Here is a 144179-nt window from a genome sequence, read left to right as displayed (position 1 = left end):
CCAATCTTCATTGAAAATCACTACAGTGTCTAATATATTGTAAATGTGTGTTCAGTAAACCTAAGTTTATTTGTTCAGGATCATGATTGTTTCACTGTTGCAATAGGAAGACCTCGGTCTAAAATCCATTATTCTTGGGATGCCTGGGTAGCTCAGGGGTTGAGCATCTGTCTTTGGCTCAGGTCGTGATCCCAGGGTTCCAGGATCGAGTCCTGCATTGGGTTCCCCGTGAAGAGCCTGCTTCTCCCTCTGCCTGTGTCTCTGCTTCTCTCTACGTCTCTCATGAATAAATAAATAAAAATCTTAAAAACAGATAAAATCCATTACTGTTGCAGCAAAAAAGGAACTTGAGAAATTGGTTCATTTGATATACTTTTAATTCTAGTAATTACTAGAATTAATACTAATTACAAATTACATACTAATTTTTGTGTATGAAAAGACTTTTATTTCTGTGTTGCAGTTGGCATTCTCTGAAATGCAGATCTGGAGAAGATGCTGTACTGTTTTGTATCTATATGTCTGTGTGCTCTTTTTTTTTCCTCCCCCACTTAGGGAGTGCTTTATGCAGGGACACTCCTGCATAACGAAGGATTGACCCTGGGGAATGTTGTTGAGGGAATGAAAGAAAGGAGGATTAAGCAGAGGGAAAAGTTGTCAGAGTATGATTCAGATTCAAGAAAGGCCAGAGTCAATTCCACAGGAGACTCCAAAATTAAGATGGCTCTTCAGAGTTGTCCCAAGCTGGAGCAAGGGAGCCAGAGTTTATAGCCTATGCCAATCTGTCCTTGGGTGTGGACTGTAGAAATGATATGAGTTGGGTTGAAGCAGCTCTTTTCAGCAGAAGGCTGGTATCAAAGACAGCTGGGAGCTGAGGGCTCTTTGTGGGTCTTCATGGTTCTGGAGTCCAGAAGTCCGAAATCAAGGTGTCAGCAGGCTGTCTCCTCTAAAAGCTCTAAGGCTGAATCCTTCTTTGCCACTTCCGGGCTTCTGGTGGCTCTGAGGATTTCTTGTCTTGGGGCAACATAACCCCAATCTCTGCCTATTGTTACACGACCTTTCTCTTCTCATTTGTGTCTTCTCTTCTGTCTCTTATAAGGACACTCGTCATTGGATTTAGGGCCCCACTCTTATGACCCAGAATGATTTCAGCTCAAATTCTTTAACTTAATTGCATCTGCAAAGACCCTTTTTCCAAATAAACCCACAATAACACCAGAAAAATACACACTAAACAAATCAGAAGATAACAGAAACAGAGAGAGAGAGAGAGAGAGAGAGAGAAGGATACCAGAAGTAGAACAGAACACAACAATAAACTAGATCCTGGGTATATTTTGGTCTGTTTGTTCTAGAAGAAACTAGATCTCAAAATAAGAAAGAAAAACTTGTATATATATATATATATACAGAAAGAGAATAGAATACAATGAAAGGAAACCAAAAATGAAATATATGTATAAAATAAATGTAAAAATAAAAATTTTAAAATACTTAAAAAAATAATTGACAAAATAAGAAAATAGTGTGTAAAAAGTAGTTGCTTTACTATCTGTAGAATAGAATTCTTTTCTCAGATCTCTGGTTAATTTCAGATGTTCAGAGTGATTCGCTAACTATCTAGCTGAATCCCAGAGATCAGAAGAAATTAAGGTCCCCTACTCCTCTGCCATCTTAACACCTCTCCAAATAAGCTCACATTCAGAGGTTCTGGAGGATAAAACATTGACGTGTCTTTAGGTGAGCCACCTTTAACCCCTTATAAGTGGTTAAAGGTAAATGTTCCAGCTTTCTTACATAGATCAAATATGCTAATTTTCAAAAGGAAACAACTTTGATGTGAAATGTAATGTCACCTAGGGGGGCAGTTTTGAAAATTTAGAGTTACAATGATTGGGGGTACTATTGGTACAGTGGGCAAGGGTTTGGAATGCTCGTTGCCTTGCCATGTGTGGGACACTCCTGCATAAAGAAGGATTGACCCTGGGATCCCTGGGTGGCTCAGTGGTTTAGTGCCGCCTTCGGCCCAGGCCATGATCCTGGAGACCCGGGATCGAGTCCCATGTCGGGCTCCCTGCATGGAGCCTGCTTCTCCCACAGCCTGTTTCTCTCTCTCTCTCTCTCCTCTCTCTCTCTTTCTCTGTGTCTCTCATGAATAAATAAACAAAATCTTTAAAAAAAAAAAAAAGAAGAACTGACCCATATTCTATAAAACTTTTCAAAATCCTACCCAAATTGCATATGTTCCCTAGGACCTTGATGTAGGTGAAGAGCCTATTTGTCATTATCTGAGTTGAGAACATAACTCCATTTTACAAACAAGGAGGTTAGATCACCTGTGATTTTATTTCAGAGTAGTGAAAGGGACATTATAAAATATTTATTATAAAGGAGAGTTACTGAGTCTGATAGAATGGAAAGTCACTTACAGAAAAAAAAAGATTCCCCTAAGGTATTTTTCTCAAATCTTTTAAGCGAATTTTCTAGTTGGTAGTATTTTATTAGCATTTCCTAAAGTAATTACAATTGTCAGCCTCTCCTTGAGTGATGCATTCTTGGATCCAACCATAGTTCACGGCGGTGTCTTAGAAACCGTCTAGCACTGCTGGAATGGGAAGCAGAGTACTATGTAGCAAGACCGCTTCCACAGTCCTGTTGGGTGGCACTGGAACATGGTGACCAGCTTCTCTGAAACTTAATTTTATTATTTTTCTTTTTAAAAAAATTTTAAAAATTTTTATTATTTTTCAATCAGATATGTTATACATCAAGTGATTGTCATCTAAAGGTTAATCTAATTAAAATGTCCCCAAATAAATTATGAGGATGTACCTACTAATGAGATATTGAGAAGTCAGAACCCTCTGAACAGAAGGAAAGCTCATCAAGGCTGATGGCTTTCTCTGTTCCACTGGCCTACAAGTACGGGCATTTGGAACTAAGAAGGTGGGGGAGGATAATAATCCATACTTTAAAACCAAATTCTCCAGTGGCACTCCTATAATTAACTCCATTAATGGTAGACTATGACCTATGTTTTTAACATCTGTTCTCCTACTCTCAGATTGAATGTCCAAACAGTATCTTTTGAAGGAATTGGAAAAGGAATGCAAGGGAACCCAGGGTCTGAAAGATGCAGCTCCTGGTTGATGGTGGCCTTCAAATGGAATCCCTACCACAGCCTAAAAGATGACAAAATTTGACTTCCTGCCACTTCCTCCCCACCCATTGCCCTCTGTCCTCAGTGTCCTTGTCCTGCTTCTTGAAAGGTCAACCATGGTTTATTGTCTGCATCTCTCTTTGGAAATTTCTCTCTTTGGCTATTTTCTCATGCCCCATATTTTATATTTTATATGTCATATACCCTTCTTTTCTGATTTCTTTATATAAAATAGCACTTAACAATCGTATTCCTTTACCTTACTTTATTTTTTATCTTAACACCTGACATCATATTTTAAATGTATTCAATAATTTGTTTATTGCTCTTGTCTTCCCCTGGAATATAAGACCCATAAGAGCAGGGACATTGCCTACTTCATTGCTTTATCCTTCAGGCCGAGAACAGGATAGTATATAGTGAGCTCCCAATAAATGTTTGTTGACTGGATGCATTTCATTCTTTCTTAAATTATATATATATAATATATAAATTTATATATATATAAAATATATTATCAGATCTAGAATTCCAGGTCGATACTTATTCATGTGTTCCTCATGCATGTTTTCTTGATGATTGGTAAATGATACTCTTCTCTAGGGACAAGATATTTACCTTCTATTTTTGCTTTATTTCATGAATTTCCTTTTGATAATTAATAGATAGCTTTGCTTGATCAGCTTTTATTATTTGCATTAACCCAATTTGCTTGTCATGGCTTAAAGAACTAGTTAGAAATTTGGGTACAGAGGTAAGTTAGGTTTTGAAGGTCTCTAAACATGACTCAGCTAATTCCCTATGTAAATTTTGCAACTATAGACCGTTGAACATGGACAAGATTAATAGCATATTGTAAGGAGATTTACAGCAGATGATGGGAACGTGGACTCCCTGAATTGTTTATTATGCTGTACTGGGAAAAACAGTGGTTACCGGTTATCATAGTGTAATTACTGGTTATTAGACAGTAGACTATAAGTTCATGAGGGTAGAGATCTTGTCTCTCTTGCTCACCTCTGTGTATTCAGGACCTAGAACAGTGTCTAGCATATAGCTGGGGCTCAATAGATATTTTGAATGAATCCTTGAATGAAAGAAGGAACAGGGCAGAACCTGGTGGCGCGGCGGTTTAGCGCTGCCTGCAGCCCGGGGTGTGATCCTGGAGACCCGGGATCAAGTCCCTCATCGGGTTCCTTGCATGGGGCCTGCTTCTCCCTCTGCCTTTCTCTCTCTCTCTCTATGTCTCTATGAATACATAAATAAAATCTTAAAAAAAAAAAAAAGAAAAAAAAAGAAAGAAGGAACAATACCATTGGGGAGGGAGCAAGAGGATACTCTGGAAAGTAATACTGGTTAGCTTTCTTTCTTTCTTTCTTTCTTTCTTTCTTTCTTTCTTTCTTCTTTCTTTTTCTTTCTTTCTTTCTTTCTTTCTTTCTTTCTTCTTTCTTTCTTTCTTTCTTTCTCTTTCTTTCTTTCTTTCTTTCTTTCTTTCTTTCTTTCTTTCTTTCTTTCTTTCTTTTCTCTTTCTTTCTTTTTCTTTCTTTCCTTTCTGGCTCCAAGTCCAGTATGGAGCCCAACACAGGGCTTGAACTCTTAACCCTGAGATCAAGATCTGAGTTGAGATCAAAAGTTACTTAACTGATAGAGTCACCCAGGAATACTGGTAAAATTTCTTTCTTATTTTTTTTTTTAATTTAAAAATTTTTTTTTACTGGTAAAATTTCTTATGTATATGCCTTTCTTTCACAATTTTTCTTATCAGCAGAATAATTCAGAGTCCTATTGTCACATTCTTAGATTCACTGACATATTTTATCTCAGTTTTGGTAAAACTTAGCTAACAGTATCAATCATCATCTCCGAATAAGAAGAGATGAACTCTTCAAGTGTTGTTTTTAAAATTATTTCCTCAGGTGCCTGGATGGCTCAGTTCGTTAAGTGTCTGCCTTCAGTTCAGGTCATGATCCCAGGGTCCTGGGATTGAGTCCTGCATTGGGTTCTAGTCCCACATCAGGTTCCCTGCTCAGCAGGGAGTCTGCTTCTCCCTCTCCCTCTGCCCCTCCTCTCTGTTCATGCCCACTCTCTGTCTCTCAAAATAAATAAAATCTTTAAAATAAAATAAACTTCTTTTCTCACAGGATTTTGTGCTAGAACAATAAAAGTATTCTTTACTGTGTGATCAATTTTTGCAGCATGATCACTGTAATAGGTTGAATGGTGGACAAGATATATTTCTATGACCTAATCTCTAGAACCTGCGATTATTATTACCTTTTATGACAAAAGATGTGATTAAGTTAAGGACCTTAAGAGGGGAGCTTTTCATGCATTACCCAAGTGCACTCTATTTTTTTTTAAGATTTTATTTATTTATTCATGAGAGACACACAGGAGAGAGAGAGAGAGAGAGAGAGAGAGAGGCAGAGACACAGGCAGAGGGAGAAGCAGGCTCCATACAGGGAGCCTGATTTGGGACTCGATCCCGGGTCCCCAGGATCACGCCCTGGGCTGAAGGTGTCCTAAACCACTGAGCCACCTGGGCTGCCCCCAAGTGCACTCTAAATGCAGTCCCATGCACTCCTCATAGAAACACTGAGGAGACACCCAGGAGAGGAGGAGGCAATGAGTGACAGGACCACAAGTCAAGAAATGGCAACAGCTACTCAAAACTAGAAGAGGCAAAGAATGAATCCTCTCCTGGAACCACTGGAGGGAGTGTGGCCTTGCTGACATCTTGAGTTTGAATTTTTGCCTGTAGAACTGTAGGAAAATATATTTCTATAGTTATAAGCAACCTCACTTATGAAGATTTTTTACATCGGCCATAGGAAACTAATGCATGTACCAGAGGCTCTTTTTAAAAAATAAGTGAGTTGCCATCAATTTTCCTAAGAGCCTTTCCTAATCCTTTGGCATTCTGATCAATCTCTTTTGACAGGTTGATCCTGCCATTAGTGTTGATCTTTTTTTTCTTCTATTATAAACCAGTAGTGCCCAGCCAGATTCTGTTCACCAAGGGCTTTTGCTTGGGATGTGAGCAGTTTCCTATCGGTGAGATGGGGTGATTAGGTGAAGATTAATTTTATATAATGATTTATATTTATATAACGATTCACATTTCAGTAAGTACTGACAAATTACAACTGCTTTTGCTTCCTTGGCTCAACTCATAAATGGAGACTCAGAATGAAGGACTTGCCTGTACTCATTGTAAGGAAAATTAATTCAGAGAGATCAATGTGGGCTCCATAGAATTGTCAGGAAACTCTCTCAAGAAATACTTAGCCTGTGTCCTAAATGACAGACCAGGGGCTGGATTAGTGAGAGAAGGCATTGAGAAAGGGCATTCTAGGCCCTAGATAGCTTATGATCTGAGCTACTTCCCTTGCCAACTTTACTTGGTAGGTCGCCATAAAATGCCTTATTCAATCAAGCTATGTCTAAGATTAGGAGTCTCACTTGGGGCTTTGGTTATGCAGACAGAATCAAAGGCAGAAGAAGCAGGTCTGGGTGGAGTTTCCAGTCCACATTTTCATTCTGTTTACCCATCTCTGAGCACCTGGAGGGTGGCAGATGGGCGCCACTTAATTACCTTCCCAGAAAGGAAGTGAGAAGGACAAACCCAGTTTTGATCTGCAGTCAGGCTAAGTGGCATGTTCTGTTCCCTCCACCTACTGATCTCAGCTATGCTCTGCTACCCTGAGCAGGCCCTGGGATCCTGACCTAACATAACAAATTAATAGTGCAGCCCTTTCATTTGTTTTGTAGGTAAATTCCTAGTATCATCTGTCAATTAAGTTGATATAAATTGGACCCAATTTCCCCACATTTGGACACAGCCTTGGAAGCAAAAGTCCAAAAATCTGGGTCAAGTCTTGGTCAATTCGATTTTTTAGATTTGTGGCTCAGATTTTTCTTGAGTCTTGATTTTTCATCTCTAAAATGATTACTCTCCCTCTCCTAATTAGATCAGGTGTGGCTATCTTTAGCAAACTTAGTATTCCTGTGACTGCTTGAATAATAATATCTGTCTTTTCCCTTGGACCATAAACTCTACATATGGTCGGACACTGTCTGCCCTTGTTCTCTCTTGAATCCTCAGATTGTAATGGAGCATGTTGCACATAGCAGATACTCAACAAACACTTGTTTCAGTGAATAAATGAAACATGTTTCACTTTATAGTCCCAAGGAGGTTGAAGCCAAATGGTTCAGAGTCACCAGAGATGGATGAAAACATACATCTTTGGCCTCCTTGACACAGAAATACAGAACTGCACTTGACACAGAAATCAGAGAACAGCTCGTACTCTGATGTCATACCATTCTTTGTCACAGGCTATATCACCACTACATCTTGGAAACTGCACTGTACATCCTCATGGATCATTGGGTGTTTTGTGAACATCTTTCTTTTTCCCTGGGAAGGGTTTTTCTTATCTGCTTCTATAAGTTTTCTAGTGCCACTGCTATCTTTAGATTTCTTTGCAAAAATACATATCTGAATTCCCTTTCATGGATAAATACTTGTCATGAAAGAGAACATCGAATCACATCAGCTAGGTCTTGGACAATCTGGGCAAAAAGCATTCATCTAGACTAGATAATCTAGTCCCTCAGGAAAAGTTCTGAAATGTACCTCTAGATATCAAGTGTTAGAATAATGACATTATCTCAAAGGTAATCTATGTGAACATGTACTAATGTAACGATGAGGCAATGGGAAAAAATGTTAGGCTTTTCCCCACCTATTTGTTTGGAGTGTGTCTGGTTCTTTCCCTAGTCCTCTGTTTGCCTGATCTATGAAATGGGTGTGCGAACACCACACCTTCCCAAAGGACTGTAACTTTGACGTCAGCAAGCTTCATTAGCTACTGTTTGCCTAACCAAAGAGAACATAGGAGACGTGGAAAGTGTTTTTTAATTATGTGTCTGCTCACATGCCAGATGCTACTCTTCCAGCTTTCAGATTGAGATTGGCATCAAATCGACCAACCAAGGAAAGAAACATGGAACAATGGAAATAAAAAGCAGAAAAGGAGCCCAAGAGAGGCTGCTGAGTAACAGAGCTTTGGTCTGAGTGTTTGGAGGTTAGGCAGGCTCAGATTCAAGTCCCAGAGGAGCGACTTTCTGTAAGTTACTTAAATGTCTGAGGGTTACCTCCAAGATTAAAATGGGGATCATCATGCAAACATTCTAGGGTTGTCACGAGAATCAGGGATGTGTATGTGAACCAAATGCTTCATCATGCCACTCCATAACTACTAGTTGATACTGTTTCTGATGGTCTGGGGAGAGAGAAGATAGTTTGATAACTTCCCTTGTATGTTCAAGTGGAAGAAAGTAGCCAGTTGTTCTTTTACATGCTATTGAGAAACTATTACCTACCAGTTACTGGTAGATAGATTTTAAAGATGAAATTTTGCTTCAAAAATAGTCCCTTGCCTCTCTTACTCATCAGTTTTGTTTAGTTTTGCTTTTCTCCTGAAACATTTCTCTTATAAACTTACCCTCGGCTGTAGCTGAGGTCATTGGATTCGAATTAAAAACGAAATGTAAACTTGCCTCATCCTGGTGGGTTTCTCCTCCCATCCCAAGCACATTGGTGGTGATGTCTTATGCCCCAAGTCCCATGCTCATACAGACACTAGCCATGGACTCAAGCCTGCAGAAGGATGTTCTAGAGCCACAGTGGCCACACAAGCACTTCTATTTGCCATCTTGAGAGCTCCTCACTCCAGTGTCTGTGAGCTTTGTGTTCTGTGGAAACCCTAAAATACTTTATTTTATTTTTAGAAAGATTTTATTTATTTCTTTGACAGAGAGAAAGAGCACAAGCAGGGAGGAAGGGCAGAGGGAGAGGGAGAAGCAGACACCCTGCTGAGCAGGGAGCCCAATGTGGGGTTCCATCACAGGATCCTGGGATCATGACCTGAGCCAAAGGCAGATGCTCAACTAACTGAGTCACCCAGGTGCTCCAAACCTAAGATATTTTAGAAGAACACATAAAGTTTTCTAGCAAGAATTGCAGCTATCAGAATCTTGTGAGACAAACAGGTGTTACCCTGGCCTTAGGCAGAGCCTTGAGGGAGCTAACATAGAATTGAAGTCCAGGTAAAAATAAGACTTTTACAAAGGCCAAGAATGGAGAACCCAAATATGTAAGGGGAGTGGTGAAAAGTAAAGGAGAAGGAGGGGGGTTGTACCATTGGTTTAGCCAAGATATCATGCCATATATTAGCAAACAACCTTGGACATGTTACCTAACCTAAGTCGTATTTTCTACAGTTTTGAGATGGGGATAATGAATATCTACCTCAAATGTTTATTACCATGATTAAGTAGAATAATGTTGGTGAAATACCTTGTAGATTACCCAGTACTTAATAGGCACTAAAAAAGATCAGCTGCTACATCCTTTCCAGATCCTCTTTCTTATTTAGTGAGGTGTTGGAGTTGGCTCACACTGGAGCCAGGATCAATTGCCTGCATTTCTCATCTACTTTATGTTCAGGGACATCATGTTGGTGGCTTGAAGCTTGCTATGGTGGGATTATTTACACCATGGAAATTGGCAAATGCCATCACTCAGGACTTTCTTATCCACTCTCTCCCTAGAGAGCTTGTTGGTAAATATTTATCAGCACACCACTGGGTACTGACCAGGTAACCTGACATCTTTGAGTCAAGAATGAGACACATTCTACCGATCTCACAGGGATTTTGTGTCAAATAACAATGAAAACCTGAACATGACTGTGAGTAGTAATGGTTAACATTACCGTTAGCCAGAGAAGGCGCTCACGGCACTTCTCCAGTGAAGGGCTCTCAAATCCTCGTTTTTCTGAGTATCCTGAGGAGGTAGAAGGACTACAGTGGTGAAAATCTCGAGTAGAATAAGGTTGGGATACTTACCTTCTAACCAAATACACTCAGCAAACATATAAACCCTATTCCAAATGCCAAGGATACAACAGTGGTGAACGTCTCTGCCTTCAAGGGACTTATAGTCTAAGAAAGGATGGTCTAGTAAAGCAGAGTAACAATTCTGTGTGGTAAGTGTTATGACAAGGGTGAGCACAGGTTGCATTGGAACTAACTATGCGGTCTAATGCAGCAGCCTCTGGCCACATGTGGCTGCTGAGTATTTGTATTGTGGTTATTCAAATTTTGAAGGCTTCATAAAAAAAAGTAAGCTAACTCATAATTTTTATTATGTTAATAACATGTCAAAATATTGATATTTTCGACATATTGAGTTAAATGAAATATATTATTGACATGAATCTCACTAGTTTCTTTTTACCTTTTTTTTTCTTTTTACCTTTTTTAATGACACTGTTAGAAAATTTAAAATTGCGTCGGTGCTCACATATTTTTATTGGCCATTTGTATCTCTTTGGAGAACTGTCTATTCAAATTATTTGCCCATGTGTAAATTGGGTTGTCTCTCCTTTTGTTGTTAAATTATGTGTTCTTTATTATTCTGGATACTAGACTCATCAGATGAATGATTTGCAAATGTATTTTCTCTGTGCCTTTGCGCTACTTTAGAAGTTTTCTTCTCTCTCTTTCTCTCTCTCTTTTGAGGGAGAGAAGTGGGGAGGAGGGGCAGAGGGAGATGAAGAGAGAGGATCTTAGGCAGGCTCACCACTGAGCTTGGAGCTCTACCCAGGGGCTCAATCTCATGGCCTGAGCCTAAACCAAGAGTTGGACACTTAACTGGCTGAGCCACCCAAGCGCTCCAAGTCTCCTTTTAAAGACTATTTTGGCTATTCTGGGTCCCTTACATTCCCATGTGAATTTTAAGACCAGCTTGTCCATTTCTGCAAAAAAGACAGTTGAAATGCTTATAAGGGTCACCCTGCATCTAAAGATCAGAATACTGGGAAGTATTGCTATCTTACTATTAAGTTTTCCAATCCATGAAGATTTATTTAGGTCTTCTTTGACTTCATTCTGTAATGTTTTGTAACTTTCAGTGTACACAAAAACTTGATTAAATCTTTTCCTAAGAATTTGTGTTTATTTTATTGATAACTATTATAAATGGAATTATCCCACTGGGATGGTAGGTGATTTCGTTAGGACTGGCTTTGACCCCATTAAGCTGACTGCCTCTGGGGGTTTCACATCCAGCTTCCCTGCTCCTCTAATTGCTGACTGATCGCTCTATTGCTTAGACAATGCCCTGATTGTCAACTTGCTTTCCCTCAGATCCAACTAAACTTTACCTCTTTTACAGAGGTAGTTTTTGAGGCAAGTCTTTGAGGTTTGTTTTGACCTCTGAAGGGCTCTCCTCAGCAATGTGTTTTCCTGGTTCTTTTTGATAAACTAGCTGATCGATGGTTTAACTTGTTACTCTAATGGAACCACCAGCCTCCTTTTAATTGCTGTCTTCAAACCTCCAATGTTTTTAAGAGTGACTTTAGGCTTGAACTTCCCCATATTCTGTTTCAAATAAAGTTAGTTCCTCTGGGTATAGCTTTGGAACTTTCTGTTCTTATGGACTGCCTCTCTCCCTGGGCAAAATCTCTGAGTTTCTGCTCTGGATGTGGAAACAGTGGTTCATTTCTTCTGTAGTAATACTGCAGCTTAACAAGCAGGAACTAAAAAACAAACAAACAAACAAACAAACAAACAACAAACAGAGTACTGGATGAGGGTAATAGCTTCTGGTCATTTTATTTTGCCTCTCCTACCATAGAATCTCTGCCCTATGAATGAGCTAGGGCAAGGGTGTCCAGGGCCGCAATGTTTTCCACCTGTCACATCTGGAGCTAAGCCTGTGGCCCCGTAAGTGTGAGATGGATGGAAGAAGGGAGTCCCCTATCTTTTGATCACACTCACCAGGAATTTAACTTCAGCAATTTAGAGCTGGAAGGGGATGAGAAACGCTGCTTTGTTCCTTCTGGTATACTATCATATTCCTTGTTTGGAAGCAAGGAGGAAAGGGAGCCTTTTTTTTTTGGCCACACCCATTTGGATTGGGGCTTCTGTCATGGCACCGAGGTACAGATGAGGGAAGAAAGGAGCAATCTTGGTGCAAGTGCCACAGATCCTTGATGTAACTACTGAAATTACTGAGATTTAGCAGATTTTCTTGAATAAGTATTTCTTCATTTGTTGTATGCCATTAAGACAACTTTCAGAAACTCTGAATGGTTGTTTTTTTATATAACTTTTCACCAAATTATAGCTGTCCCCTGTGGAGTGAGTCCACAGAGCTTCTCATGCTATCATCCTAGAAGTGGAAGTAGTAATGATTTTTTAAATCAAAACTCCAAAACCACAAAGGGGACAATTTATTTATTTATTTTTAATATTAGAATAAAAGGTTTTTGTTCAAGAATGAGAAGTATAAGGGTGCCTAGGTGGCTCAGGGTCCTGGGATGGAGTACTGAGTCAGGCTTCCAGCTCAGTAGGGGACCCTGCTTCTCCCTCTGCCCCTGCTCATGCTCTCTGTCTCACTCACTCTCTCTCAAATAAATAAATAAATAAACAAACAAACAAATAAATAAATAAATAAAATCTTTTAAAAAATGAAAAGCAAATGCAATGCTTGGCATAATAGAACATAAAATATAATTCTGTATTTTTCATTGTTACATAAATTTGTGAATAAAGATATGGATGATGGAATAATATACCTGAAATATAAGAGCATGGGCATGCAGGATAGGACATCAGATGGCAAATGGCATGGGGGTTAGGGAGGTGAAGATGACAAAAAAAATAAATGAATTAAAATTAAACAAAAAATGGACTATGAAAGGGCACCAGAAAAAAAAAGATGGGACACCTGGGTGGCTCAGTGGTTGAGCACCTGCCCCCGGCTCAGGGTGTGATCCCGTGGTCTCAGGATCGAGTCTCACATCAGGCTCCCTGCCTGGAGCCTGCTTCTCCCTCTGCCTGGGTCTCTGCCTTTCTCTCTGTGTGTCTTTCATGAATAAATAAATAAATAAAATCTTTTTAAAAAAAGTCTACGCAGGTAGTACTGTCAATAATATGCCCCAAACTAAGGACTATGATTGGTCCCATGAGTGTAATTCTGTGTGCCTGTGAGTCCCATAATACTTTTTTTTAAAGATTTTTTTTTAAATTTATTTGAGAGTGTGAGAACACAAGTGGGGAGGAGCAGCAGGAGAGGGAGAAGCAGGCTTCCCACTGAGCAGGGAGTTCAATGCCAGGCTTTATCCCAGGACCCCAGGACTCTGACCTACGCCAAAGGCAGATGCTTAACCGACTGAGCCACCCAGGTGTCCCCCATAATATTTTTTGATGACAAAATGAGATAATGTGTGTGTAAGTAACTAGAGTGCTATGACCTTTGCTACTTCTCTGTCACTTTCTGACTACCTCACGGGTATAGCAGCAGAATGAAGGAGGTAAATATTCAAGATAGACTTTGCAGATTCCTGCAAAAATTATAGTTGGGATTACCTCTGTAAGAATTAGGCATGGATTACTATTATAAAAATGACTATTCATTCATTTAAATTGGCCAGTAGCTGAGTCAGACAGAGATCAACTGGGAGGATAGAGTTTAAAAAGAAAATATTTTCGCAAGGCAAGTGGTCAAGGTGTATACACAGAAAATGAAAACAACAAATTCCTGGACAAAATCTGTAAGTCTGGAAATATGGTCCAAATGGTGCCATCTGCTCATAAAATCATGGGAGGCTTTTGGAACTTTCCAGCACTGGGTTGGACTGTCTCCACAAAATTCTGTGGCACTAGCTCATCAGGAGTGTTTCCAAGGGAGAAGGCCGCTGGGATACTTTCACTCTTCTTGCCTTGTTTCTGCTTAGCAATTCCCACACCAAAAAAATTGAGGATTTTCCTTCATAAAACACCAGTCTAAACTAAACTCACTTTCACTGAACTAGATCTGGGAGTTCTCCTACTTGATTATTGTCACCCATCTAAGTGATAATCACTCTTCAAATTTCATTTCAAGTCCAAAAGTATGTGGAACAAGCAAGGGCATTGGATACAGACAAACTTGGGTTCAAATCTAGATTCAACTTCTTATTGACTGCATGAACTTGGGCATAGTTTTAATTTTTTGAGGTGTTTTTGTTGTTGTTTATTTTAGAGAGGAAGAGAGAGAGAGTAAGAGGGAGAGAGAAAGAATCTCAGCCAGGCTTCATGCCCAGTGCAGTGCCCAACATGGGCTCAATCTCACAACCCTGAGATCATGATCTGAGCTACAATCAAGAGTCAGATGCTTGATAGACTGAGACACCCAGGCACCCCATTTGGTCATGAGGTTTTAAATTTCACTGTGCTGTGATTGCCTGAGCAAAATGGCAGGGGTGTGGGGGGAATATCTAACTTTCAGATATGAAAAAAATCAGAGCAGATGCTTGAATCAAGATTGACATATTATTTTCTCCTCATGTACCTTGACTACTCTTGTCCCTGTCCATCTTTCCCCAACTCATATAGGTGCAACTCAGTAACTTCCATATATATATATATGTATATAATATATTATTATATAAATTATATATTACCATATATATAATTTATTCATAAGAGACACAGAAAGAGAAAGAGACAGACAGACAGACAGAAACATAGGCAGAGAGAGAAGCAAGCTCCCTGCAAGGAGCCCAGTGTGGAACGCCACAAGCTGAAGGCAGACGCCCTGAGTCAAAGGCAGATGCTCAACTGCTGAGCCACCCAGGCATCCCTTTTCTATCTTGATTGTAATTTCATTTCATGATGTAAGTCTTAACTCACCAGGAAGAGCTTGGCATGAACTTTCTTCCCCTTCTTTTCACCTTACCCCCTGCTTCCTCTCTCCATTTCCCCTCTCCTGTGCTTAGCAGACCTGGTACTTATTAAATACTTGTGGACATCATGATGAGGATGCTCCCAGCCTTCCCAGAGGCCTCCAGGAAAACATCTTGGTCAGGTGCAAAATATCTGGATGGGTGTGCAGGAAAAGCTCATTATCAGAAAGTGAAACAAAATATCACTCTTGGACAGACAGTGACCCTCAATGCAGAGGGAAGTGCCAAGTATTTCTGTGTGTACCTAGAGTCACTTTACTTCTTATAGCACCAACCTCAGGCAACCAGAGGCCTTTTCCAATTGGTTTCTCTTTTCTCCTCCCCAATGACCCCAACTTCTCCTTATTCTGCTGCCACAAAGGGAGGTGGACAATTTATTTCTTCTATGATAAACCTAAAGTAGATAATCACTCTTTTCTCCACATAATAAGGCAACACTCAGAGCCAAAAGGGTTCTCTTTTTCTAGTTCATTTAAACTCCTAATTTCCCATGGGCCAATGATGACATACCAAACCACTAAAATAGGTCAGTTTCATCCTACTGCTCCCAATCAGAAAATTAGAATTTAATTGGTAAGAGAGGGTAGTGATAGCTATATTTCTTATAAAATCTTTAAGCCAGGAGTGCCTGGGTGGCTCAGATCATGACTGAACTGCAAATTCAAAGAAGTAGTTTAAACTTTTCAGGGTAACGAGAGCAAGCCCTCTTTGGGTTCTGTGCTCAGTAGGGTGGTGGTGGGGTTTGCTTGAGAGTCTCTCTCCTTCTGCTCCTTTCTCTACCCGTTTGCATACATGCACCCTCTCTCTCTCTCAAATAAATAAATACATCTTAAAAAATCTTTAAGCCATATGGATTATTTCATAGCTCTTCATTTTCCCAGTGAATTTTCCTGGTGAATCCTCAAGACGCTCCCTATTTTTCTGGGTACAGAAAGCCGGATGCCCTGCTTGATGGGAATGCATATGGGGTGCCTTTTCAATTTCCATGCCATAGTGGTTCCCAGGAAGGCAGTCACTCAGCCAGCTCCAGGGCGTCCAATTGCCAAGACTCTCCAGTCAAAGGTCTTTACACCTCTTTATGTAATACAAATTTCTATGAAGAGCTTATAACCTTCAAAAGAGCTTAAAGTAGTTATATTCTGGCTTTAATATAGAGGCCATTTGTTCTACTCATTTGTATCAATTCAGTTATATTTCAGTTTACACTATTAATATTTGCTGAGTGGCTACTATGAACAAAACATTATATAAAGGCTTAAGAATAGCAGTTCTCACTCATGGAGGGAATATAAGAAGACCTGGAGAGATTTTAGTTTCTTTTTTAAAACCAGTTTTGTTGAGGTTTAACTTATATACTCATAGAATTTACCCATTTTAAGGATATGATTCAATGGTTTATTTTATTTTATTTTTTGTGGTTTAGATTTTATTTCATCATCATAAACTGAACTCTGCAATCCAGCTAGACCTGGGGGAAGGAACCACGGAGCCGCAGAACTGCAGTGAGAGTGCGGAGACTGGGCTATTTCAAGCAGGTGGGGGTGGAGGGGCGCTCTCCTGAGCTAAAGGAACGGGTCTGGAAGTTCAGATAAAACAGGAGTTAGATTCATCAGATCTGTCCACAGTCGGCGATGGTGATCTTCTTGCTGGTCTTGCCTTTCCTGGACCCGAAGCCTCCATGGCTTCCACGATGTTCATGCCCTCCTTGACCTTGCCAAAGACCACATGCTTGCCGTCCAACCACTCAGTCTTGGCGGTGCAGATGAAAAACTGGGAACCGTTTGTGTTGGGTCCAGCGTTGGCCATGGACAAGATGCCAGGCCCCGTGTGCTTCAGGATGAAGTTCTCGTCATCAGACTTCTCCCCGTGGATGGACTTGCGGCCAGTGCCATTGTGACGCGTGAAGTCCCCACCCTGGCACATAAATCCCGGGATAATCCCGTGAAAGCGGGAACCTTTGTAACCGAATCCCTTCTCTCCAGTACTCAGAGCACGAAGTTCTCTGCTGACTTTGGAACTTTGTCTGCAAACAGCTCGAAGGAGCCGCGGCCCAAAGGCTCGCCGTCCACCGCGATGTCAAAGAACACGGTGGGGTTGACCATGGCTGGACAGCGACGGCCACTCCGGGGCGGCGGCGTCTGCCTGATTCAATGGTTTATAGGACATTTGCAGAATTGTGTGAACATTGTCCCAACCCAATTTTGGAAAATTTCCATCAAGTCAGGAGCCTTAAAAAATGTTGATGCCCGGGCTATCCAGACCCATGTAGTCAGACTTTGGGAGGATTTAGGCAGCTCCCCAAGTAGTTTTGAAATGCAGAATGTTGAGGACTGCTGCAGAGGATATAACACGGGTGGTTCCTAGTGCCTGTTCTTAGGGAACTTATAGTCTACAGCTGCCCCTATCTAGGCATTAGTGACATTTTGAACTGGATGATTCTTGTGAAGGTCTCTTCTGTGCATTGTATGGTGTTTAGTAACATCACTGGCCCCTATCTACTAGTAGCACCTGTTTCTCCCTACTCCCAAATTGTAACAATCAAAATTATCTCCAGACATTATCAAATGTCCTCAGGGGGGAAATTAGCCCCAGATGAGAACCAGCGATCTATAGAGGCAACAAAACATGAGAGAAATAAGTTGATAACTCGACAGAAACACAGTAATATCATGAGAGATACAAAAGGAATGCTGTAGCATTTTAAAGAAGAAAAGATCTTGTGTGTGTCTCAGTGTGGCACGGTGTCAAGATGGTAGGCTTGAAGCAGCAAATGTTTAGATTGATATCCTGGCTCTGACAGTGGCTGGCTTTATGATCTTGGATAAGGTAGCCAAATTTTATGAGCCTGTTGTCTCATAATAGCCATTCAGTATATATGTGGCTTAGTATTATCTGCAAAATGAAGATAATGATACCTTGGCAGGAAGTGTAGAGGTAGCGTGCCAAGAATTAGCGCACAGTAGGCACTTGATAATAGCCTTACATTAATTGAGCATTTACTCTGCCAGGCACTGGAGTAAATGCATTACATAATATCACATTTCATCTTTGCTACAATCTTATTAATTATGTATAATGATCATTCCTAGTTTACAAACTGGATAAGGCTTTAAGCTGAAACTTAGAGTCTAAGTTGATAAACTTACTGAGATCTTGGAGTTTGGTAAAGAGAGAGGTTCAAGAAGCAGATGGGTCTGACTTAAAAGCCAGAGTATTTGCAAGCTAAGCTATATGACAAAGCCTTTTAAACCTGCTCATCAGAAAGCCACCTGGTACATCATTAAAAATGCACATAGGGACGCCTGGGTGGCTCAGCGGTTGGGCGTCTGCCTTTGGCTCAGGGCGTGATCCTGGAGTCCAGGGATTGAATCCCACATCCAGCTCTCTGCATGGAGCCTGCTTCTCTCTCTGTCTACGTCTCTGCCTCTGTCTCTCATGAATAAATAAATAAAATCTTTAAAAAATGCACTTCTACAGATTCAGAAGTTTTGTGACTGTGTTTTCTACAAGTGCCACAAATGATTTCTATGATCATCCAAGTTTGAGAGTGGTTGTTATGGTGCTTCTCATAAATACTAAATAAATGTTAAATAAAAAATAAGCTAGCTAAAAATTCTGGCTTGGGAAATGTGTAGGATTTCAATAGAAATAGTAAGGAGGGAATAGCATAAACAAAGATAAGAGGCTTAAACGTATAGGGTGTGCTTGGCTATTGTAGTAAGAAGAGCTAATGCTATTTTGCTTTTACAGGCACTGTCCAAAGCATATTACATGTATCATCTTATTTAATCTTCTCAAACCACTTTGTGAGGTAGGCACCACCATTTTCTCATTTGTAGATGAAAAAAGTGAAGTGCAAGGAGGTGGAATAACTTGCGTAAGATCTTGTAGCTGGCAAGTGGTCAAGCCAGGACTTGAAAACAGATGGCTTGTATCCCATCCTTATACAACCAAATCAAAGTATCTGAGTGTATGGAACTTGCACAACATAGCTACTTAGTCACAAAGATCAGATTGAAATTTGAGTTCCTCTATTCCCAAATCTTGATTTTTCCACTATATCACAATTGTTTCACTTCAAATTGTAGGGAGCTTTGAACACTGTAGCTTTCAAATTACTTTAAAAAAATATTTATTTCATGTCCTCTCTTCACTCGACAAGTAGTCATGGAATGCATGCAGTGGATCAGCCATAAAACTGCAGAGGACTAAGGCATGGTTGTGTCCTGGGGGGAATAACCATCTTTTGTGGAAGCAGACACATAAGTAATTAATTCTAACAGTAGGAAAGTGTAAAAAACACTGTTTAGAGAACAGAAAGGGCTAAAGTCTGCCCAAGGTAGTAGAGACTTGAAGAACAAGCCCAGGAAATGTGGTGAGTGCAGTCTATTCTTAATTCTTCAGATAATAGGGCACAGGTGAAAGCAGATTCAAAACAGCATTTTAAGATTAACTGATGGTAGGGTGGAAATCAATTGAAAGGAGATAAATTGTTAGTCCAGTTGGGCAGTTATTATAGCAACCTGAGAATAAGATGGGAGACACTGGGGTCCTAAATTAGGGCCATGAGTGTGGGGAAGGGAAGGTGGGGAGAGATGGTGGAGAATATGTGTACTTTGAACATGCAGTTAGTTACTAAGCCCTTCTAAGAGCTCTCTACTGGGCAGGAGGACTTACAGTGGGAAAGGGCACAAAGTGCAAGGTTGGATCTCTCTAATTATTCCCGACTCTAGTAGCAGCTGCATGAATCCAGAGAAAAGGAAGAGAATCTTAAAATTCCTGCACATAAAACTTTCTCTCCCTTCTCCTAGACATAGAATTCTTCCATTTAGAGGTCTTCCAGCATTAGAAAGTTATCTTTTGGTAATGCAGATGCCTTTGGGTGAATGTCTGACATCTAGGAGGAAGTGAATGAGAGGTCAAGATCTACCTGGGAATAGAATCTACCCTGGACATGGGAGGCTCTACCAGGATTGACTGGAGGTTTCCAAATTCTTAAGGCAAATCAAAACTTGGCAATCCTTTCCAGGAGGAATCACTGACAGGCAAACTGGACTGCCCTCTACAGAAAAAAACACAGAAAGGGATAGCCTGAAAAATTCAAGAGAAAGGAACCCATGAAACACTCAGATGCCAGAGGGCCATCTGAGTGCATCTCTTGCTATATAGTGGCCAAGAGGAATCACAGAAGCTCACTGAGAACAAGCTAATGGGGCTGGCAAGGAAGCAAAAGAGGCTAAGAAACCACCTGAAAAAGACAGCAATGGCTCCCACATGGCTCCCACAAAGGCAGCACTGAAGCAAAAGTTTTCTGCTCCCCGAGTTGGTGGAAGACACCACATTGGCAGATGAGATTTTTAAATAAAGATCTGACTATAAAAAAAGAACTCAGTTCTTAAAATAAGATACAAATATTTACATCTTTTCCTTTCCTCTATCCTCAGCACCCCCCTCTCCCTCCCCCAACAAATGAGGCTTCTGTGAGTTAGTCATGACTTCCTTTCGTACTTCCCTGCCCTCAAACATCTAGACTTGATTGGCTAGAACCCCATTCCATGCCCAATAGTTCAAAGCCCACTCTAAGATACCTTTATTCCCAGGAGGGGTACAGCGTGTTCTGATCCAAGCTCCTGTTTTTCTCTGAGTTCAGAGGTTGATGAATCACCTGGAAAAATTCTGAGTCTCTTCTTGCTTAACCATTCACTCCAGGCAGGAATATAGGACTCACTAAAGACCTAGGGGTCCAGAGGGAGCTTGTATATTGCAGGAAGGCAAATATTTTCAAATCTATAAAGTTGTTCAACCTATCACTGACAGTGACCTTCCATGTCTCAGCACAGACTCCCAGAGCCCCCTTGAAATTCTTCTCTTTGCTTTCCAAGAAAAGGTCCCAACGGCCCACTCTTTCAGACCCACTGGATGTTCAAGAGCTCAACAGCACTGAAGGCGATCTAAACTGAACAGAATCCAGCCTTCTGAGATGGGAAATTGTGGTTGTAAATACATTCTTGTGCCCCTCGAATCCCTTCATTCTGCACTTCTACTGTTACATATACCTTTCCTTTAGGAGATTTTAGTCCCTTGGGAATAAGACCTAATAAGGATACATGCAAAGTGCTGGAAGGATATTAGTAAAAAAGACACTTGCACCCAAAAGGACTTGTAGGATTAAGGGAAAGCTGTATGAGTAATCTTCCCCATCTGTTCATCCATCCATCCATCCATCCATCCATCCATCCATCCATCCAACATTGACACTGGTCTAGCCATGGGGCATTTAGTCATGAACAAAACAGCAAGGGCTATGCCTTACCAGGGTTTATATTCTAGTAGGGGGATATGAATTTTGATTCATGTCTTGCAGGAAGGATAGGGGTTCACTGTGTAGGTAAGGGAGAAGGTAGCTTCTCTATCCCATAGAGAGGATAAGACATACAAAGGCAAGAAATAGTATGAAATATAATTAAACCCCTAAAAAACTTAATATGGTTGGCTCATAAGATGTGCAGTGGGATTGGAAAGATAGGGAGAGATGAGGCAGGGCCAATCAGGCACATAGCTGGGAGCTTGGATATTATCCTGTGGTGCGGGGAAGGTTTAATTAATTGTGCAATGTCTCTGCCTTCCTTTTCCCCCACTGCTGTGCCCTCTCCTCCTCTGTATTCCAGTCAGCATGTATGCTTGTCACTCCCACCAAATGAGTCATTGGAGATGGGAGCATTAATTTATTTGAGCAGACATGTGTCAACATCATTTGGAGTAAAGGCACCAGACCCATTACACACACTCAAATAACATGATTAGGAATAGTTTGAAAGCAGCAAACCTCAGGCCTTTCTGGTTCAGTTCTGATTGGTTTAGCCCACTTTCCTGCTCAGTCTCTCCCTACCGAATTTCTACTTCCCTATCTCCCCACCCTCTCATCACCTGCCCGCCCCTCACACACACATTCACACAACTCTGTCTCTTTCTTGTTGTCTTAATTCTTATTAGGGTAACCCATAATATTCACTGGATTGCCATAACAAGGAAGGGGTAAATTCTTAGGACCTATCTCCCTTTATGTAGGGGAAGGCACTAGAATAAAAAACATGGTCTGATCCTCATCTCCTCACACCTTTGTTAGATTCATGAAACTGTAAAGGCAAGATCTGGACAGGATCTTAGAGACTATCTAGTGAAATCCACCTTCATTTTAGAAAAAAAGTCTCAGAGAAATTTATCTGAAGTTAACAAGGCTCTGGAGTTGAAAGCAACACAAGCACTTACTGGTTCCTTAAACAATGGGGGATACATATGAGTGTGTATGAGTGTGTGTGTGTGTGTGTGTTTGAAGAGGAATGCATGGTAGGAAGCCCTGGGGCTATGTGGGAAAGTTGAAAAGGTAAGACTCAATCCCAACAGCCATACAGCCAAGCTTCCCAATGCTGGAACATTCTTTAGGTTCTGCAGGAGTTGAATGAGCACCACATCTAGGCCATCTGGCCATGTCCTCAGCATCAAGAAGTCCTAGTTCCTACTTAAGGGTAATACCTTGTAATATCCCCATTCTTCTCGACCTCTGGTTCTATTATTCCAGTTGCTTCTGCTATTTCAGGACAATGACTTGAGAAAAACCTCATCTGTCTTCTTTATGGCTTATTCTGACTCTTGGCTGCTCCTGACTGTGGTTTCTGCTGGTTGGTTTTCTCTGTGGATTATTCAGCTTGTGCCCATTGCTAACACTCTTTCTTGTGTAGCCTTCAAACTCCCTAAGAGAGAGGGACTGATTGTTTCATTTAGTCTCATGGTTATTCTTTGTGGACAAAATTCTTGTGCTAGCCCTTCTTGGAGACTGCCATCTGGCCTGTAGATCAGCTGTCCTTGGGCCCTTCACCTGTGATCAGGGTGGCAGGAGTTTGCTTTCATAAGACTGGGACTGCACAGGTGGCAGTGCTGCACCTCCTCTCCAAGTAGACTCTGCATAACTATTAGTGATTAAGATAGGGCTTGAATTCAGGTTCAGACTCCTAGTTTAGTGCCCTTTCCACTATGCCAAGCTCGCCTGAGTTCTCGATGATTCTGTGTATTTCTCCTGCACCACCTGCCTACCCCTTAGCTTCTCAAGTTGAGCATGGCATCCTACTGCATTCACTCTCCCATAGAGCAAGGCCCACGCTTAGATGCTGGAATCCTTGAAAAGGACCCGATAAAGTAATTATAGCTAAGAATGGCTTAGTTTCTTTGCTTGTGTATTTACATTTTAATGATGCCTTAAGCTGAGCAAATTACCCTCTAATGTGGCATTTCAGACTGTTCAGGAAGGAAAGAAGAATTGGGGAGGGAGCAAATTTTCCACGGTTGCTCCAATTACCATATAAACAGCAACTTATTCTGTATGCCAATAAATAAAACTTCCAGCCTCTTCTACATACATCATCTCCTCTGTCATCACCACCTTTATTTCACTGATGAAGATTAAGAAATTAATATATTTTCTGGGCACAATCCAGATTAGGGATGTTGAGACTGGCACATATAACCACTTTTTATGTTTCAAAAGAAGCTTATGCAACACAAGGTGAACGATGGAAAGTCCCTGTAAAAGGGAAAAATTTCCTAATTTGAAGAATTCTCAAACTTTCTATTACCCACAGCACTCTCCTGCAAGGCAGAGGTATGTTGTCATTCACAGACCTGAAATTAGTTGTCTTGTATTCCTGGAGAGTTATTAATCAACAATATTATCCCAGTGCCCACTATGGACTGGGTAATATTTAAGAAGTGCCAGTTAGCAGCCAGTACTAAGTAAGTAGCTCCCCTGGAGATGCCCACTGTAAATATTTTTATTTTTACATTTATTTCATTCATGTTTCAAATAAAATTGAGAATACATATGTGTTATGTATATCCATATATATATACATTAATATTATATTAATTTCATATTATAGGAATTTTAAAGTAATTGAACATGTGGAAAGATACTATTCTCAAAAGATGTTATCCTAATGGACTACATAATATTCCATCACTTTAATATATTGTATAAATTAAATATTTCCCTCTTGGTGGAAATTCAGGTCGTTTTCAAATTTTCACTATTGCAATGATACTGTAAATATTCTTTTACATAAATCCTTATTTGCATTGATTATTATTCCTTTTTCCTTTGCTTCCCATGCATGATGGGAGAGCAGGTTCTAGGCATACCATGCAAAATCTGGAATCCTTGGAGCTTAATATGGTGACTGGCATGTAGTAGGCACTGCTTAACTATTAATTGTTGAATTTCTGATAAATTTGGTCAGTGTGGCAGTGGGACAAAGCATATAGTAACGCGAGATGTGGAATCTAAAGCCAGATTTTGAAGGGGAGGATTCGGGTTACAGATCCTAAATCGGGTTAATCTGCATTTCCTGATGTGGTGGTTGAAAAATGTCCCCCAAAGATGTCCACGTCTTCATCCCTGGAAGCTTAATATCTTAGAAAAAAATACTAAGGTTTGCCTGGTCAAGTAGCCAACCAACCCATCAATTATAAATGGAATTTTTTCTTAATTTCTCTTTGATAGTTTGTTACAGAAATGCAACAGATATCTGTATATATTTGTGCCTCCCGTTTTAAATTTGGCCATTACACTGGTCAAAATTGAGGACTGAAAGGTAAAACCCGGTATTAACAATAACAATTACAATGAAAACAAAATGTAACTTTTTTGTTTTTGACAGGTCTCATCACTCTGGCTTATTTTTAAAAAGAATGCAAAGAGTAGGCCTGCCTAATTCTGAAACTTAACAAATGCATAACTTTAGGTATATGGTTACATTTCTTCATACCAGAGTTTTTCTTGGGTGTAAATATGGGTAGAAATACCCCGCTTACAAATACGTAGATTAACTAATGGGATATATCTAGCAAGTTACCTAACCTGTAGGGAAGGCCCATTCTCCCTTCTTCTTAACTTTATTTCCTCCCTTCCTCTCTCCCCGTCTTCCTTTTGATTTTTTAAAGGGCTATATGGTATTTCAAAGATATTTAGAAAGCACTAATGTCTGAAAAAAACTTTTTATGAAAATGTATTTTTCTAAGGAAATATGTCTGTGTTTATAGCAGGTATCATAGAAACCCAAAGCAATGATAAGGAGAGGGAAGAGAAAAAAAAGGAAGGAAAAACCTACATAATTTCCTTTCCCTCCTTCCTCCTCCTCTTTCTAATCTCTTTCTCTCTTTCTCGCTCCCCACCCCCCCCTCAGAATACAAATTCCTGGGGGGCAAGTTTTCCAAGCATATTTTTATATCAACACAAGTAATGTGTTGCAGAAAAAAAAATAGACTTACTGCTAATCTTGAATTAGCTGAATAAACAAAAGTTTTCCAAGCCTCTGTATGGACAGCATTGTTCCAGGTGCTATGAGGTGATAGGAACATGAATAAGAAAGGTCTGCTTTCAAGTGGTTAGTGGTCTAGCTATAGTCACATATTATCTTATGGAAGTACAATAACTCTAATGCAATGCAGATAGCCATGCATGAAAAAAAGCATGTGTTAGAACCAAATAACCTAATTGTCCTTTCTATATGTGCTTGAGGGTTTTTTTAGTTTTTATTTATTTATTTTTTTATCTATAGAGGATATGAGGATGTGGGGCAAAGCTGGCACTCTTTTTTTTTTAATTTTTATTTATTTATGATAGTCACACAGAAAGAGAGAGAGAGGCAGAGACATAGGCAGAGGGAGAAGCAGGCTCCAATGCACCGGGAGCCCGATGTGGGATTCGACCCCGTGTCTCCAGGATAGCGCACTGGGCCAAAGGCAGGCGCTAAACCGCTGCGCCACCCAGGGATCCCACAAAGTTGGCACTCTTGACACCAGCCCTGGTCCAAGGCACTACCCTCTCTGGTTATTTCAGCAACCTCTTAACTGCTATGTCAACTCCCCCATAGTCTATTCTCAACACAACAGCCAGATCGATCCAGACAAACACACATCAGACCATGAAACTCTTGCTCAATGGTTTCCTGATTCACTGGGAAAGAAGCCAGTATCTTATCCGTGGTCCACAAGGCCCTCCAGAATCCTGTCCCTGTTGTCCCTTGTCCACTCTCCTGTCATTCTTTAGCACTTGGCTTTTTTAGGGTTCCTCCAAAATAATGGGAACACTGCTACCAGGGCTTCTGAAGGGGTTATTTCTCTGAGACATCTGCCTGGCTCCCTGCCTCCCTTTCTTCAAATCTTTACACAAATATGGTCTTCTTTGATCACCTTATTTAGAAATTGCAATCTGTCTCTCTCTCTGCCTTGTCTTGCCACTATCATACTGTATAACTCTATCAGTTTACTGGAGCTGTCATAACAAAGCACCACAGACTAGATGGCTCAACAGCAGAATTTATTTTCTCACAGCCATGGAGGCTGGAAGTAAAAGATCAAGGTGTCTGCAGGATTGGTTTCCCTGAGGTCTCCCTCCTTGGCTTTAAATGGCTGTCTCTCTGTATCTCACTGCGTCTTCTTCCCTTTGTAGGTGTCTTTGTCCTCATCTCCCCTTTGTATGAAGACACCAGTCATACTGGAATAGGGTTCAAGCCAATGCCCTCATTTTACCTTAAATACCTCTTTAAAACTCCATCTCCAAATATAGTCACATTCTGAGGTACTGGGGGGGTCAGACATTAATGTGTAAATTTGGGTTGGGGGGAACAAAATTCAGCCCATGAAAATAGCTTAAGTGTTTTTTACCTGTTTCTTAGTAAGTTCCAAGATTGCAGATTGTCTGTTTTGTTTGTTGCCTCTACCCGGAACTAAAAAAGTTTTGAGGGTTTTTTTAGTTTTTAGGTCCATAGTGGCTGATTAATTAGCATTTGAAATGAATAGGTAGTAAAGGAATAGACAAGAAAGCCAAAGTAATCTTTCAATAGTTTGGATATGCAATGCCTGTGGACAATGCACATCGTGAATTTAGAGAGCTGTCATCAGCAAGGGTCAACTGGTCAAGGGAGACAGATCTCAGATTCTTCTCTGATCTTAGCTGATTTTTAACTGGATAGCGCTCCTCCACCTGCAGGAGCTACCAACAGGTGTCTTCCCCAAGTGACTGGGAAAGATTCCAGCCTTATCAATTGGCTACGTGAGCTTGGACCAGTTGCTTGCCACTTTGGAAATTTGTTTTTGCCTGTAAAATATGGTTAAGGATTCTTGCCTCACAGGAGTAATGTGAGGTATCTGTGAAAATGTCCGGTATACAGTATTCACTCAAGCTAAAGTTTCTGACCCATGAAATTTCAAGTTATACCCCTTTCAGAGATCTACAGAGATAACAACCCACCCCTTCACCCTGCTTTCCCAGACTTAAGTTCTGTGATCTGCCTTCCAAATCCTTCTGCCTCTGCCCACTGACAGAAGAGTTTGAAAGAGAAGTAATAGAAATGAGAGTATGGTTTTTTCCCATGGCTTGTAAATAGATATATCAGGGAAACAGTAATTTAATGCCTTAAAATCAAACTCATTTTAAGAATTACTTCAAAGAGAAAAATTGCATAAAATACCAATTTAGCTACCCATAAAATCATTTACAACTTTTCCTTTTTAAAATCATAAACAGCTCTAGATTAAAGACAGAGCTTAACTGATTTGTGGAGCAGACGTGTAAGTAGGATGGGCTTTCAAACAACATCATTCATAAGTCATTTCTAGAAATGACTGCTTTAGGATAAAATATCTATTGTGCTCATCATTATGAATTTTTTATGTAGCATTAGTTTTAGCGCTATGAAGAGAGATGGCTGAAACAGCATTTTTGGTTAAACTAAGCCTTTGCAATATTTTAAATATTTCAGTGAAATGATTGTTTTTCAAGCAAACTCTGGTGGTCTATGTTGCCTGAAACGTGATTTCAGTTCAAGCAAATTATTTCAACTGAGCCTAAGGCATGATATGTGCAGGATGCAAGCTTTAATGACTAGAGAAGTATAGATGTTACAAACAACAATAACAAATCATTTGAAAATGTTATTTAAATTATTTTAAAATTATGAATTTTGAATAATCAATCTTTTTTGTTTTGGTCAATGTTCACCACCTTCAGTTAGAGGGACAAAGATTAAAATGAAATGTGTATTATCCCAAAAGACGAAAAATGTAGCGACTATATAGAAAAAGCTTAAAAATTAGACTTTCAGGGGAGCCCGGGTGGCTCAGTTGGTTAAGTGTCTACCTTAGCATCTACCTTTGGCTCAAGTCATGGTCTCAGGGTCCTGGGATCTAGTCCCTGCTCAACAGGGAATCTGCTTTTCCCTCCCCCTTCCCCTAAGTCTCTCCTCCTCCTTCTCCCCCTTCCTGCTCTCTGTGCTCCGTCTCCTACTTCTCTCAAATAAAATCTTTAAAAAATTAACTTTTTGGGTATATCTTTTTATTGGAGTTCAATTTGCCAACATAGAGTATAACACACAGTGCTCATCCCGTCAAGTGCCCCCCTCAGTGCCCATCACCCAGTCACCCCATCCCCCCGCCCACCTTCCCTTCTACTACCCTTGTTCATTTCCCAGAGTTAGGAGTCTCTCGTGTTCTCTCACCGTCTCTGATTTTTCCCACTCATTTTCTCTCCTTTCCCCTTTAATCCCTTTCACTATTTTCTAAATTCCCTGTATGAGTGAAACTATATGATTGTCCTTCTCCAATCGACTTACTTCACTTAGCATAACACCCTCCAGTTCCATCCACGTTGAAGCAAATGGTGGGTATTTGTCAGTTTCTAATGGCTGAGTAATATTCCATTGTATACATAGACCACAGCTTCTTTATCCATCTTTCTATGGACACCGAGGGCCCTTCCATGGTTTGGCTATTGTGGACATTGCTGCTATAATCATTGGGGTGCAGGTGTCTTGGTTTAAAAAAATTAAAATTAAAATTAAACTTTCAAATGTTTTTGGTAAATTTTTAACTTACCCCTTGGGGCACCCCTTGAAAACGCTCTATATAGTAAGTGCTGTGAGGAATAAAAGCAAAAGAAATTTAATCAGAAGGGGAAATTTCCACTCAAAAAAAAAAAAAATCCCCTTTTCTTCAGCTCAGTGGCTTCAGGCAGGGCACCAAAGACCAATCATCTAGAAAACGTAAAGGCCTTCAAAGGCGTGAAGCAGTGGGGGTGGGGGGGAGGGATTGGGATATGAGATTATATTACTGACATTTCCATTGCTTAAATGAATCCAGTTTTCTCTTGCTGATGAAGGTGTTTCACCATCCATTTGGCAGAGGCTTTTAATGCTGCCCTTATCATTTATGCTGAAAGCATGGCTCATGAGAGGGGCTGCAGTATCTATCCAAGATCTTCTACAACTGGTAACCTACTCTCATGAGATAATCTATGTATTGGCAAAGCAGGAGAGCTATGAAGCCACAAGACTTGGGTTCAAATTCTGTCTCCACCAATGTCTGGGTATGTAACTACAGGCAAGTTATAAAGCCTCTATAAGACACAGTTTGACCACTGGTACAAGGGGGATGATGAGGGGCGCCTGGGTGGCTCAGCTGGTTAAGCATCTGTGTTCAGCTCAGGGCATGATCCCAGAGTCCTAGGATCAAGCCCTACGCCAGGTAGGGAGCCTGCTTCTCCTTCTCCCTCCACTTGTGTGTGTGTCTCTATCTCTCCCCCTGCTCTGCTCTCTCTCAAATAAATAAATAAAATCTTAAAAAACAACAAGGAGGATGGTGATTTTAATAATACATACCAGAAGCCTGCTGTCTGGATCAAATGAAATAATGCATGTAAAGGGCTTCCATGGTGCCTGGCATATAAGAAGTGTTCAATACATGTTGCTGACTCTTAATGTTACCCTGATTACAGTGCTCCAAACCCTGCCTCTGCTCCCATCATAAATGGAATCAGGTTTCTCCATTTGAGGCTGGCAAAAGGAGAAAACTGCTCCTTTGCTTTGCAAAATGCCTAATTGAAAGGCAAGGTTCTCAGTGTCAAGACAAAGGAAGCTGAAGGGCTATACATAAAAAGTAAAATATTTCTTCCCTAGGATGCATAGGTTTTTCCATGCAAAATAATTTTGGGTTTTCTTGGGATAGACCTTAGAAAGGTTTGGTGGAAGTGCAGGGAGGCTGGGAGTGCTATATAGGACTCTGTAGAGAGGGCTGGGCCAAGAAGCAAGGTGGGAGAAAGAAGGTTGCTTCACTCTGGCTTCCTTTAACAGGCAAAGTAACTTCAGAACAAAAGCATGTAATCTAACTTTGTGTTGTGCTCCGATCTTAACTTCTACACTGCAGGGCCTCCCTCTGCTGGAAATCTCTTTCTTTAGACCTTCCCATATGGGCTCCCACTCAAAATGAATCTTTACTTCCTATACTCTACTATTGCACTACGTTTGCATCTCATACAACAATTAGTTAGTCATTCAGCAAACATGCATTGCATAATCTGTGTGCCGGGTTCTAGCTAGGTATCTAAGGCTGAGTGTCAAAATCAAAATGCATTTATATGTTTCCAATAACAGGTCTCTCAAAAATATTGTCAGCCCCTGAAGGCAGAAGTCACCTCCATTCACCACTGTATGACTCACATTGCCTAGCATAATGAATTGAATGGAGCCAGTCCTCAACAGATGTTTGCTGAATTGAATGGAATTAAATAAGAGAGGTGAAATACTAAGATGAGTCTTGGTGGATGATGTTAATTGGTAAGGATTCCAGGCAGAGAAAAATGGACTCCACAAAATCACTTAGGAAAATGCATGGTGTGGGGTAGGAATGGTGAGAAGTTCTTATTCTGTATAGCTAAGGGAGTGGTGAAGGATGTTGCAGAAAAGGGAGGTTGAGGCCATTTTGTAGAGAAGGCCAAAATGAAAATGTTATACTTAATTTTTTAATCAATGGGGAGCCATTGATTGTTCTTCAGCAGATGTGAGGAATAACCAAACCTGTGATTTAGGAAGCAGACTTTGGCCATGGTGTGTAAGAGCATTCGGGTAGATGAGCTAAAAAGAAGTAGGCCAATAATCAAACTAATTAAATCATCTAAGCAAAGATGTTAAAAACTTCGATTGGATTGTTTGTAGAGAGAAATGGAAAGACATAAAAAGACACAGGAGACTTTGCTAAAGTACAGGTCTTAGCAGCAAGGTAGATGTGAGCATTGGGAGATGGGAGAGAGAAGGCAAAGAAAAGGAGGAGTCAGGGATGGACTGGAAATCTAGGCCTGTGGATTAGAAAAATGTGGTGCCATGAACAAAAAAAAAAAAACAGTGATTGCAAAAAGCATTGCTTTATTTAGGAAAGAAATGAAGAAATAGAAGGGTTTCTTTATTTGTTTGTACTTATTTAAGGATGAAGGTTCTTGATATTATAGGGATGGGGCAACCCAGAAAAGACAGATTTTTGAGATGCAGGGGTAATAAGAGTCATGATTTTAAAGGCTGGAGCAGTGAACTCAAGACCATAAAAGGAAGCATCAGCCTTGGCAAGGACAGGTGCTTCAAAGCACTGAAATGGAAGTAGAGAAAGAAAAGGAGGCAAAAAGTCAGAGAACAATTCAGCCTTGTGAAGAGGGGAACAGAGGAAGATTACCTTGCAGAACCATGACCATGAGGAGGATCTGATGAGGGTAAAGGGACCAAGGTTCTGGGGAGAAGATTTGAGGGAAATAGAAATAAAAGAAAAAAAGCCTGATTGTCACCAAGCAGTGAGGACCAAGCCAGAGTATGCTCACCATAATTACCTAGTCACTAAGTGGACGAAAGATCAAGTGAGGAAAGGTGAGAGAAGCCCATGACCTGATAAATCCCAAAATGGACAAGCAACTCCTGAACAGAAGCTAATGATTCTCCATCATGCTCCTTCCACACCTCCTTGCATCTGCTTGGACTTCTCCTTCCCAAATACTTTCCTTTTCAATCTTTCCTGTCTTCTGACTTTAAACAACTTGAACCCCTCTTGGCCGGGAGAAAGTATGCTATCAGAGCCAATTAGAATCCTAGGACTTTGGTAGTAGATAGAAGCATAAATGATCACTTTAGTAATCCATATTTATCATTTTGCATATCAGGAAGCTTAACTAAGCCCAAATAGATACAGAGGAGTGTGGTGTCTTGTCCACATATGCACAGTTGGCTAATGCCAGAACTAAGATCAGGAGTCAGATTGCCTGTTGTACCTGTCTTGATACTACATTGCATTATATCAGAAGAAATAATTTTTCTATCTCTACTAACCCCAAATCCTAATGTGTCTATGAAGAAATATTATACTTTCCCATCTTTCCGTAATGAGCTTATAAAAGATTATCCTCCTGAGGTGCCTTGGTGGCTCAGTGGGTTAAGTGTCTGCCTTCAGCTCAGGTCATGGTCCCAGGATCCTGGGATTTAAACTCATGTCAGGCTCTCTGCTCAGTGGGGACCTGTTTCTCCCTCTCCTTCTTCCTGCTGCTTCTCCTGCTTGTGCACATTTGCATGCCCTCTCTCTCTCTGTCAAACAAATAAACAAATAATCAAATAAATAAATAAAATCTTTTTTTAAAAAAAGATTATCCTCTCAAATAAGTCAATCAGAGAAAGACAATTATCATATATCTCACTCATATGTGGAATTTAAGAAACAAAACAGAGGATCATAGGAGATGAGAGGAAAAAATAAACAAGATGAAATCAGAGAGGGAGACAAACCATAAGAGACTCTTAATCATAAGAAACAAACTGAGGGTCGCTAGAGGGGAGCGGGTGGGGGTACAGGGTAACTGAGTGATGGACATTAAGTAGGGCATGTGATGCGACCAGCACTGGGAGTTATATACAACTGATGAATCACTGAACTCTACTCTCTGAAGCCAATAATGCATTATATGTTAATTAACTGAATTAAAAAAAGATTATCCTCTCAAAAGGGGACTGGGGAAGAGGAATTGATTTATTGAGTACATACCGAAGGAGAAATGCAGTGCTAGGGATTTTACATATTTTATTCCATTTATTTTTCATTTTTTATTTTTTTTAATTTTTATTTATTTATGATAGTCACACAGAGAGAGAGAGAGGCAGAGACACAGGCAGAGGGAGAAGCAGGCTCCATGCACCGAAGCCTGACGTGGGATTCGATCCCGGGTCTCCAGGATCGCGCCCTGGGCCAAAGGCAGGCACCAAACCGCTGCGCCACCCAGGGATCCCCCATTTATTTTTCATATCACCACTATGAGATAGTTCTTACATCTTACAAATGGAGAAGCTCAAAAATGTTAATATTAATATTAATCTCATACCCACCGAATTAGAAAGTGATATAATGGAGATTTGATCCCATATTTGGTGACTCCTCAAACCCACTGTCTTTTGATTAAACTATTAAATGTTAAGTCTACAAATATAAATATATATAATACATGATGTATAAAATTATATAATAATGTATTTATAAATATACAAATAAAAATATATATACAATGGAATATTACTCAGCCATCAGAAAGGATGAATACCTACCATTTGCTTTGTTGCGGATGAACTGGAGGGTATTATGCTGAGTGAAATAAGTCAATCAGAGAAGGACAATCATCATGTGGTTTCACTTACACGCAGAATATAAAAAATAGTGAAAGGGACCCTAAGGGAAAGGAGGGAAACTGAGTGGGGAAAAATCAGAGAGGAAGATAAACCATGAAAGACTCCTAACTCTGGGAAACAAAGGGTTACAGAAGGGGAGATGGTGGGGGGATGGGTGACTGGGTGATGGGCACTAAGAAGGGCACTTGATGGGATGAGCACTGGGTGTTACACTATATGTTGGCAATTTGAATTAAATAAAAAAAGAAGAAAGAAACAAATTAAATATAAAGCTATTAAACTTTCTCATCAACTCTCACATGAAGTGAAAAATTATTTAGGGCCCTGGGTGAAAAAGTTTATGGCAAAATGAAAACATTATAGGCATGGACTCCTAAAGTGGATGGGTTATGGGCAATTCAAGGTGAGCCCCACTTTTCCTCATGCTGAGGTTCTCTCCTTCAGGAAAATGAACAAATTTAATCATTGTTCTTGGGAGTGAAACAAAGGTGTCATACCTTCAAAAGACTGTGTTTTGTATTTTTCGAATCATCCTTCTCTTATCACCCAAGAGAGAAGGAAGCTTCTGGAACTGCGCCTGCTTTGCAAGTCTATTCCCATTTGATCTTATCCAAGAGTGCCTTCTTCATAGAATGTCACCATGGAGACTTGATCAAACTCATGCTCTTGCACTTAATCTTGCAATCTGTTGCTGAATGGCTGATATTCCTTCTTAGGCCAAAGAACAGCAAGTTCATAAATGAGTTTTTGAAGGAAACCGAGCTGTGGACAAAATGTTTAACCCGAGAGTGGGACGTGGCACTTTGGTGATATACAAGATTAAACCTATTGTTGCATAACACAACTCAGGATGTTTAAATTAAGGCTTGGAAAAAGAAAATGTACAACCAGGTGTGTTAACTATTCTGCTGCTTGTCAAATTTTCCAAGTTTGTTTCACTCAACTAATATTTACTGAGTTAGGTAAATGTCTTGAATCTTGACTATGGAGATATAAAGATGATTGAGATATAGACTTTGGCCCCAAAGAGCTCAAAGTTTGGCTAGAGATGTGGAAAGGTAAGCAAACTATAGTATAATGTCATACATGCAGTAACAGAACCATCTGGGAAAAAAAACAAGAGGCAGGAACAACTAAGTCTATCCAAATGGGATAGAGAAGGTGAAGAGAGGACATCATGGAAGGCTTCTTGGATGAAGTACCACTTGAGGTTGGTCTTAAAGGGTCGATTCATAGGAATTCTAAAGCAGAGGAGGGGAAATGAAAAGAAAACAAAACCTAACAAAGTCTGGAAGAATCACAAGGGTGAGGAAGTTAAGAAACACGGTGATCTACTACGATTAGTATATAGACCTTGGGGTCTGTAGGGATTGGCAGCAATGGGAAATGGAAAAGTGAGCTGGATATAGGAAGTAAAGGCTCTGTGCATCATATTTGTGATGTTTACTCAACCATGTGGCAGTGGTGAGGGTTGAACCATAAGGAGAGTTCAAAATATGAATAGTTTTATTATGACTTTGAACTTCAAATTGAGTGTAACGAGGGTTCTTTGTTGGGCTCTTGGCAAGGGAATGACATGATCAGATTAGGTTCTAAAAAGCTCATTTTCCTTAAGATGTAAAGAAGAGATTTATTGTGGTACTGAGAAGTCCAACGCAAAACTAGAGGCGGGGATGCTAATCAGGTTTGTGTAATCATCTAAGCAAGAGGTGGAAGGGATTTAGAGGAGGAGAAAAGGGAAAAAAACTGACATAGAATTAGATCAGAAGTGACTGAGATAGAATTAGCAGGTCTTAGTAAAGTCTGCATAGGAGGGGTGATGGATAACTAAGTTCTAGCCAATGGGAATGTTTTTCAGAAGACATACATTTCGATTCTGCTTGGTGGAAACAGGAGTTGCGTGCAGGCTTAGGAACACTGGAGTCTGGGAAAGTTGATCTTTTATTCTGGGCAGCCACATGGTAGTTGAAATAGGTGTGTACCTGTAATGGGGGTACAATAGCAGTCTCTACCACTCACACCCGCTCAACTATTTCCTCTCCCTGAGACTGTGACTCCTCAAAGACAAGATCACTCCTTATTACTGTTTTTGCAGTACTCAACACTGCCTGACACATAAGAGATACTTGGTACATGTTGCAATGAAACAATCTTGCTGTTGCTTAGACAAGTTTCATGCTCTCCTGCCCTCTGAGCTTGGCTTCAGCTGCTTCTTGTACCTTCTGCAGGCTCACAGCTATTCCTGTTGATTTCTGCCTTTCTGTCACAAGGATCAGCTCAGGATGTTGGCCATAAAGCAGTCACTACTCAGAATGTGGACAATTGCTGTTTTCATGCTAAAAACTGGGTACTCACATTTTTGAAAGTTGAAATTTTATTACAACTGCCCACAGTGTGCAGGAGAAATAAAAGTATAAGGCAAAACTGAAGGCAAGACGGTAATTTTGGTGATTTCTCCAGCATCCAAATATGTAATAAGGATTTAGAGAGAAAGAGAAAATGGACAAATTGGAGGATAGAAAAACAGATTGGCGGGATCCCTGGGTGGCGCAGTGGTTTAGCCCCTGCCTTTGGCCCAGGGCGCGATCCTGGAGACCCAGGATCGAATCCCACGTCGGGCTCCCAGTGCATGGAGCCTGCTTCTCCCTCTGCCTGTGTCTCTGCCTCTCTCTCTCTCTCTGTGTGACTATCATAAATAAATAAAAATTAAAAAAAAGAAAAGAAAAACAGATTGGCTGGAAAAGCACTAAGGGAGGGAAAGCAATCAATGAATGAAACTGGAATATTAGGAAGAATGTATAGCACTGACAGAAATTTTAAAAAAGCCCAAAGCTCGAACGTGTGTAAGGAGATGGCAGTTGGAAAGTGAATATAATGGCAAAGATATGACAAAGCTAATCCTTATGGATTATTGGATTTCCATCCTTTCTCAGAAAATAAACCTAGCTAAATTACTATACTGAAAATGTGGCGATGAGTTAATCAATAGTTGAAGACTTTTTATGAAGTGAAATAAAAGCATTTATAAATTGCAATTCAAAGTAATAAAGTTTCATACCCTGTTTAGATTCAAATTATTTGTAATCCATTTATGACTCAGAGGGACATGAATTTAAGTGTTAGTGGTAAATAGGATTGAGTGGATTTATCCTCCTTAAAATGGGTATTCAGTTTCAACTTGATGTGATCAATAGCACACCAGGAAATGATAAAATTCGCAAGTAGTGAGAGCACAATTCAAACTTCTTTTAGGTTTTAGGAAGAGAGATAATTATGAAAGGACTCCTCATGCCTGCAAAGTAACCCAAATTTTAAACTTGAATTTTGCTCACTTCATGGAGCACATCAGTCAGATCCAACTTTGAGTAGGTTTGGTTGTAAGGAGTTAAATGAACTAGCTAACAAAGGCTTTTATCTTTCACTGCTCCCCTTTTTGTACACCTCTGTAACTTCTTTTCGAAAAATATGATGATATTTAGCAGTCAGTCGAATTTTTAAAGAAATAATTGAAACTATTACATATGGAGACACAATAGATAACCCTTACTCTTTTGAAGTTCTGGAAGTAGACTCAAGTCCAGACATTACCTGCCCTCCCCCCCACCCCATTACATATGTAATGATAATATTTTTTAGAACTTGTTTGAATTTCACCAGAGATTATATGTTATGGCTTTTCCCCCATCCAATATTTATGGATAATCCTTTTCTTTACTAATAGATGTTTGAAATAAGAAATTGGAATGAATCTTGATATTTTTATCATCTTCTAAGTGTGCACAGAACAAAGTGTACACAATATATTAATCAGAAAAAGAATAGTTCACATTTGTATTTTATAGTGGGTTATCTTCAGGTCTACTGGGTGGTGAGTGTCAAAGCTGGTAATTGAGAAAGTGTGTTTACTTTTTTTTTTTTTTTAAGATTTTGTTTATTTATTCATGAGAGAGACACACACACACAGAGGCAGAAACACAGGCAGAGGGAGAAGCAGGCTCCATGCAGGGAGCCCCATGTGGGACTCGATCCCAGGACTCCAGGATCACGCCCCGGGCCAAAGGCAGGCACTAAACCACTGAGCGACCCAGGGATCCCCGAGAAAGTGTGTTTATAATGAAATAGAAGGGGTCCCGGAAAGCTAGAATAAGTGCAGCACCACCAGGGCTCACAAATGAGTGGTGTGGCCCACATGGCAAAAGTGGTAGCTTCCATATAGCATAGTGTGAACGGTCAGTACCTAGAGGATGGACACCCCTGTACCAGACACGGTGGACCCTGGGGAGACTGACTCCCTCCAGGCGAAACAAAGACAGGAATGCCAGGTCCTAGTGTCACATTCAGAACTGTAGGAGATGTCAACCATCCAAGCTACTGTTCTGGTTGTTCCTTCTTCTGGAGCAGTGTGATAACTTCCTTTCTACCCACCCACAACCCACAAAGGCATCCGAAACTCAACTCAAAAATTTTAAAGCTTTTTAGGGGGAAGGATTTTTTTTTTTTTAAATCTCTGTGATAATCTAATTCAAAACACTGGAAGATGTTTAATTAGGAAGATGCACTTGCCTACACATTTCAAGGATTTCCAAGGCCTCTCAAAGACCACCCACGGACCAAACTGCACAGCCTCTGAGTTTGGAAGCCTTCAGTCCGGGCGTCCTTAACTGCATTCATTACCCCAGAGGTTTCCAAACTTTGCTCCGTATTAAGAATCACCCGGAGAACCTTTAAACATCCCAGGGCTCGGACCACACCCCGCTTTGGATTAAATTAGCATCTCAGGAGGGTGGGTGCGTGGGTGGGTGAGATGAGATCTGCACACCTACGTTTTCAACTCTAGGTTATTGTGAAGTCCAGGCAGGTTTGAGAACCAAGTCGCGATGCGTTTTTGGCAGGCGGGGGACCGCGGTGTTCTGTGGCCACTGGCCGTTTTTAATCACTGCGTCAAAAACGGCAGAACGGTGCCTGTCGCAGAAATAATTTAAGTAAACTAAGTCACTTGGTTAAGCAACTAAGTCAACCAAGCAGCATCGCGTCAGGAAAAATAAGCCGATTGGGGCAAGGGGCGCGATCCCTCCGCCGCGGGCGCCGCGGCCCAGCGGGCGGCTGCAGTTCCGCCGGCCGACGCCGGGGGGCGCCGTGTCCCGCCCGCGCCGCCCGCACAAAGAGCCCGGCCTCCTGCCGGTGACATCACAAAGGGCCGATCCCCCGCCCCGCCGGCGCCACCACGTGTGTGCCCGCGCCCGGCGGCCGCCGACTCAGTCCGTCGCCGGCCGGTGCGGGCAGCGGTGGAGGGGTCGCCGCGGCCGGAGGCTTCGCTATGGGAAGCCGGCCCCCCGCCGCCCCGCGCGCAGCCCTCCTGCCTGCTTCTCCGCGGCCGCTGCGGGACGGGAGCACCGGGGGGCGCGGGCCGCGGCGGCCGCTGCCTCTCCCCGCCCGGGCGGCCGCGCCGCTGGGCAGGTGCTGAGCCCCCGAGCCCGCCCGGCCCCCGCCCGCCGCCCCCCGGCCCCGCCCGCCCCCAGCCCGCCCCCGCCCCCGCCCCCGCCCCCGCCCGGCCGCCGCAGTGCACATGGGGCGCCGGAGGTAGATGGGCGCCCGGCCCGGCCCGGGCGGCGGCGGCGGGTGCGGCGCTGGGCAGAAGCAGCCGCCGACTCCAGCTGCGGGGGGCTCGGCCATGGGCACCTCCTGCGGCCGCGCGGCCGGCGCTACGATGGTCGCGGGCGCCCTTCTCCTGGTGAGCGCTGGGCCGGGCGGGGGCGGGGGCGGGGGCGGGCTGCGGCGCGGCAGGCGTCCTGCGCATCCCCGGGCTCGCCCCCTCGGCGTGGTGCGGGCCCCCTCGGCGTGGTGCGGGCCCGGGCTGCCGAGTCGCGGCTGCAGCGTCACGTCGGGATCTACCGCAGCGGCCGTGCACCCCCGAGCGGCGGCCGCACCTGCACCCCGAGCGGCGCGCCAGCCGCCGTCCCCGCCGCGCCGCCTCGCCTGGGGGGGGGGGGGGCGGGGGTCCCGGCTCCTGCGAGCCGCGAACGGAGCCCCTAGACCCACTCTCGGGCGTCGCCGGAGCGCCGGCTCCCAGCCAGCCAGCCAGCGCGCTGGCCCGGGGGATGGGGGGGGGGCAGGGGGGGCAGGTCCGCATAAAGGAAGAGGAATCCCTCCCTCCAGGCTTGTCTCCTGTCCCTCGGCCAGTCACCTGTGCTCAGGCAGGTGACCCCGCAAGGCGGAGCAGGCTCCCGCTCGGCACCCGAGCACCCGAGCACCCGAGCAGCGTTCAGCTCCAGGGCGTGCCCCATACCTAGCCCTCCCTCACTCACCTGGTCAAAGCCTGAAACCACCCTTGACCCAAAACTTATCCCCAACTTCCCCTACATCCTTTCCCCCTTCCTAAAGGCCAGAGGGCAGGGGCCGGGTTAGGTGGAAGAAAATGTATTTGACATCAAACCCCTGAGCCACCGTAAGCTTCCCATGCCTATCTTTTTTTTTTTTTTTTTTTTTTGTCTCTGAAGGGAGGACAGAGGTTCTTAGCTGAAACCCAAACAAAAACAAAAGACCAGAGCCTGTTTTCACGGCAGGGCTGTGTAAGGAGAAGGCAGGCTTGCTGTCTCCTTCCCAAAAAGGGCTTAATGCCTGGTCGGCCAAGATCTCTTAGATCCCAGGGCATTGCAGTTGCTATGGCCTGGGAATTCACCCTACAGACGCTCTGGTTCCCTGTGTGAGTGTGGATTTTAAGGGGGAAAGCGACTGAAGAAAAGTTTGGTGCTGTTAGCATTTATAATGAGGCAAGTCGCAGGATCCTTTCAGAGAGTCTTTTCCGCCCATTTATAGTAATGGCAGAGTCAAGATCTGTATCCTCCAAACAAGTGTGGGGGATGCTGAGCAGTAAGGGGGTCCCTTCAAGCAATGAACCTGGATTGACAGTGTTGCTGTGTAGAGAAATCCGTTTCAGTTCATGGGAACACTGACCCTGACATCAGTGCAGGTAGATCTGTCCTTGAGGTTCCTCCTTCCGTCTACCACTCTACCCACCCCATGCCTATGCGGTCCCTCAGACAGAACCCATTATTCCATGCCTCACAGAGTCTGCTCCCTTAGATGAAATCTTAAGTCAGTGTGCTATTTCATTCATTTTACATTTGAGTATGAGACCGGTGTTTTCAAGTAAGGCCTCCATGTAATGAAACTGTAGGTACTTTAGCCAACTGAGAGAGAGCCCAATTCCTTTTCTTAAACCATTAAACTCAGTTCATCCAAAAATTGTGCACTGGATTTGCAACTGAAGACCTGAGAATTTAAGTTTGGCTGTCTTTTTTTTTTTTTTTTTTAATGAACTTTGTTAAGGAGCTCAGAAGCAATCTTAAGCTGTTAACTAAAGCAAGAGTCCTCCTTCTCTTGGTAACTAATAGAAAGGCTCTGCTTCAGACCATGGAATGGCTTGGGGTTGACCCTGTTGTCCTCAGGGCTGACGGAGACGGTGTACCAGGGATCACCAGGGATTTGGCTGTAACCCCCAAGCAGGGTGGGCAGGCAATGTCTTTTCTTTTCTTTTTTTCCCATCCCCAATCTGCAAGCTCTAGTCCCCAGGATAGGTGTTGCTCCTGTAAAAAATAATGCTCTCATGATATTGATATAAGGATTATTTTTCCAAATGGGATTCTCAGCTATATGAAAATGACAGACACCAGGCACCGGAGCCCAGCTAAACATGGCAGGTGCTCAGAACACTACTGCGGGGGGCGGTGGGGAGCTAGTGTCCTATTCATATATTGCAGTTAGATTAAAAAAGAATAAACTCAATAAAAGGTCCTGTTTATTACAGCTTTCAGTTACAATTGTTTTTCCAGTATTTTCCTTTTTGTGCCAGTATTTGTTACTGTCATCATTTTTGACACTTTTTTTTTTTTCCTGTGAGGACTGGCTCACTGTCTGAAAGAGAACTCTCATAAGGCTTTAATAAGCTTTAAAAGAATCATGATACCTAACATAATGCCATAAATTACTGTGTGTCAGATGCTTTCTATACAGTGTTTCATTTACTCCCCACCTGTCTGTGAAGCAGGAAGGAGTTATCTCCGTTTTACAGATGAGAAGATGGATGCTGGGCCAACTTCATTGGTTTGTGCCTGGGCTGCACAGCTGGCCAGTGGTGGTTCTCGGGCTGGGAGCTGGGAGGGCCTGACTCATACCCTTGCTCATACCCTTGCTCCCTCCTTTGCCACATTACCTATTTCACAACTCCGATTTGCTAGACAATGAAATGTAGCAACAGAGAAGGCTCACTGGAGCCAAGGTGAGACTGGTGGTTTGGTGTGTGGCAGAAAATTAACGAGAGTTACATGAGTGCCTTTGGAAGAAAGTGTTCCTGCTCCTTGTACTTATGTTTCTGATGAGTCCAGGTGTCTGCACCATACATGGAAGTAGACCACAAACTGAAGGATAAAAATGTCATGTGTTCCAGACCAAAAGCAAAAATCTGGAGGGAGGATCAGGGAAGCCTTTAAGCTGGTGCCAGTGTTAAGGAATGCCCTTAATGTCCAGCATGACAGGACACACTCAGAGAGGTCTCTTGCCCTCAGGGAGCTTGCTTTGCCTGGACCCATAAAATGTTGGCAATCGATGCTAACGTGCATGAGGTTCTGTGTTAGCAAACCTACACGGAGCACCCGTTCTGAGAGGGGCACTGCACCAGGTTGTGAGAACCCAGGGGTGAATTAGGATTTGGATCTTGCCCTGCAGGCACAGGTCATAGGGTACGTAAAACGTACCTGGCTATCAGTAGTGCTGGTTGGGTTTCACGAGCTTATATGGAATCAGTGGATAAATGGACTCAGAGTAATACCCGAAATGTGGTTGATGTTAAAATCTTTAAATCACTTCAAGTAACTTGGGCTAGTTTAATCAGTTGGAAAGCCAGCAGAAGAAAAACCTTCCCAAATCTCCAAATAGAATTACATACATTAGGGTTGGTAGGGAAAGTGACTTCTACTCAGTATAGGGAGGGCAGACTGCTACTGGAATGCAGGATTTCCGACTTACCCCATGAATCTCCCATTCTTGTTGTCAAAATGTGTAGTAGAGGATCAAGCTTTCTCGATCTGAGTGGTTTCTGGAGACATATGGCTAAACCTGCCTCAGGTTTAGCCCCAAACAGACAGACCTCCAGTGTAAATAAAATAGACAAGCAAACAAAAGCAGCAAGAAAAAAAAAAATGCCTTGCCATGGACTGTATACTATATACTCCCTTACATTGAGGAAAAAACCCAAGACTAGATAGACATGGATCCACCAACCAGCTAACTTACATATTTTAGTGTGGTTACATCTGTGCAAAGGCTACCACGCCGAGTATGGTCCAGATAGTTAATGCCCCTATTCCAGGACAGGTTGCAGAAGGTACCTGCTCCAGGTGTGCCTTCTTGGAGAGATGCAAGGAGGCATGGCTTACAGGGCAGGCTCCAACAGATGGTCTGTGTACTTTGTCGGTTGTAGATCAGAATGTGGAGACATCACACTTGAGCTGTACCTGAGGGGTAAAGCTTTGGTGACTCCATAGACCAGCTGCAAATTGGTTTTGTATTTCGCCAGCCCTTTATAATGCACAGTTGGCCTAAGGAAACTTGATTGACTGACTGATTGGTGCTGGGAAATAGTCAGATGCATCGCCAGATACTCAGGAGCCAGTATGAGTCCGGAGACTTTCCACCGCATAAACGGCAATGTCTGTTTTCCAGTAAGCACTAAACACTGTTGGCCTTCTTCCCCCAAACAGGCCTGCAAATTCCGGGGAGGCCAGGTCACTGGCAACTTCCTGGAAAACTCAGATGCTTGCTCTTCTGTGACAGGAGGAGCCCAGGGTATGTCATCGCCTTTGGGCATATGCCCGATGACCATTGGAAGCAGATTCAGTCTGGACCATCAGGCACGGATACGTGTGTTTGATGGAATGAAAACAGAAGCCTTAATGGGAGTTCCCCCGAAATTGAATCCCCGCTTAGCATGAGGACACTGGGCTTTGTTGCTGCTGGGATAGCAGCTATTGAGCTTTGAGTCTTTAGAAAAAGAGGGGGCCAGTTTATGCATAAATACCTGCTTTGCCCCAGTGTTTGTATTTGTCAAATACCAAAAAATAAACAAGAATCTTAATTTGGCTTGTATCCTTGCCACCTGGCTCTCCTACCACCTCCCATTTCCAGGCCGAGTGCAGGAGAGAGGAGCCGGGCAGAGGTTATAACCAGGGAGGAACCTGGCCGATGTCAGGGACTGTGTGCTCACTTTGGGCCTGCAGAGAGGTGGGGCGCACTGGTATTCAGGCTGTTGATTCAAAGCCATGGTTCCACTGATATTTAGGCTGTTGACCTCATTCTTCTGGAGAGGTGGAAAGTCCGCCAGGAATGGTCCATTCTCTCTGGATTCTGGCTATCTGGATTCCCCCCTCCCCGCATATGTCAGTGTCTGGCCTTGTAGAGACAGATGCTTGCAGTGATGGGAGTTTGCCCAGAGGGACCTCAGGCAGGTGTATATGAGCTATGTAGTCCCATCTCTTTAGAAGATTGAAGAAGATTCAAATCTTCAGAAGGTTTGAAAATTATGTCTAAGGTTTTGTTCTAAACTAAAGAACAAATCAAACACAACAAAAAGGAGAGGGGGCTTTGTAAGCTGAGTCATAGCCAGGCTCACTCTCTGATCTTTACACGGTTTTCCCTTTGCCCTTCTGCCGCCGGAAGGGATTGGTGGATCAGCCTTTTGGAGCTGTTTTGGGAGAAGAAACATGACTTTAATGGATTTAGGAGGCAGGAGAGGAATGAGCCTGGAAGTCCTGGAATCAAATGAGAGCAGCTGTAGCTTCAAGAAGGCTTCAGCACTGAGAGCCCAGAGAGGGGAAATATTAATGCCTGCTAATATTAATCATTTATATTGAATTACTAAGCTCCTATTTATTATTTACCATTGACATTGTGTTGAATATCTTCTACAAATGATCTCAGGAAACCTTACAAGTCCACGATATGGTAGCATTAGCCCCATTTTATCGATAAGGGTTTGAGTTGTGGTCAAGCAACTGGCAGCTGCCAGAGAGAGGATTCAGATCTAGGTTCGTGTGGTTTCAGACCCACTGCTTTTTTTCTGCCAAGTTGTGGGCAGGGGACAAATAAGCTTAATTTACTGGAATTTTCTTTCTTGTGAAGGGAATGATTTTACCCGAGAGCTGCTCATTCCCTTTCTCTCTGGGAAGCAGTTCTGCTCCGTGATGGCGCTTTGGAAGTTTAGCCAGGAGAGCTGATTAGGAAGTAAGAGCAACCTGTGTGTGTGTGGCTTGAAAGCAGAGGGTGTGGAGCCCTTGGCCAACATTTTCCAGTGGTGTGACTCTGATGGGCAATGGTGCCATGGTTAAGATGGAAAGATACTCTTGCAAACTGAAATGTTATAAATAGGGAATGGGTGCTTTGCTTTCCTGCTACGTGGGTCATTTTGAAAAATATTTGCTTAGTGAGTAACAGTGTGACATGGGTTCTGCTTAGTTAGTAGTTTTCACTCACTTATCCTGAGAACTTGAGGATGGGGTAGGGTTTTCTTTGCTGCCAGCTTGATTATTTGTATAGGATTAGTGCACAGGTTTGCATCATCTGCTATTAAGTATTTATTTTGTTAACTTTTCAGGTCTCTTAGAAACTGGTTTAACTCCCTGATTGATTTGCATGGTCCCATAAGTCATGTTTTTGTGTGTGGTTTATCCCACTCACTTTTAGCATTCTCTTAAGCAGGCTTTTAAACATGGCTCTCCCTAGATTGTAGATGCTGAGTGGATGAAAGCGAGGCAAAGAGTGAGAAGAAATTTAATCATTGGTTCTGGGAAAGAGGTTGGAAATTCTGCTTTCCCAAAGAACTCATGAGACGATGATTATTTGATTTCATCCTAGGTATGGCCAGGTCAGCTTAACCAGGATTAAGAGAAATGGGGAGCAGGGGATGGAAAAAAAGATTCAAAGGCAAATGGTGACAGGTTTCCAGAATAATTTAACTGGTTATTGTTCACTCCTTGCTCTTCCTTTTATTTCTGCAAGTCCATGGCCCCTCTCTCCTCTGTGGTTTGAGTTTTGTGTATCTGGTCTGGGAAAAAAAAATACCAAATCAGACAAGGTTTGCGTGTAATTCACTCCTCACTTGAAATGCTCAGGGCCAATGTTGTTACTCCATTTCAGCTTCTTAAAGACAACATACAATGTGCTATTCATCTTTGTGTTTTTGGCTTAATGCCCTGACACAGAGTAGTTAAGCAGTAAATGATTGTTGAATAAATTCCAGAAGGATCTTGCTCTAAACTAACCATTCATTCTAGACAGGTTAGAAGGTAGTTGGATCTGGAGCTACATCTCAATACTTTGAGCTACAGCTGAAGGGTATTTGAGTTATTAACAAAGGATATTTTAAACTCAAGTGAATTGTCAACTAGAAGGGCCTAAGTGGGTGTGGTTTCTCTTCCCAATTCATTTTTATTCTTTGACATTATATGAACACTTATGTACAGTTAAGCTCTGCTTTTCTTTATGTAGCTATTTTTTTTCTCACAGAGATATATTTTTAATTCATTTAAAAAATATTTCTGGTGCATTGCTAAATTACATTGCAAAATGTCAGGCATTGCTAGACTTCTGTATGTGACAGTAAAAGGCCACTCGTGGTCCTTGCCTTTTGGAGTTAATGGTTTATCAGGAAAGACAGAAAGGGGTAATGTTCTAAAGGAGCAGAAGGAAGAGTATGCCAGTGAGAAGGAACAGCATGCAGAGTGGCCCAGAGGTAGGAAAGAGCCTACGTGTTCAAAGAGGAGAAAGAAGGCCTTGCGGTTGGCACTTAGTGAACAGGGACAAAGGGAGTGTGATTGAGGTGGAGCAGGCAGGGACCAGATTGGATGAGCCCTTTAAGGTCTGAACATGTCAGGATGTTGCTGGGCATACAGTTGTAGGCAAAGTTATAATATGGTTTTAATGAGATTTCTTTTAAATATCACTCTGGCAGTTCTGTGGAGGATGGATTGGAAAAGGGGAAGTGGAGATGCGGGAGATTGCAGGAGATGATGGTTCTGGGGTGGTGGCGGTGAAGATGGGGATTACTAGGTCGATTTTAAAGATTTTGAAGAAGGTCTACTGCTGGTGAGATGTGAGAGGGCAGGGATCGAAGGAAAGCATGACAACTGTCTGTCATGGCTGACTCTTTGGTTCCTGAGTTGAGTCTTTGGTGGCCTGATGACTTTGAAGGGCAAAGCTGGGGGAGGCCTGGGTGGGCTTGGGGGCCCCAACGTTTGGGTACACGTTAGTGACTTTGAGGGGCCTGTGATTCCTGCAGTTCAAACTTCAGGCCTGCCATGCCACCTCTCCTCTGGGTTGGTGTTGTGTTGAGCCATCCTGCTGTTGTCGGACAGACGCTTAGGTGCTGTCATTGCTCTGCAAGGGAGCAGCGCTGATGACATGGTCTCTGTACAGATCAATTGCTCTTTTTCTTTTTGGGTTGTTCCCAAAAGTGAGGTATATTTGGGGTGCATGGCCCAAAGTGGATCGTTGGGTCACAGGAAATGAATGAATGGTTTTATGGCTCCAGCAGTGCATTGCCAGATTGTCTTTAGAAAGACTGAATTAATTTAGAATGCCACCAGGAACTATAAATGTGCCTTTTACCCCACCAGGCTGCCAACACTGGAGTTTATAATTTTCATTTATTTATGCTGCTTTAATACAGATATGTAAGGGTCCTTGGTCGTGCACATTTGTACTTCAGTAGTCACTAGGGATGGTCGTATATTTATCCGTGTAATAATTACCTTTGTAATAACTCATGTCATCCTCTGCCTCAACTAGTGAGTGGAATTTATGTTAACCTCATTTCCATTAATTCTTTACATTTTTGTTTATAAGCTTTTATTAACCATGTATGGCATACTTTTTTTTTGAAGATTTTATTTATTTATTCATGAGAGACACAGAGAGAGGCAGACACATAGGCAGAGGGAGAAGCAGGCTCCCTTCAGGGAGCCTGATGGGGACTCTATCACAGTATTCTGGGATCACAACCTGAGCCAAAGGCAGCCGCTCAACCACTGAGTGACCCAGGTGCCCCTAATTTTTTTTTTTTTAAAGTAGATTCCTTGCCCAGTGTGGAGTCCAGTATGGGGCTTAAACTCACCACCCTGAGATCAAGATCTGAGCAGAGATCAAGAGTTGGACACTTAACTGCCAGAGCCACCCAGGTGCCCCTGGCATACATTTTTATAGTCTACTTTTAATATTACATTCAATAACAAAAATTTAGGTTAATATTCTTAAACCTCTTTTTGTGTCAGAGAGTATCCTTTTTTTGGGTCTGAGAGTATCCTTTGTTGCCATTGGTTTTGTTTTATTTATTTATTTATTTATTTATTTATTTATTATTTATTTATTTATTTTAAAGATTTTATTCATTTATTCATGAGAGACACAGAGAGAGAGGCAGAGACACAGGCAGAGGGAGAGGCAGGCTCCATGCAAGGAACCCGAAGTGGGACTCGATCCGAGGACCCCAGGATCACGCCCTGGGCTGAAGGCAGGCGTCCAACCACTGAGCCACCCAGGCATCCCACCATTGGTTTTGTTTTAATAGTCAGAAATTGATCTCTTTCCCAATACTTTAAATAAACTATTCTGGTTACTTTGAATTTTATATTTGATCTTTTTAAGGTTGGGTTTGTTGACTTTTCTGGACGTCAGCAGCATGTTGGTGGTGGAGACTGCCTCAGTATGTTCTGCAAGATGTTCATACATCTTGTGTGAGTAAAGGATTGTATGGCCATATAAGTTTGGGAAATGCCAGATTCAACAAAGTCACTGTTTTCTGCAGCTGGGCCCCCTACTGGGCCTCCTGGAGCCATCAACAGGCTAATATTAATTGTGCCTCTGTGAGGGCTGCCATCAGGAGCATTTCCTAAACTTTTAGGCCAGGGTTTGGTAAACTTCATCTGTACAGAGCTAAATAGTATTTTTGGCTTTGTGGGCCATGTGGTTTCTGCAGAAACTACTCACCTCTGCCTTTGTACTTCGAACACAGCTCTGGGCAGTGCCTCAAAGAAGGAGTGTGGCTCGTTCCAATAAAACTTAAGATTTGTGGACACCGAAATCTGAATTTCAAAATTTTGACAAAATTTTATTCTTCTTTTGATTCCCACCCCCTGCTGCAGCTATTTATCTATTTAAGATTTTATTTATTTATTCATGAGAGACACAGAGAGAGAGGCAGAGACATAGACAGAGAAGTAGGCTCCCCTCAGAGTCCCATGTGGGACTCAATCCCGGGACCAGGACCACGCCCTGAGCCGAGGCAGGTGCTCAACCGCCGAGCCACCCAGGCGTCTCTGCTGCAGCTCTTTAAAATGTAGAAGTCATTCTTAGCTTGTGGACTATAAAAAAGCAGGCAACTGGTTGGTTCACCCCGTGTTTTATATCCGAGGTCATTAGCATCCTGTGGGACTCCATCAGGGAAACTCATTCTGGAAAGTGCTTGCTGAAATTCTGCTCCATTTGTCTAAAGTGCACTTTATTAATAGAAAATCCTTTCTCCTCTCCTGGTTTTCTCATTTGTTCTATGTTGTTTATATGTTAGGCCTTTTTTGAAGCCTTTATTAATTTATTTGAGAGAGAGAGAGTTGTGGAGGGTGGAGCAGAGGGAGAAGGACAAGCAGACTCCAAGCTGAGCGCAGAGCCAGAGGCAGGGCTCAATCCCACAACCCTGAGATCATGGCCTGAGCCAAATTCAAGAGTCCACCGCTCAACTGACTTCACCACCCAGGCGCCCTTGTTAAGCTTGTTTTGAAGTGTTGCTTGCTTGGTTCTTATTTGTCTTTTAACGTATCACCATGCAGTCTGCATTTTGTTTGTATTTTTTTTTGTTTTGTAGAATGCTCCAGGTCTAGTAGGGGATGTTTCAGGACTACAGCTTTTTAAAATCTGGGGTCTCTGATACACTTCTCAGGAATTGGGCATTTGCATTTCAGTTGGGGTGTTTTAAAAGATTGTCTAGTACCGGGGCCACTGGGTAGCTCAGTCAGTTAAGTGTCTGCCTTCAGCTCAGGTCATGATCTCCAGGTCCTGGGATCGAGCCTCGCACTGGGCTCCCTGCTTAGCGGGGAGTCTGCTTCTCCTTTCCTCACTATCTCTCAAATTAAAAAAAAAAAAAAAAATCTTAAAAAAGGTTGATCCGAAGGGAATGAAGCTAAACCATAGTAATATGATAAGTTGAAGGAGTGATCGTTAAAATAACTAAAGTATATGGGCGACTTGTGTCCCCATGTTGCACCTGCTTTATTAACAATTCTGAAAACAATCTTAGGAGGGTAAGTGTTACCATTATCTGCACTATGCTGATGAGGAAAACGAGGTTTCCTCAAACAGGTTGGGTCACTTGCCAAGAACCCCTGGTAGAGTGGAGCCTGCTGAGCACACAAGAGGCTAAAATAGGTTTTTGTTTATGCTTTCTTGCTGGAACTGCTACACTGGCTGGTGGTGTTAGTTTTGCCTTGGTTTCTATGAAGACTCTATAAACCTCAGTGAGCACAGAGGAGTATTTCCCCCTACACCTTTGCCACTGTCTTGTTTCTAACGTGGCTTCTCCATGTAGGTGGGGGTCGTAGCCTACAGAAGTAGCAGTGGGCATGGGTGGAAGGAGATAAAGTCTCTGGTCTAAGGAATGTGTGCTGCGCACACATGCTCCTCTGCATTGCAGGTTCCAGGGAACACAGCATCTGGGTTAAGTCCTGCCTTTTTTTTTTTTTTCCTTTTCCCACTGTGCCCTGAGCTTGCCTCCTTCAGTCCTGGAGTCAGCACATTCTAGCCTTGGCGTTCTTTATATTCTCCGGCATTAGCAGCAGTCCCTGCTTTTGCCTTAGCAACAGAAGACTTTTTTAAGTCAGGGAAGATAATAGGAAATGCAAGAGCTGACCATATTTATATAACATACCTAGGAACAGTTCTGTGTTTTTTTTTTTTTTTTAAATTTATGATAGTCACAGAGAGAGAGAGAGAGAGGCAGAGACACAGGCAGAGGGAGAAGCAGGCTCCATGCACCGGGAGCCCGACGTGGGATTCGATCCCGGGTCTCCAGGATCGCGCCCTGGGCCAAAGGCAGGCGCCAAACCGCTGCGCCACCCAGGGATCCCCCAGTTCTGTGTTTTGTGGAAGCTTTACCAATGGAGGTTTTCCTCTTTATATCATTCGTTTTTCCCTTCAAATCTGGAGGACTCCCAGCAGTCAGGGTCTTGTGATTGTAAATTTAATGTGATTCTCATAATAAAATGGTCAGAAATTCTGGGGCTGCCTTGTTATGCCTGGCTTTTGCCTTTTGATTATTAGTTGGCATGTTTTATGGTCACCGTCTTAGAAATAATTTGCTTGCTGTATCTTTGTTATAATCTCACAGTAATGAGATGCCTCTTAAAATATTAGTTTTTTGGACCATTAAACATTTTTGATAGCAGACTCACCGTCAGTCTTCCTGCTTGCCCATTATGAGAAGACAACGGTTTATCACTGCCTTGAGTTTACTCATTTTCCATGAAAAATTACTGGAATTTGATACAGAACAAGAATGGCATAAATATGTTGTGCTCGTAAACTGCAGGGAATTTTTTTCCCACTTGTTTGAAGGATGAGGTCAGGGGATGAGAATCATTAAAGATAAATAGGCATCGGCAGTCTCACATGTGTTAGCACATCTGGGTGTTTCTTGTCCTCAGTCCCATCCCAAAGCCCTAGAGGACAAGTGGCAACAGGACCAGTGTGACATTGACCACCAAGGTGAGCATGGAAGCCTTGGAAGCCTTTATAGCGGGTTACTTGAGAACTACTTCTTCCTTCTTCTGAACTGTGCTTTGTCCTGGGGTTTGGATCTTTTGGTTACTCAATAAGGATTTACAGCACCCCTATATCCTGTACAGTTTGGGATGGCACACTGATACTTGGCTCTTATCCATTATTTTCAGTGAAATTGTTGTCCTGGATAAATGAAATTTTCCATATAACTGAAGTTTAAACTAGGACGGAACCTAAATGACTTTTGAAGGATAATCCCATAATACTTCTAACAATTCCAAATATCAAGTTGGTGTCATTTGTTTTTTTAATAAAATGAGGGGGGATGTTTTAAATTCTTCTTTACATTTGCTTGTAATTATAAGCACCATGCTGAGCATCATTCTTGGAAGCCAGTTATGGTTCTATTAAAAAAGTGATGTGGCCTCAGTGTCTTTGGAGGTGAAGCACACTACTTGCCCTTCCACTGAAGGGTGCCAGACGGCTTTATCCCTTGAATTATTATGGCCTTATTGAGGAGGCCTTTGGCTTTCTCACATGTGGTCTTATACCTGTGCTCCAGCAACCTCTTCTACCATCACCATTTCATTTGTTGCTTCTAATTATTTATGGTCTGCAAATCCATTCATTCAGTCAGCAAACCCTTGTTGGGTATGTCATGAGTCGGATACTGGCCTTGAGGGCTAGGATAGTAAAATAGACTCTGTCTGTGCCCTCATGGAGCTTGTGGTGCAGACGAGAAGACACACTACACCAATAAATGTATGACTACAAAATTATGGTAGTCATATAGGAAAAACGTTTTAAGCAGGGGATAAAAGGATCAGATTTGGTGTGTGAGCTGGAATGAGTGTCAGTAAGGGAGGTCAAGAACTCAATACTAATTGCTAGATTCTAGAGGATGTCTGAGGGTTCCAGTGAATGGGCTCCTGGTCCCTGCATTTTTGACATTTTTTTGGACTGCTCAGAGAAGGTATTGCCTGGCTTTTTTTTTTTTTTTTTTTTCTGTCAAGGGCCGGGTAGTAAATATTTTGAGTTTGTGGGCCATATGGTTTCTTTTGCAACTATCCAGCTCTGCCTTTGTAGTGTGAAAGCTGCTATAGGCGATACCTAAATAAATGGCTGCATTCCAATAAAACATATACAAGAATAAGTGGCATGTGGAAATTCGTTGGTTGACCCCTGGCTCCGAGTACGCTTTGTTTATGATTTCCATGGTCTTCATTATTGAAGTGGTTGAGCAAGGAAGGAAATGCAATCTCCATGGTTGTCCTTGGCCTCGAGCTGCTCAGAATCATTATGGGAAGATAAATATATACACCTATGAGACCATCAACAAACATTACCAGCAAGATGTAATTAGGCACTGAAATGAAGAATAGAAACAGGAAATGTGATGAAGAGTTTGCTCATCTGCTTGGAATCTGGGTGGCTAAGAGTAATTGTAAAGCCTTCATGGAAAAGGTGGAAGTGGACCTATCATTGCAGACAGCTTGAAGGTTAGAGTTCAGTACGACCTAGCCCAACATACTAATTTTACATGCAAGTAAGACAGGGTCCTACTGATCTTAAGGCAGAGCCTGGACAGAAACACGTCTTCTGTTTTCTAAATCTTTGCCCACATATTCTTTCTTATTCACGTTTGGTCCTCCCACAAGCTGAGAACACTTAAGAGAGCAGATTCATATGAATAGGGACAAGGTATGTGAGTGAGAGCTTCCAAGTTATGTGTTAGTTAGAGGCTTCTTTTGTCCTTGAAGGAAGTGATTTGTGAGAGACTGAGAGCAGGATGAGTGGACAGAGTGTGTCTGTCATTTGGGGTGGGAAGGACAGAAAAGGAAAACAGGAGTGGGGTGAGGGGCACCTGGGTGGCTCAGTGGTTGAGCATCTGCCTTTGGTTCAGGTCGTGATCATGGGGTCCTGGGATGGAGTCCCACATCAAGCTCTGCCTGCTTCTCCCTCCTCTGCTTATGTCTCTGCCATTCTCTCTCTCTCTTTGTGTCTCTCATGAATAAGTAAATAAAATCTTAAAAAAAAAAAAAAAACATGTGTGGGGTGGAAAAGCAAGGAGAGGAATGTGAAATGCAGAAGAATGGATAAGGAACATGCCCTCAGTAGGAGAAATCCCTGCATTGGGGCGTATCCATCCTGTTGAAGAGCACTTGGGCCATCATAAGGAAGAAAGTAGTCTGTATTCTGATATGGGATGATTTCAGTGATGAACAAAAGCAAATCAGAGAACAGTTTGTATGGCCTCTTCCTTTTCAATGTGTGAGACAAAAACACCCCAAAGCAACTGAAACAGTCAACTCGAAGTTCATGTGTATGTATTATGCGTGAAAGCTCAGGTAAGGGTCTGGAAAGATGTGCATGAGAATTACCTGTGAGTTTCTCTGAGGATGAGTGGGTTTAAGTATGGACTTCAACATTTTACTCTATTTTGTCATTGTTGGAATTATTATAAGAAGGCTGATTTTTGTTGTAAGACAATAAAAAGTATCAGGTTTTGTGGGAGGCAGGGGGAGGGACTCTGACATTGGACCTGGGAGTTCTCCAAAGGAATTCTCAGAATCAGGGAAGATTAGAGCCAGAGGGGTCTTGCCTCAGTTCAGGGGGTCCCAAACTTGGCCAGGGCATTGGAATCACTTGGAAAGCTTAAAAACAAAATATATTCCTGGCTCTATTGCAGACCCACAGTTGTTTCAGGTGATAGGACTGCAGATGTGGATTTTTTTTTTTTTTAAACTTCCCAGCTAAGTTTTATGCTGTGTTTGAAGTGTGAGACTTTGGGTGAACCCCTGATTTAATTTTTCTCCCTCTGTGCAAAGGAGAGAATTAAAAATTTTGATCTGATGGAACCAGCCTCAAGTGCTCTGCTTCCCTGACTCGCAGTTTTCAATGACAGGTCTCCTGATTCAGGTGTTTTCCTAACATTAGCTTTTAGGTATCATCTAAACTTGTTTTTACATTTTGTAGGGAATATTTTTCTTTTAAAAAGATTTTTGTTTATCTATTTAATTGAGAGAGAAAGAAAAAGAGAGTAGGGGGAGGAGCAGAGAAAGAGGGACAAGTAGACTTAAACTTGTGTTAGGAGTAATCCCTCATAATCCTTCCTTCAAATGAATTCAGACTTGGTCCTCCTATTAAAAAATTGGTAGATCGGAGCTGCTGCAGAAATGGGAGGTTTGGAGCCCTACCTCCTGACCCTGCCATGGGCCCACATGGGCACCCTCCTGGCTCGAGGGGTAGCTTTGAGTAAGCTGTTTGTTCCATCCTGTGATCTCCAGAGTCCAATTTGAAGGTGATTGATTTTTTTCCCCTCTCTCCTTCCATAGGTAATCATTCATCAGCTCTAGCTGCTCTGACCTCTCAAATCTTGTTGCCTTCTCCTTCCATGGCCAACCCCTAAATCAAAGTCACCCAGGACTTTCACCTTCTAAGTGGGTTTTTCCATCAACTCTCCCCCCAACCACTGCCAGTTAACTTTTTTATTCACAAATGTGATTGTGTCTCTTCCCCTCCAGCCCCCCAGTGTAAACAAAGAGTGGTTTCTCACTGCATTTTTGGGTTAAGATCAAAATGCGGAGCTTCTCCAAATTTAACTACGGCCACTGTGTTACATTCTCCCATTGGTTGGAGAACCATGTAAACTTTTTGGTTCCCGAGCTGAGCTTCATTCGGCTTCAGATTTTTGCTGTGGGGTTCCCTCTGCCTAATCCACATTCCCTTCTCCCTGACCAGAATTAAATTCTGCTTCTCTGTCCTTGAGAGTGACTCTAAATGCTTCTGTAACATCCCTCTGCTGGGAAGCACCTGCTAACCTCCCCCTCATAGGACTCTGTGTTTCTCCTCAGCAGCAATCTCAATTCTAATTAGGTAATTCCTGATTAATTAGTTGTTTCCGTCTGTCCTGCCTTAGAAGGTATACTCCATGTGGCTGGGATAGAGTTCACAAATGACGTTGTCAGCTTGTGGCATGGTCCCTTGTATGTAACATAGGTCTTCAATAACTATTTGTCCTAGTGCTCAGTCCAGGTGAGATGTAGAGGCATCATTGTTAACTCTGTATGTAAGAGCTGGAATTGCCTCCTGTAACATGAGGTAATGAAAGGTCCATTTTTAGAGCCCCATTGTCTAAAGTGGGTTAGTTAGAATGAGAGAGTTAAAGAGCTCTGAGCTTTGCCTTAGTTAGAAACATCACCAGTTATTCTAAATGAACCAAGAACTGAAAAATCTACTCAATGAGTGGGGAAGAGTGTGGGGTGCAGTGGGATCTGGAGGCAGGTTTTGTGTGCTACTGGGGGACCCATCGTAATTGGGTAGTCAGGGGGCTGATGGATCCCCAACAAGTGTGTGCCCTAGGGAGAGGAGTGAACTGTAGGAAGACAAGCCCTAACCCCATCCCTGGACGCCAGCACACACACACACACACACACACACACACACACAGGGCTGTTCGCCACCCCCCTGTGGTCATTCTGCAGAGCCACGTCGGGGTGTGTGCCTGGCTGCCTGCCCAGCCTGCCTGCAAGGGATGGGGGAGCCAGACTCAGAGCCCACGGCACAGCAGGGTGATGATGTTTGTACCCAACCACCGCTCTCTGGCCAGATCTCCTGTTACCTTCTCTGCTTTTATCTTGTTTGTGCAAATGTAATAACCTGCCATTTAGGTTATTTATACATCTTTCAAACCTCCAGAACGCTGTGGCCATCTAAAAGGGCTTTTGCATTTAGAAACTAGATGTAAAGGAACTCGGGGAAATACAGAAGCAGAGCCACTGTCGCAACCTCTTGGGTGGGTCCTTAGCGCCAGGGAGACTGGGATGAAATTTGTCCTCTTGTACTTGCCAAATGGAACCTGTGCTCCACACAATAGTGGCTGCTTTCTGCCCTCAATCTAAGCCACATTGCCAGGGCAGAAGGGGGTGGCTGGGCCGATTTTGCAAACAGAAGGACCAAGAAAAGAAAGAAAGCCAGAAAGAGACAAAGAGAGATAGTACAGAATTTACCATTATGAAGCAGATTTTTTTTCTTCAGTCTAAGATGCTATTAAAGTTTCTTTTGTTTTTCTTTTTTTTAAGATTTTATTTATTTATTCATGAGACACACACACACACACACACACACACACACACACACACACACACACACAGAGGCAGGCAGAGGGAGAAGCAGGCTCCATGCAGGAAGCCCGATGTGGGACTTGATCCCAGGATCCCAGGATCACACCCTGGGCTGAAGGCAGACGCTCAACCACTGAGGCACCCAAGAGTCCCAAGGGAGATACTTTTGATTCAAATCATTAAATTTTTTTGGGAGGGGAGGGGAACTGAATCTTGGATTAACCTTCAAGGTGCCAATGAGTCGGGAACTATGATCAATTTTTAAAGACATTCTTGTTTTATTCCCTTAGCTCCTGGTACTCATTTTAGAAGGATCTTGCCCTGATGGGCATCTGATAGTTTGGGGCGGCCACTGTTTTCTTGACACTTAACCCTTCTCCATTTTGTAGAAGGCAGTGGAAGCTTCCTTGGTGGGACCTCTCAAACTTCATTCATGCAGAAAAACTCTCTCACTATTCATTATTAAATATTTCCCCCCAGCTCTCAGAAGGACCTTAGGATTTAGTACCACAAACATAATTTCCTTTCTCCCAAGTTTTCAGTGTAAGAGAGTATAAAATCCTGTCTAGCTGGGTGAAGTTTCTGTCCTATGAACTAAATTTACCTCTGTGGAGTCCCGGCTGAGCCTGGTTTTATGCTGGACCTCCAGGTGTCTGCAGGTTCTTGCTCCAGTGACCATGGCCTTTAGAGGCTCAGCGAACAGAATATACCTCTAAAAGCATCAACTCTGTTACTTAAAGCAAATTAAGAATGCCAAGGACCTGCCTCTGTTTTGCAAATAAAACAAAACCAAAACCAAAAAATGTTTGACTTTGCATAGAGAAAGGCTTTGAAAAAATAACTCCACATGGGTAATCTGGTGCTATAGCAGAAGGAGCTTGAATATATGCCATCCAATCCTCAGTTGCTTTGTCTTGGTGCTAAGAAATGGCAACTTAACATTTGGATTATGGGAAGGAAGACAGCTATTCAGCAAGCTATTTTCTTCTTTCATTAGGATTTTTCACTTCTATACACATTTAAAATTTTTTCTTAAATTTGAGAAAATGTTTTAAGTAAGCTCTCTGCCCAACATGGGACTTGAACTCATGACCCTGAGATCAAGGGTTGCATGCTCTATCAACTGATCCAGCCAGGTCCCCCTGTATAGTGTTTTGGGTTTTTTTGTTTTTTATGTATAGCGTTTTGAACAACAAAGTACTTACATGTTCATATTCTCAAGTTGATCTTTATAATTGAGTTGAGCAGTATTGTCAACCTCACTTACTAGACAGAAAAAAAAGGAAGTTAAAGCAAAGGTCATACAATAAGACCAAAGCTTCATAGCCAGTAGGTCAGGCCCCATGATGGAATCATAGTCTTTGTTTCTCTCTTTCTACTGTGTTGCTCTGACAGGATTAAAAGAATGCAGGACCGTTAAGATCTTTAATGGGGATGGTGGTGGTGATATTGGGATTGTTCCATCCTTTCTTCTCTGTTCTTGTATAACCCATTCTTGATTTTTGTTCGTTTTCCCTCCCCTTTTATTTCTTTCAGCTTGGATTCCTTAGCACCACCACAGCTCAGCTAGAACAGAAGGCCTCAAATCTCATTGGCAAATACCACCATGTTGACCGTGCCACCGGCCAGGTGCTAACCTGTGACAAGTGTCCAGCAGGAACCTATGTGTCTGAGCACTGTACCAACACGAGCCTGCGTGTCTGTAGCAGTTGCCCTGTGGGGACCTTTACCAGGCATGAGAATGGCATAGAGAAATGCCATGACTGTAGTCAGCCATGCCCATGGCCAATGGTTGAGAAATTACCTTGTGCTGCCTTGACTGACCGAGAATGTGCTTGCCCACCTGGCATGTTCCAGTTTAATGGTACCTGCGCCCCCCATACGGTGTGTCCTGTGGGGTGGGGTGTGCGGAAGAAAGGGACGGAGACCGAGGACGTGCGGTGTAAGCAGTGTGCTCGGGGTACCTTCTCTGATGTGCCTTCTAGTGTGATGAAATGCAAAGCATACACAGACTGTCTGAGTCAGAACCTGGTGGTGATCAAGCCGGGGACCAAGGAAGCAGACAATGTCTGTGGCACACTTCCGCCCTTCTCCAGCACGACCTCACCTACCCCTGGTACAACCATCTTTTCACACCCGGAGCACATGGAATCCCATGAAGTCCCTTCCTCCACTTATGTTCCCAAAGGTAACTTAACCTCATGAGTTATTTATATGAAAAAGTCTTTGAGCCCAATGGAACTACCAAAAATGGGCTTGTACCAAGGATACTTTCTTTATTTTGTATATTCCAAAGTCACCCCTTGAAGAAGGGGCCTCCATTTTGTGGTTAATCTGTCTTCTTTGGATGTATTAGAAACATTTAGACTCAGGTTTTCTGTTAGGGGGGATCAAATATCTAAAAACTAGGTCACATCAAGCTTAAAAAGAAAGAACTGAGAGAAATAAGGACAATACATGGCCTTATGTAAGTCACTTCTTCAGGCCTTGGCTTCAAACTTGGCAAATACATGAGTGATTTAGATGTTCAAGCTTCCTTCCAGATTAAAAGCTTCCCAACATGGAATCAATCCTGGATAGACACAGCCAGAAGGAAGGGAGGAAGGAAAAGGGGAGAAAATACCATGATGCCTGGAAGGGAAGGATTAAATATTGAAACCAAGGTGGGTTGAAAAAGGGGAAAGAAAGAAAGAAGCTTCAGGAAACAAGTTTGTAGCTTGTTGAAGATAACTAGCATTTGCATCTGGAAAATGATGTTTAATTTTTTCAAATGATTTTAATTTTATGCTCTTCCATCGAGTATCCTAGTTGTCCTCAGGATTTTGAGCCTCAGGAAGAATGCAAAGTTTATTCTTTATTTTCAAATCCTTTTTGATTAATTTTCTTGAAAGGATAGCCAACTGGAGTTGTGCTTTCTAGCATAGTCTTCACGTGTAATTACATTGGACCTTTATGATAGCTCTATGAGGAGGGCCTTACAACCACCAGTTTGAAATGAAGAAACAGGTTCAGAGAGCTCCAGTGACCTGTCTAGGTTTTCTCAGGGACTAATGTAATCCAGGTCCTGTCTCTTGGGACTTGAAATCCCTGGCTCTCACACTCCTTAATGAAGACTGCTTGTGGAAACTTCTCTGAAGGAAGTACACTCAGCTGCCAGCCCAAAACTTATCTCTTAATATAGATCCTAAGAAAGTCTTGCCTTGTTTTATTCACTGATTAGTCTCACCAAAGCTTTTGCTGGTCAAATTTGGATTTGGGTTTGAGTTCTTTTCCCTATCTTATCATATTCCCAGTTTTTACCATTGTATCTTAAAATGGCCAAAAGGTGGGAGAAGGAGAATAAAGGGATCACATTTGAACTGGTTTTGTGAACAATCAGCACATTTAAGAGTTGACTAGAACCCTGAACATACATGAGTCCACTCTGTATGTGAAACATAGGGGAGCTGCTGTGAAGCTTGGACATTGGATCTGTAAGGATGCCATTGGTTTTGCCCTGAGGATGCAAGTTTAGCTGTGAAGTTTAGTTTTTATCTTCCACATAAAGGTGCTGTTAGAATCTTTATGAAAATGTGCCGTATGATTTATCCGTAAGCTCCAAAGTTCATCTCTTCTTTCATTATCTGGCCTGGCTTGGAGATGAGCAGGAAGCGGAGGAATATACAGATCCCCAGATATAGAAAAGCTCTTCCCCCCTCCTTTTTTCTAGGCATGAACTCAACAGAATCCAACTCTTCTGCCTCTGTTAGACCAAAGGTACCGAGTGGCATCCAGGAAGGGACAGTCCCTGACAACACAAGCTCGGCAAGGGGTGAGGAAGGCATGAACAAGACCCTCCCAAACCTCCAGGTAGTCAACCACCAGCAAGGCCCCCACCACAGACACATCCTGAAGCTGCTGCCGTCCATGGAGGCAACTGGGGGCGAGAAATCCAGCACACCCATCAAAGGCCTCAAGCGGACTCACCCCAGACAGAACTTGCACAAGCATTTTGACATCAATGAACATTTGCCCTGGATGATTGTGCTTTTTCTGCTGCTGGTGCTTGTGGTGATAGTGGTATGCAGTATCCGGAAAAGCTCAAGAACTCTGAAAAAGGGGCCCCGGCAGGACCCTAGCACCATTGTGGAAAAGGCAGGGCTGAAGAAATCCGTGACCCCAACCCAGAACCGGGAGAAGTGGATCTACTATTGCAATGGTCACGGTGAGCCTTCTTTCCTCTTTGCTCACAGATCCCCACCCTGCCTTAGTCCTTGCTGGCTGAAGGAGTGGGAAATGCAAAGTTTCTAGAAGTTCCTATCTACCAAGTGCTATTTGATCTAGTTGGGTTATGAAAAATGAGGTGGTCAGCATTTGATAGAATCCATTCGGAGAGCATAACTACTCTGTCCTTTTCTCCCCTGGCACATTTAAAAGAGACTGTTGACAAACCAGAGACCTGAGAATGACCTTTAGGGACTTTGTTTAACTGTCATTTAACAAGTGAGGAGATAGAGTCCTGGGAGGTTTGGCTGTGTCCTTGATCCAGGCTGGTTGTTCATTCAGATGGATGGGCTTGACTCCACATCTCCTGACTGTTGGGTGCCTTGCTTTTCCAATTCTAGACTCCTGAAAAATGAGAGGGTAAAAACCCCAACTTGTCTTCATTAAGTTTGCCTTTTTGAATCTGAACCTTGCTTTTCGATTCCCATCACTTTCTCACATGTGCTTTTCCCCTCCTTGTGTTTTTGGGATCTCATTTCTCCCAGGACGTTAGGAAGGTCTTCTAGATTATAGAAACCCAAAGCTTAATGTACTGGTTATCATCTGAGGCTGGACCATACATCTTTTACCTAGCAATCAGAATGTGTTGATGATACAGGCTAGAATATTTCATTTCTCCTTTTTTGAAGACAAAAAAATAGCTTACAGAACTTGTGCCAATAGCCAAGTTTGGTCTGAAGACCGCAGTTTTTAGCTTGTGGCAGTTAATTCCCTTTCTTTAAATCCTCAATGAGATATCAACCCAAAGTTTTGATAATTCCCTTCAGTTATCTTTTTCCTTAAAGATACAGGCATAAACCTAACTTTCTAAAAGTCATTTGGCCTTTTTTGCATTGAGTCTTAAAAATGTTTAGACCCTTTGCCCCGGGAACTTAATTTTTGTGAATCCGTCATAAAGGTATAAACCAGAAATACTAAAAAGAAAGATTTAAGCACAGAGATCTTAAGCTTTTAACTCAGCACTATGTGTAATAAATAAAAATTGGAAATGATCAAAGGCCCAGTTTTAGGAAAATGGATAAGTTAATTATGGCATATCCATATAGTGGAATACTGTGTTGATATTGAAGATTTAAGTTTTTTTTTCCCTTTTTACCCATGACAGGAAAATGTTAATACTAGGTTAAAGGAAAAACAACAAAACCAAACCAGGCTATGCAGTTTTTACACTGTAATCCTAATTCTCTTAAATCTTTGGGGAAAGGACTGAAAAGAAATATGCCAAAATAAAAATTCTTCCAATTTGGTGGGATATGGTGGAATTTATGTATTTTTTTTCTTCATTAGTTTTCTTTTCCTCAAATTTTCCGTAATAAGGATATGAGATTTTTATAATCAAATTTAGAGAAAGTTAAAAAAAAAAAACCAACAATTTTATCTTGCTCCTTTTGCTAGTCTGTATGAATGACCAATCCAGGTGAAAATCAGACTGAGGCCAACATCCCACCTGTGATAGAGCCTATATAGACTTGAATAAAACAGCTCTTTGCTGGCAACTCAGCGGGGGAAGGAATGCTTCAATTCTCCCCTCCTTTTTAGTGAATTGGACATAATTTCAGACTTTGGAAAAATTTGCAATAGTACAAAGAATACCGGTATATACCTGTGCTCAGATTGAAGTATTGTTAACTTTTGCCCTTTTGCTTTATTATTTGCCTTTTTTACATAAAAATACATACAGATTTCATATTAAGACATATATAACATCCACTAGTTTGTTACATATAATATAATGTTATGTAGCATATGTAGTATATATAATATAATGTATATATAGTATATGTAACATAATGTTTTTAAAAATATTTTATTTATTTATTTGAGAGAGAGAGCATGAGTGAGGTGAGATGGGCAAAGGGAGAGGGAGAGGCCCACTGAGCATGGAGCCCAATTTGGGGCTCGATCCCAGGAGTCCCCCCTATAATCCCAGAGTCCCAGGATTGAGCCTCCCATCAAGCTCCCCGCTCAGTGAGGAGTCTGTTTCTCTCTCTGACCCTCTCTCCTCTTGTGCTGTCTCCCTCACACACACTCTCTCAAATAAATAAAATCTTTTGAAAAAAGATATTCAGCACTTTATTATAAAATAATAAATGCTTTGCGTTAGATGATTTTGCCCAATATAGGCTAATCATGAGTTTAAGACTAGGCAAAGCTGTGATGTTTGGTAGATGAGGTGTATTTTTTTTTAATTTTATTTATTTATTCATGACACATACAGAGAGAGAGAAGCAGAGACACAGGCAGAGGAAGAAGCAGGCTCCACACAAGGAGCCTGAGATGGGACTGGATCCCAGTCTGGATCCAGGAGCCCAGGATTATGCCCTGAGCCGAAGGCAGATGCTCAGTCGTTGAGCTATCCAGGCATCCTGAGGTGTATTTTTTTGTAACTGAGAATAATGGATTAGATGCATCAAATGTGTTTACAACTTACTGTATTAAATGATATTTTCAACCCGTAATGAGTTTATCAGGATGTTACCCCATCATAAGTCAAGAAAGATCTGTATACATAAATACAGACATAGAATACTTTTTCTGAATCATTTCATGGCTGACCCTTTAATGCCTAGATTCTTCAGTATTTATTTCCCAACAATAAAGACAGTCTCTTTAAAAAACATAGTTATTTCAACCCCAATAAATTTAACATGGATACAATATTTTATTTTTTTAAAGATTTTATTTATTTATTCATGAGAGACACACACAGAGAGAGAGAGGCAGAGAGATAGAGGGAGAAGCAGGTTTCTCGCAGGGGGCCTGATGTGGGACTTGATCTCAGGACCCTGGGATCACGTCCTGAGCCAAAGCCAGATGCTCAACCGCTGAGCTACCCAGGCATCCCAGGATACAATATTTTAATACACTGTCCATATTCCAGTATTGCCAGTTGACCAATTAAAGCCCTCAATCGATAGCATCCCTTTTTCCTCTGATCTAGGATCAGCCTAGGATCAGTTATTTCACTGAATTGCCCTTTTAAGTAAGTGGCCAGTCAGAACACTCGTCTGATCTATCTAATTAGGAGAAAGTTAGCAGAGAACATCCTGCTGGATTTGTAAGCGTCTGAAACTCTCCTCCCACCTTATTAAAGAAGTGACTCCCTTTCTCTAGTGGTTGCACTTAACGGATTAGATCTCGGTCAGCTGTTATTTCTAAAAGCTGTTTTACAGTAGAGTTGTCAGAGTTGTCAGAATTCTTGAGAACACCATGAGTTGTAGAAGTAAAGCTGGTCCAGCAGCAGAAAGCAGCCTAATACGATGACCTGAGTCATTCTGGTGTCCAACGTCACCTTGTAAACTGTGCCTGTGTCCTTGAAACCATATCCTGTTTCGTAAAAGGAATCGAAGTGCCAAGTCAAACAAAGCCCAACCATCCCTCCTATGATAGCAGTACCTGGGCAGTATGCTTTTCCAGCTAAATCACAGTAGTCTCATTCAGGTGCAATGAGCTCTTCCCATAGTTTAACCTTCTCTCCCAGGTTTTTGCATTGCAGGTTTATATGTGAGGTGTTTTTTTTCTAAGGAAAGTCTCCTCTTTCCTAGTTGCTATTCTCAAAGGTACAACCAGGTAAAATCCTATTAAAAAGAGAGGTTCTGTTTAATAAAAACCATCCCAGGGGATCAGGAGATGCCTCTAGAAACAATACCCGTTTGATCTGATCATAGTGAGTCTTGGGCAGCAGATGATCTTGTATAAAAAGATCTTTTCTGTGATCCTCATCCATTTCACACCGAATTGTTCATGAGGATGAGAGTGGGGATAAAATCACCTAGCTCTGGGGCATGCTCTGTAAGAGGTCATGGAGGACCTCACTTAACCCTTCCTACCTTTGGCAGACCTGGTCACGCATGGCCCTGAGTGCCTTATAGACCTTTAGCACTCTAAAGCTGGGCCATTGGTTCCCATCGTTGTCACCAACAAGAGACTCTTCTTTATTAGGCCCCACTTACCCATCTTCACCTACCATGGACTTAGGGCTTTTAAAGTTTGAACTCTACAAAACTGCAATCCTACTTTCATGGAATGCTAACATTGGAAACATCAGATGGGACACTGGTCAGATGGGACTACGTGACCAGGAGGATTGAAGAGCGAAGGTGCTGGGGTACCTTGTATACTTCCTTCTTTTCTAAACTCATAACAATTTTATGTCTGGTAGGTCTGGACTGTACTGCGGTTTCCTATAATATATCTACTGCAGTAACAGACTTAGAAGTCCCTTTAGAATTTTTATACACAAAAGTCTATGTAGGAGTTTATTACCGGGTCCAACCATCATCAAGATGTAAGTCTTGTTAAGGCTCCATTTGCCATATTTTTGTCATTTTTAAAAACGTTCTTTCTGGAGTATAACCCCAACACAATGAAGCAAGTGGTAGGTCCAAGAAGTTCCATTTAAAGTCAAGAAGAGTATGGGTTCACATTTAGTTGGGAGGTTACATGAGAAACAATAGTTTTTATTTGTTTCGTCACAAAAGGCACAAAAGTAGAGATAATGAAACTCAGGTTTTTTTTTTTTTTTTTTTTTTTTTTAACCCAACTGGCCACACATTGCAATGCATAAGGCTCAGATGATCTCAAAATAGTTGTGCCCTTCACTTTCTGGTAACCATAGAAGATCAAGATCTGTGGTCCAGTCCACCTCGAGAACCGGATGGTTGAGAAAGGCAATCGGACGCTGCTCTCTTTGCTGTTCCTTTACAGGCCACTTCTATTTACCTTTCCTTCCCATTTTCCTCTTCTCTCTCTCCTTTCCCTACTTCTCTCTCTCTTCTTCCTTTGTTCCCCCCTTCTCTTCAACTCTTTGCAGAAGGTGTGAAGTTGGCTTCCTGGGCAACCTATTGCCCAAGGGATTTGGAGGGGAAATTTGAAAAGCCGGTTGAGGAGTAGTAGTCACTCTGAAAATGCTTGTACAGAGAAGAGGAAAATCACTAAAGAGGAGGGCCCTGCAAGGTGATACAAGGGGCCAGCGATGAGCAGTATGTCTCCCCGATCATATTTCCTTTTTCTCTTAGACTTCAGAAAAATGAGGAATAAAATTAAATGAGGGGAAAAGGAATTGGATTGATCTTGTTTTCACTGAGCTTAGTTCCTGATTAGCCCATCCTTAGTCCCATGTCTTGAGGAGATACTAAACATTTGGCAGGGGCAGTGATCCCTTTGGGTCTAGCTACTTCAAGCACGTGACATATAAGGATAGCAGCATGTCCTTTTTTTTTTTTTTTTTTTTAAGATATTGTTTTTTTGACAGAGAGAGAGAGCATAAGCAGAGGGAGGGGCAGAGCAAGAGGGAGAAGCAGATGCCCTGCTGAGCAGGGAGCCTGATGCAAGGCTTGTTCTGAGGCCCCTGGAATTGTGACCTGAGCCAAAGGCAGACGCTTAACCGACTCACTACCCAGGTAGATACCCCAATGGTATCTCCTTTGAATGGACTGCAAAAGTGATAGTGGAAGCAGCTGGTGTGCTCTTTCTCAAGCAGATTGTTTTGTAACCCAGTGGCCAAAGGGTAAAGGACTCAATCTGTAGAACCAGGTTCTAAGATGCTATTTCTTTCTTTCTATTTCTTTCTTTCTTTCTTTCTTTCTTTCTTTCTTTCTTTCTTTCTTTCTTTCTTTCTTTCTTTCTTTCTTTTTCTTTCTCTTTCTTTCTTTCTTTCTTTCTTTTTCTTTTTCTTTTTCTTTCCTTTCCTTTTCCTTCCTTCCTTCCTTTCTCTCTCTCTCTCTCTCTCTCTTTCTTTCTTTCTTTCTTTCTAGAAGATTTTATTTATTTATTCATGAGAGGCAGAGACACAGGCAGAGGGAGAAGCAGGCTCCATGCAGGGAGCCCAATGCGGGACTTGATCCTCGGACTCCAGGATCACGCCACAGGCCAAAGGCGGCACTAAACCGCTGAGCCACCCAAGGATCCCTACGATGCTATTTCTTAATTCCCATAGCTCTTATTGTCTGGCACCGTTTACCTGTTTGTGTGTATGTAGTTTGCTTCCTCACATTGCTTATAGGTTCTTAAAGAGCAGACCCTGGGTTTTTGTGTGTCCCCATGCCAGGTCAGTAGCATGGGGACCTAGGAAGGGTGGTCGGGAGCCCAGCTGGCCCATATGGTAGCCACCTGAGCTATTTAATTTAAAGGTAAAATGAACTAAAATTAAAAACTCAAGACCTCTGTCGTGCCACAGTTCAAATGCTCAAGAGCTACATGTGGCTAGTAATTACCCTATTGGACAGGACAGATAATAAAGCATTTTCATCATAAAAGTTCTACTAGATAACACTAATCTAGAGCAACTATGAACTAATTAATCTACTTAATCCTTTTCAAGGTTGGATTGTTTTCAACCCATTGAACTGTTGGATTTTTTCCCTTTTGACTTATAATGGTATTTGGTGCTAGGGATTTAATACGGATCTTAACGTGGGTTCTTTATACAAAATTGCCATAGATGCCAAGAATTATTATTCAGAGGTAAAAGGGGCTTCCGTGACAGCAATGCTTTAAAATATGCAGAAACCAGCTACCAAAAATTACCAATATTCTTCCATTTGATTTGCTTCTTCAAAATGGAACACTTTGGCCCATGGACACTGGGGAGCTGGGTGATGTGAAGAGAGAGAAAACAGCTAACTGATGAATGCCTCCATGCTTGTCTGTAAACAAAATGGAAATGGCTTAGTCTGGTGGGTGGCCTTCGGCAGAGAAGCATATGGGGGAGTCCTGTGGTTGGGTCAGAGGTGAGAGTGGCAGGGGTAGTGGAGTTAAGGGGGTTTTGGGAAGAAAGCGACACCACAGACTAGAAATGGCAGCAATAAAGCTGGGTTCTCAAATTCTAGATTTACCATTCCCTGTTCATTCCCTGCCATTCCCTGTTAAGGCCTTTTACTTCTCTGGGTCTCTGTTTATAAGGTTAGAAAAAAGGTATTATCATATGCACTTAAGAGCAAAGACGGGAATCTGGTTTCACTTACTAGCTATGTGGTCAAGGTCCAATTATTATTATTATTTTTAAAGATTTTATTTATTTATGAGATACAGAGAGAGAGGCAGAGACACAGGCAGAGAGAGAAGCAGGCTCCATGCAGGGAGCCCGACATGGGACTTGATCCCAGGCCCCCAGGATCACATCCCTGGCCGAAGGCAGGCGCTACACTGCTGAGCCACCCGGGGATCCCCAAGGTCCAATTATTTAACCACTCTGTGCCTCATTTTCCTTATGTCTAAAATCGGACTCAATAGTACATGGTTTGTTGTGAGAGTTAACTAAGTGTACCCAGTGCCCAGTATGTTGCTGGCCACATGGCCAGTGGTCCGTCAGTACTAGTAGTGATGAGGGTGGTAGAGATGACTCATCATCACCACCTCCGACTTCTCTGGTAATCTCTAGGTTTGTTTCCTGATTCACTCACGGAAAGAATGACCATGAAAAAAGCAGAAGTAGTCTCCTTTATAATGCATGCAGCTGTACTTACTGAGGGGCAAATCTTCCACCTTAAAAGAGCCTACTGGAAATGTGGTTTTTCCTCCAAGCTGGGGATGGGGTGTTATTGGTTTAATTAATCCATTATTGTAGGTGATGCTGTCTCAAATGGCAGAAAGCCTCCTAGATAATCAAATAAAACTCCTTATTGGCTTTATAGTTGGATGTAGATTTATCCTTTCTGTAGTAATATAGTCTCTAACTTGTATCAGGGTCAGCAAGCTAGGAAGTATTTTATTGAAATTTGTTTACTTATTTATTTATTTAGATTTTATTTATTTATTGAGAGAGAGAGAGAGAGGGAGAGAGAGCACAGGAGCCAGGAGAGGAGCAGAGGGAGAGAGAGAGAGAGAGAGAGAGAGAGAGAGAGAGAGAGAGAGAATCTCAAGCAGGCTTTATGCTGAGTGGGAGCCCAACACAGGACTCAATCTCAGGACCCCGAGATCATGACCTGGGCCCAAATCAAGAGTCAGGCACTCAACCGACTGAGTCACCCAAAGGTTCCAGCTAGGAAGTGTTTTAAACTTTGGGGGATCCCTGGGTGGCGCAGCGGTTTGGCGCCTGCCTTTGGCCCAGGGTGCGATCCTGGAGACCCGGGATCGAATCCCACGTCGGGCTCCCGGTGCATGGAGCCTGCTTCTCCCTCTGCCTGTGTCTCTGCCTCTCTCTCTCTCTCTCTGTGTGTGACTATCATAAATAAATAAAATTAAAAAAAAAACAAAAAAACCCTGGGAGTTATTCTAGAATGACAGTTCCCTTCACTTAATTTCTAAGTGGTCATTAACTCCTCATTAAAAAAACAAAACAAAACAAAACAAAACAAAAAACTTTGAAGGTCGTACAGTCTATGTTACCGTACTCTGCTCTGCTTTAGTATGAAAACAGCCATAGGCAACATGTAAGTGATGGATGTGGTGTGTTCCAATAAAACTTATAGAAATCAAGGGCTTGACCTGCAGGTTATAGTTTGCCAGCCCCTGGATCTGTGTACCATAGCATCGTCTCTTAGCGGCTCTTGTCTCCTGCTTCCCCGTGGCTCGTATGGCTTGGAGAAGCAGTCTGGTTCTCCTTGGAGAGCTTCTTGAGTTCTAGCCACTAGTGTTCCACCTTATATTTAGCAGTAACTGTTTCCTAGTCTGCTGAGTGCTGGAGGGATAAGTTACAAAACAGGACTGTCAGATATGTGTGGGAGTGAGAGAAAGGTGGCAGTTTATCCTGTATTTTGCTTAAAAATTGCTGCTCCGTACTTCCCCCATATCCTCCTGAAAGATACCAGTTTCTACCAGGAGACCTCAGTCTTACTCTCCTGGGTCTATCTCACAGGGGCACCTGCCACACGCTTGTCACAACTTGCCTCTCAGGCAAACTGGAGCCATAGAAGAGGGGGAGAGAGAGTAGTTTGGGGTGTAATTGGCCTGCCTAACTTCTGTCTGTTTGCTCAGGGAACCGATATACTTTGAATGGAGAGAGGGGCCAAGAGGAGCAGTAGATAGACGCAACCAGCTGTAGACTCCAGAGCATTCCTGCTGTCCTTAGAGAGGAGCCTAGAGAGTGAACTGTTGTATCTTCTTAGTTCAAGTGCTGTTGAGGACAGTTGGAAGGGAGGCATGCTGGGTAAGGAGATCCAAAATCCAGTCCTTGTGAGAAGTATGAGCTGGTTGAGCAGAGCCCTGGGGGTATGCTTCAAAGGCTGGATCCCAGTCTGCAGGAGGAGCCCTGGCAGCAGAAACAACATTGGACTATGAGACCTGAAGTCCAGCTTTGGTTCTTCTACTAAAAGGCTGCATGATCCTGGGCAGAAGACTTGCTCTCTTTGAATCTCAACTTTGTAAAATGAGGAAACTTGAACCCCTCACAACAGGTCACCCGATTTTGATCCATGTGACCATTTCACTGTAACCAAGTCCACTGCTGTCACGGTGCTTGTCTGTGCTGGGAAACACTGCCCTGATTGATACTGCAGTGTGCTGTAGAGTGGGGTACAGGGGCTCCCAGGCAGAGATTAGAGAGGCCAGGCTTAACCCCAAACTGATGCCAAAGAAGGACTGTCTGTGTGTTGACCGCCACTTGGAAGAGCTTTCCCTCGTGCTTCCCATAGGGTAAGGTCAGGACAGCGAAAATTTCCACTGAAGTCAGGACAGGTGGGTGGGGAGGCCCAGGAGAACGTGCAGTAAGTGTGCATGCTTTTAGGGGGAGAGGAGACATTTCTGTAGCACAGTAGAGATCAAGCAGCTAGTTATAGGACTACTTCTGAGTCTTTCAGTTCCTTCAAGTGTGTCACCTTGATTGCAGTGGAGAAGCTGTGCTCTAGGCTCTCGTGCGTTTCTGAATTTTTATGCAGAGGGGTACCTTGGTTTCCTCATATAGGCCAGGGAGCCCCAGCCACAAATGGAACTCCTGAGGACAGCATTGCACGGGTCACAAGGGAGGGCATACTTGGGAAATGCTTTCCTGCTTTAGAAAAATTACCCAACTCACACTGGCTGGCGAGAGGCCAGCAGCTCATATAAACCGCTCAAGAGTGGGCAGCTTCTAGGATACATGTGATGAGTGCCCCCTCTCCCTCTAGCTAAATATCAATAAAGAAGTTCAGACTCGCTATACTGAAACCCTCTTTAGCTCTCCTATATCCTCATTAGTTATTAGCTCGTTAGTGTGAGCATTACTCTCCCCTGTAAAGAAGTTCTTAAATGACACGTTGAACCACAGATCCATGTATCTTTATAATTCATTGGGGACTTTGTGCTTGAAACTTTACAGGGTAATCTAACAGTAATCCTAGAGGATGGGGGGAACTGTCACTCATATAAGAGTGGAAGGCTGGAGTTACAGAAAGAATTATTTCACTTCCCGAAAGCAATATTCAAGTCTGGTTTCACCTGCGGGGAATAGGACAGGTGTCCAGCCTGGCCCTCCGAGATCCAGGAAGAGCTCTTGTCCACAGGATTTGTCTTTAGCCAGGACAGCCATGAATTTCTTCTAGGAAAAAAAGTTGCTACGAGAGATACTAGATTGCAGAGGAGCTATTCTCCATCTTAGTTTACATATTTCTCCCTCTCTGTTTGGGCTTTTGCTATATTATCTCCTGTTTGAGAGTTGTTGTCCAGATGGTGAATTATTTTCCTCAAGAGAAATTCAATGGCCAATCTCCCTGATTCTGAATTAGGTGTACTTTGGCTGAAATAGGGGACAATAGGATCTGGATAAACTTTACCTATTTGTGACCAGGTTTACCTTTAAGGCATTCCAAGGCAAAAAAAAAAAAGGAAGGAAAGAAAGAAAGAGGGGGATCCCTGGGTGGCGCAGCGGTTTGGCGCCTGCCTTTGGTCCAGGGCACGATCCTGGAGACCCGGGATCGAATCCCACATCGGGCTCCCGGTGCATGGAGCCTGCTTCTCCCTCTGCCTATGTCTCTGCCTCTCTCTCTCTGTGTGACTATCATAAATTAAAAAAAGAAAGAAAGAAAGAAAGAAAAGATTAAGAAATTTCAAGCATGACTCATTATTAAACTGCTTAACTTCTGTTATTTTTCATTTAATTATATGTATGTGAACACTGAGTTCAAGGTGCTGTCCTAGAACTAGGCTTTAGTAACATACAGGGTGTTTGTTTTAGTTTTCTTTGGGGAGAGCTGCAAGCTGGAGATCATGGAGAAGTGTGTGTGTGTGTGTGTGTGTGTGTGTGTGTATTTCTAATCCATCCATCCTTTTTTTTTTTTTTTTTTTAAATTTATTCATGAGAGAGACAGAGCAGAAACATAGGCAGAGAGAGAAGGAGTCCTCGCAGGAAGCCTGATGTGGGACTGGATCCCTGGACCCTGGGATCATGCCTTGAGCCAAAGGCAGACGCTCAACCACTGAACCACCCAGGTGTCCCTAATCCATCCTTTTACAGAAGCTAAAACTGAGTCCCAGGGAAGAACCATGACTTACCCAAGGTTACATGGCCAGCAGGGTTAGAGAAGAGACTAGGGCTGAGTCTCCTGACTCCTGGGACAGTGCTTTTTAGATTTCCCATGTTGCTTCTCTGCTCAAAGGACTACAGGGTTCTGCTCAATACAGAGGGTGTGGTGGTTTGAAAGCAATTACTCCATCTCTTGAAAGACAGAGTGGAGAGGTGGTTTGCCTGTGAGGCTACTGGGGGCTGAGGCTGGGGGAGCAAAAGAACTCTTAGCTGTTTGGCCTCAGGGACTGAGGAGGGCATGAGGGAGAAAGAGATGGAGGCTCGTTTCGGAGTGGGACGTCCTCTGGCTTGTTTCTCCCTGGATTGCCTTCATGGGAATGGTGCTGTCCCTAGGTGCTCATTCAGGGTTGGGGGGCAGAGGTCATGGTGGTTCTCGTTGCCTTTGCCCACCATCATAATTGGATGATTTCAGACTAGCGGAGGTGAAGGAGCCGATGGCTGGAGATGAATCAGATCTTGGCTGCAGGTGAAAGTAGAGAAATGCTTAAGGCTCTTACAGTCTACACAGAACCTTCCCACCTTGACCTTGAGAGGCAAAATCATCCCCTCTTCACTTATCCTTTCTGTACACTCTCTTAACCCGTCTCTCAGGCATTTAGCGCCTTTCTGGTTGCTCTTGTCATTCTCAGACTTCAACTCCGTTTTATTTGCGGATGTCCTTGTCCAAGATTATTCTATAGGCAGATTGCTCCAAGGGAACCTGTGGAAGGACTTATTACTGACACACTAGTTTGGGGGAAGAGAGAGAAATGCCACTTCATGGTTATTGAAGGCTTACTGTATGCCAGGCAGCATTCTGTGGGATTTATATGTACTCTCTTATTTTAGTTCTCATGATGACCTTCTAATGTCAGGGTCATGCCCGTTTTTCGTATTAAGAACGGAGGCACAGAAGGATTACATGACCTGACAGGTCACATCTCAAGTCCGTGGGGAGCCAGGACTGGCCCTCAGGCAGTCAGCCTTGGATTCTGAGCCGGTAACTAGTGTGCAGCACTGCTGCTCACCCGTGTCTCTCCATTGGTTGGAGGAGGAAGGGTGGGGTGTGGGCAGACAGCTGAAACCTAGGCTATTGAAAACAAATCATTATAGCAGATTTTTCTTTCCATTTGTCTCCTTTCCTATGACCCGCATGAAGGGGAGTATGGGTTGGTGGAAGACATATTCTAAAGATATATGTTCAAAGAAGCAACCAAGGGATGCCTAGGTGGCTCAGTGATTGAGCATCTGCCTTCAGCTCAGGGTGTGATCCCCGGGTCCTGGATCAAGTCCTGCATCAGGCTCCCCACAGGGAGCCTGCTTCTCCCTCTGCCCATGTCTCTGCCTCTCTCTCTCTCTGTGTCTCTCATGAATAAATGAATGAAATCTTAAAAAAAAAAAAAAGATTTATGTTCAAAGAAGCAACCAAGACTCAAGAAAGACAGGGTTGGTAACACTTTGCTTAGTCTTGGGAGGCAGCATGGTGCAGAGACATAAGGGCCGATGGGATGAGTCTGATTGACCTGGATTTTGACTCTGTGCCCTCACTGGGCAACTGTGCCAAGCTACTGAACCTCTTCTCAGTTTTCCTATCTGGAATGTGGACATAATCCTGTCTCATGGGGTTGTTTATGAAGCTCAAATGAGATCATAGGAAATTCATAGGTAATATTGATAAAGCTGCTTGCTCGCCTTTTTTTTCTTTGTCTCTTTCCTCATAGAAAGGTCAGGACATTGAGGTGTACTAAGCATTCCTGGAGAACTAAGGTCAGGGTGGAGGGGCGGTTGTATCTGATTTTCAACCCAAGTAGAACTCCATCAGAGGTGAGACTTAATGAGTCATATAGGCCAGGAGAAATGGCTGCAGAGAAAACACCTCTCTCTACTAAGAACATTGGCCGTAGCATGTCTCAGCCTAATTGATGTACAAAGACAGCTTGAGAGGAACTGTCTGTGTGGCACATGGCATCTGATTGTCAGATGTTCTCAAGGGTGAGAGGAAGAAATTCTGCTTGCTCCCACCTGCTCCTGTGAGGAGCACTGCTGAGGAGACGGTGCAGCCTGGGGCCATGGGAGAGGGGCACACACCATACTCGGGGGCAGGTGCAGTGGGGCAGTGTTGGCTGAGGGAAGCTGTGCCAAGGGAAGGAGCTTGTGCAGCCCACTTGTGCTCACTGGTACGATGAAGGTCTGGGATTCAAGTATCTCCAACGTCTTCCATTCTAAAACCCTATCCTTCAGTGCCGCAGAAACGGAACGGTGAAGTTGAAAACAACCCACAACTAAACTGCTTCGGGATCTCAGGCTTGAAACCCAAAGAAGAAGTTAAAGTGCAGACCAGCTGGCTTGGTGGTTAAACCTCTTATTTGCATAGTTGATTGCATAACTTTATTTGTATGAGATTGATACCCCAATCTGTATGTGAAGGCTGTTCTTTGGGGAAACAGGGCTGCTTCAGAACCAGGACATAATTTGCTTGTGTTCTTATTTGAAAAGTTTAGACACAGTCCTTGAACCGAGCTACATTTTAGATGTTGAGAATTTCTGGTCATAGAATTTTTGTTTCTTCCGTCCTGTCTCCTCTCTACCACCCACCGCTCCAAGCAAAGCAGTACATGACATCATCCCACATTACCTAGCAAACAGGCAAAACCTATCCCTTCTCATCTGCGTTGTCTCTAGGTTTTACTTGGGAACAACACTCTTAGGTCTAGGTCCTTACAAATCCCAATGATCTAGGCTTAGGAGATATGTTTCCTTTCTTCCCAAACTGTGGTTTCCTTCCCCCTGTGGGTGGGTCAGGTCTTTCTGGGGGTGGTGAAGGAAACCCAGCTCTGCAGCCCTCATTCCTCTTTCCCGGGAAAGCAGTAAGATTCAGTCAGCCAAACTGGGATGGCAATGCAGTGAAATTGGGATGGTGTTTCCTGATATAAATCTGGAAGGTTGCAGTGGATGGTTAGGGGACAGATGTTGGGTAACTGGAAGCTGAGCCCCGAGTGTATTGAAACAGTATCAATATTCTCTTCCATCAGGTTTCAGAAATGACTTTAAACATTTTTAACTGAATTACGAAAACTACTATATGCAGTGTTCAGAGAAGAACAAATGAAGCGTGTTAGGAATTTGATAATAAGTACTTGTCCACTCCCTAAAGTGACATTGTGGGCTGTTTTTTTTTTTTGGTATCAACATAGGCAAGATCATCAAGCGATTCTGAGATGCAAAGATCACCTGCTGCACTGTCACTACGAAACCTATTTTTCCTTTTTTTTTTTCTTTTATGATAGTCACACACACAGAGAGAGAGAGGCAGAGACACAGGCAGAGGGAGAAGCAGGCTCCATGCAGGGAGCCCGACGCGGGATTCGATCCCGAGTCTCCAGGATCGCGCTCTGGGCCAAAGGCAGGCGCTAAACCGCTGCGCCACCCAGGGATCCCCGAGACCTATTTTTCTAACCTTGCAAGAAAGATTTCTGTTCCCATTAAGTCTTGTTTACTTTTCTTCAACAAAGACTTCTCTCATGCTAACTGAGCACCACATCTTACTCTAAGTATCTTCTAAATATTAACCTAATTGCTATAACCCTGGGAGGCAGGCCACTATTGTCACCATTTTACAGATGGGGAAACTGAGTTAGAGGGAGTAACTCGCTCCAGGTCGCACAGCTAGGAAGTGGCAATGCCTGGTTTTAAACTTGGGCATTAGTCTGACTCTATATACTGCCCCTTGATTCTTACAATCTGAATTTCCCATGAATCACCTGAGGCTAGAAATGTCTAGGTTTCTATGGTTGATTGTGTCTGTGTGTGTGTGTGTGTGTGTGTGTGTGTGATACTCCATTAAGAAAATGTTAGTTTGGGGCACCTGGGTGGTTCAGCGGTTGAGCGGCTGCCTTTGGCTCAGGGCGTGATCCCGCGGGGGTCCTGGGATCGAGTCCCACATCAGGTTCCCTGCAGGGAGCCTGCCTCTCCCTCTGCCTGTGTCTCTCATGAATAAATACGGAAAATCTTAAAGAGAAAAGAAAAGAAAAGAAAATGTTCTTTCCCTTAGCAAAGCCTAGCTTGTTCTGAAGTAAAACAACTACAAAATTGTCGCCAGTGAGTTGTCCTTTATAGAAGTCACATTGACTTCCTACTTTTTTTTCTTGGATTGCTTGAAAGGGGAACATTCTAAAGCCACATACCCAGTGGCCTCAAGGCTCTGGAGGCTGTGTTAAAAATAAAGGCTGTGACAGATAAGTCAGAGGTGCTGGAGTCCTGCAAGTCGGAAGTCGCATCTGTGGAACGTGCTGGTTTTCTCAGCCCCAGACAGCAGACAGCTGCAACCAAAGAAACCTTCCTTCTTTGCCTGAAGCCTCCTTGACTAAAAATTCCAGACGGTCACCTCTCTGTCTGCTCAAATTTCCTATGGGAAGTAGACTTGAAGTGTAAACACCAGGAGGCTGGGCAGAAGGGAGCAGCAGATTGTTTCAGGGGGGAGGCTGCTGGGCCCTTTGCTCCGTCCCCAGGGCCGCCCTACTGCAGTGATTCTCTAGCAGGGGAAGAGGCTTTTTCCCACTTAACCCCTCGCCCCACTGCCTTTTCCACCTTTGCTTCCAGCGATGCCACTTCCAGCAGACAGCACCTTTCTGGTTAACCTCTGAGGACGTCTGAGGGTTGTGCAGCAGACGGAACTGTGGCAGGAGGAAAACCTCTTATCACTGTAGCCTAAAAAGCATTTTCTCGTGACCAAAGTGGCCAGAGATGGGCTTTTGCCCTTGGGGGTCACCGGCTGCTGTCCTCCTCAGGCTCGCCCACTGATGACTTCTTCCTCTAGGCTTTTAGGGGGGAGGTGTTTCTTTTTTCAACATGTTTTATTTTGTAGTTTATCTAACTAACAGCGTTTATATTTAAGCTGTTTAGGCTATTGAAAAACAAATGAGCATTTCCCCCACATAGGATAAAAATACCAACAGAAACAACAACAAAAAATCCTTAAAATCAGTGCCCTTCAATCCAACCTGGTCAGGTGTCACGTAAGCAGATTTTGCCAAGGAGGAGTTGTTTCTAGATTGCTGGTGATCTTTCTTGACGAGTAACTGCTTGTTGACATTGCAGGGTATGCATAGAACTTGACATATTCAGTATGCCGATGGTATGTCGAATTTTAGAAAATAGGTGGGTTCAAGTTTAATGTTCAAAAAATAATGACTCTTACTATATTTATATATATAAAAAATATATATATATAAAAGATATATATATATAAAAGATATATATATATATATATATATAAAAGATTTTATTTATTCATGAGAGACACAGAGAAAGAGGCAGAGACACAGGCAGAGGGAGAAGCAGGCTCCGTACTGGGAGCCCGATGCAGGACTCGATCCCAGGACCTCAGGATCATGACCTGAGCCAAAGACAAACGCTCAACCGCTGAGCCACCCAGGTGCCCCGAATCTTACTATATTTTATCAAATCTAAGACATCACTGCTGGTGACAGTTTTTTATATACCACCAAGGAAGAAAACCCACTGTAACCAAGCTATGAAAAGACATTGACTCAAATAACACATTCGAATGTCTTAGAATCAGTGAACTACGGGCAGTATCTTAGCCACCATCTTGCGTCTTTTCCTTAGAGTCTGACAACATGGTTCTGACTGCACTGTTGGGTTTAGTTTCCTCTGCCTGGCCTATTGGCAACATTTAACATTCTTGATGGCTTTTTCCACCAAACATTTCCTTACCTTGGCTGCCAGGACAGTGTTCTCTGCTCGTCCTCCTCTCACTTCCCTGGCTATTCCTTCTCCATCTCTTTGGCTGGTTCCTCCTCTTTAACTTGATTTGTGAACAGTGGACAGCCCCAGGGCTCAGGACTTGCACCTCTTTTCTGCCTGCACACGCCCCCTCCCTGGGTGACCCAGACTTTTCAATACCGTCTATCTGCTGGTGGTTCCCAAGTGCGGAGATCCAGCCTGGATCTTGTACTTGAATGCAACATGCGAATATCCTTACCCTTGCTTGACAGACCCGGGATGTCTAGATGCGTGACACCTAGGATGTATAAATCCCAAACGACACCTCCACATCAGTCACCCATTACAGAAAGAGGTGCCCACTCCAGCCTTCCAGTTGCTCAGACCAGAGCAGAGGGTGACTCCTTCCCTTCCCTCGCACCCCGTAGTTAGCAAACCCAGTAGCAAATCCCATCAGCTTTTCCTTCAAAATATATACAGAAGTTGACGATTTCCTTTCATCACCTCTCTCACCCAATCAATCCCCTCCTCTGGATGATTGCTGTGGCCTCCCGACTGGTGGCTCCTCTTCTGCTCATGCCCCTTCCATGTATTCTTGACACAACAGCCCGGATGATCCTGTTCAAATGTAAGTTAGATGGTGCCATTCGAGACTGAGACATTGAGACTTTGTTTAAAAGTCTCCAGTGACTCTTTGTTGCATGCACAGTCCCAGCCTACAGACCCATATCTGTCTGCACTCCCCCTTCACCATTTGTCTCTTAGCTTATGACCCCCGTACTCTGCCCCCTGCTCACTGGCTTTCACCACATCAGCCTCTCTGCTTCTCCCTGTGTGTGCCAACACCCTTCCTTCCTCCATACCTGCTGTTCTCTCTGCCTGGGGTTCCATTCCCTCACATACCTGAATGACTTGCTGTCCTACCACCTGTGGGTCTTGATTCAAATGTTGTACCTCATTTCTTTCAGACATTGAGGGAGAAGGCCCTGTATCTAAAATACCCTTGCATCCCCAGCCCTTGCTCTATTTTTCTCTTTAGTATACCTCCCTATCTATCACTAAATATTTCTTGTTTTTTTAAAATTTAATTAATTTATTTATGAGAGACATAGAGAGAGAGAGACAGAGACATAGGCAGAGGGAGAAGCAGGCTGACTCGATCCCAGGACTCCAGGATCATGACCTGAGCCAAAGGCAGATGCTCAACCACTGAGCCAACCAAACGTCCCTATCACTAAATATTTCATTACTTCTCACATCCCTTGGTAGAATGCAGGCTTCACGAGGAAAGGCTTTTGTTCTGCTCTGTGTTTTTCCATGCCCCCGGGGCCTAGAATAGTGTCATGTGTGGGATAACCGCTCAAGAACTTTTCATTGGATAAATAAATGAGCAAACAGCATGAAACACAGACTAAGACCAGGAGGAAGGAGACATTTTTGGCTTTGTGCTTTTTGTTTGCCTCCATGGAATGAAATGAAAGGTTATTAGTTTTCCTCATAGCTTCAGTGATATCTGTTTTTTCCATCTGGAGAGTTGTCTACTGTTTTGATAGAACTTGTCATGGTAAACAGTCCATCATTAGTTTTATGAGAACACTTTGCACAGTGGTATTTTTAGTAGTTAATGAGATTCATCTGAGCTCACAATGATTGTCCACTGAACCTTCAATAAGATAGTGATTAATTCCGCTTCAGAAGTCACTTTTTAGGTTAAAATGAAGTCTAAGCAGTTCCTCTAACATTTATTCTTCAACTAGGGAAGGAGTGTTTTTAACTTGGGGCATTCTAAGCTCCCAATCACTGATAAAGCAGTTTCCTGTGTAATGTGTTGGGAGTGATCCCTGTTGCTATCTCATTTTTTAATCATCCTATGATATACTAGTTACTACAAAACACATGCTCATGTTTTGGGTTTGTTGCTTTTAGAGCACTTACTGTGTAATTGGGCCAGACAGACCTTGGTCTAGACAGCTTCTCCCTGCAGGGGAAGAATCCGGGAGATTTTCCTCTGGCTCCTGACATGGATGTGGTGGGCCACCCTCATGGGGAAGAGGGAGGCGACAGAGGGAGAGGCTCTTGCCTAAGAGCGGGGTTCCTATGCTGGGAAGCCCAGCTTCCACTCATTGATGATCGCAGGACATGTGGCATGGCTTCATGGCAAGGGTGTGTTGGCACGTGGCTCCTCAGTTTCTCAATGGCTGCAGTTATAGAGATTAATGAGATGATAAAAAGTGGGGAAGGGGGGTCAGGCAAGAGGGGAAAGCTGTCAAAAAAGGCTGTCATTCGTTCATTTGTTCGTTCATGCATTCAAGATGTTCACTGTATTCCTAGTATGCACTTTGCTCTGGGAGGGGCTAGGGATAATGGTAGTCAAGTCGACCTGGGGCTTGGGCAGAAGGTGGTCAGAAAAGGTATCAATGAGGACATGACCGTAGTGGAGGGAAGAAGCTCAATTCTAGGTATGCTAAAGCCACGCTTTGATTCAGATTTCGAACTTGATGTATGTTGCTCTGTACATACATTGAACGTGCTGTACCCATCTTCACCCCTGTACCTGCAGTTTGTAAGGCTGAGATCACAGCGCGTACTAACAGAGAGTAATGTCTGGGGGCAGGAATTAGGGGGATGGTAGAAGGGAGATAATGCTGAGCTCGTGTCTCCTGTTTTTTGTGTGTACTCACAGGAGAGACTGCGGTGTGTAGAGAAACCGGCATAGGGATAACTATGGAGTCATCTGTCCTGGGAGGAGGTTGTGTATTAATGACCTTGATGGGGATTATCTCAGTATTAGTCCCTCTACCTTTCTTTCTTGAAGAGTAACAAGAAGGGATATTACATTTCACAAGTATGGGAGATGCAGTGGGAATGCTTGAGTCTTTTTTTTTTTTTTTTGAAGATTTTATTTATTTGATAGAGAGGCCGAGATAGCAACAGAGATAGTGAGATAGAGCACAAGCAGAGGGAGGGGCAGAGGGAGAGGGAGAAGCAAGCTTTCTGCTCAGCAGGGACCTGGAATCATGACCTGAGCCGAAGGCAGACGCTTAACCTACTGAGCCACCCAGGTGCCCCTGCTGAGTCTTTTAAGTGATGAGGACTTGGTACCATCACAAAGGTTATAACCTACTCATCTCTCCCACGCACCCATTCTGTGCGAATCCAGGTGTAGAGCGTGAATCTGGGTTCTGTGTTGTGCATTACAGACGGCCTTTGTTTCCTCTGGTTCCATCACCACTGTCCTTCATACCTCGTCCAGGGAGGCTTTCATGTGGGTTTTAATGATGGCACTCATTTCTGATATTTCTCTCTAAAAGGAAAGAGCTTTAATACCCTCTCTGATTATAAAGGTCGATTCAGGTTTTTATGAAGAGGTGGAACTCTTTTTTTTTTTTTTGCATACTGGAGCTGACATGAGACTTTAAAAAAATGAGCCTCAAATTACTGTTGTCACCCAGATGATATCCAATTCAGGATTTTAGAATGCACTAGAGAATGTCACTTCTTCCACAGTAGCCCAGTCGATGACCTCATGCCTCTGCTCCTGAGTTCCCTGACAGGAGATCTGGGCGGTGTCAGCAGTGGGTACTGATGGGACGCCCTGCTTGTTTTTTTCTTTGGCATTTGCCTTTCTGTGGATGGTGCCCTTCTGTGTGACGGTGCTCCTTCTGACATGTACCAGTGAGATTCTGAAAAGCACAGGAGCCAGAGCTGTGGTGCTTGCCTTCATTGTTCAGTGCCTGCAGTCCTGGTGTTAAAACCTATGTCTCTGCAAAACCCCTGCCGCCTTTTAGGTCCATTGCCCCCACGACTTGTCGTGTAGAGATGGAGGGGATGGAGGAAGCAAAACCCATGTGCTTGCAGGCTCCTGGCTTGCCGGTTTTACTACCTGGTCCCATACATTGCCTTACCTACCCTATGAATGAGAGGTGGTATTGTCATTTTATTGGCGTGGATACTGAAATCTTAGAAGTGGTCATTTTCCAGGGTCACACAACTGACAAGTCATGGCATGAAACCATAAATTGTGATGGCTAAGTTCATGATCTTTCCACAACCTATACCTTAAAATTCAAAAGCTCTGTCCTGGGGCCAGGGCCCCTTTTTGCACACAGCTCCTGGCAAGAACAGCATCTGGTGGATAAGGGCTTGCTTGACTCCTGTGACGATTTCTTTGGAAGCTTCATTCTCAGAGCGCTAGGACCTGACATCACAGGAAAAGCAGAGTTAAGCTCCATACCCCTGTCAATGCTTTGGTGGGTTGAGGGATGTGTTGTTTTTCAACCTAAGAAAAAAGAGACTTGGCATCATTTTCAGCTAAGTGAGTCAGATCTATTCAACACATCTGGATGAAAACTTGGAACTCTGACGGGACAGGTGACTGGGGCACTTGGTCAGCCAGAGAGTTGGTCTCCGTTTCACTTACCCTGATGTCACATTAATAATTGGGGTAGAAACTTGCATTGTCTCGTGTGTGTGTATGTGTATTTGCGTGCGCACGCGTGCACGCACCTGTGTGTGTGCGTGTGTGTGTGTATGTGTAGGGGTGTTTCTTTTAACAAAATGCTTTTCTAAATCTTTATGCAGTTTGATAATTTAGCCACAGTCCCTCTAAACTGCAACAATTTCAGGGGTTGGTGAACTTCAGTGTGGGCACCATATCCAGGCCCCTACTGGGTTTTGTGAATAAGGTTTTTTATTAGAGCACAGCCACACTCATGTTGTATTGCCTATGGCTACTCTCACATTGCAAGAGTCCAGGAATTGCAAGAGAGCGTGCGGCACTCCAAACCTAATATGTTTACTGTTGTCCTTTACAGAAAAAGTTTGTTGACCTCTCCTTCTTTCCCTCCTAAGGGTACCATGCCAGAATTTTAAAGAAAAGAAATAAACTTGTTAGCTCCAGAGAAAAGTTTCCCACCTTAAATTTAGCTTCCAGTCAATGTGAGTTGAAGGAAAGTCTCATTGTATCCATTCTTCGTGGTTTTCTTTTTTCCTCTTTTTTTTCTTTGTTTTGTGGCTGAAGAAAAAGTATGAAGAGGAAACTGGTTTTGGAAGAGGAAACTGTTCTTATGTTTGAGCCTTTAAAACTCTGTAATTACCCTATAGAGTCTGTATATTTGCATCAGAAATGCATTTAGTCTTAAGTTTTAGTGTTCAGTATATGGAGCATTTATAATGATGGGGTACTTCCAAAAATAAATCAACTCTATAGAAAATGTTAATCAGCTCATCCCCAGGGACCATAGGGAGTATGTCCATTGTACAAATGAGGAAATGGACATGACAGTTAGTGGTTTGCCCAAAGCCACACTGTCATCGGCATTATGAAGATTTAAGCAAAGGTCCCAAGTACAAGAAAATGCAGTCGTGTTTTCATGTAAGACACTGCGGGCTTTCGTTAAATTAACTTCAATTAAGATTCAGGAACTAATATGCGTTTTGGTATTTGGAAGAAACTACCGAATCACAAAGAGCTGGCTTGCTCCTTAAAATTACCTGCAGGGTTTTTAAGTAGGACATGGAATTTTTTTTTTTTCCCCGAGGAGTCTGTTGCTTGAAATCAAAAGCTCTATATCTGGCTAAACATTGCCATGAAAATTGAAAAGCAACTGGTTCAAGTGTATTTCACACTGCCAGGGAAAATCATGTGAAAAGCTCAGTAATGCCTCATTATGTGGCATTCTACTCAGAGTCGACAAGAAAGCAGCCTTCTACTAGGAACTTATTTTTTAAAAGCCATTTGTGGATGGTTGATTCAGGATGTGTATGCAGTCTTGCAGCTCATCTGTCTCTATAGGTTTGCATGGTGGAGTAAGGATTTATGTTGAGGAAACAGCGGGTCCTCCATTTTCAAAGAAACTTCTGGGATGAGTATTGCTCTTTTCTTAGGCAAAAATTGAGAGCTAATTTTAGAAATATTTTGCCCAACAACTGATGGGAGCAAACACAGATTTTTTTTTCCCTCCTGGTTAACCTCTAGTTAATTGAAAAATTCGATTTTCTGTAACAGGAAGCTCCTCTTTATTTTCTTTTCCTTTTTTTTTGGTTTTTGTTTTTTGTTTTCCTACTTCACTTGGAAATGACTTTTTTTTTTTTAGTAGTATTTTAAAGACATTGTTAACTATTATAACTCTGGTATCTGGGCATGTGGATATGGAATACCTTTCAGAGACAGGGTATTGGCTGAGAGGATTCACCCATCCCTGTTGTGGTAAAGTGCCAGGTGCCATACTGTGAGGTTCTGTATGACCCCATTTATCAATTTGGGCAAAGCCAGTATATAAATTCACAGAGAAGGTGCTGTGAAGAGGAAGACACCAGAGTGTGCTGCTCAGGGAAAGCTGCCCCTCACAGACGGTCCCTGTCATCTTGAGCTTGCAGCTTCCAAGCTTTAAGACTTGACTTGGCATTTGGCCCTGCTTTCATCAGATCTGCATACTGCAGACCCACATCCACTGAGTTTATAAGTGACTGATAAGCTGGAATGACAATATAATACACTGTCCAGTAAGTTGGGTTCTGTTTCCACTCAGCTACCTTTGTGATCTTGGGCAAATTATCTAATTTTTCTAGGTGTTATTGTCTTGTCTGTGCAATTGGAATGTTAATGCTTTATAAAGACGTTCCATGAGCTAATATCTTAACATAAAACCTAGGAAATCATAGTGATTGTTATTATACTATCATTTTGGTTATTGTCTCCGTTATAACTGTACAAGTCAACTTACAAGACTGAATAATAGATCAGAAACTTGCTTGTTGAACATACAATTAGAGCCAGGAATGCCTTGGGCTGGAATGGCTGGGCACACTGTTGTTTGACTTGAAGGATACTATTGCCAGAATCTGAAGATCCTTTACCCAGACAATGCTGGCTCAACTCCACTGCAGTTTTAATCCATGGCTTACCTTTTTCTTAATTTCATGAAGTCACCACTTTTTTAGTCTAGGGGGCCTCTCTTTGGTGACACTTGTTTTTAGCAGTAATAAAAGAATCACTGACTATTTTGTTTGGGTTTGGCTTTTGAAACAGCTTTATCAGGGCAATTTATTGTCCTTCCAGGATTGCTCCTTCTTTTTGGCTCCACATTCAGGAAGTGAAATTTATAGGAGGGTACCTAATTATTCCCCGGGATGGGCTGCCTATGCTAAGTGCTTTATGGAAGGCAGTCTATTCCTTTGGCATGTAACTATGGGAGAGCATGCTTTTTTTAGTTTATTAGAACAGAATGGCTATATATAAAGACCTTTTCTTCCATGCCTGTGTGTTTGTCTTTTTGTGTATGTGTGTGTGTGTGTGTTTGTCTTTAATCTTATTTTCTCTCTGGGTTAGGGATTGACATCCTGAAACTCGTAGCAGCCCAAGTTGGAAGCCAGTGGAAGGACATCTATCAGTTCCTGTGCAATGCCAGTGAGAGAGAAGTGGCTGCTTTCTCCAATGGGTACACGGCGGACCATGAGCGGGCCTACGCAGCTCTGCAGCACTGGACCATCCGGGGTCCTGAGGCCAGCCTTGCCCAACTAATTAGTGCCCTCCGCCAGCACCGGCGCAATGATGTTGTGGAGAAGATTCGGGGGCTGATGGAAGATACGGCCCAGGTAATGTACCTGGGTTGTTGGTCTTTCCAACTAACCTTTTGGTTTCTGTATTCAGATTTTACCAAGTATATGTAATAAGGAAAAATACTGCTACCAGGTGTTTAGGTTCACACACATTCCCCTTCTAGGGCAAAGGTTCACAGAGGTTGTCCATTAGAATCATCTATAAACTTTATTTTTTTTAATTTTTATTTTTTAAAAGATTTTATTTATTTATTTGAGAGAGAGAGTGAGCATGAGCGAGGGTAGGGGCAGAGGGGAGGGAGAAGTAGGCTCCCTGCCGAGCAGGGACCCAATGCCCGGCGTGATCCCAGTTCCTTGGAATCATGACCTGAGCTGAAGGCAGCCGCTCAACCGACTGAGCCACCCAGGTGCCCCTCAACTAGGAACTTTAAAAAAATTCTGATACTTAGCGCCCCCCCCCCCCCCAAAATCAATAAGATCAGAATCTCTAGGGGAGGACCAAAAATCAGTATTTTAAGAAGTTCCCTAAGATGCACATTTGAGAATCATCATGTTTGGGGTATGATCTAGCTAGCATCAGGCATACAGCCAGATATGCTGACAGCAGTGGGTAGCAGGATTGATCATTCCTTCTGGGCTTGTTCCACCTGTACATCAGATGGGAACCGAGGGGACCTAGGAGTGTCATTTATTTATAGACTCTGGTCACTGAGCTTTGGCTTTAGAGCCGGGCAGCAGCACCAGATTTGAATCCTGGCTCTGACACTTATTAGCTGGGTGACCAAGGGCAAGTTCCTTCAGCTTTCTCTGCTTCTGTTTTCTCACGTGTAAGCCAGCCTTATAGGGCTAATTACGATTAGAAATGAAGTATATAGGATACTCGATGCATTGAAGGTGTTTTACAAATGGTAGCTATGATCATAACATAACTGATTTTATTTAGCTTTTCCTTAATCATAGCATGCTTCCCTGAAAGGCCATGAATTAAGTACAAATTTGAGTATTGACTTATATGTCTCAGAAGATTTCGATGAAAGTTTCTGAATGTATTACCAAAGTAAAGAAAATGTGGCCACCGAGACCTGATAAAACCCACTTAAAATTTAAAAGGCCATTCTGTCGGTGTTATTTTTCCAGTGCTCTAAACTCATTACCTAAAGAGCTGGAGAGAGACTTTTACCCCATCAACTCTAATTCACTACCATTCTCAATTTTCTATATTTAAGAGATCCAAGTGCTTTTCTTTATTTTTTCCCCCTTTCTTTTTATACCAACAGTGTAGTCTTTCTTCACTATGGAAGTAAACATCAGGTGCATCTTTTATTTAAGTGACTGGATAAAATTTATAGGTGCTAATCGATGCCAAAAGTGGTCATTAAACTCCTGGTGTATATTTAACTTCTTTGATATGGGGAATTTCAGAAAAAAATATTTATGAATAGTTGCAGTGGTAAACATTTAAAGGCACACACCAGTGTCTTGTGACTTCCTAAGAATGATACCAGAATTTTGGCTTACTGGACACCTGGGTGGTTCAGTGGTTGAGCATTGGCCTTTGGCCTCAGGGCATGATTCTGGAGTCACAGGATGGAGTTTTGCATCGTTCTCCTCACAGGGAGCCTGCTTCTCCCTCTGCCTGTGTCTCTGCCTCTCTCTGTGTCTCTCATGAAAGAATAAATAAAATCTTAAAAGAAGTGTGGCTCACAACTAAAACTAGGCATCAGGTAGCGGATTTGAAGAAAGGAAAGGAAGATGTAATCTCTAATTAAATAAAATGACTGCAGTTTGAATAAAGGGAGTTGAGAGGCAAACGTGAATGGGCTTCCTTGGAATGTCAACTTTAAGAGCTTATCGGACAAGCAGCAGACCTGAAGAAGGATTCAGATATTGGAGAATAAGCCATTAGATCTTTTTGATGATACCTACAAGAAAGGTAAAATATGATTGACGTAATGTTAGGATTTGGATAAATGGAATATTTGATAAAGTGGAAAGATGATTATGATGAATTCTTAAAGGAAAAGGAGGCGGTTTCTCATTAGAAAAAAACAAATATGAGCATAGGAAAATATAAACATAGGGAAATGAGAAAGCATAAATGTTAATGTTATATTATTAAATCCAGGTGGTACAATTAGAAGTGATTTTTTAAAATTATTTTCTGTCATGAAAACACATGACTTTTGTGATTTAAAGTATTTTTTCAAATGACTAAGCTGAAAGGGCACAAGATAAAGGATAGATAGGGCTTCGTTTCTGCTAAATTGGGATTCTCTCTTCATTTCAATTTTGAGAAAGCAGACAGTAGTTTGTGTGGCAATCCATTCTTCCTTGTTAAGATTGACTGAGGTTTATGATGTTGGGTCAGATTCACCAAAAAAAAAAAAATTGGTAAAATTTACTTTGCTTCTGGTTTCTGCACATCTCTCTTATTTTTCTGTGTACACTCAGCAATCATTTAGAATTTGGTCGTAATCTTCAGGATACTTCTCTTTTTTGGGGGGGGGTGGTGATGGTGGTGGGGTATTGACTATCACAAATGACCTTGGTATGTTTCTCTGATGATCCTGTTGAGGTCCATAAATGTTTATTCAGCACCTACTTTATTCCAGGCACTGTCACAGGTGCTGGGAAAGGTGGGCCCTAGGACTCTGTGGAGGAGGCTGCATGTCAAGGAGAGCGACTCTTAACAAAAATCATGGAGTCAGAGAATAAGAAAAAGTAAACTATGTAGTCCCCAAGTGCCAAACTCTTGTACCCTTTAGTTCTTTCCTCTTATCTATATCCAGCAAGATTCTAATAACCATTTTGTTATTTATTTTTTAAGGAACAGTGTGATCAATGCATCCTAGAGCTTTTTCTGTGGTTCTCATGCAAACTGTTGATGATGAAGGCTGAGAAGCCAATAATAAGCTCCTCGTCCATGTTTTAATAATGTCCATTATTGTCTAGCAACACTGTGGACTCAACTCTGACTCTAATTTTAAAAGCCAATGAGCATGGATTTCTGCCTGCCAGCTCTTATTAATCACACAGTATATAATTGTCTGCAGGTTATCTCTGAGATTAGTTGAGTCAAACAGGACACAGAGTGCAGGGGGCATAATTGAGACTTATACTTTCCACTTATGATGGATTTGTATTCTTTGTGTATTGTGGTCCTGCTGGGGACTTGAGACTTTGCCCTCGGAGTTAATGGAAGCTTAATGTGTAAAAATGACTGTGTGTGTATGTTTGAAAATGGTTAATGTTTTTTTCCTATTCATGAACCTGAGAGCACCCACGTTATGTTCCACTCAAAGGATTAGCCTGGTGTGCCTTCTAGTTGCCTTTGTCAAGAACAGCTGGTCCATTATTAACCATGGTGGCCTATTAGCCATTTTTTAATTAAACACATCCAAAGCCTGATTTTTTCTTCTTTTTTAGTTTTTTTTTATGTACTAAAAAAATTTTATAGTAATATTCACTTTTTGGCATGCTGTTGAGTCCTTTTTTATTTTTTTAAACAAAACAAAACAAAACAAAACCACAACTTAAGTTTTCAAGAGCAGTTTTAGGTTTAAAACAAAATTGAGAGGGACACCTGGGTGGCTTAGTGGTTGAGTGTCTGCCTTTGGCTCAGGTCGTGACCCTGGGGTCCTGGAATCAAGTCCTGTATCAGGCTCCCTGCAGGGAGCCTACTTCTCCCTGTGCCTATATCTCTGTCTCTCATGAATAAATAAAGGAAATCTTTTAAAAAGGGGGAGGGGAAATAAAACAAAATTGAGAAGGAAGTACAGAGATTTCCCATATATCTTCTGCTCCAACATATGCAGAGCCTCTCCCACTGTCAGTATCACTTATCAGAATGCTACATTTTTTTTTTTTTTTTTTACTGAAGACAAACCTTCGTTGACATAGACATAATCACTGTAGGCCCATTGCCTTAGCGCTTACTAAGTTGTATATTTTGTAGGTTTGGACAAATGTGTAATGAGGACATATATCCATCACTATACTGTCATACAGAATATTGAGACTGCCCTAATCCTCTGTACTGTGCCTATTTATCCCTCCCTCCTACCCCACCACTGACAACCACTGATCTTTTTATGGTCTCCATGGTTTTGCCTTTTCCAGAATGTCATATAGTGGGAATCATGCAGTATGTAGCCTTTTCAGATTGACTTCTTTCCCTTAGTAATGTGCAGCTAGGGTTCCCTCATGTCCTTACATCACTTGATAGCTCATTTGTCTTTAGCTCTCAATAATATCCCGTTGTCTGGTTGTACCAGTTTATTTCCCCAGTGCACCTTCTGATCCTTTCTTAATCTGAGGTAGGAGTCATATTTTTCGAGTTCAACATCTGAAGCCTTCCAGAATCATATGCAGTCTTCCTGTCCAGGGCATCAGCATTTGGTAGAAGCAGCAAAGCATTGGGACAATAGTTGGAAGTTATTGGGACTTTGCCAGAGCTATTTAAAAATCCTAATACAGCATTCCAAATTATATGTTATCTCTTTTTTTCTATCCTTTTATTTTGATTTTTTTAAAACTGAGGCTTTATTTAAAGAAAGTCTTTTGTAAGTAACATATATTTAAGGTTTCAAAAAATCTAGTCCGACAGTGTTGTCATTTAATTAGAGAATTTGAGTGTGGTTACATTTCTCATGGAATTCCTCATATATTTGAGTTTAAATTTACTATCCAATTATTTGTTTTGTATTTGTCCTCTCTCTCTTTCTTCTTCTCTTCTTTCTTGCCTTCTTTTGGATTAATCAAGTATTTTTTATTACTCCACTTTTCCTCCTCTTTCAGCTTGTTAGTTACATGTGTTTTACTTTACTTTTAATGATTCGCATAGAGATTACAACTTGCACACCTAAATTATGGAAGATATTTCATAGGTGTGTACTTCTTACTATTTCCAAACAGCACAAGAACCTTAGGGGACTTTAATTCTGTTTATCCTTCTCTTGCATTATGTTTTTTATTGTCATGAATTTTAACACCACACATTTTTTAGCTCCCCAAAGGCATAATTATTATTGTTTTATCCAGTCAAGATCCATATGGATTTACCTGCATCTTGAGCTTTTCTGTTGTTCTTCATTACTTTCTGCAGCTTCAACTTCTACCTGAGATCATTTTTCTTTGGCCTCAAGAATACTTAGTGCAGGTTTCCAGCGATAAATTCTGTTTATCTGTGTCTGGAAAGTGCTGATTAAATAAATAAATAAATAAATAGTGTTACTTGTCCTTTGTTTTTCAAGGATAGCTGGAAAAGAGAATTTAGTTTGACTGTTATTTCCTTTTGATGTTTTCATATCTGGATTTAAGTTTCCCCTGGGAAAGAGCAAAGGGATAAAGTGATCCTATGTTAGAATATATATTATGTAACAAATTAGGTGTACAGTATCATACCAGACACTTTTGGCAATGATGAGTGTAAGAGTCAGTGCTGTCAAGGAAGCTTATGGTTGAATGGAAGAAACTTGTATACTTCCATAGTTAAATGGGAATAAATCCACAAGGGTGGGAGGAGGGAAGTCTTGGATGTATGGCTCATCTGCCGTTACAGCTCCAAATAGGAACATCATTGTGGAGATGTGTGCCAGGTTAAATTCATTCTGGCATCATGTCACTCTGGGAACATTCTGGCAAGTTCCCTGGCCTCTGTGCCTCAGTTTATTTCTAAGGAAATGGGAACACCATTAGTGCCTGTCCTATGAGCTGTTGTGAGAATTAGTTGAGTATGCCCTACAGTAAGTACTTGGTGAATGTTTATTATTCATAGTTGTAGTTATTCCTCAGCTCTAGAGGCAAGAGAATTGGAAGAATGTTCCCAAGTAGCTCCAACTCATACACATAATGGATCCTTTAAATCCTGAACACTGAGCAGTTAGTTACTTACTGTCGGGGGGGTGGCTACTTCCAGTTCCAACACTGTTAAAGTGGACGGTTGAGCATCAGGGTTGCCATTTGGGTTCAGTGCCCGAGAACTGGAAATTCCCGCTGATAGTAAATATTTATTCCTCACTGCCTGAACAAATGTTCCTAGGCTGGGGATGTTTTCTCTAGTGAAGAAACAAAGGTGATGGTATGTGTGAAGATAACAGTCTGCTTTCTCACTGGCTGTCAGAAAAAGGGTAACAAAATTGAGCAACTGAATTTCTAGGTCTTCTTTCTCTTCTCTTCTCTTCTCTTCTCTTCTCTTCTCTTCTCTTCTCTTCTCTTCTCTTCTCTTCTCTTCTCTTCTCTTTTCTCTCCTCTCCTCTCCTCTCCTCTCCTCTCCTCTCCTCTCCTCTCCTCTCCTCTCCTCTCCTCTCCTCTCTTTCTTCCCCCTGCTTGGAGGGGGTGGACTTGTTTATTTTATCTACAGGAAACCTTGAGTAAATGATTTCTCAGACTCAGATTTTTCTGTTCAACATGGGAAATCAAGTGGTTATCAGAATTAAATGAGGTACGGTTTTGTTAAACTGGAGGATATAAGAAAGTGAGGTAATAAAGTGACACTTACTGGCCAGGTTCAGCAGAATTGTGATTTGAATCTCAGTGTTCCTTTATTGTCTTGTTTCGATAAAGGATGGAAAAAGGAATTTTCTGTATATTAAAAATGATAATATTAAAAACAACCACAATAATTTAAAATAATATAAAGTGTTACTGCCTGAATAATATAAAGAAATGTTCAGCTATCTGCTTTGACCAGAGATTCACAAATATAAGGAATTGGTGCTGGGTGGCATCAGCGTGGCCCAGTCAGTGAAGTGTCTGACTCTTGGTTTTGGCTCAGTCATGATCTCAGGTTGTGAGATCGAGCCCCACATCTGGCTCCACACTCTGTGCAGAGTTTGCTTGAGGTTCTCTCTCCCTCCCCACCCCCATGCAAATAAAAAAAAAAATAAATAAATAAATAAATAAAATCTTTAAAAAAATAAAAAGAGAGAATTGGGACCACTCAGGCAGGGATTTGGGTATCTTATCACTCCTTCCCTCTTTCTATTGAATTAGCTAGAATTAAAACTACACTGTAATTTAACTAATGGACCTGAAACAAATGTTGTTGTGGGCTGTGGTATAGTAGAATGATCTTTTGTTAGAGATTCTTGATCCCTTCTAGAAACCATGCAGGAGACCTATGTCCCAGAGACAGTCCTCTCCTCTCCCCCAACTACAGTAGACACTGTTTGGAGACTGGATGGTTTTGCTCTGTACAATCAACTGGGAGAGTCTCAAGAGCATGGAGAGCACTGGGCAGTCTGTCTTGGCAAGGACAGTACCACTGCTTCTGCTGCAGAGGGAACTACAGTTGCTGATTTTTTTGGTTTCCCAGCTGCAGGATACAGCTGTCTTCTCTATGGTCTGACTGAGACAAGCTATTTTCAGAAATTTTATACAGTGAGGGCAAATGGAGGCAAGTGCCAGCTGTATGTTTAACTGCTGGTTTTTTGGCTATTCGAATTTGTCTTTGTCTTCCATTTGCCAGTTGGTCATCTCTCAGAAAATGAGGATTATTATCCCCAGGCCCCAAGCTGTTAACTGAACTAGCCTGTATCTTGTGCCTGCCCTCTGCTATGTTACCACACACAGCCTCAGGGATCATTTAAGGTCAAGTTTCTTGATTTGCTGGGTGTGGCAGTGAGCTCTGGGGAACCCTTGGTATAGTGAGAAGGGGACTTTAAAATGAGATTGCTGTCACGCAATAGGCCCAGGTCCATTGAGTGGTGCTTATGTGTAGGATGATCATCGTACAAAGAAGGGAGACCTGTGAATAAGCCTTTAGGCTTATTTATTTTAAATGTATTTTTATTTATTTATTTTTAAGATTTTATTTATTTACCTGACAGAGAGAGAGAGAGCGCGCGCGCTCGAGAGAGAGAGAGAGAGAGAGAGAGAGAGAGAGAGAGCGCGCACAAGCAGGGGGAATGGGTCGAGAGAGGGAGAAGCAGACTCCCCACAGAGCACGGAGCCAGACGCAGGGCTCCATCCCAGGACCCTGGGATCATGACTTGAGCCGAAAGCAAACACTTAACCTACTGAGTCACCCAGGTGCCCCAGATTTTAGGTTTTTAATGTCATTTCAAGCCATTCTACTTATTATCATATTCCAAGGTTTCATTCAGTTAGTCAACAACCTCTTGTCAGATACCAGCTGTGTGTCTGGTACTATGTAAAGAAGGAAGGTGGTCTCTGGGCCTTTCAGTAGCTCATTTACCAAATTGAAGACTTTTGTGCAAATAATGACAATTTAATGTGATCAGCAGATGTTCTAACAGAAGGGTGCACAGGCAATTACAAGGTTATAGCAGAAGGCAGGGGTACTGACCCACCAAATAATACATAGAAAACAATAGCAGACATATATTTGCCCATTTGAAAGCCTTTTTTTTTTTGAAAGCCATTTTTAAAGAAAAAAAACAGACTGTAGTTTCTTTCAAGACTGGATTTTGGTCCTCATCCCTGAGATTTTCCATTGGGTTTCTGCCTGTGGAGCCCTACCTATTTGATCACACCAACATCTTCTTGGGCCTTTGACTCTGCAAAGAACACTTGTTTTACTGAGAACCTTGTTTTGTTTTGCTCAGTTTCCAAGCTTTTCAGAAAGCTTTCACTGTTATGCAGTATTATAAGTAGAGGAATAAAGGTGCAATGTCTCACTTCATGGAAGTGCTAGAGTTTGAACTTTGAATCTCTAAGAACTAATAGAAGGGACTGGTGGATTCAACAGTTTGACTTTCAACGTAAATTTATAGCTGTCTTGTAAGGATCTGGGAAGGATTAGAGACCAAGTGTATATACTGGAGATCATGAGTGTAAATGTCTGATCCTGAACTTGATATTGAGTAGGGGCTCAACACATTTTTACTACTATCTTCAGTGTTGAAATTTGAATTCTGTATTCTCCTTTTTTAACTCAAGAGCAAATGATACCCCTCTGTACTTTTAAGGAGAAGGGGAGCAAGCATCTGCTGAGTATCCTTGGGACACAATAGATACTCAGCAGATGCTTGTCTGGTGCTTGACATCTGTGATTACCTAGCAAGCTTTCATGGTCCTGAGAGGTATAGGTCGGTATTAGAATTCAAACATATTTCTCTATTTCGTTGGAAATACATGTTCATTGTACGATGCACTGTTATATACATGGTTAAGGAAATTATTAAAACACTACCATTTATGGTTGTAAGATATATCCTTATTTGAGAGATGTTAAAATGTGAAAAAAATACATCATAGAATTAATCAAATATGATAGTTGAGTTTGAGTGTACAGTTTATAAGGAGAAGTGTAGAAGCAGAATTTTGGGTCTTGAGATCGATACTCTCTCTCTCCTAACGTGTATTTACACATACTTTTTTTTTTTCTTTTTAAAATTGCCTTTAAGGATAAGATGGATTAACATAAGTCACTTATTTAGTAAGCACTAATGGAACTCTCATTATGTTTCGAACCCTGTACCAGACACTAGAGATACTAGTTGAAAATACATGTGTACAAAACACACACAAAATGAAACACACAAACAGGGAATCCTCCCTGAAGAAGCTGACAGTTCTATAGGAGGGATAGGTATGTGAGCCACACTTCAGAGGATATTCTGGGGACTTGAAGTGGGCTTTTATTGTTTTTCCTGAGACACAGTGTCTCCATGTTCAGAAAAGGCCGAATTTATTAGCCGATGACACTTTTCACCCCTTAATCCACACCCTCACTGGCTTTCTCAAAGAATCCACTGAGCGGAAATTAGAATCAGTATTGTGAAAACAAGCTTATTTTCTCCATCAACTACCAGTGCTGGTTATATTTTTATTTATTTTTGAAGCTAAAACTCCTATCTGGATAAAGCTTAATAACTTCCAGTTTGGGCCCAGCTTCTCCATCCTGTGTTTATGAGACTGTCTCTTGATCTGTTATAACTCACGTGCCATTAGCAGATACACTTGCTAGGAAGAAATTGCATCACGGTTAGCAGTAGGTTTCATTATATGCCAGTTGATTTCAACATTTTAAACGCTGATTCCTCATTCTTTGGGAGGGTCAGCTGTCGCTCCTGATTTTCCCATTAATATTTTTTTTCACAGAGAAATTTTGATTTATCCACAGTTGGGCTTTGTCAGGGGACAGTCTGGAATGACCAACCATTAAAATGACTTGTCCCCAAAAAAGAACTAGAAAAAAACATGGGGAAATTCTTTTTTTGTTTTTATTCTCACAACAGTAGGTAAGTCTCTTCTGACAATGATAGGAAACATGGAAGTCGTACAAGAAAGATTCAACTACTTAATAAATGCACAAGCCAGGAAACATCATAGGCAAATCAAAAGACAGAATAATGACTAGGAGAAGTTGTTTGCAACAGAGTTAATGGCCTTAAAAAAATGAAGAGCTTTTAGGAATTAATTAAGAGACCAATGACCCAAAAGAAAAATGCACAGTCTGTGAACAAGACAGCTCACAGAAAGGGAAATACTGAAGACTCTTAAAGGTATATAGATTTCCTAGCCTTGCTCAGAATAAGAAAAAATTAAAATGGAAACCTACACTGCAATACAATTTTAACTTCTTAGATGGTAAGAAGTGGGAAGATATGATACCATTTTTGTGTTGTAAGGGTGTAGGGAAAGACGAACAGTATCTATTGACGTGTGTGTGTACATTAGTCCAACCCTTACAGAGAGTCATCTGGTATTATCTACCGAAGTATATGGCAGTTGACTACTGACCCTGCACTTCTAGGAATATGTCCTACATATAGTCCCACATACCTCCTTTATGTGTGTAGAATGTTGCATGTACAAGTATTCCTCGTAGCATCATTTGTAATAAAAGAGGGGTGGCAGCATAAATGCCCTTCAACAGAGACCTGGTCCTGTACACTGTGGGACATCCATACAGAGGGACAGTCCGCACTTGTCCAAAGGAGCAAGTCAGCTATTTATGTGCTAACCTCAAGAACGGTTTTTAAATGAAAAAAAGGCAAAGTGCAGAACAGTGGGTGCACTCGGCTGCCATGTTGTGTTAAAAAAAAAAGTGAAAGTAAAAAAAATGTAAAAAATAAAGAAGAGCTGGGATTGGGTGGAGAATATATATTACCTATTTATTGGTGTAAGTATCGACTGTATGGAAGAGGACACGAAGAGTTGATAAGAGTTACCGCCAGCAGGGAAGCTGAGAAGCCAAGTACTGTAAGTCAGAGGTTAATTAGGGAGAAGTATTTTTCAAGGTAACCCCTTTCGTAGTTTTGGAATTATGTACCAGGTATATTCTAATTCTAATGGCGTGCATCCACCTAATGATTTTTATTAAATAATACTAATTTAATCAAATTGAGCAAGTTCAAAACACTTGAGTCATGGAGATGAGCTTGAGCCTTCTTATCTCAAGGTCATGAGTTTCCTATGAAGTTACTTTCTATCTTCCACACCGCCCTAAGGCTAGCTTCTTGTAAGATTCATGCAACTTTTTTTCATGGTTAGAATTGTTCAAAGGCTTTTTTGTGGGAAAGGCTTCCTAGTGGGTTCTCAGCGAGTGAAATTTAGAGAAACCCACGTCATTTCCAACAGCATGATCTCCTCGTGTGTCCATGGGGCTGAGCTCTTGTAAGGTTCAGCAGTATGTTTGAATGTGAGTGGGCTCCAGCTCTGAACCAAGAGAGCCCACTTACTCTATCATCACTTCCTTTTTCGAGAAAGCTGGTCTGTGAGTCAGCTCAGGGCTGTAACATTACCGTTGATGTCAGCAGCCCCGACAGCTTGCAGACACATGCGCCAGCGGCTGGGCAGGGCTCACCCTCCCTTCCTTCTCCCTCCAGAGCCAGCTGGTTCTTACCAGCTCTGGCAGCTTTGTACAGCACTACTTGTGGCTTCCTGTGGCATTTCCCCTCTGCATCCAGGAGAGGAACAGTTCTTTTGCCTAGGGCAAGGATTAGCCACCTTCACTTAAATGTGGGTGGATTTGTAGCCTTTGGGATTCAGTTTTGAACTTAACTCTTAGAAATAAACAGAATTGGGACGCCTGGGTGGCTCAGGCGGTTAAGTGTCTGCTTTAGGGCCCTGGGATGGAGCCCCATGTCAGGCTCCCTGCTCAATGGGGAACCTGCTTCTCTATCCCCCAGCACGTGAGTTGTCTCTCTCTCTAATTAATTAATTAATTAATTAATAAAAAAAAGAAATAAACAATAGATGGATGACATACACACAAGACTAGCAACTGCCTTGACTTGGGCTTGGGGTAGTTAAAGGATAAACACACTATATCCAGCTAACCTGGGATAAAGTTTAAATATAGTCTTAAGTAAGGTTGCAGTTGGTACAAAAGACTTTCTCGTTATGCTATGCTTGGATAGAACTAGGGTGGGTGTGAAGTGCCTTTTAAAATAATTCCCCAGTGGTTCTGATATTTGTTGGCCAAGTTAATCCTCTGAGCCTCACGAGGGCGAGTTCCTTCATTCTGCAGGCTCTGCTGTGGCTCCCAGCTCTCGGGGGCAGTGCATGGCTGGGTGGCCACTCAGCTGTGCTACCGCTGTCGTCTGACACAGGACTTCCCAGGGAAGCTGAGCAGGGCTTCTTGGCATTGCACTCCTGTTCCTGCTTCCATCCTATGACCTCCAGTGACCCTGGGGGGATCTAGACCACATAAGGGCAGCAATGTCCACTTGCCAACTGATGATTTGATTTATGTGTTAGCCCTTTCCCTACTTATGCAATGGAAGCACCTTCTGGTCTCCCTTTCCTGTGGCAAGAGAAGAAAGACGGAAAGACAACAACAGACTAAAGAATCAGAAGCCTAGGAAAAGTTTGGGGAATTTTTGTCTTATAGTTATTTGGCTCTTAGCCCTTTTGTAAAATTTATTTTCCCAACTAAAAAATAAGGCTTATGAAACAAAGAAAAGTTGAAAACACAGTACAGCAAATACCCATAAATTTACCACCTAGATTGAACAGTCAATTCACATTTTGACATCTTTGCTTTATCAATATATACACACATGTGTATTTCTAATTCATATTTCCATTTCCAAGAGTTCCCTCCAAATTTCTTAAAACTGTTAACACTTCTTCTAAGGGCTAAGGGATCAACAACATCTTGTGTTGTTCTTTTCTTCTTTTTGTTTGGAAAAAAGTTGTACTCTGTAAATTTGGATTATCTTGCCAAGACTTATTTCTCTGAGTTGAATTTATTTGTTTTTTAATCTTTTTTTAAAAAGATTTTATTTATTTATTCAGGAGAGACACACAGAGAGGCAGAGACATAGGCAGAGGGAGAAGCAGGGCTCCCTGAAGGAAGCTCGATGCAGGACTTGATCAAAGGACTCCAGGATCATGCCCTGAGTCAAAGGGAGACAACTGAATTGAATTTAATAAGAATTCACACTAGAAGAGTAAACTCATTGTCTCCTACCCATTTTTCCTTTTTTTAAAATTAGGGGCCACCTTTGTGTTTGTTTCATTTTTTTAAGGGAGAAATCACTGTACTTCTCAGATATTCTTTACTACCTGAACTTAGGAATTGAATAGACTCAGATAATTTTTTGAGAGATGGTTGGTAACTGTCATTATCTGAACCCTCATTTATATCTGAAATCCTGGCACTACCTAGATTCAGGTAACAAAGCTTTCCTTACTATCTGCATCCTTGTTCTCTAAACATAGGGACTGCATAGATTCAGATATCTAGATATTTATATGGCAAGGGAGATAGCCCTTGCTTTTATCAGAGCCCGGTCTTATATATCTACTAGACTTATAGGAGGTAATGAAATCTAATTTGATTTTGATACCGTGAGCAGCTGGGAGAGCAGGGGAAACAAGCTTGAGAAAATATAATCCTTAAATCATTTTAGTTATATATTTATTTGTGACTGTAATTCCTTTGAGATAAAACTTTAGTAGAAATTGAATGTGTTTGTTTCTCTTAACTATCACTGGTCTGTTGGGACCTGGAATATTTTCAAATACAAAACTAAATTATTGGGCCGTAGTTGAGGTATCTGATATTTATGGAATCTTTCATCTTTATCTCAGGGCGGCCATCTGGCTTATTGCTTGCACTGAGTTTACAGGGGGGTTGACATTTCCTGTAAACATAGTGGGTCCAGGCAGAGAAGTGACAACGGCTCAGCCAGGAGGATCATTTGGAAAGTGGACGGACCTGATCTTGAATCCTGGTACTCTGACCTTGGGCAGGTTATGCAAACCTCTTAGAGACTCAGTTTTCTCATCTGTCAGATGATGCTCATAAGAGCAAATGGATTACTTATATTTCATGCTGAATCATTTTACATATACTGGTAATGGTTTATTTCTTAAAGTCCCTGTTTATTGGATCTGAGTAACAAGCTGGCCAACTCAGATGGAATAGCAATTAGTGTTCATTGAATTTAGCAGATGAGCTTTTAAAGACCATTATTAAAGTGATGAAAAATTTCACAAATGTGGCATAGGATTCTCCCTTCTTATTGAGTGTTGGATGAGGTCTGGAGGGAAAGTTCAGTGGAAGAAGTATCCCTGACTGTAAAGAGGCTTCTTCTTGAGTCTGTCAGGCATAACTGGCTCTGGAGGGGGGAGAGGGGCCTTGGGGAATCCAACTGGGTGGTGCCAGGAGCCAAGGGGTTAAGTTGAACCATTTTAGCAGATTGGCAAAGAGCATCTAGGCTGGGTAATTAATGCTTCATTTCAGGGGGTCATTGATGCATCAAAGTTGTTAATTACTTTTATGAAAATAGATTGTGCAACCACAGGGAGATTGTAATTGGGTAGTAATTGAAAATAACTCAGTGGTAAACTTGAGTTGAGTGAACCAGGTGGTGGGGGTAACTTGGAAAGAGAAAGAGAGTTGCGGTGGGTGGGTTGGTGGCAGAGAGAATGACATAGCAATAGTAGGGCAGACAATAAATTAGATACAAGTTGAATAGAGATCACCTGGTCTAAATCTTTTTTGCTCAGAAATGAGGAAACAGGTAAAAGGAGGGAAGGGATTTTTCTAAGGCCACACAGCTAGTTAGAGGTCTATTTCCTTTTTTCCCTTGCAGTGAAATTCCAGGATATTCATGACTTTCAGGTTTAAGAGTTGACTGTGAGGAACATACAATGCATGCTGGAAAGATTGCTTCTGAGGCTGGAGTTCTCTGGCCATTCCTATTTGCAGAGTATGCTTAGGAAAACTGCTAGCTTGTAGCAGGGAAGAAAGGGATTCCTAGGACCTTGTTTCATTTATAAACCACTTTTGCCATGACCAAGGCTTGGAAGGGTGTTCCTTTACCATCCATGGCTGCACCATCCCCCAGGGCAAGAAAACTTCAGTCTTCCACAGTGTATCCCCTTAGGAAGTGCGAGGCAACGGTGAAAGTGCTTTTGGGTTTGGTATTATAAGAGAAGACTTATTTTTGAGCTTCAGCTTCAGGCTGTAATTTAGCTGAGTGCCCAGAGTGGGTATTTTGGAACCTGTAGGAGCAGAGGATTGCCAGGACGCAGCTGGAAATGGCTCGTTCCAGTGTAGCCCAAATACAAGTTCAAGCGCTGTTCTCACAAACGCTGCTGCAAACCTCTACAGCCCAGAGATGTTCAAACCCACACATTTCAGTCCATACCTTGTTTACCTCATCCATTTGGCTGGTTCCTTGTCCTCAGTGGTTCTGGTAATCGGAAAGGAGAACAGTCAGGTCAGCAGCGGAGCTTTAGATGTGACTCAGCCATGGAGTTAAGGTGAAATATTTATCTCTCTTTCCCTCTCACTTGGGACTAATAAATACAGTATCAGGAAGGACTGAGTGTACTTGCGTGGAAGCTGATCAGGAGGACATTTGGGGGCCCATTTGGCCAAAATAAATTGCATGCTCTTGAAGTTCACACGATAGAACCTGGTTTGGGCTGCTTGGGGAGCTCCTCCCCTTGTTATCCCTGCCTCCTCCCCTTTCTTACCGTCTCTACCTCATTTCCCCAGTGAGTCTTCCCAGTTAGCGTGATTAGCTCGTGGCTGGAAGGCAAAAAGAATATTTAAAAAAAAAATATTTTATTTATTTACTTGAGAGAGCACAGGCAGTGGAGAAGGAGAAGCAGGAATCCCATTGATCAGGGAGCCTGACGTGGGGCTCCATCCCAGGACCCTGGGATCATAACCTGAGCCAAAGGCAGCTGCTTAACCGACTGAGCCACCCAGGTGCCCCAAGAATGACATTTTGTAGGTTTCTGCAAAGGAACTTTAATTATCTGGTGGATAGATTGCCTTCCCTGGCCAAGTTTCCCAAGAGGCCTTTCTCTTAAGGCTTTGTATCTACCTCACTGCAGTAAGTTGGGGGACAGTGTTCCCCTTTTGTGCCTGTGAATGCTTGACAGACGTCTAGAGAGGCACTCAGCCAAGTCGGTGATCTTCCAACTCTCCTGTTCCTTGGCTACCCATATAAATAGGAGCCACAGCAGCCATAACATTGTCAAGTTCGCAAAGGGAAAACATACTTATCAGTGGCAACTGCTTTTAAAAATAACATACATTGTTTTTATAATCATAAAAGTTAATATGTCCCTGTAGAGAATTTGGAAGGCTCAGAGATGTATAAGGAATAAATTAAGTCACTTGTAATCTACTTTTTGAATATTTGGGTAAGTTTATGCTTACAGCTTTTGCAAGAGGATGAGACCCTTCTCTGGCTTTCTTGTTTAGAGTATTTGTCTTTTCATATCTAAATCTTGTTACAGCTATTCTTTATTTGCTGTGAACCCCTCAATGAACTTGCTGAATCAATAAAGAATTAATTTATTCCACATATCCCAGTGACTTCATTTCCGATTAGAGCTATCATAGGTCAAACAGTGCTCGAGTTGCTATGTTGCAATGAAGTTTGGATGGATATTATAAATAGTAAGGTAAAGGGAGGAAAAAAGTTAAGTTTCTATCAGCAACGTTTTCTTATAGAAAAAAATGCAAATACCTCTAGAGAAACCTGGAATGCAGCTGGCTGCTATGTATCCTGCATAAAGTAAAGGATACCTTACTTAGTAGCTGAATAGATTTTCTAGAAAGATGACTGTCACATGATCTCAGGCTTTGGCTATGGTTCTTAGCCCCACTGTGTCGACGCTAAAACCATTCTTAGGGGCATTTTCATATTCACTTGACTCATTGTTAATTATAAGAGAGCATTCTTGTAGCATTCTGTCTTCCTGAATGATGTTGGCAATCATGTACTTAATTTCCATGGATGGGATTCTTTGGCAAAAGTGGGGAAAAAATTAAATATTTAAGGTTTTGAACTAAGTTCAGGAAGCGGGTGGGTGGACTCCTTAGTCTGTTGGCATGTGATTTGTGGGCAGGGATTTCTTTTTTTAAAGCAAGAACAGTGCACTATATTGACTGACCATGTTGTCCAATGTAATGTTGTCCCTGAGAACCAAAGTGTAGACAAGTGCTCTTTGTCTAATTGAGTGAATAAAAAAATGCGTATTGGCATGAATGGCCATGTGCATTTTCACAGAGGAGGGGCACATGCCAGGGACTATTGAATTATAAATTTTAAAGCCTATACATAAAACTCGTCTGTGGATCGAAAGGGGACAGCTGGGAATGCTTTACCCGAGTCTTAAACTTGCACTGGAAGCAGAAGCGGGGTGTGGGTGGTTGTACAGAGGCAAAATGCTGTTGGAAGGATAGACTAATCGGTGGTCTTTGGAATCTGCAGTCAATTGTAAGAATTTCTCGGGCCTTGCAGGTTGTAAAAGAGGCAATTGTGTTTGCCTTGTGCTTTTTACAACTATTCAACCCAATACTTTGAAATGAGGGTCAATGTCTTCTTGATTGAAGAACTTGAAAATGTTTTGTTTGTGTGTGTGAGTGAAGTCATGAGGGTTCTAATGAGCGGTGATTAACACTCCCTGAACCCTGCCCTGTAGGCTCTGGCCACCTGGTTCCCAGGTAGCTTTCATGCTGGAAGAGCCAATAAAAAGTTTAAGGTCCATGGACTAGTAGATGTGACAAGTGCCTGCCAGAGTTCTAAAGCATAATGTTAGATGACAAGCCAAGTAGAGATATCAAGCTGACCCGTGTTGAGCACTGGCCTCCCAATGGCTGTGTGTCCTCTCTGGGCCTTAGTGACCTCACCTGTCAAATGGAATGATATCTTCTATCATTTCCCCACTGCACACCGGGGTGCAAGCTGTGATTTCACCTCACCTGGCCACAGTAACAGCTTCCCAAGTGGTCTGTTTTGTTTTTCGCCCCCCTCCCCATCCAAATCCATTCTCCACAAAGTGGCCAGTGGTCATGGAGCTCACCATCTCCATCTGAAACCATCTTGTTTGTTTACTTTCTTGTTATTGTCTTTGTGACTCTCTCCTCCAGAATGCCAGCTTCTCGGGTCTCCGTTAAATCCACAGGAGCTGTACTACACTGGCTCCAGGGGGGTGGTCCTCCCTTTCTCCTTCTGGCTGCTTTTGCCTCTGGTGTTCTCCCGAGCTGCTTTCAAATGGGAGTCAGGCTGCCTAGGGTCTGGTTCTGCCGCTTATTGGGCGGGAGCCTATAATTAAGGGAGTCTCAGCATTTCTCCAGACCTCAGTTTCCTTACTTGTAAAGAGAGGGTGTATTGGTTTGCTAGGGCTACCGCGATGAAGTACTACAGACTGGAAGCTGAAACAACAGAAGCTTATTTTGTCACAATTCTGGAGGCTAGAAGTTTGAGATAAAGGTGTCATGAGGCTTCTCTCCTTGGCTTGTAGAAGATGATAGCCTTTACCCTGTGGCTTTATCTGGTCTTCCCACTGTGTGTGTCTGTGTCCTAATGGCTTCTCATAAGGACGTCAGTCATATTGGATTGGAGTAGGGCTCAACTATTCCTTAATAACCACTTTTTAAAGTTACTTAGTTGGTCCTATCTCCACATAGAGTTATATTCTGGGGCATAGAAAGTTACGAAAGTTAGGACTTCAACATAAGAATTTTGGGACATAATTCAACCCACGCAGAGGGGAATGTACTAGATGCTATCTAAGACCTTTTCCAGCTCTATTGAAATATATATATATATATATTTTTTAAGATTTTATAATTTATTTGAGAGACAGAGAAGTAAGAGAGACCACAGGCAGGGGGAGGGGCAGAAGGAGAAGCAGACCCCGGCTCAGTGGAGAGCCTGCTGCAGGACCCCCCAGGATCATGACCTGAGCCAAAGGCAGCCGCTGAGCTGACTGAGCCACCAGGTGCCCCTATCAAATTATATTTTGAGTTGGAGATCTTCCCCTTCACTCCCTTGTCCAGTTTGAGTCCTGTGAGGTAAGAGCTTGGTGTATATGCTTCCTCATTTCTAACGCTTTCGCATAGCCCCACGTATATTTTTGAAGGCTTTAAAAAATGTGTATGTGTGTGCCTAGCAATAATGTAAGCTACGGCCTGTCAAAACGGCCGTATGTATGCATAAACCATGACGTGGGACAAAAAAGGGCACCTGAGAAGGGGTCCCGATTTCATTTTTTTTCCTCTATAATTTTTGAAGTAGCTAAGAAAAAACATTGTTTGCTTCCTCCCCCAGCTGGAAACGGACAAACTGGCTCTCCCGATGAGCCCCAGCCCCCTTAGCCCGAGCCCCATCCCCAGCCCCAACACGAAACTGGAGAATTCCGCTCTGCTGACCGTGGAGCCTTCCCCGCTGGATAAGAACAAGGGCTTCTTCGTGGATGAGTCCGAGCCCCTGCTTCGCTGTGATTCCACATCCAGCGGCTCGTCGGCGCTGAGCAGGACGGGCTCCTTTATTACCAAAGGTAGGGCTGGCAGGCCGCCCACGAGGATATGCATTCTTTAGGCGTCCCCGAGGAGCCCCGGGGTTTGAGTCAGGTGGGTGGCCTGCCCGGGAAGACCTCTCTCTGGCCCCCAGGCCTGGGAGACGCAGCAAGGGCTTTAGCTGTGATGATCACGCCGGGGCCTGCACGGGTCACCCTCTATCCTCATGATGCTATCTTAGGAGTTTCGGGGAAGGTCTGATAAAATGTAGTCTGGCAGGTTTATTTTGAAAATTATTTACCAGGTTTAGAGAATCCAAGGATTTAAAGTCTAACCTATCTTGAGAGTCAGAAGTGTAGGTTTCAGTGACTCAAATTAAAATTCACTCTGTTAAGGATTGTTGCGAATAGCAATGTTTTAAACATTGTGGATTGCCGTGTTTGGTAAATAATTTGCCACTTGCAGTTTTGAATAGCAGGGGAGGGATTAGCATGCGCTCTATATTGATGACAGATTTTTGCTCGAAATTTCCCAGTTTGGGTAATTCCAGTTATACTTCAGTGAAAGGGTGATGTTTTAGGTTATGTTATAGTCTGTGCTTATAAAATATGTCCTATTTTCCATACTTTGCCTATCTATCTTTGTCTATTTTATATTTATATGAAAGATTTATACTTTAGTTTGTATTTTATGTTACGTGTTATATTTTAGAGAAAGCTTTTTATAATAGTAATCAAAGTTAGTGTCCCTCACCTCATTGAAGGGTATGACCCAGGAAGCAGTATTTTCTTAGTCCTGTGCTTTTGCTCTTAGCAGTTTAGTTTTAAACAAGGGCAGTGTAATTAGAAAGTCAGATCAGCAGATTACATTGGCTTGGAGTGTTTGAGGGGAAAGGTGGGGACTGATGTCTTTGTTTAGTAACACAGGACAGATGGGGAGAATGCTTTTCTGTTTGTTTTGTTTTGTTTTAGATTTTTACGTTTCTGTAAGCATTTCAGCATTCTCCCAAGTTGGAGAAGAATCTAGATGTCTTTTTAAGTCAAGGCAAAAGTCATGCTAATGACAATCAGCATTCAAGTGGTTCTTTGTGTGATCTCTATTAGTCAAATCTTGTTTGTTATCTTAAGTGCAGTGCAAATAAAAACTCCCTCTTGTTGAAAATGCGCCAGAGGTTCCCTTACTCACCTTGAGGGTGGGGGTGGGGGGTGTGGACAGCCTCGGGAGAGGGGAGCTGTGCCTCCTAACTCTCCTGGCTTTCCCCAGTTCGGCCCCTTTACCTCTGTCCCCTTCTCTCCCCTCTCCTCCCTGCAGAAAAGAAGGACACAGTGTTGCGGCAGGTACGCCTGGACCCCTGTGACTTGCAGCCTATTTTTGATGACATGCTCCACATTCTGAATCCTGAGGAGCTGCGGGTGATTGAAGAGATTCCTCAGGCTGAGGACAAGCTGGACCGGCTATTTGAGATTATTGGAGTCAAGAGCCAGGAAGCCAGTCAGACCCTCTTGGACTCTGTATATAGCCATCTTCCCGACCTACTGTAGAACAACGAGGGATACCGCACTCTGGAAATTACTCCATTTAGTGGCAGGGTGGTTTTTCATTTGTTTTGGTTTTATTTTTCTGGTTTTTTGGGGGATGTGTGTGCGTGCGTGTGCGTGCGTGTGCATGTGTGTGTGTGTTTAATAGAGTATATGGCCAGTGTTTTGGGTTCTTTTTTTCTTTTTTTAACCCTTCTAGGAAGATAGTTTATGAGCCTTCTCAAGGTGTTAACTGTTGAAAAATGCCCACCACTAAAGTTTTTTAGTTTCCATACTTTCTTTGTTTTGACTTCTTATGTGTTTTCAAAATTGTTCTGTGCACTTTAAATTCACTTAATATACCACAAATGCAGTGTAGCTTTTCCCTGCACACTGGATTGTGAGGCTTTTAGCTTCTTAAAAGTATAATGGCATCTTGTGAATTCTATCAGCAGTCTTCATGTCTCGACATCCACATCCCCTTTTTTTTTTAATCATTACTATTTTTATTATTGTTTGTAATTTACAAATTTTCTTAAGATTTAAAGAAATGTAATACCCCATTGAGTTACTGTAATGCAATTAGATTTTGAGTTCTCTTTTTAATATGCCTTGTATAGTTCATATTCATGGCTGAAACTTGACCACACTGTTGCTGATTGTATGGTTTTCACTTGAGCACCGTGTAGAATGCCTGATTCCTTGTGCTACTCTTCTGCTAATATGCTCTGGGCTGGAGACATGAAATCCTCAAGCCATCAGAACTTGCTACTTAAGTGGCTTGACAACTGGGCCACCAAAGAACTTGAACTTCATCTTTTAGGAATTGAGCTGTTCTGGAACATACTGCTGCACTTTGGAAAGTCCCAACTAAGTGCCAGTGGCACCTTTTTCCATAGGGAATTTGCCCAGCTTTGCTTTAAACGATGTCTTGTTTTTTATATATAAGTAGTCTGTAGGTCCAATCCGCCTCAAGGCCTTGGTCTTGGTGGGTCTCCTTCGTCATTCAATCACTTTAATTAAAAATGGCTGCAGCTGTAAGGACTCTTGTCTGATATATTTGCAACTCTGCTCCCATTTATAAACCTGCTCTCTCTCTAATGCTCAGTTGGCAGACTCGAATGCAAAGGTGGTGTGGACTCCCTTTGTGTGGGTGGGATTTGTGGGTCATGGTGAGGGATTGATATGAGAAAAATGCCTTCAAGTGTACTAATTTATTAATAAATATTAGGTGTTTGTTACTTGAGTAGTTTGAGTGTATTTCCTACTTGCCTGGTATATGTGCTCAAGTTATAACTCTTTGATTAGTCTTTCGGGAAAAATGTATGTATTCTAAAAATCTCAGCATTTCTGATCTGTAAATCATGCAAATTAACAAAGCTTTGTGTCTGGAGGAGTATCTGGAGATTCACAGGGAAGAATGGTCAAGTGTTAAAGATGATAAAGGATTTCCTGGTCTTTTGGGGGTAAATCTGAGGCTCCTGTTTTGGAGACTGTCCCTATTTTAAGAAATGAGGATTTGGAGGTGGAGAGGTGGAAATGATGACCAGACCCTGGAGTCTATTCTTACTCATTTCCATTTAAGAAGTTGACTACTCGTGGGGGGTCTATACCAGTTTACAGGCTTTGATGTGAAATTTCATTCCCTCTGAGTAACTTTAAGGGGCTTTTGTGGCAATAGGGCAAGATAAAGTCTTATGTTGATGGGACACATTACATCACATCATATGTATTGTTTTACATATGTTGTATTTTGTATTTGATCACATACCCCCCTTAGCTTGGGTACGCTGGCTCTATAAAATTCCAATGGCCAGGGCATCAGCAATTTTGAGTTCCTCTTTCAGTGAGAAACTGGAAGTAGATGGCCTGCCTGAACACTTTGACTCCCATGGGAGTGGATATTAAAGGGGTTTTCTGCTTTCATCCACTTCCATGTGGCTAGTTTCTAGAGAACCATTCTGGCATTTGTTTTTATGGTTCTCAGGCCAGGTTTCCCTTCCTCTTTTGTCAACAGAAGACAGAAACTCTTCGCAGAAGAAAAGCAAACTAGAATGGGTCAGAGATAGTAGGGGAGGACACAGAGTGTGTTTTTCAGATTTTAAGACTTATGCCACTTATTTTGGGGGAGTTGAAAAATAAATCAGAGTCATGGTTATTAAGTTTGTAAGTTATTCATAGCTTGGGGATTATTATTTTCTTAACCATTTATGCGGCTTTATACTTTGCAAAGTGATTTTTACATTATTTCAATGAAACCTCATAACTATCTTATAAGTTAGGTACTATTATTGTACCCATTCTATAGATGAAGAATAGGCTTATAAAGCCTAAGGAACTTGTTTAAGGCTCTACAACAAAAGTTGTAGAGGTCAGATTGGATCTGAATCCAAGACTGTTTACTCAGGACTGATAACCAGAACTCCTTTGTTGGGCTGAAGCAGTGGACATAGAGATCACAGGGATGAAATTTATTTGGCTTAGACGTAAAGCCTTATACTTATGTTCAGTAAATAAAGGTGAAAGCATAGGAATGGGGTAGCATCTCCGGATGATCCAAGGGAAAGGGACATCGTGGTGGTTAAACAGAAGCTTAATATTGAATTAACATAATACATAGCCTACCCCCTCCAAAAAAAGCAACCCCAAGCTGCATTATTAAATATATATATATAATGTTCGGGTTAGAGTCTGATTTATATGTTATGTGTTTCACTTTGGAGGTTTTCTCTGGTTTGAGCTGCCTTACTTTGAGGGCTAGGCAGAACTAGAAGGTTCCTGATGTGGGGGTTGGAAGGATAACCAGAAGGGTATGAAACAGAATCAGGAGCAATTGGGAAATCTAAACCTGACGACAAAGATCATTTGGGTAGAGGGAAGACTATCTTATTATTTCCAAGGCTAAGGAAGAGACAGTTTATTTTTCTTTAGAGAGTAATACTGTTTGCTCTAGGCCAATTTAGGTTAAATGCAGATGAACTTTTAAACAATTAGATCAGACTGCTTTTCAAAGGAGAAAATGACTTCTACTCTGGGGAAAAGTTGGACGTGCTTCAGTGATTCTCAACTTTACATGAAAATAATCACATGGGAATGAGCAGTCTATTATAAAGGCGACTTCCCAGAGAGTTTGATTCAGAAAATTTGCAATGAAGTAGAGAACCAGCACCTCATACCCTTTTTTTTCCTGGAAACTCATTTTGTGCTAAATGCTCAAGATCCTTGCCACTCTGGGCTGCCACAACATGTGGGAGTTTGTTACGATGTCTGATTTGAGGCCACTTTGCTATGCTCCTTAAACTTTAATGAGCAAACAAAACACTTGGGGATCTTACTAAAATGCAGATTGTTTCAGTTCTTAAGGGGGGTGGGTACCTAGGTGATGTGGGTGCTACTGGTCTCTAGATCACCCTGAGTTGCCGGCGACTGTGCCTTGGTTTTATGCAGAGTAGTGCTAATATGGGACAGGATTACACCAATTCCAAATGAGAGAAATAAATAATTTTGGGCAATCTGGAGAGATTTCCAGAGTCGGGCAGTCCTGGCCTTGATCCTGGTGGTTCTTGATCCTGGTTGCTTATTGAAATCAGCAGGGGAACTTTGGGAAATCGAGTACCAGGCTAACCTCCATACCAGTTATACCAGAGTCTAAGGGCCTGGGACCCAGGCATGAGCATTTTTTAAAGCTCTCCGGGAGATGCCGATGTGTAGCCAGCTTGGATGGCCACTGGTTTAAGAGTTTCTGAAGAGAGTGCTTCTCGATCCTTACCCTGGATCTTATAGATGAATCTTAACAGGGAGTTAACCTGGAAATCTGCAATTGTGATTTTGCCATACGTAGTCCTCCTCAACTCTACAGACTTGCTTTAGTACCCATATCCCTACTGTAAAATTCTATGTACCTGTTAAGAACTGATACACTACCAAGCATGGATTGGACAACATTTTAAAGCTTAATTGCATAGATGAACAATTGACACAACTAATCAATTCTTCGTGGCTTTGAGCATAATGTATAAGGTATGATTACTCAACATTTGGGATGTGATGTTATTCTGATTTGTGTGTCTATATATACTTGATTGAAGTTTGCCAATTTTCCAAAAATAAAGATCTGATGAGTCATTAACTGCACTATGTCATAGAATCTTAGATTGTTCTAGACTCTGATAGCATTAATCTCATTGTACAGTCCTGTAACTGTAGATGCCTTAGGTAACTATCTTAAACCTAGATTTGAGAAAAAGGAGATGTGATCAATCTCTTGTTTAAGCAGAATTTTGGCTTTTACCTTTGTAAGGAAACTTGGACATTATGGAGAAATCTTATGGTTTTCAGGTGGGAATTTAAGCTCATTTTTGCTACAAAATGGCAGAGCCCAGTTACCTTAGTCCCTGCCAGCACTCTTTCACTGTTCCAAGATCCTTATTTTGCCTCTTTTCTTGAAAGTAACTAGAAAATAAAGTTAGTGATTTGAACAAGAATTATTTGAATTAGAGATCCAAAACAGGCTTTACCCTATTTGACTTCAAGTAGTTGAATATGTGAAGCATGTTGGATGCCAGAGTCTTCATTATTTCCAAAATACAGGTATTCATAGAAAGCCTTACAAGGATATATAAAAAACATGGCAATGGATACCTCCAGGGAGAGAGACAGCTTGTCCAGGAGACAGGAAGAGGAAACGAAGGACATGTTTTTTTCATGATTTGTTCTTTGGAGCCTTTTGAGTTTTGCACCATGTGCATATATTCTGGAATTTTAAAAATTATGAATAAAAATTATTTTTAGAACATTTCTAAGGCATCCAGGGAATGTATACCCATAAAGACCAAGGTAAGAGTTCCATGAACCAAATTTAAAATGTCAGTCATAGTTTTGTAAGGGGTATTTTTGTAAATCTGCAAAGGGAGACAGCATCCTGCTCTACTCACCACCGACCACAACCTCTGTGATTTTAGATTCTTTTTCTGGACTTGGCTCTAAAGCTGACTTAATTAATGCAAAAATTTAAATGGAGAGACTTCAAACTTAGAAATTTAAAGACATGGAACATCACAGTGATTTTCTGGCCAATCTTTTTTCTACTTCTCAATATAGGAATCATTTGTAATTACTATCTTGAGGAGGAAAAAGGTCATGATTTAAGAGTCTTTGGGTGGTTCTTCATCTCTCCAGAGGAGACACCTCTGTTCTGCACTGGTATCTTGTTTTCACTTACCTATTGTTTTATGCACAGCAAAACACCAAACTGGAAATCTCATGAGGGAGGTAGAAGAGGCAAAAAGGTAGCTCATTTCCAATAGTCCTATGACAACCTTTTCTCATTCTCTTTAGAAATTGGGATAGTCTATTTTTCACTAGATTTTGGCTCATTTTTTTTTTTTTATTTTGGCTCATTTTGTTTAAATATAGGGTACCCACCAAGAGAAATGCTTATTTTATCGCTCCACTCATCCATCCACAAAACATTTAAGCACCAAGCATGGGTCAGGCACTATGCCAGAATCTAAGAATGCAAAGAAGAATTCCATGCAAGACAGTAACCACCATTGATATCAGGGCATTTGTCTATTCACTGCTCTATCCTCGGCATTTAGAACAGTGCCGGGGACGTGGTAGGTACTCAGTTACTGTATGTGGAATAAATGAAGGAAAGCATGCAGGCCTTGACCTCAAGTTCACATGTCAGAAAGGAAACAAACGTATGGACATTATAATCCAATCTATCTAAACGAATTGCTGTAAATACAAAGAGTATTAGGAGAGTCAGAAACCAGATATGAATTAAGGGAAAATATGAAGTTCTTTAGTGGAAGTCTTAATTTCAAAGAAAACTGCACCAAAAAGCAGAGGGCTGACAGTGGTAGTTTTATACATTTCAAAGGAGTGAGTTTGAAAAGGGGAAGCAATCCAGAAGGAAAACAGAGGTGGTGTAGACATTATTATTCAAGCAAGGAGTGTTTATACATTGGCCAACCATGAGGATGAGACATGAGGCCCAGTCATGTGACTGTTGTGCACTTACCACATATTCAAAAGACAACATGTGTACCTTCATGGAACTCCACCTCCTCCCATAAAGTATCCAAAGCACTTGGTATAATCAATTCTAATCCTAACCTGTATCTTATGATGCAGGAACTGTTAGAATTTCCCTCCTGCTGATGGGGAAACTGATGCACAGATAGATTGTGACTTCCCCCACCTCACACGCCTAGTAAGGCTATTATAGAACTGAGTGAGTCAGGCAAAGTCCTAAATAACAAATAAGGTGCCTGCCCTTCTAGAGCCTCTCCTCTGGACTCAGTTGAAGCTGAATTGTTTTTTCTTTCTTTCTTTCTTTCTTTCTTTCTTTCTTTCTTTCTTTCTTTCTTCTTTCTTTCTTCTTTCTTCTTTCGGCTTTCTCGTTAATTTTTTTCTTTTCTTTTTCTTTTTTCTTTTTTTACTTTGAAATAATTTAAGATACACAAGAAATTCCAAAGTAGTATAGGGAGTTCCTATCCACCCTTTGCCTAGCTTCCCCAGGATGACATTGTTAATAGCCATAGTATTACTCAAACCAGGAAATTGACATTCACACAATATTATTAACTAAGCTATAGACTACTGCATTCACACCAGTGTAACATGCACTTTAGTTTTGGGATTTTTTTCTGATGTGTTCATTGTACTCTGTTGTTTTATCACATGTGGATTCATGAAACCTCTACATACTCAGAATACAGAACTGCTTTTTAAAAAAAGATTTATTTATTTATTTTTATTTATTTATTTATTTATTTATTTATTTATTTATTTATTTATTTATTTGAGAGAGTATGTGGGACGGGGGCAGAGCTAAAGGGAGGGTGAAAGGAAGACAATCTTAAGCAGGCTCTGCCAGCACAGAACCTGTCTCACGGTTGGATCTCTCAACCCTGGGATCATGACCTGAGTCAAAATCAACAGTTGGGGGATCCCTGGGTGGCTCAGCGGTTTGGCGCCGCCTTCAGCCCAGGGCGTGATCCTGGAGACCCAGGATCGAGTCCCACCTCAGGCTCCCTGCATGGAGCCTGCTTCTCCCTCTGCCTTGTGTTGTCTGCCTCTCTCTCTCTGTCTACCATGAATAAATAAATATTAAAAAAAAAATCTACAGTTGGATGCTTAACCTACTGAGCCACTCAGGTGCCCCAAGAACAGCTTTATCAGCACAAAGAGACTTCCTCCTGCTGCCTCTTTATAATGACATCTTCCCCTCCACTCTGACCTTTGATGCCTGTTTTCCACCACCAGTTTGTCATTTATAAAGTTATATAAATGGAACCATGCAGGATAAAATCTGAGACTGACTTATTTTCACAGCATAATTCCATTGCCATCTAACCCAATGGTTACACCTATGAAGACTTTGTTCCTTTTCACTGCTGAGTAGTAATCCATGGTAGGTATGTACCTTGGTGCATTTAACCATTCATGCATTGGAAAACATTTGGAGTATTTCCGTTTTTTGGCGATTACAAATAAAACTGCTAGGACCATTTGTGTACAGGCTTTATGTAGAAACAAATTTCATTTCCTTAGGAAAATACTCAGGTGTAGGATTGTTAGATAAAATGTAAAGTGTATTTTTAGCTTTATTAGTAAACTGATGAAACAGTAAACTGTTTTCACAGTGGTGGGTCCATTGTGTATTCCCAGAAGATATATAAGAGATCCAATAGCTCTGCATCCTTGCTAGTCCTCAATATTTTTAGTATTTTTATTTTAGTCATTCTAGTACATGTGTAGTAGTACAAATCTGAATTTATAGTTATGGAAACATGCAGATAAGAATTTAAAGTAAAAAACTGCTACGTTTCAGATGTTCATTCTATCTAATTGCCATAATTTCATTCTTTTAAAAATTTAATTTGTTGGTTACTTAAACACGAGATTGACCCTCATGACAAATTTTTAAGTGCACAGTACAGTGTCATTTACCACAGGTGCAATGTATTCAGTAAATCTCTAGAACTTATTAATTTTGCTTAATTAAAATTTATGTCCCTTGATTAGTGGCTCCCAATTTTCTCCCTACTCCCAGCCCCTGGCAACCACTTTTCCATTCTCTGATTCTGAATTTGAGTATTTTAGATCCCTCACATAAGTGAAGTCATACAGTGTCATTCTGTGACTGGGTTATTTCACTTAGGCATCATGTCCTCAAGGTTCATCCATGTTGTCACACATGGCAGAAATCCTTTCCTTTTCAAAGTCTAAATAATATTCCATTGTAGGTATATACCAGATTTTCCTTATCCATCTCTCAGTAGAAATTTAATATGTTTCCACATTTTGGCTATTGTGAATAGGGTTGCAGTGAGCATGATGGTACTAGTATCTCTTCAAGATCCTAATTTCAGAGATGCCTGGGTGGCTTAGCAGTTTAGTGCCACCTTCGACCCAGGGCCTGATCCTGGAGACGCGGGATCAAGTCCCATGTTGGGCTCGCTTCATGGGGCCTGCTTCTCTGCCTCTCTCTCTGTGTTTCTCATGAATAAATAAAAAAAAATCTTTAAAGAAATCCTGATTTCACTTATTCTTTTTTTATTTCACTTATTTTTTTATAAATTCCCAGAGGTGGGATTGCTGGATCATATAGTCATTCTATTTTTAATTTCTTGAGGAATAACCATACCGTTTTCCGTAAAAGCTATAACTAATTTATGTTCTTAGTAATACTGTACAAAAATTCCCTTTACTCCACATCCTCAACAACATGATATCTTTTGCCTTTTTTAAAAACTGAGGTATAATTGACTTACATTATGTTAGTTTCAGGTGTACAACATAATGATTTGATATTTATATATATGCAAACTGATCACCACAATAGGTCTAGTCAATATTTAGCTCTTTCAACTTTTCAATTATAACCATCCTAACAGGTTTAAATCTCACTGCGGTTTTGATTTGCACTTCTCTGATGATTGGTGACATTGAGCATCTTTTTATAGAACTCTTGGCCATTTGTATGTTCTTTTTGGAGAAATGTCTATTCATGTCTTTAGTCTATTTAAGGGCATTTTTGCTACTAGGTTGTAGGAGTTCTTTATATATTTTGGAAATTAACTTCTTACTAGATAAATAGTTTGCAAATATTTTCCCCCATCCTATTTGTTGTCTTTTCACTGTTGACTGTTTCCTTTGCTGTGTAGAAGCTTTTTAGTTTGATGCAGTTCATGACAAACTTTTAAGTGTACAGTACAGTATCATTTACCACAGGTGCAATGTATTCAGTAGATCTCTAGAACTTATAAATTTTGCTTAATTAAAATTTATGCCCCTTGATTAGTGACTCCCAATTTTCTTGCTACTCCCAGCCCCTGGCAACCACTTTTCCACTCTTTGATTCTATGAATTTTTTTTTTTTTAAGAGAGAAAGAGAACAAGTATAAGCAGGGGGAAGGCAGGGGGAGAATCCTAGGCAAGCTCCATACCTAGAGAAGAACCCTAGGTGGGGTTTGATCTCATGATCCTGAGATCGTGACCTGAGCCAAAATCAAGAGTCAGTCACTTAACCAACTGAGCCACCCAGGTGCCCCCACTTGTCTATTTTTACTTTTCTTATCTGTGCTTTTGGTGTCAGACATGAAATCATTGCCAAGACCAATGTCAAATTTTCTTCTATGTTTTCTTCTAGGAGTTTTTTAGTGTCAAGTCATATATTTAAGTCTTACTCCGTTTTGAGTAGGGTTTTGTGAATGGTGTAAGATAAGGCTCCAGTTTTATTCTAATTTTTAGGGACATCTTGTCTCCCCTGCTTATTTATGTTAAGTCTGAGAGAAATTTGTTCAGGTCAGTGTTAAAGAATGGAGCTTAAGCCTGATGAGATGTTTAGAATGTTCCACAGAAGAAAACTCTATAGGCCAATGCATTTGGAAAAAGCTATGCACTCTGCTTCTCTCCCCCTACCTCTTGAATATTACAATGCCCACTACAGAGGGCCTAAAAGTCTTGTAATGAAGTAACCCATTTAACATTGTTTAACACAGCATTTTCCAAATTCACATGACTATGAAATACACACATACATATGCTTTCTAGTGAATTCATTTGCTTGTTTTACAAATGCCTATTGTCTCATGGAATAGTAATTTTCTACAGAGTGGAGTCTAGAAAATGCTGAGATAGATCATAACATCGTGGTATACTAGAAAAAAACAATGATTTAGGGTCAGAAGATTGGGGCCTTTTGCTGCTGTTGGTTAAGCCTGGGAAAGTCTGAACACATGTGAGCCAGCTGTGGGAGTAAGATAATAACCTGGTGGCCAAAGAGGCTCTGAGAGTTCCATGGAAGCAAGAGGCATAAAATGGTCATTGTTACCATGGTCAGGTCAAATTCTGGATCAAAGACCAGCCTTGGGATGTGGAAGCAAAAAAAAAAAAAAAAAAAAAAAAAAAAAAAAAATCAATACTAGGCAAAGCCAATTAAAAAGTGATAATGTGGTGCTTTTAACTAGGCAAGGCTTTGGCACAGCCAGAGATTTTACCTTTACTTTGGTCAGAATAAAGTCCAGGATCCTAAGTGGAGCCTTTGGGCTGGCAGGGGCTGGGATAAGCCTCGGGAACCGAGCCCAAGCAAAGATGTCAAGCCAGGCCTGAAGGTCCACATGAGAGCACAGCTGAGAGATATATGGGGGCATGGTTCTAGATTGGATGTGTCCCAGGGATCTAGAATTTGTAGGCCACAGGGACAATTTTCCAGGTCTCATGGTTTAAAATCCAGTGGTGCTTTGAGCAGAAGAGTAGGAGATCAGCCAAGGCCCAGAGAGCAGAACATTAGTATCTCGAAAGCTAGCAGCATTTGTCAGGTCGGAAGCCCCTTTAAAGTTTGGAAATAGGCATAAAATCCACTCTAGTGATGATCTGAGACTGGGGGCATTAAAAAAGATTGTAGTCTCCAAGTACCCCCAAACAGCCCGTCTCTAAGACTAGATCTATCCCTGGGAGGCCTAATTGAGCTTATAGATGAGGGTGAGAGATGATAAGCGGAAGCCCAGAAAGACAACACAGTCAGGGTGCTGAAAAACATGGGCCACAAATCAGGAAAACAGGAGAGTGAGCCCCTGACTCAAATGGACAAATGAGTGGAAGTGAAGTCATGTGTGGATGCAGGGGACCTGGTATTGCCCTGGAACAGGGTTCTAAATCTCATAAAGTATGAAACTAGATCTCAAAATGGTCAAACTTTCCCCTCCACCTTTCCAACTGGTCACTGAGTCATCTGCCTGAAGTTCGGTTAACTTTATTTGAGAATAAAATGATTATAAATGTAGTAGCTTCAGGTATCTGGGGCCCAAGGACAAGGGAGTTATGTAAATGGAAGGAACATTAGAGGTCACTTAATCACACTTTCACTCCAGAACTCTCTATCACGTACTTCTCTGCAATTTAAATTCATGACCCCTGAAACTTATAAACATCCCTCCAGCCTTTGAGCTCTGAAACCAGTCAAGTGCAACCACTCAAGTGCAAAGTGTGGGATTTTTAACTGCCAAGCAAATTGGGGCAGTGACGATAGCCAGAATAGATAATTCCGTGGCAATGATTATCTATGCACTCCAATTCAGCTGCCAAATGGCAACTCTGGATTTCATTTTGAGTTCTATGAATCTAGCTCAAAGTCTCAGCTACATGAGTAAATAGTTCTTGTGCTATGAAGCAAATATTTCCAAATATATTTGCACAGGTGCAATTACAGATACAGTGAACTAATAACAAGCACAATAAAAATAATTTATCTACATTACCATCCTTTCGTTCCAATTAGCAGTTGTTTTGTGGCACCAAGTGAAACAAATATATGAAAATAATAAGGTCTGGTCTGCTCTCAGTTTTGAAAACATCTTCAGAGAAAACAAATGCTTGCAAACTAAATAAATGTGCATGCTTAAATCATATGCCAAGTTTGGCACATAGGTTCTATATCAGGGAAATATGTTTTGTGGGGGAGGCATCCTTCTTTAGGAAACTATCTAAGAGATATGCTAGTCCCGGGAGGGCATGTTCACATAGGAGAGGTTGCAGAAGGTGAAAAGTTCCAGGTTGAATCCAAGTGCTTAGGGAATGCTTCATGGCTGTGTCTCCAACTTAACAGGACTCCTCTCTCCTACCAGCCCAACTCCAACTAGCTCCCATCCCAATCCAGTCAGTGCTGTCCTCTGAGGACTAGACTGTGCTTTATTCTACATTTTCAATCCTCATTGTTCTCCCCTCTATCCATTCAAATTTATTGGTCCACTCCAGTGATGTATTTTGCAGTCCCCCACATTGGCCCCAAATTTCCTTTGTAGACTTTTGTCAGGGCTGCTTCCTCTGCCTGGAATTCCTGCATCCTCAATTGCCTCTCACCTCCTCCTTTGTTGGCGAATTCATCTTTCCCTGGGAAGACTCAGCTGCACCTGCCAGCTTCCTGCCACTGCTCAGCCTCCAATGGCCTGCTAGCTGGTTCCATCTTATTTTTATTGGCTGTATGGCAGGAGCTGTACCCAGTAAATATAGATGGAATTAATAATAGAAAGTTAAAGAGTCTTCAAGAGGTTAGGAGGAAGACAGAATATTAAGAAGAAAAGGAAGTAGGTAGGCCAGATGTCATATGGAGCGCTAGAACATATAACGTTAAAGTCAATGAGAAGGAAATGTGGCTCTTGCTAGCAGGTGTTTCCAGTTCAATTGTAGTTGGTGAGACAAACCCAAGTGAGACTATTAAAGCTACAAATTACAGGGCAGCATATATAACAACAATGACAAAGAATAAATGGAATAAATGCATGGTGGAGAAGCAATTAAAATGGCGTAGAATTAGTCACTTTCTGCCCATCCTGGCAACTGGGTGCCTTGTTTTCCTCTTTGCCATGCCCTGTCTCTTGTTTCAGGAAAAGTAAAATTTATGTAAAAACCGTGTGTGCTTTCTCTCTTTCCTTTCTCATCATAAAAATATTCTCATCATGAAGTGATATGGTGTTTGGGATTTCTTTCAAAATAATTTGGGTTTGGGCAGGGAGAGAGTGGGATGTATGTGAAACATGCCTGGCTATAAGTTGATTATTCTCAAAGCCGGGTGATGGTACACTGGGGCTTATTAAACGTTTCTACTTTTGTGTAAATTATTAATAATAAAAAATACAAAATAAGTGCTCATCAGGAAGTATGAATTCTGCTCTAGTTAAATAATTCAGCAGGCTAACTTAAATCCTAATTGGAGATTTATACATGCCTTCAACAAATCTTTTTTTTTTTATTGGTGTTCAATTTACCAACATACAGAATAACCCCCAGTGCCCGTCACCCAATCACCCCCACCCCCCGCCCTCCTCCCCTTCTACCACCCCTAGTTCGTTTCCCAGAGTTAGCAGTCTTTACGTTCTGTCTCCCTTTCTGATATTTCCCACACATTTCTTCTCCCTTCCCTTATATTCCCTTTCACTATTATTTATATTCCCCACATGAATGAGAACATATAATGTTTGTCCTTCTCCGACTGACTTACTTCACTCAGCCAACAAATCTTAATGTACATGTGGAATGTGCCAGACACTTAATGAGGTCTAAGGTATTTACTGTGATAAATGTGAATGCCCCTATGTTTCCTCCTTAACCTGAATCCTGGTTTTCCTAGGCCTTAAGTTCAGAGATGATTTTGGGAGAGATTGTAAGGATTATCAATGGCCTCCTAGTTGAGAAATGGACATCGTTTTCTTCTGTCATTGGGTGCCACTGACACCTAATGATAGCTCCACCGGACTTCTTACATAGTAAACGTCCACAAAATATGGGGACATTTACTACTACCGTGCTATATCTCTTATGTGGTTTCATTCATCTACTATCCTTAGATAAGGAAATCAAGGCACAGAGAGGTTAAATAACTTGTCCAATGTCACACAGCAGTAAGGGGCAGATAGAGGAATTGAACTTAGGGTGTCAGACTCCAAAGCCAATTCATCTAATGACTATGAAATGTCCAAGTCAGCCTTACATGTGCTGGCTCCCATATCTACCTCATTTGGTCTCAAATCGTCCCACTCTCAAATACTGGCTTTAGGGAAAACTCCGCCCCCCCACCCCCATTTTAGAGGATAATTCTCTCTCTATCTTTCATTTAACCTGGATTGCCTTAGGCTAAATATGACTATTCTAGGTCCTCAGATGTAATTTTTCCCCCATAGCTAAATTATTTTTGGTCTGGGGTCCTTGACATTGCCAGTTATAAGATGTGGTACTATGATGGCAAAGGGCAAAGAGGGAAAGGAAGATGTCAACTGCTATCTTAAGAAATTACTGATGCCCCTTCTTCTTTCTAAAGACAGCTCATTGAAGAGGTAGAGAAAGCTAATGACAGTAACAACAAACATTTAGTGATTACTCAATGGACTTTGTACAATGCCCAGTACTTTATAGCATTTATACTTAGCTCTTACAACAACCCAGTGGGGAAGGCACAATGTTCTCCATTTTACAAGTGAGGGACGGAGGCTGATAGAATTTAAGGACTTGTCTAAGGTCACGCAGCTAGTGGGCAGCAAAGGAGGGATTTGCAACAAGAGTTGCTGGGTACCTCTGTGCAGGTCTTTCTGATGGGCACCCAGGTGCTATGCAGAATAGTGGACACCCTGTGTGAACCCAGGCCCAGCCAACTTGGCATTTGGAGCTTTGAGTCTTGATCCCCCCAGTGGTAAGCCTGAACTTTCTGTAGAGCTTTGACACTCCCTGGGGTACACTGGAGTTTACAATGACATTTTGAGAAGGGAGAGATCAATGTGGATTGGTAAAGAAGCAGCACTCACGGAAGAAGTAAGCCTAAGCCACACTTTGATGGACAGACGGATCATTTATAGACAGGGGGAGAACACAGAATTTCTCTAGGTAAGAGAAGAGGGAAAGAGGCAAGAGAAAAAAGCGCATAGAGAGCACGGGGAGGAGTAGAAGTCGGTTCTGACTCAAGTGGGCGTGCAGGTGGGGGGGGGGGTGCCAAGGATGGGGAGGGAGGCAGGGCTGGACCAGGGGCAGAGCAGTTTAGACTTGAAGCAAGAGGTGGTATGGAGCCAGGGGAGTGCTCTGATCCGGGGAGGGGTGAGATGTAAGCATTTTCAGGAGGATTAGGCTGGCTGAGGCACAAGATGACTTGGTCTTAGGCAGGTTCAGACCAAGGGTTGACATGAAGTCCTGAAGGAACTGCCATATTCTGAGGTTTAGCCCAGTTTTGCCTCCCAGTTTGGTGACAGCAGTCTTCGTAAGAAGGCTGAATTATCTAAGGGACCTCCATGTACGTCTCTGGGACTCGTTGTATCACCAGGTTTGCTTCTCTGCTATCCTCTCACCTGACATTTCTAGCTGATGCAGACCAGAGGTTGGCAGGCTGAGGTTTTCAGAGGCAACTACCTGAACTTGCCTGGTCTGGCTTTCCTCTCCTGCAGAGAGGAGAAAATGCGTCGCTCAACCAGGGGCCTTTGTGGTCATGTGGCCACAGCTGACCCGGCCTTCTCTTTGGCTCACCTCATAACCCCGTCTCCTCTTGTGTGGCCCTTTCTCCCACCTGTTCATTCATTGCACTTATTTAAGCCTTCTCTAACCCTCTGGAAGCTCTGAGAAGAAATTGTGCTGCCAGCTCCAGCGGCAAGGTGTGGAAAGACACTATGTACTGCCAAGTCTGGGTTGGGGACTTAATGAGAGGTGAGCCTCATCACTCCTGCTCTCCCTCACTGGCAGTGGTTTATGGGTGACAAAGAAGGCTCCCGGCAGGCATTTGTGCCCCACCCCAAGGCACGTTGGGAGTGGGTCTGAGTTGCAACTCTTGCTCAACCAGAGCCTGGCCCAGGCTCCACAGCATCCCCAGGTCCTGCTTCTCCACTGGTGCAATTGGGGGGTGCTTCAGGATCCCCAGCCTTCAGGATTCCCTGAGCATCTTCTCATTCTCAGTGTGTGGGCTGGGTAGAATCACAGCTCTTACTGGGGCTGTGGCTGCCCAGTGTGGGTACATAAAATGACCACCATGTAGAAACTGCTCCTATAGTCACATGTGTGCCACACTGACCAACCTACACACAAGCTTTGCCTCCTGTGACTCTGACTCCAATCTCTCCAGGAAGGATGAATGCAATTACACTTTCCCCAAGAAGCTTCTGTGAACAAATTATGTGACCCTTGTCACTAATCCTCCTGCATGTGTTAAGGCCCTTGGTTGAGACAAAGATCAGGGAAATTCTATGTTGAGTTTGCCTGTGTGATCCCTAAGTCACGCCATTGCCTAGTCCCTCTGCTCTGCTTCATTCCCTTGAGTTGCCAAACTCTTCTCTGCTGTTCTTAGCCCACAGCAACAACAGTCAACAGAAGGTGCATATTCTCAGTGCTGTCTCAGATGTGTGTAAGCCAGGGTTTCATGGGGAAAGGAGAGTTCAGTCTGTTTAAGGGAGACAGGTACCAATCCTCAACCCTACAGAAAAGTTTATGTGGTAAATCCCCAGGAGGAGAGAGGCCACAGGAGTCCTCCTTTCAGCTGAGGAGCAGATAGGCACAGGGAAGGTTCCCAGTGGATGCACCTGCAGGATTGGGAGGATTTGATAAGTGGAGTATTCACAGGGAGATTTCCCAGAAGAACATGAGCCAGTGTGCATGTTAGAAAGAGGAGGTCTGTGACAAACCTGGATTTGTCAGTTTGAGGCAGTTTCATGGGTAATAAGAGATAATAGTGGAGAGAGAAGAGGCATCTGTCAAGGATGCTGGGACAAGCTGAACAGTCTGTCTCTGGAAAGGTGTGTGTGTGTGTGTGTGTGTGTGTGTGTGTGTATGTGTGTGTGTGTGTTGCTACTAAGGTTCTCATGGGACAGTCAGTTGATTGTAGAGACTTGGTTATGAAGTTAGCACTGCTAGGAAATCCTAAGACAACTTTGAGGAAATGAGGTCGGTTATAAGAGGTCGGTATGTTTTTTCAGCCAATATTTTGTCTTAGAGTGAGATTGGCCTTCCTTTGTCCATTCCAGTAACTATAATTGCTCAAAGTGATGCCTCACAGGCTTTGAACATGGGTTTCCTGTGGACAGGACAAATTGCTAGCAATATCAGGTGTGTGTGTGTGTGTGTGTGTGTGTGTGTGTAGAGAGAGAGAGAGAGAGACTAATAGAGAGATAACACATTGAGATTGAGAAGAGAAGAAAGAAAAGATAGTGTAGTGTCTTACTGTTGATGGTCCATAAATGTTAATGCTTAATAAATGCTGCTGTATTGAACTCAAGAACACAGTAGAATCATAGAGCTGTGCTGGGACCACCATATTCTCTTTCTTATTTGGTGGACTCTTCTACCAACTAAGTTAGCACTATGCAGTCATGCTCATCAGCACACAAATGTTGACAAAAGGAGGGAGGAGCTTGGAAGCCAATGTCTTTGGAGATCATTTTGCTTTTTCTTGTCCTTGGGTTCTGCGGTCTTGTATTCATTAATACGAGAATTAATGTTTGCTTTGCACCAAGGCTATTACCGGTCCCATAACCCTGGGCCAGCCACTTGATAAATGCAGGGACCCCTGAGAGTATGATTGGCTCCACATTAAACTGTCACCACTACTGAAGTCACACACACAAGATTCTCCTGAGTTTGGGCCAACACAGCAATGGTCAGAGATGAATGGAAGGTGACATATGCCATCTTTTCCAAGGAGCTGTGCTCTTGCTCCTGTTAAACAAGCAACCCATTAATCAAATTAGTACTAATTGAATGTCTATTGTGCTGTTCGGTATCTGGAGGCAGCCTCCTGTCCTTTGATACCTCAGGACTTTTAACTTTGACTTGAGCTTGGTCCTTCTCTTTCTCCAGAGTCACTTAGTTTCTCTTAACTAAATTTGTTTCTTCTTCTGGAAATTGAAAACTATGACTCTGACCTAAGGATTCATGGAGCAGTAGAGAAATGGGATAGTTATGAATCAGTATAAGAAATTCTTTCATTTATTGGGTTCTCCAGTAATTTTGGACTGCATGGATATTTTTTCTCTCATTCTACAGGTATGAAACATTTCACACCAAGAGAAAAGAATAGAGAGTGACATTGCAATAACCTGGATATCCATTCAGTTAGATATTACTAATATCTAACTTTCGTTAGATATTAATATTCTGCCATAGTTGCTTCAGAACTTTGGTTTTTGAAGAAATGGATCTTGTACTTAATCCCAATTCTATGATGTGACTTAGGAATGAGGGGATCCCTGGGTGGCGCAGCGGTTTGGCGCCTGCCTTTGGCCCAGGGCGCGATCCTGGAGACCCGGGATCGAATCCCACGTCAGGCTCCCGGTGCATGGAGCCTGCTTCTCCCTCTGCCTGTGTCTCTGCCTCTCTCTCTCTCTCTCTGTGTGACTATCATAAATAAATGAAAAAAAATTAAAAAAAAAAAGGAATGAGTTGGTTATCTCTGTGCTGGGAAGTGCAGTGAAAAGTTGGGCTTTGAGAAAGGGAAGGTGATTAAGGTTCCAGATTCTGTTGCAGAAGAATTATAAAATATGCTTAGTAGAAATTCTAAAGTATTTTTAATGGCATTTACCAATTGTATTCATCAAACAGAGTTTAGTTGGACCTTAATTTCCCTAGCCACTAAAAGTTTTGAAAGATTTTGAAAGTATTTCTTCTATAAGATAACAAAAAAATCTATCATTCTAACGATTGTCCTTGCCTTCCACAAATTAGCTACCTATTGATCATCAGGCACTTTGAATTTAAGAATGTGACTTATTCTTTTGGTTTCAGTCCTTAGAAACCCAAAAGTTCAATGTTACTTTTTTTAAATTTATTTTTTATTGGTGTTCAATTTGCCAACATATAAACAATGTTAATTTTCTATTTTGGCTTTGTTTAACAATTTTCTGGGTTGTTCTTTGAAAAGAGAGATACGTGTGAATACTAAGTCAACCTCATTAAGGAAAGGGGACTTGGTACTCTGAGCTGAGAAGTCGAGTGGGTTGCTTCACTTGAATCAGACAGTTGGTTTGTAGGGTATCCATTCCTACAGAGAACCAAGCTGATAATGATTTATGGCATTTGGAATATGCGCAAAACGTGAATAATAGTGGACATATTTTGAGAGATTAAAGATAACCCTAGCAAATCCTAAGAGTTTCCATTCTCATTATAGATACCATTAAAAATCATTGTCTCTCCGAACAAAGATCATGACATATATAGCTTGTGCTTACCTCAATGCAAGAGAGAAGAGTCCATTGAGTTCAATTGAGGTGATAGCAGTGCCCAGTGCACTTACTTGGGAACTATGAAAGTTCAAAGATGACTAATACACAACTAGTTCGTCATCAAGTTATGTAGTCAGGGAAACAGGTGTGTGCAACTAAATGGGCCACAAGTTAGTAAGAAGCAAGTGCTGTAACAGATGTATGAGGGAAATTCCATGTGATCCGTGAACACACTTTGCTAATGCAGTGTGGCAAGTACTGAGTAATCAAACTGCCAGGAGTACAGGGAAGTTCAAGATATGATAGTATTTTATTTGGTCTTTTAATTTTTTTATTTTTTAAAAGATTTTATTTATTTGAGAGAGAGAGAGAGCATGAGTTGGAGGGGGCAGAGGGAAAGGGAGAAGCAGACTCCCCACTGAGCAGGAAGCCTGACTTGGGGCTCCAGCCCAGGCCTTGAAAAAGAGCCAGCATTTCAGTGGGAAGAGAATTGGGAATAACAGTATAGGCAAAATAGGGAAAGAAGCAGGACAGGAGGGAATTAGTACAGAATGAGCAAATGGCATAAAGATGTAGTGCGTTTTGAATTTCCATAAAGATTTGTCTAGAATTCCAATCTCCAGTGCCTTACCTTCCATACATTTCTCTCTCCACTGTGATCTAGCCTTGCCTACATCACTTGCTCAAATAGTTCTTGGCCAAGTCACTAGTGATTTTTCCACTCTGAGTCCAATGGACAACTCTAGTCTTTGTCTCTAGTCTTTGCAACTGTGGTCTGCTCTTGCCTTCTCACTCATCCTTTGGCTTCTGCAACACCTTGTTTTTCATCCTTTCTTCTGATTTCTATTCTAATTTCCCTTTTCTATGGCCATCCTTTCTTGTCCCAAGTCTGTATACATACATTTCCTTCTGGATTAATGACAACCCTCCCCCCATATTATATCTGAATAATTCTTATTCAGCTTCAGTTCTCAGCTCAGTTCCCTTGGCAAACCTTTCCTATTTCCCTATGCCCCAGATCTTGCCCCTGTGCAGTTAGGAGCCCCCAGATGATGGCTCATAGTGCCCAGCTCTCCTCCTAGATTAGTACTTACCATGTTTTCTTTTCACTGATTGTATCATCTAAATCTAAACACAGAAATCATGTCCCCATTATATTTCCAACACCTAGGACAGTGTTGGGCTAATGCCAAGTGCTTAATAAGTATTTATTGAATGAATAAATGGTTTATTCAGAGGCCATCAAGAAATTCGGGCTGGTTAAAATAGGTTGTATATAGGAAGAGGTGAGGGGCAAAATAGGTTGGGAGAGAATTTTGGACTTCAAACTAAAATGTTTTAATTCCATTCTATAGGCAATATTGATACTTGGAAGAACCCTGAGCCTAAAAACGACATGTTGTAGCATTAACCTGGTAGTCTGTTTTATTAGCTGGTGTAGTGTGACCCACGAGATGAAGCATAGAGAAGAATCTGGTTGAGCAACCATAAGAACAGAAGGATAGTGATTTATTGACAAGGCATGGTGACCAAAGGTTTATTGGAATGGTGAAAGAGAGAAAGGCATTGGAAATAACTCTGAGCATTCTCTTCTATATCACTACCCTTCACTGAGAGAAGGGGTGCAGAGAGAGAGCCAGAAGAAGAATGAGTGAGTTCATTTTTGATATGGTTTTTGGACTTGATAAGATATTATGGGGATAGTGCAGAGACATGTGGAAATTCCAGCCTGTAGATTAGAGAAGGTTTGAGCAAGAGATGTAGATTGGAGAGATGTTGAAAGAGGTAATGGTGGAAGCTGTGAAGTTTACCAGAGAGAGAAGATAAAAGGAAAAGAGTTAAGGGCTGCATGTGGAACCTTGAGGAAATCCCACCTTTTTGGTGAACAGACACAAGACAGCAAAAAACAAAGGAAGAGTTTTTCAAAAAGGAGAAGGTATCTCAAATATTGTTGAGATAAGAATCTTCAGAATATAGAAAAATAACTTGAAAGTTGATAGATGGTAGAGCAACGATGGAGTGAAGATGATAATCTGATATGGATTTCAAAAGAGGAGAGATAGTTGGGTTTAGAATGTGGAAAGTAATGCAAAGATGATCTAAAGCCAATAGGGCGGGGAGAAGGCAATGAGAACGTGCCCTCTTCTTGACTTTGCAGTAAAGCAGAAATGAGGAAGAAAGTAAACTCTACTCCAGAGGGGGAAAAACCAGGTTAAAGAGAGACTTAGGTTTTCAGTAATGGAAGGAAGTGGAAGAAGGAGCAAAAGATGAAATTGTTCAGGGCAAAGGTCCAAAGTGTAAAGAAATTTATTGACAATGGAATGAGAGTTCCTAAGGTGATAGTAGCAAGGTTTAACTAGTCAATAAATTTCCACTGGGTCAAGTCAACCTGACATCATAGTGCATCTATCTCATCAGCTATCTGCCCAGGTATGTAAATAATGGGTCTGTTAACATTTATCATATATTACATTTTTCATGAGATAATATATAGTCATTAGCATTCCACCTTCCTGATTTTTGTTCTTCTGGAGAACTACCCCCTGCTATTTTCTTAAAATGGACTCACTGCTTTCTTATCCTCATTCTAAACATTAATATCCATGAAATCACTGGTTCTTACTTGTATCCTTATACACTATAAATTAAATATATAATTTAAGATACAAAATGTTTATACAGGTAGAGCATGGGATCTGGCACCTGACAACTTGAGTCAAGTTGTCTGCACCACTTACTAGCTGTGTAACCTTGGGTACCTCGCTTCACCTTTCTATGCTTCAGTTTTCTCTTATATAAAGTGAAAATTCTGGGTGCTCCAGCCCAGTATGATTTTCTCTGCCTCTCAAACTTTTTGGTAGCTCTTTCTTTTTCTTCTTTTTATAAAATTTATTTATTCATGAGAGACACACACAGAGAGAGGCACAACCATAGGCAGAGGGAGAAGCAGGCTCCTTGTGGGGAGCCTGATGTGGAACTCAATCAATCCCAGGGCCCCAGGGATCACAACCTGAGCTGAAGGCAGATGCTCAACCACTGTGTCACCCAAGTGCCCATTGATAGCTCTTTCTACTTGTTTACTATACAACTCATTTGTCACTTATTAAATAACAAAAATTCAATGGAGTTGGCTTTATTAAGTGACTCAGGAGTTGGGTAGCAAGTAGAAGGAGCTCTTGTACAAGATGGAAGGTTTTTATAGGTAGAAGGGTGGGGCAAAGAAGCTATTAGTAAAAAAATAAAATAAAATAAAATAAAATAAATAATATAAAAGGATGATTCAGGCAAGGTCACTTTCCTTTGTAGGGGCAAAAGCAGGAGGTCTTATTAGGTAGATTACCTCATCTTTCTCTTTGGGAGATGGAGAGGGCCCATATAACAGGTAAACTATGAGTGCTGATCAGAGAATTCCTGACTGACCAGTTAAGATTACATTCCTGGGGGAAGTTGAAACTGCTATTAGGTTAGATGTTAAGCCCCAGTCTGGTAGTCTGGTTACTTGGCCTAAAAGAAGCCAATTTTGGTCTGGGACTTTCTTTTTAACAGCCTTGTCCTATGCTACCTTCACTTTTTTATTCCAAGAAAATTGCTGAGCACCTACTATGTGCCAGTCACTGGGGGTACATTCTCCGCATGCATAGAATGTTTTTGAGCCTTGAGCAAGCTTTTTTGTTTGAAGAAGCCACAGACTTCGAAAGCATTCCCCCGTGGTCTTCCAGCAATTCAATATTTGTTGGATTAAATCTGGGGAACCACAAAGAGCCCCATTTCCAGTTCAAGCTCAAGGTGGGTACTGGCTTTTACACAAAGAGGAATGAAACCCTTTTGGAATCTGTGGACTGCCTGGTCAATCAGATAAAATCTTCTGAGATAGAAGTAAAAAGGAAGTTTCCAAGGGGATTTCAAAGTTTTTACTATAAGCAGCTGAGAAGCCCATAACTGAGTCTGAACTTCGCTTTGACTTCTTGGCCTTCGGGGTTGCCTTTAGATAAACACCAGCCACTTCTCTAACTTATCTCTGAAGTATAAAGAGCCTGTTTGTACTATAGGGTCTTCATTGCCTGAATTCTAGAAAAGAGAAAGTGAAAGTGATGAACACATCTTCTAGCTCTCAGGACTTGGATTTCAACATATAATGGATTTATTTATTCTTTTTAAATTCTGTGTATCAGAATTGTATGCCATCAAGCCAAATCAATATTAATCAACAATACTTAATTATGAACTGGATTTAAACTGAAATCTAACTAAGCATTACTGGACATCAATAATGAACTGTCATTTCATTCATGTCATCACATTTAATCATATTAATCTACACAACAAACTAGTGAGATAAGTATTATTAATCCTGTTCTAGAAATAAAGACACTGAGACTCAAGGACACTTAGCTAGTATCTTGCTCTAACTGTAACCTGAAGACAATAGTTTTTTTTTTAAAAAGATATTATTTTCATAGAGTGGAACTCAGGTATCCTGAACAAATGCAGAAACATTTACCAAATCGTATTTTTTCTTTTTAAAAAAGATTTTATTTACTTATTAGAGAGAGAGAGAGAGAGACCTAGTGGAGAGAGGAGCAGATGGAGAGGGAGAAGCAGACTCCTTGCTGAGTGGGGAGCCTGATGTGATGCTCAAGCCCAGGACTCTGGGATCATGACTTGAATCGAAGGCAGATGCTTAACTGACTGACCCACCCAGGCACCCCAAGAAATCATATTTTCGAAGCTATAAAGTAAGGGCAGTGAGATGAACTGTCCCTTTCTTGAGCCCATAGGCTATTTCTTGTTTTGCTTTTTATTCCTAGATTCCAGTATGAAGAGAAATTTTAATAAATGTTTATGGAATGGTGTGGATAAATAATAATGATTTCCTTGGGCCTTGGGTCAATGTATACATTTGCAAGAAAAAATAGAATTCCAGAATTGGAAGGGATCTTAGAACCATCTGCATCAGTGGTTCTCAAGCTTTAACATGTAGCTTTAGAATCCTCTGGAGGGTTTGTTAAAACACAGATTGCTGTGCCCAACCCCTCAGAATTTTTGGTTCCCAAGGTTTGGGGTGGGACTGAAAATGTGCATTTGTAACAAGTTCCCAGATGAGGGTAATGTTGCTGGCTCAGGAACCACAATTTGACCATCCCTAATCTGCTACAACAATAACATTTATCAAGGGCTTATTATGTGCCAGGCACTGTGCTAAGTGCATTAATTACATTATGTCATGTAATCCTTACATTGTGTCTATGGATGGTGATGTTATTAGGATCTCCATTTTATTTATAAGAAAAATGAGACCCAGAGAGGTTGTCTTTTGCCCAACTTCACTCTTCCAACAAGTAGTGGAAGCGAGGCTAAAAACTCGGGGCGGGGCGGGGGGGTTGATGCTAGATCTGGCACTAGTGATCACATTATGGCATAGGACCTCTCAGAGTGAACTGCTCCCTGCGTCAGTCCACATAAGGAAATGAAGCCTCACAAGAAATGACTTGCCCAAAGCCATGCAATGAATTGGGAGACAAGCATGAATGAGGATACAGGCTTCCCAGTTCAGCATCTTGTAGGATGCTTTCTTTTGACATAGAGCACTAAGAGCAGGCAAGGACTCTACTCTCTCTTCCAGTTTGGATTCCCAAGGAGGTCACCTTCTAACTGATGTGAGTGGCACAGATCCCTTACAGTGTTCTGATATTCTAATGGTTTCCCCCACTTGTCACTATTTCATCTGACTGAGTGGAGGAGAGAGAAGAGGTGATGGATGAGTCCCAAGGCTGGAGGCAAAGCTCCAGAAAGGAAAGGGATTAATTACATTGGTGAACGGCTAGAGTGGGTGGAAGGAAACATCTTCATGGGTCTTGGCAAGTCCTCAGTTGTATCTCAATCAACACTTTGACAATCCAGCTCTTAGGGACTTTAGGTCACTGTACTTCGACCTCCAAGTCTCCCAGGGATGCTGGGAAGCAAAATTAAGAATGTTTGGTTAGTGGAAGATTGGGCCCGGGAGGGCTCATAAATCCTAAAATCATCCCCCTGAGACTCTATCCTTAGCTGTGCTGTACCCATTGCCCCAGAGTGTGCCCTCTCCTGGGCCAGCTGTTGGACAAATATTTACAAAGAGAAGGAGCACACTGCACTGGCCAGAGCACTGGCCTTGGCCCAAGTCCCTTCTTGCCACTGACACCTTCATGAACTCAAGCAGGACTGTTATCTTTCAGAGCTGTCTTCCTTTTTTATAAAAGGATGAATAGTAAATAGAGTAATGACCTTCCCCAAATGTCTACATCATAATCCCTGGAGCCTGTGAATATGCTACCTAAATGGAAAAAGGAGATTTTCAGGTGTGATTAAGGGTTTTGAGATGAATAGATTATCCTATATTGGCTAGGTGAACCCAACATGATCACATGGGTCCTTAGAAGTAAAAGAGAGGCAGAGAAGTCAGAGCTAGAAGAGATGAGGTTGGAGTGATAGGGCTGCTGGCTTTGAAGCTGGAAGGGGACCACTAGCCTGGGAATGCAAGCAGCCTAGGGATGTAAACTGGAAAAGGCAAGGAACTGGTTCTCTTTTCTGAGCCTCCAGAAGACACCCAGCTCTGCTGACAGCTTGATTTTAGTCCCTTGGGACTCATTCCAGACTTCTGACCTACAGATACTGTAAGATAATATATATTTGTGTTTTAAGACACTAAGTCTGTGGTAATAGCAGTGGGAAACTAATATAGGGAGCAAATGATGCTTTTCTTGTCTACCTCTTAGGGTTGCTGTGAGATTCAAATAAAATTATTTATATCATGCCACTTAAGTATTGTAACTCAACATCCAAATACAGGTTTGCCAGCTACCTGTAACTGGAATGTTCTCATGAAACTGTTCATTATATGAAATGGAATAAAGGAAAGAAGCAATCACCATTAATTTATATGCAAAACTTTTTGAGGCTTCCCAGACCCTCAAAATAATGTCTCTTAGGCTTTTCTGATACTTTAGGACACATTTTGTTAATGCATGGGCAGGATAAATTGAGGTAAAGCACAGATGCTCCCAGACCAGTTCAAAGTTATGTCAGCTTGATTTTGGGATGTTGAGTGGAGTTCCTGGGAAAGCAGCTTGGTAGGGCCCCTCTTCCTGCTTGGGGTGTGCTGTCTTCATAACAGCTTGCTGCAAAAACAAATGCTGAATGCTATTTTTGCATTTCTCCTTTTTAAGTGAATCTTCTTCAGATTTCTTTCAGTTAACAAAAACAATTACTAATGTAGATATTATGTAAAAGCAAAATGACCTACTGCAAACTTTTGAAGAATGTGGGGATCCATATATAAGGTCCTGTCATTCTCAGCATTAGAAGAATTGCTTGAGATGGGAACCATGGATAGATAAGCAGAACGGTGTGCTGGTAAATATCTAATAACCAGCTCTTGGGACTAAGGTTGGGTGAGGGGAGCACTGATTTGTAGCATTTGCCTATTTCTATGTTATAAATATCCCCTATGATGACTGATTTGAACATGAAATCACTGCACCAAGAGTTGGGGGAAGATGTACACATCAACTCCTACCACAGCAAGGCAGCTCCAATACTCCACTACGGAAGCTCAAATTCTGCCCCCACCAAAAAAAAAAAAAAAAAAAAAGCATGGAAAGTGCTTTTTCTGGTAGGGTCTCAAGGTAATTCTCACACAGGAAGGCCAGAACGTTACAGTGAGCTCAGTGATACCATTATAGACATAACCTGCTTTCAGAATCTGCACTAGGATAGAGTTTGTAATTCTCTGAATGGGAGTATCTCTGTCTTGAATAAGGAAAGATCAAGAGGGAATGTGGTCTAAAGGTAAAAACTTCTAGTTATGAGATAAATAAGTTCTGAGGATATCATGTAAATCATGGTGACTATAGTTAACAATACTATATTGTATACTGAAACTTGCTAAGAAAGATCTTAAGGGTTCTCATCATAAGAAAAATACTGTAACTATGTGAGGTGATGACTGTTAACCAAACTTCTGGTGGTAATCTTTTTGCATTATATATATTTATCAAATCATTATATTGTATACCTTGGACTAATACAATATTATAGGTCAATTATATCTCAGTAAATCTGGGGGGGGGAAGTGAATAGAATTCTTACATAGATTCAGGGAGCATTCAAGTTTGGTTGAAGGAAAAGTCTTAAATACAAGGATAGTCTCTACCAGGTCAGGCTCCTACAGAGAAAACAAATTGGGGACCTGGAGATAGGTACTCTTTATGTGTGGCTCCTTGCTTAGGGTTGTAGGGAGGTTCCATCCAGCAAATAGAGGTAGGACATACACTGTGTTCCAGCCCTGGGCTCATGAAAAGGTGTAACAAAAATTAGACATAGGCCCTGTCTTCAGGGAGCTCACAGTCTAGTACAATCATCACTCAGATATCATCCGTATGCCATCATCACACATAGATGTCATCACTTGGGTCTCATACTTATGGCGTCATCACTTGAGTCTCATATTTATGACATCACTACACTTAGATGTCACCACTTGAGTGTCATATTTTTTGCACAATCATGAATCACTGATACTTACATTTTCAAGTTGAAAATTTTAAATATAAAGGACAGAATTGGGTTTGGCTGTATCTAAGAGAAACCTAACCACAGTGGCTTAACCCAACAAGGGAGTTATTTTTCATGTAATAAAGAGACTACAGTTAGAAAGTTGAAGACAAAGATAGCTGCTCAATGAAACAGCCTCTTTCTTTTCTCCTCTTCCATGCTTAGCAACTTCTTGGTCCAAGGTATCTATCTATACCTCATCTAACCATTTCATCTGGCTTCCAGGTCAGAGATGGGGGGAACAGAGAGAAGTGAACAGAAAAGACATAAGCCTACTGCTTGACCCTTTTCATCAGGAAAACAATAGTTTCCCTTAAATTCTCATTCAGTAGACTTTTGTTTACATCTCATTGGCCAGAACTGGATGACACACCACACATAGCTGCAAGGGAGTCTGGAGAGATGAATATTTTTAAACTGGGAATGTTGCTACCTGAACAATACTTGGGTTCTGTGAATGGAAGAAGAAGATGAGATAGTATAGGCAAGAAGAAAAGTCCATCACCTAGTCAGTCTCATTTAAGAAATATCTGTATAATCATTTACCTCTGGGCCACTTGGAGTTAGTGGGCCGCTGGGCTAACACATGTTAAAATACCAAACAGAAATTAAAACATTAAGTGCATAGATACAAAGAATTTAAATAGCAGACTTAGGAACTGGACTTTCACTACCAGAGGTTTTTCTGGATTGCTTTGTGGAGAGGTAGAATTTGCTGAGTTCCCTTCCAGGGCCACAAGCCTAGTCCAGGCTTCAGATGAGAGATGATTTCCAAGGGCATGTGGCAGGAACTGACTCTGAGATGTAGGATCAGAAAGCAGGAATTAAAAAGTAGTGTTAAAAATAGAAGTATAATTATATACACTAAATTGCATAGATCTTAAATGTACCCTTTGATGAGTTTTAACAAATGTATACCCTCCGAAACCAATACCCCAATTAAGACCTATTTTTGTCACTCCAGAAAATTACCTCATGCCCTTTCTAGTCAATGTTTCCTCCACCTAGTATAATAATATTCTGATTTATATCCCCATAAATTGGTTATGCTAAACATGTGTCTTTGAGTCACATTCAGAATGGTCAGGGTAAAAACTTTTTTTTCTTTTTTTAGAGAGAGAGTGAGAGCAGGGGGAGGGGCAGAGGGAGAGAGAGAGTCTTTAAGCAGACTCAGTGCTCAGAGCAGAGCCCCATGCAGGGCTCTATCTCATGACCCTGAGATCATGAATTGAGCCAAAACCAAGAGTTGGACACTTAACCAACTGAGCCACCCTAGGCGTTCCCAGGGTAAAAACATTTTAAGGGAGTTTGTCATCAGAATTAAAGAAGAAACTCACCCACTTTTCAAAGTAACAAAGTACATGGCATATAGCAGATACTGGCAAGCGACATTTGCTTTGGTTGTGTTGCTAACCGATGCTGTCCTTTTTCTGGCCAGGAAAGGTTTCATTCAACACCCTATCTAAAAGGATCTAATTTCCTAAAGGGCTCTCCTCTCCCTGGGGAACATCACACACAGAGCTCTTTAATACTGGGATCACAGGCATTATTATTAATGGGACGATTTCCTAACTCCCTCAATGGCCTCATGTAGATGAGTAACCAGGCAAATGTCTGTGTAGCAGGCAGGTTTGCTCTTCAGGATGAGAAACTCTGTGAACATGTAGCCCCGAGAGCTTAGGTACCCTCAATGAGTCATTGGTAACGAGCAGACAAGACACAATGCATGGTTTGTCCATGACTCCAATGTCTCCCCCAACTTCACCCTCTGTAGGTAGGACAACTGAGTGGGAAGACACATTTTTGCAACCAAGATAAGGTTGGAATGACTGTTGCAGTGACCCAGCAATTCATCAGGAAAGCATTTTTCAGAGTCAGCATAATCAAGGGTGAGCTTGTTAAACTGCATTTCTCTTTTTCTCTGACTTAACACTGGAGATACACACTTTGATCAGTTTTTTGGTAAAAGCCAGGACAAATTGGATGCAATGGCACACTGATACCTAGCTGAAGTCAAATGCATCTTTGGCTGATAAAATGCCATGGGCCTGCTTGGTTCCCAGCCACACTGAGTTATATGTGCTGCAGATTTCTACACAGGGTATGGGTTTAGGGGTGGTGGAGACAGCATTTGGCTAATTGACTGGCTTTATGACCCCTGTGAGGCTCCTCACCTCACCCATAGCCACCAGAGTTTCTGGAATCTCTGTGTTAGTTGTGGTTTGGGCATGCAGTGTACTTGGAAGATTGTATTTTTTCCTTATACTTAGTTATTCTTAATTAAGCCCACAGGACTGAGCCTGGTATTCTAGTCCCTGGACAATCTGTTCCCAACCAACGGTTGTCACTGGCTTCTACCCGGAACAGAACTCATTCTTCTCTAACTAGTAAATTGTGATAGGCATGGACTCCAGAGACAGAAAAACCTGGGTTCTAATCCAGCTCTATTCACTATTCTTAGCTATATTGAGCTATAACTACTTTTCCCCACCCCCACTCCCTTGCTGATGTCATTATCTTGGCCTGAGATGAAATGGCTCTCTACTCCTTTGCATATATAGGCAAACCCTATTCACTGTCTGAGGCCAAGTACAAATACCACTTTTTGCTCCTTGTAACATCTAGGTGAGATCTTGTCTTCTGAATTATCTCAACCCCATCTGTTTGTCATTTTTCATATCTTGAGTTTAATTGTTCCTAGAGCTTTCTCTCTTCTGCATTTCTACCTTGATTCACTGTCATAAAACTTTTTACATAGTAGGGTTGCCAGATAAAATGCAGGACACCCAGTGAAGTATGAACTTCCAATAAACAATGAGAATTGATTTAATATAGGTATGGCCCAAGTATTGCATGGGAAATGCTTATATTGAAAAATTTCTGTCATTTAGCTGACATTAAAATTTACCTGAACATCCTGAGTTGCACACATGCTAAATCTGGCCGCCCCTCACACTTGATTTTCTAATGGATAGTTGTATGCTTCTCTGGATCCTTCACTGGGTTGCACATTATGTGACAGTAGCAATCCTGTCTCATTTATCTTTGCATTCTCCAGTGTTTCTTCTTCCAAACAGTTGCTTGGTAAGTCTTCATTGATTAGTGTAGGGGTTGTCACACCAGCAGGTCTGAGCACAGAACATGGTTTCTTTTTCTTTTCTTTTCTTTTCTTTTCTTTTCTTTTCTTTTCTTTTCTTTTCTTTTCTTTTCTTTTCTTCTTTCTTTTCTTTTCTTTTTTTCTTTTCTTTTCTTTCTTTTCTTTTCTTTTCTTCTTTCTTTTCTTTTCTTTTCTCTTGTCTTTTCTTCTCTTCTCTTCTTTTCTTTTTTTTAAAGATTTTATTTATTTATTCGTAAGAGACACAGAGAGAGAGGCAGAGACACAGGCAGAGATAGAAGCAGGCTCCATGCAGGGAGCCCGAGGCAGGACTCGATCCTGGACTCCAGGATCATGCCCTGGGCTGAAGGCAGGGGCTAAACCGCTGAGCCACCCAGGGATCTCTGGAACATGGTTTCTAAGAGCCTCAGCTTTGGAATCAGATGAACCAGAATGTATCATATTCTCATCACTAGACTGTTAAGTTATCCCATTCTCATGTATGCTCATCTGTAAAATGGGAGGAAGAGTATGCCTATTCCGTAGGCATTCCCTACATTCAGTTCGCAGTATGCATGTAAAGGCCTTAACACAGTGTCTGGTCCACAGAAAAGGCTCATTGTTAGCTATTGCCATTGGAAATGATGAAACACATTCAAATCAGCTAGGTTGGCCTTAGCAGCAACTTCTTTGCTACAGAGAGTCAAAGCTATATAAAGGAACTAACTGTATGTAGTTTGGAAACATAAAATGCAGGATGGATCCCAGTCTTCCTTTGGAGAGAGTTCTTCACTCATTTGGTTTTTCTTTTCAGCTTCCTAGGTTATGTTCTCTCCTCAGGCTGAAGCTCTTGTCTGCTCTTCTAAGATGGCAGTTCATCTCTTGTTCTAAGCCTGCCTTCCCCAGCATGCTGAGATGTTGTAGCTCCTTATCCAGCCTTCATAACTTTGTTTTACTTTCCTATTCTTTCTTTCCTCTGGTCCTGGGTGCATCGTTCCCCAATCAGAAATTATTTGCAGCTTTCTTTGGATAGCATTTCTCTGTGTGTGTGTTTGTGTGTGTGTGTAAATGTGCATATATGTGCACATATATGTGTGTAATGGGGGAAGGAAAAGATCATTTTGGTATCTCCTAATTATCCAGGCACAGTTGGGTGGGTGGCCATTAACAAAATCACTTAAATCTAAGATATATTTGTTATTACTAGGCTATGTGCACAGAACACCCTCAGTGACTTTAATGGAGCCTGTGTGCTCCAGCAGGCATTATGTTACATACTTTGCTTACATTGTCCACTGAATAATCACAACAGTTCTATGGGGTAGATGTTCTTATCTCAACTTTGTGAATGAAGAATCAGAATGAGAAAGATTGGTAAACTTCCTTGAAGGCCACAAGGTAGGTAACTTCTAGCTGAAGTTCAAACCCAGTTCCCTGTCTTAACTCTCAGGCTCTTTTTCCAATGCCAATGATTCTTTACCCCAGTTGATCATTATAATTAACCCAGGGAGCCTTTCCAATGTACTGATGTCTGGATCCTCTTGAGACCCAGAAATTTTGATTTGGTTATTTTTAAGAATCATTGCAGTGAGATGGGTCCACCATCATCCTATACGTTAGGACATGAATTAAAAGGCTCCAACACAATCTAATTTGATCCTCCATAGTCCCCATTTATAGAGCTTGGGTCCTAAAACTTTCTTATGATTTGTATTCAAAGATTACTTGTCTCAATCACTGTAGAATGATTCCAGGTATATACATGTTCCATGTAACTGTAGAAATGTGAATATGACAGATTGCCAAAGTAGATGTGACAGCCTATGTTGTTTATCTGTTATATGAAAAAAATCCTTAAAAAAGTATTTTGATGATCCTTCCCAAGTTTATTTTACATTGCTTTTTTTTTTTTTTTTTTTTTTTTTTGGAAACTTTGCTCAATTTACCCAGTTTCCAAAGATCTGTTTCACTTTGGTTAATCTTTACTTAACAGACTACCTCATTTTTCTTTAGGCCAGGATGAAGCAAGCTAAGGCCAAACCATTTGTTTTCTGTGCTAAGTAGAATTTGTCTTCTTTTCTGTTTTTATTTTAGTCTAAGGAGTTTTCTGACTATATTCACTTTTCCCTTTTTCTTTTGCCTTCAATGTACCTTTGAAAGTCTTCCCCATCAAGAAAGCTGTCATGTGCTATTAATGATCTACATTTGACGTTGCTCTTTGTTTCAATACCATTGGCCTACTTATTAGGACTGGAATCCTGGACTAGTTTTCATTTTGGGGATCTCAGTTTTGTTCACTGTTAACTCAGGGTTAATAAAATCTGCCACCCATGATTTCCATGAAAATTCATTGACCAAACAAATTTGTGTGATTACTTGTTTAATGAATCTCCACTACTCTAAGCTCTTCTAGGCACCAAGTCTGTTTGGATTTTCATTGTATGTCTGGTGCCTAGAATTGTGGTAGTATTTAGGAGATGCTCAGTAAATATTGGTGGAATATTGACTGTCTAGTGGGCTTGGGAGTCAGACATGCTGAATTCTGAGCTTCTGACGCATGATGTAGAGGCAGTGTGACCCTGAGCAAGTTGTTTAATTCTATGTACCTTTGTTTCTACATTTGTAAAATAATGATAATGGTAATAATAAACTAGAGAGAAGAAAATGCTACTAAGAAACTCACAAGGAAAACACATTTAGTGTACTCTATCATAAAAAAACCACATATGAGTGAACTCATGCAGTTCAAACCTGTGTTGTTCAAGGGTCAACTGCATAGCAAAATGCTCATCATAGAATCTAAGGATTAGTGGTGTTCACTGAACACTTTTATCAATATTTTCATGTTTGACATTTTTCATAATAAAATATTGGGAGGAAAGAGTTGGGGGAACCTAGGGAAAGGCAACTTTTAAATCTGAGGGAGACTCATTTGTGCTGGATTTCAGGCATGTGGTACTTTTCAGTATCTATATTTTAGGAAGACTTCTTTGATTCTCTCTTAATCACAGCACATAGAAAACCTCCAACACTACCTCTGCATAATGCGGACCCATATGAAGGAACAAGGTCTGAGATGAAAACAATAGCAATGGAAAGAACACATGAAGAATGGAAGACAGAAGCAAGCTATCCATTGGCACTTTGAGGAACAGCTAATTTATTAGAATCCCAGGAATCCAGAATGGCTGAGAGAATTATGAGACTCTGATCTCTGGCTTTTAGATCACCTATCATACCTATTGTTTACTGTGTAGGTGAAAAATGTTAGAAATAATTGACCACTTCATAGAGGTACAAAGGTACACATAGACCATTTCTTTGGAAAGGTATCTATGATCTTAACTTGGGTTTTTGTAACAGTAGCCTTTGTCTTGTTGTGGAAAGACATAGCAAGAAAGAATTAGACAAATTTGAGAATATGTGTCAATTACTTATAAGTTAGAATGTTTTGGAAATTTGGTTAAGATAAGTTTTAGGTTTATACACATGTAAATAATTAGGAACATACCCTTGTAGTCAAAGGAAATATAAATATCTTCTCTTGACCATAGGAGATACCTGATGGAATACAGGAAGCCTTTAAAAAGAAGATGGGAAGGAGTGCCCATGCTATTGTACATCTGAACAAAGGGCCATGGTTTTATCATTAGCTCATTCAAATGGCAGTTGTGAGGCCCATTTATTTGACTTTTTCTTCTGTTTACACAAATGGAAACACCCTGCAAGGTTTACTAAAAGCAGATGTATTAAATATCAACACTAAAAACTGGTTTAACCAGGAAACAATGAGCATTAAAACACACGAAAAGGAGAGAATGAACAAGAGTCAGGAGAGAACAACGTGGCAACCCACAGGAATCCTAGGCAAAATACCCAAATCAAGGTCATAGACAGTTATAATCAGTCACACTAGGAAGAGAGCAAATAACACTTCTTTACCATTTACTCAAGAAACAGAACCAACTTCCTGCCTGTCTCTGATGTCTCTGTGATGATTCCAGGACTCTTAACAGCAGAACCCATGGGCTTATCCTTTAGGGAAGGTTGTAGGTGGCAAGACCATTGTCACTCTGTAATATGAAGTGCTTGGGGCCCTGCTAGCACAGTGACCACCTCTGTGTGCATGCTGGGTGGCTCAGGGTTGAGTGCCTGTCTTTGTTTCAGGTCATGATCCTGAGGTCCTGGGATCAAGACCCACATCAGGCTCCCCACAGGAAGCCTGCTTATCCCTCTGCCTGTATCACCGCATTTCTCTCTGTGTCTCTCATGAATAAATAAATAAAATCTTAAAACAAAAACCAAAGGTGCCCTCTGGGAGGATGAATGGCAAAATCTGACTTTTCCTCTGAGCTGGCACAAGATTTGGGGAGGGGAGTGGTTGTTGGATTTCAGCCCCTCTATACACCTCAGCTGGGTCCTCTCTGAAGTACAGATACTCTGTAACTGTACGTGGTGGCCCTGGAAAACTTCTTAACTATGCTACTCTAGATGTATCCCGTTTCACCAATGAGGAAGCTAAGTCCTAGAAGACTAGAATATCTTATTTTAGGATATAACACAAATAGCAATAGACTTTTCTTGGGAGAAAAGCCATTCCCAATGTGGACCTTGGTCAATGTTATTGTATAAAGCACTTGTTGCACAGAAAGTGTTCTGTCAATTTCTAGGGTGTGGCGGGCTGCATCAATGCCTAGATGTTTCAAACCTAACTGTGAAGGAGGGCAGTGCATGCTGTGTGCTCCCCGAGCACCGTAGACCATGATAGCTATGGGAGCTCACAAGAAAGCATAACAATCACTCTTTTTCCTTGCAATTGGAGAAGGTTGCACTGCAAAGATGAGACTTGAGTTGAGTGAAGAACTGGTAGGGCCCAGAAAACCAGAGAAGACCTGGCAGGATTGTAAGAGAAGAAAGCAGTGTGCACAATGGTGTGGAGAGAGGCTCCCCGTTGGTGATCCCAGTCACTCCATGGCATCATGTCACTCACTCTTGTTCCCCACTCCTCAATCTTTTTTTTTTTTAAGTATTTTTTTAATTTTTATTTATTTATGATAGTCACAGAGAGAGAGAGAGAGGCAGAGACATAGGCAGAGGGAGAAGCAGGCTCCATGCACCGGGAGCCCGATGTGGGATTCGATCCCGCGTCTCCAGGATCGCGCCCTGGGCCAAAGGCAGGCGCCAAACCGCTGCGCCACCCAAGGATCCCCCCACTCCTTAATCTTTTTTTTTTTTTAATTTTTATTTATTTATTTATGATAGTCACACAGAGAGAGAGAGAGAGAGGCAGAGACACAGGCAGAGGGAGAAGCAGGCTCCATGCACCGGGAGCCTGGAGCCCGACGTGGGATTCGATCCCGGGTCTCCAGGAACGCGCCCTGGGCCAAAGACAGGCGCTAAACCGCTGTGCCACCCAAGGATCCCCCCACTCCTTAATCTTTTTTTTTTTTAATTTTTATTTATTTATGATAGTCACAGAGAGAGAGAGAGAGAGAGAGAGAGAGAGAGAGGCAGAGACATAGGCAGAGGGAGAAGCAGGCTCCATGCACCGGGAGCCCGACATGGGATTCGATCCCCGGTCTCCAGGATCGCGCCCTGGGCCAAAGGCAGGCGCCAAACCGCTGAGCCACCCAGGGATCCCCCCACTCCTTAATCTTAAGTGCAATCTTGACTCCAGTCTAGAGCACTTTTTTTTTTTAAAGCTTTTATTTATTTATTCATGAGAGACACACACACACACACACAGAGGCTGAGACACAGGCAGAGGGAGAAGCAGGCTCCATGCAGGGAGCCTGATGTGGGACTCGATCCCGGTATTCCAGGATCATGCTCTGGGCCGAAGGCAGGGGCCAAACCATTGAGCCACCCAGGGATCCCCAACCAGAGCACTTTTTATTTTATTTTTTATTTATTTTATTTTTAATTTTTATTTATTTATTTTTTTTATAATAAATTGATTTTTTATTGGTGTTCAATTTGCCAACATACAGAATAACACCCAGTGCTCATCCCAGAGCACTTTTTGAAATAGAACTTACCCATCCTGTGTCTCATGCACCCCAGGTCTGCTTTCTGAGGGGTGGTAGCTAGTTATAGAAGAGAATCTGGTGTTAAGTATTAATACGTTAACCCACCCACATAATAAAGAAACATTGTAATGAGGAATTTCCGGATATATTGCCATAAAACATTTCTAAAACTTTGAGGATTATAGGTAGGGAGAGTTTATACTTTATATCTACTGTAATTCAATAAATTATCCTCCAAACTTGGCAACAACAAACATTTATCTCATGCAGTTTCTTAGGATCAGAAGTTCAGGAACAATCTGCTGTGTAGGTCTGGTTTGGGGTCTCTCATGAAATTTTAATCAAGGTACTGGCCAGTGCTGTGTCATCTGAAGGTTTGACTGGGACTGCAGTATCTGCCTGTTAGTTCATTTATCTGACAGTTGACAGGTGGCTTCAGTTTCATGGATATTTCCATAAAAGAGTGTTCTCACAACTGATCTTCCCCAGAATGAGTGATCATATTAAAAAACAAACAGAAACTTAATGGCTTTTATGACCTAGCCTCTGATAAAGCATCACTGCTGCTATATTTTACTGGTCACTCAGACTCCCACAAGGTTGCAACGCCGGAGGAAATTATATAAGGGGATAAATAAAG

The 144179-nt window shown here is 41.9% G+C and overlaps 1 protein-coding gene and 1 pseudogene across 1 annotated transcript; one reads left to right on the top strand and one right to left on the bottom strand.

Annotated features, from left to right (window-relative positions):
- Positions 1-16336: 16336 nt before the first annotated feature.
- Positions 16337-17081, bottom strand: LOC112641698 (peptidyl-prolyl cis-trans isomerase A-like; annotated as a pseudogene).
- A 21985-nt stretch (positions 17082-39066) lies between these two features.
- Positions 39067-107866, top strand: TNFRSF21 (TNF receptor superfamily member 21). Its single transcript, XM_025418975.3, has 6 exons — positions 39067-39228; positions 57974-58625; positions 60147-60641; positions 85192-85457; positions 104921-105149; positions 106420-107866. Exons 1-6 carry the CDS (start codon positions 39082-39084, stop codon positions 106647-106649), a joined length of 2019 nt encoding a protein of 672 aa, XP_025274760.1. The 5' UTR covers positions 39067-39081; the 3' UTR covers positions 106650-107866.
- Positions 107867-144179: the final 36313 nt, after the last annotated feature.

This window comes from Canis lupus, chromosome 12 (genome assembly GCF_003254725.2).
Source record: "Canis lupus dingo isolate Sandy chromosome 12, ASM325472v2, whole genome shotgun sequence".
NCBI classification, from domain to species: Eukaryota; Metazoa; Chordata; class Mammalia; order Carnivora; family Canidae; genus Canis; species Canis lupus.
This window is presented reverse-complemented; position numbering and strand designations above follow the sequence as displayed.

Bases quoted from the DNA above. Each gene is read 5' to 3' on its own strand.
- TNFRSF21 (XM_025418975.3), top strand. From the start codon at position 39,082: ATGGGCGCCCGGCCCGGCCCGGGCGGCGGCGGCGGGTGCGGCGCTGGG. The intron at 58,626-60,146 runs GTAACTTAACCT...CCTTTTTTCTAG, and splicing joins CTCCACTTATGTTCCCAAAG to GCATGAACTCAACAGAATCC. The intron at 105,150-106,419 runs GTAGGGCTGGCA...TCCTCCCTGCAG, and splicing joins GGGCTCCTTTATTACCAAAG to AAAAGAAGGACACAGTGTTG.